General features: G+C 35.7%; 2 protein-coding genes across 2 annotated transcripts in view; both read left to right on the top strand.

The window, feature by feature from the left end:
• The window catches only part of LOC131035543 (uncharacterized), a 1,739-nt gene extending 480 nt beyond the window's left edge, over positions 1–1,259 (top strand). The window contains exons 2-8 of the mRNA XM_059217974.1: positions 83–151; positions 264–332; positions 455–532; positions 618–701; positions 804–875; positions 978–1,049; positions 1,152–1,259. Coding sequence (XP_059073957.1) covers positions 83–151; positions 264–332; positions 455–532; positions 618–701; positions 804–875; positions 978–1,049; positions 1,152–1,223 — 516 coding nt within the window. The 3' untranslated portion in view covers positions 1,224–1,259. The remainder of the gene's footprint in view (positions 1–82; positions 152–263; positions 333–454; positions 533–617; positions 702–803; positions 876–977; positions 1,050–1,151) is intronic.
• A 45,080-nt stretch (positions 1,260–46,339) lies between these two features.
• On the top strand, positions 46,340–110,565 carry LOC131035546 (probable leucine-rich repeat receptor-like protein kinase At1g35710). The gene is made up of 11 exons (XM_057967260.2): positions 46,340–46,615; positions 46,947–47,100; positions 49,383–49,454; positions 54,190–54,261; positions 55,328–55,399; positions 55,530–55,673; positions 55,866–55,946; positions 72,199–72,270; positions 72,459–72,530; positions 109,835–109,906; positions 110,097–110,565. The coding sequence occupies exons 1-11, from the start codon at positions 46,537–46,539 to the stop codon at positions 110,185–110,187; spliced, it is 981 nt and encodes a 326-aa protein (XP_057823243.2). The 5' UTR covers positions 46,340–46,536; the 3' UTR covers positions 110,188–110,565.
• The last annotated feature ends 33,614 nt before the right edge of the window (positions 110,566–144,179 follow it).

The raw sequence follows: 144,179 nt of genomic DNA, 5'->3' as shown, positions 1-144,179 counted from the left end.
TTTATTAAATATAGGTATAAACTAAGTGCATCTCTTTTTTTATACAATCTAATACTTCATTAAATAAATTTTGTTTATGTAGATAAGGACTACGCCTAATATTAGAGTTAATATTGCATCTACTGGAAGACAACTCGGCACACCTTATGGGGTATAGTATAAATTTATATCTAGACATTGTACTAGATCTTTTTAAGTTAATATGCTATCGTCGTATATTATATAAATTTTCATGTTGATACATTGAATGCTTCTTTCTCCAGGATTCAGGTCATGAGGGACCCTCTACATCACATCAAGAAGAGGGTCTGACTATTGTGACACCATCTATGGTATGTATCTTATAATTCTTAACTTAAATATGAACTCTTACAATATTGTAACTTTACTTGAAATTATTTAGTACACATATATATGTTCACTAAATATGATTTCATTAAATGCATGTATGCAGGTGGACACTACCATTAGGATAGGTTATCCTCATAATTTTGATCAGAGCCAATTTGAACGCACATCGACATCCTTTGAGGTATTAATATGTAATACTTAATTTGATCTTATTTTGACTCTTAATTTAAGATTTAATTGGACACTTTGAATTTGACCTTGTACAGGAGTTAGCTAGCACTGCATTTGGTGTTGATACTGCACAAGATACTGCTAGAGGAGATACTGCTACAGGATCTGATGAGCATATGGTAAGTTTGTAACTTAATTTATGAATTCTACTATATTTGATAAATGATTCTTTTAATAGTTAATTTCAAGTAATATTTTAATATTATTTTTTTATTGTACAGCATGAGACAGGTGGATCTGGACCACGTCCCGAGGACAAGAGAGATACTGCTATAGGATCTGATGAGCATATGGTAAGTTTGTAACTTAATTTACGAATTCTACTATATTTGATAAATGATTCTTTTAATAGTTAATTTCAAGTAATATTTTAATATTATTTTTTTATTGTACAGCATGAGACAGGTGGATCTGGACCACGTCCTGGGGACAAGAGAGATACTGCTACAGGATCTGATGAGCATATGGTAAGTTTGTAACTTAATTTACGAATTCTACTATATTTGATAAATGATTCTTTTAATAGTTAATTTCAAGTAATATTTTAATATTATTTTTTTATTGTACAGCATGAGACAGGTGGATCTGGACCACGTCCTGGGGACAAGAGACCACGAGATGTTATTGATGATAGCACTTAGATTTTACTATTTATTTGGCTTTGATATGTACTTTTTTATGGACTTTACACATTTGTTTACACGTGCACATACTTTATATATATGGATAGTTGCATAATAGGATTAGATCATATATATTTTGTGCATACTTTATATATTTTGTGCACATTAGATATTATGTGGAGTGAACATCATGTTACCATCTAGACATATATATGGATTAGATATTATATGGATTATGTGGACTTGAAATTTTACTATTTATTTGGCTCTGATATGTACTATTTTACGGGCTTTACATATTTGTTTACACGTGCACACCCATACTTTATATATATGGATAGTTTCATAATAGGATTAGATCATATATATTATGTGCATACTTTATGTGTATTGTGCGCATTAGATATTATGTGGACTTGAAATTATGTGCACATTAGATCATATATATTGACTTGAAATTATGTGGACTTGAAATTTTGCGCATACTTTATATATTATGTGGACTTGAAATTTTATTTATGGAAGTTGTGCTTAAACAACTTTATAGGCATTATGTGGACTTGTAATTTTATTTTTGGAATTTTATTTAAATAGTTCTTGTGATTAGATAAACTACATGTGCATACATCTTGAACTAAGTATCGAAACATATCTTATAATTATAACATATTCTAAATCAAAAAGTATCATTTAACAAATATAATGAATAGAACTTGATTAAAACATAATTATCTCATTCATAAATTTGACCAGTAGTCTCTCATTTATGTATATTGTACACAAAATGTAATCAAGAAGACATATCTAAAATAAAATAAATAGTCTATTTAAATTATAATAATAAGGATTTATATCTCTCAAAATACAACATAAAGTATGCACAAACAATAGTAGTCATTGAGGGCAAGTCTACTCTGAGAGACCTAGAAAAAAAAATACATATGATTAGTTTTTATAATCAGGATGCATTGAATTTAAAATACAACATAAAGTATGCACAAACAATATAGTAGTCATTGAGGCCAAGTCTACTCTGAGAGACCTAGAAAAAGTAAATACATATGATTAGTTTTTATAATCAGAATACATTGAATTTAAAATACAAATGGATTTGCCTTAAGGGTACAAAAATTTAACTTACTTGTAATTATTCAAAATGAAACATAAAGTATGCACAAATAACTTTGTTTTCATTGATGCCTTCTACTTGTGGTAGACCTGAAACAAAATTTTAGTAGATTAGATTTTGTAATTATGATTCATGATTTAAAATACTATATATAATATGCATCGCGACTTTTAAAAGGGAGGTGGATTAAGGGTTCAAATTATAACTTACTTGATATTCATTCTATTATACCATCTGCATCCTCTCTCTTTTGCAAAGCATCTATAATTGTCTCGTGCTCTTCCATAGAGAGAGTCCATAATTGTTTATTAGCAGGCCTGCCACGATATCTATCCAATTTTATATTAGTTGCCACTACCAAATGTGAGTAATGTATAATCTTTTTCTCTAATTCATAATCTTCAAATGCGGGCAATCCATTCTTTCTTGTTAGATATTTGCGTAGCCAAGTGCCAACAACAACCACAGATCCTGTTGGATAGTCATAACCATCATCATCTACTCGAGGAGTAGTTAGCTTATGTTTTGGCTCTACACATCGAGCCAACCAATACTCTGTCCCCTCTTCATTGTCCTCTGGTGCAACAACAGCATAGACATGTCCTGTGCACAAAACAATTTTATTTTAATATTTAATGAGAAATAAAAACAAAAATATACACTGTAAGATTTCATAAATTTATGTACTATTTAATAAATCAAAACAAATTTCAAAAATAATTTTACCTTGTTGTATAAGATCTGAAATGCGATCATAGTCATTTGATGCAAACATTTGATCCATATCTTCATTAGTTCTTTCATGCGGATCATTTGCATCTATGGGTGTCAATGATCTTTGTTGCCATTCTTCAACCCATTCTTTATTCTCACAAAATTCCCAATCTCCGGAAACACAAAACTGACAAAAGCAAGCAAGTTGCCTTGTGAATATAGTCCATGTGTTTGAATTAGAACTCTTAAACGAATGCCATTTAGTTGATCCAATGATGGTATTACAATCATGCCGAATAGGAATACTATCTTCCTCTATCAACCAGAAGAAACGTCGAATTGCAGAGTTTTCAGTTGATCCTTTTGACAACTTTGAATTGCACCAATCTACAACTGCACGAGCATCTCTGAATTTCACTGCATCCTCGAATTTCAATTGTTCTCTAGCAAGAGCTCTTTTTATACAGGCACCGGCTCCATCGTGTTCCCCCTTACCATGTCCCGCTTCAAAAAAACTCCATAAATGTTGGACATTGGTTATCTTGTGAACTTTGCATAGCCAATAAAACATTCTTGCATTTTTGAATTGTCCAGTGCAGTTATCTGACCATATCATATGTTGTTTCATGTCAATTTCTCTTTCCTTAAGATTATCATAAAATACCTCGAAACAATGTTGGACAAACTCTGAAGAGTGTAATCGATTATCACTAACATAGAAATGATACTCCCTCAAAATTTTTCTGTTATCTTCTGTACTGTCATGGTCATGTCTATATATAATGTGCACAAATATGGCCACTTGCACTGAGTTGTAGTATTGTGATTGAGTTTCCTCTTGTGGTTTTAGAGTATAATTTTCTGCAAAATCCACAACTGATACTATTGTTCCAATTGGAAATGTGTTCTTGCATATGCGAAACTGTCCATCAAGCCATCGGGCATGTTGGGAATGTTTCACATATTTTGGAACAATATGAGTTTTAAACTCACTAATAAATGCATTCACACTATTCTGTTATGTAATCAATTCTAAACGTTTCCCCATCTTTCCATCCTTTAGAGGGTATTCTATATTTTTAAATCTCCTAACATCAACCATTTTTTGTCCAAACTCAGATGAAACATGTTCATGCAAACATTCACCTATCGAAGAATAGTTCCCACATAAATTGCAAAGACCATAAATGCATGAACTGGAAAGAAATAACTGTTCATTAGGTGGTTTACAAAATAAACTTCCAATAAAATCTTTTATAGTTTCAGGTGGAACATAAACACCACAATCCTGCACAAGATCATTACCATGCAACATACAACGAATATATCGAAAAACATCATAATAGTAACGAAACTGGACATGAGTTTTACAACAACAAGATATTCTTTGTTTATTGATTTTAACATACCAGGGTTTGCATTTTTCAAATGATCTTTGACTAATTCGTAAATTCATTAACACAGATTCATCACTAAATTTTTTAAAGAATTCAGTTTGAGTCATGTCAAGAAGATGTTTTGGATGAGGATCACGAATTTTTGATCCCACCCTTAACTTTAAAACATCTCTAACATTTGATGAAACTCTAGTGTTATCATGCCAAAATTTTATAATTAATTGTTTAGTTTCATCATTTAATTTCATGTCTGACCTTTGAAGTCTACCACTAAAACTCCAACAATGGTTTAGTGGATCAATTTCAATTGTGTCTCTTCTTTTGGCCGCTCTTGACAAGGTTCTACGATGTAAGTTCAAATAGCCACTTATATCACTTAACATTCTTTTATTAACAATCATTTTGTCAACTATAGCAGTCGTTATAACTCTACGTGCTGCATTCTTATCTTTAGATCGACTTGTTTTTCCTATAGAATCGATGGCACTGGCAACAGTAGATACAACTTGCTTATATGATTCATCTTTTCTTTTTGGTTTTGCATAAATACCTATTTTTTTCATGACTTTACGCATTTTTAACATTTTTATTAATTGTAGCATTAATTGACATTGGAATCCTAACTTTTTATTATAGAAAAATTGTTTATATAATCTGTTTGCATGTGTTCTGATTTGTCTCCAAGAAACTAACCCATTAAGATTATCTAGCACATTGCTATCAATAGTAAACAAATTACATTCCTTTTCTTTTAGAGATGGTGGTGTAATATTTTCAATTTTTATTTCTTTTCGTATTGGTGTATGAAATTTATATCCAGCTTCATTTAAATCAGCAATTTGATTGGCATCATAGTCATCAGGATTTAAAAACATACCAGGATTCGCATCCACATCAACATTTGCATCAACAGTCATACCCGTGTGTGGTTCTATATTTTTTGCATCCATCATGATGTCTTCAATGGTCTCATCTACAACGGGCACTGAACTAGATGCTTCAAAAGTGTTATTCAATTGCCGTTGTTGTGATCTTCGATCTCTTTGGCGTTTTGCCTCCTTCTCTCTTTGTGCTTGAATTTCGTCCACTGTCATTGTCTTCTTTTTTTTCTTTTGACGTTGCTTAGAACCCATTTTTACAAACTTGTCTTCAAAAAATCGCGTAAAAAATATTAAAAAGTACTGCCAAATGATGTAAAAAATCTTTGTCAGTACGGATTTCAATGATATTGTAGTAAATCGATGCAATCTTTTTTTTTTTTACAGCAACGGTTATTTTAATAACGGGCCCCCGTTATTTTAACAACGGGCCCCCGTTTATAAAACGGGGGCCCGTTATTTAAATAACGGGGGCCCGTTATTAAAACGGGGGCCCGTTATTAAAACCAACGGGCAGAAAATGAAACGGCCCCCCGTTTTATAAACGGGCCCCCGTTTATAAAACGGGGGCCCGTTATGTAAAATTTGAATTCACAACCCGCCACTTGCCTCGGGATTAGGCCCGGGATAGGCCTGGGATGGCCACACCTGAGACATGAACCTGCAAATTCAAAGCTCCATGAATGAAAGCACAAATATGATGAAATGAAATAGTTTACGTGCCTTTAATCAAAGAATTTTTATACGAAATTGAAACCCATTTCAGATTATACTGTCTAGATTCTAAATATGTAAATTAATTTAAAAATTGATTATTTTAAATATTTTTCATTTAATTTATACTAAATCAGGGTCATAAATTTGAAATATTAACTAATTTTCTTAATTTAATAACTTATTTATTTTAATGAATTTTGAAAAAAAAATTATGTCATCAATCTACACAAAATTCTTTTCAATTTAAAAAAAAAAAATTTCAAAAAATACTAAGTTTACGTCAAATTATGTGGGTCGTACATGTCAAATTTTTAAAAAGATAATTACGGTCATTAAAAAATTAATTAAAAAAAAAATATTTGAAAAAAAAATACAGAAAAATATGCTCATCAATCTTCAGTGTGTTACAAACCATTTCCCAAAACGGTTTGAGAAAATAATTTTAATTGTGTCAAAAAGTGTGGGTCGTACACATGCATGGTATGGTCCTGAAACAGGCATTTTTAAAACATAGTTTTTAGAACTTCATTCAAAAAGTTATTTTTTATTATGTGGGTATTAAAATAAATTACATATTTGAAAAGTACACTCAGAGAGCTATCTTTTATATTACTGACTTTTTTCAAGATTCAATCTCTAAGTGTTTCAAAATTTAAGCTCAAGTGAGACAAAATCTGAAAAACAGGGAAAACACTTCCACTTTTTGGCCAAAAAGTGGACTCATCTTCTTGCACTGACCCGTAAGCCGGTAGGCAACATGTCCTATCCTCTCAAGGATCTCAAAAGGGCCTACAAAATGAGGCGCCAACTTGGAACCCTTTCCATAACGGATCAGACTCTTCTGCGGATGCACTCTTAAGAAAACACAGTCGCCAACTGGAAATTGACAATCTACTCTATGGGCATCGACATACTTCTTCTTCCTATCCTGGGCAACAACCAAATGCCCACGAATCTTCTCAACCCGTTGCTCCATCTCACAAAGCAATCTAGTCCTAAACGCACCCTATCCTCCAACCAATCCCAACTCAAAGGAGTATGGCAAGGAGGACCATACAAAGCATGGAAGGGAGACATTCCTATAGAGTTGTGATATCCATTGTTATAAGAAAACTCCACAAGTCACATATATTCCTCCTAGTGCGACTGCTGGTCCATAACATACATGTGAAGCATGTCCTCCAAGACCTAATTCACATGCTTAGTCTAATCGTCGGACTCTAGGTGATAAGCTGAACTGAAGTTCAACTAGGTTCCCAAAGCATGCTGAAGTGAGGTCCATAAGGCTGAACTAAAGATAGGGTCTCTATCAGAAATGATCTGCCTTGGGATCCCTTGCAACCTCACTATGTCTTCCAAGAAGACGCGTGCCACCACTGCTGCTATATAAGAAGATCGAATAGGAACAAAATGATCAACTTTGGTCAATCTATCAACAATGACCATGATGGCATCATGATGACGTGAAGAAACAGGAAACCCCACAATGAAATCCATGGAATTGATATCCCATTTCCAATCCGGTATCAAATTAGGCTGTAAAAGCCCTGCAGGGTGTTGATGCTCTGCCTTCAACTGCTGACATTCTAAGAACTTCGACACAAAATCAACAATGTCACATTTCATACCAACCCAATGATATATATGTCTAAGATCTGCGTGCATCTTCTTGACACCAGGGTGTGCCGAATAAGGTGCACGATGGACCTCAGTCATGATCAAAACACGAAGACCCTCTAAAGGAGGTACATAGATCCGTCCAAGATGTCAAAGAAGACCATCCAACTCAAGAGTATATCCAGAATATCTACCCTCCAATGGTCTTCTAGACTCTACCGCGACTCTCACATCCTGATACCAGGTGTCCTAAGGAAGAACTCCAAGAATTCTCTCTCTTAAGTCCACACCAAGTAAGACAATGTTGCAACCTCATGCCGCCTACGGCTCAAAGCATCTACCACTACATTCTCTTTCCCCTAAATATAACAAACCTCGAAATCATAATCGCAGAGGAATTCCATCCATCTTCACTGTCGAGCATTCAAGTTCGGCTGCGTGAAAATATATTGCAAACTGTGGTGATCACTATGCAGCTCAAATCAATGCCCCAATAGGAAATGTCTCCATCTAACCAATGCATGCACTACAGCTACCAACTCCAAGTCATGAACTAGATAGTTCAACTCATGATCCTTGAGTTTGCGAGACTCATAAGCAACCACACGTCCATCCTGCATAAGCACCACACCTATACCTTCTAAAGAGGCATCTATGCACACCATGAAATATCTGGATGGATCAAGAACTGCCAAAATCAAAGCACTAACAAGGAGTTCCTTCAAGGTACAAAAAGAAAATTTGCACTGCACTGACCAAACAAACTTTTTTCCTTTCCTCTGAAGAAAAGTAATCAGGTGGCCTATCTGAGAAAATCTCTACACAAAACGATGGTAATATCTGGCCAAACCCATGAAACTTCAAACCTCAAAAACATTGGTCGATGTTGGCCAATCAACAATGGCTTGGACCTTAGAAGGATCCATGGATACACCTTCTCCTGAAACTATATGACCAAGATAGCTCACCTCTGATTAGAAGAAATCACACTCCGCTAAATTCGCAAAAAGATGATTCTCCCTCAAGCATTGCAATACCAAACACAAGTGACCCTCATGCTCTTCCATAGATCTAGAATAAATCAATATGTCATCCAAGAACACAAGGACAAAGTGGTCAAGGTAGGTGTGAAAGACCCCATTCATAAGACTCATGAATACTGAAGGCGCATTCGTCAACACAAACGGTACCACTGTGAACTCATAGTGACCATAACGAGTATGAAACATCATCCTATGAATGTCTGCATCATGAATGCACAACTGATTATACCCAGATTTCAGATCTATCTTAGAGAACACCTTGGCTCCCTTTACCTGATCAAAAAGGTCATCTATCCGAGGCAATGGATATCGATTCTAGATGGTTACCTTATTCAACTATCCGTAATCAATGCATAGCTGAAGAGAACCATCATTCTTCTTAACAAAGATAACCGGTGCACCCTAAGGAGAAACACTAGGATGAATGAACCCCTTGGCCAACAACTCCTCAGCCTGCAACTTCAGCTCACTCAACTCTTGAGTAATCATCCAATATGGTGCTCTCGAAATGGGTTCTGCACTAGGAACCAAGTCAATGTGAAATTCAATGTCTCACTTCGGAGGCATACCAGGAATATCCAAAGGAAACACATCAGCATACTCTCGAAGAATAGGGTGACCATCAAGAGCAATTTCTCGACTCTCTTCTTCATCCACATCCTCAAAAGAAACTACAAAAAGTTGACACCCTTGATGCATACACCACCTAAGTTGCATAGCAAAAATCATCCATAAGGATATCGATCGCTGAACTCCAACGATCCCCACTCTCCTACCATGGTCATCTAAACACTCTACTATCTTAAGACAACAGTCTACATGAGTGTTGTGAGATGATAACCAATCCATCCCCAACACAGCTTCATAAGATCCCAAAGGAATGACTTGAAGATCAATTGAAGTGACAAAGGGTCCTAGGTCCAACTCAAAACTGGGAACAAAGGCATCTACCAACACACGCACACCTGTAGTCAACTCTACTTGCCACCTATCCTCCTACTTAGCAGACACGAGACCGCACTACTCCACAATGGATGAAGAAATAAAAGAATCTGAAGCACCAGAATCAAAAAGTACAGAGATAGGAATACCACACAACACACCTGAAGTCTCAATCATGGTACTCTGATGCTCAGTCTGGCGGTCATCCACCACTACAAATACTTTATGGGATCTACCTACATCCCCCACTATCGGCTCTAATGCGGCTGGCCTCTAGCTACTCATCTAGTGAGGACGTTGAGGGCACTGAGCGGCTTTATGGCCAAACTGACCACAAGAGAAGCAAGCTCCTCTAATAGGTCCTCTACTCCTAGATGGCCCATTGGACTGTTGAAAGCTTTCCCCACTAGGGGCCTGAGATGCACCCCGAGAGGACTGCCTTGGAAAAGTTTGCCTACTCTTCTGCCAGTTCCCGCTCTTCTGAAACTAAGAGTTGCCACCCTACTGACCCTGAGACTACTTCGGTCTCAGCGGATGCTATTGCTGCTGCTGTTGACCACCCTTAGTGGGTGCCTAAGGACCCCTAAGAGGTGCAACAATCTGGGACTGATTCCCTCTCCCTCTAGACCCACTGAAAGGATCACTCCCAAGCTAAACTCCAGACTAGCTGCCATGAGTACAACTAACATTCTGCTCCACTAGCATGGCTTTCGCCATGGCTACCTCTACTTAAGAAGGCTTAAAAACTCTCACTCCTCCACTGAAGTGGTCATTAAGGCCCCTCAAGAAGTGTTGAACAAGCATAGCCTCATCATTGTCGATCCCGACATACTATTTGAGCTCATAGAACCTGTGCTCAAACTGATCAACTGACAACCCAAACTGGTGCAGAGCATAGAACTCGTCTACTCGCGACTGCCTCCACTGGGGTGAGAGAAATTGTGCCCTGAATCTCTCCAGAAAGATCTCCCATGACACGATGTTAATGCTCACACTAATCCTCTCCTTCTCTAACCCCCACCAAATAGATGTGAAACTCTCGAGATGCATGATAGCGCATATTTCCTTTGTGTTGCTACCATATGGATACATGGTGAAACACTGATCTAAATTGATAAGCCAAGTCTCTACCTTGAGACTGGTACCTTTACCATCAAAGAAAGGAGGATTGGACCTCATCAAGTCCCTCATGTGTCCCATGTTAGCTGGATCCTGATCCACTGGGACCTCTCTCCCTCTAGGAGATCTCTCTCTCTCTCTCTCTCTCTCTCTGGAATCTGCTGATGGGACTCCACTACCTGGGCATGGATGGGCTAATCTACCTCAGGTCTAGGGCCTAGTCTATCTAGCACCTCCTGAAAAATCTGCCGCATCTCTTCCCTTTCAGGAACCTTCTCTCCTAAATGTGGTCCCTCCCAATGAACCGACTGATCCCGATCCACACTCGCATGAATGGGTGGTGGCGAAGGACTATGGCGGTTGGAACCTCGACCCCATCCTCCTCCTCTACCTCTAGTACGACCACCAACACAACCACCTCCCTTGGCTTTCCTTGCCATGACCTAACACTGCACAAGAGAGAAAATTTTTGATCAAAGGCAAGGAAAGAAACAAGGAAGTCACACAAGACCTACACAAAAAGTCAAGGCGAATGGGCTCACTACAAACCTAGAGTACCCAGTGTTGAAACATGGGCTTTGATACCAAATGTAATGCCCCACTAGGAACCCCAAATGAAAACCCACAACAAGGGTGAAACAAATTTTATTTTTTTAAAGTATAAACATAAAAGGTACATAACACACAACATGCATGATAACACAAGCGGAAGACTTACACCAAAATTCCTTAAGAGTTACCAACAAAGAATTAAAACCAAAAGATAATTTCCACAATTAAGGTTAATCCAATAATCCATCATTAACTCAATGATCACAAGAAGCCATATGCAATAACGGATTACACCATTGAAAGATTGAAAGGAAACAATATAATTTCTCTTCAATAATCATCTACACATAACATAAAGGAAACTAATAAATAACATCCCAATCTTAGGATTACATTGCTCTTCCAATACATGGCTTCTCAATATACATATAAAGATACAACTTAACCAAATACAAGGTTACAAAAGATCATGATACAATGACCACATAGGTCTCCAAATCAATAATCTCCAACATGAGATAGAGCACGAGCAACGAACCACTGAAAACACCCGCGAAGCTAATCCTCACATGAAGGTACGAACAAGAACATCTGATGGGAAGTGGCACTACCACCCGACCATGTAATTCCCAAAATGGAATCACCCCACTGTGCTAGGAGATAGCTGAGGACCCTCAAGCAAGCAAAAGCATGACATGGGCGACAAAACAATACGACTCCATGACAACACCATACGACTCCACAATGATCCAGGTGACTCAACATCACAAATACACAAGTGAACTGACATCACACACACAAGTGAACCTAAAGAGAGAGTTTCTTCACATAGCTTACGATGGTTACCATGGTCGGCCTCCATAGGTCCCAACTCACTGTCTTGGTAACCTTTCCCAAACCTCTGGTTCCAACTAAGTCTCATGCGAACCCTACCAGCCTTTCGTGAAGACGAGGTGGTTGGTTTTCCATTCCAGGCCTTCTCACTACATTATGAGCCTTAGTGCAAGCACTCACCTATGCGTGAGGTACAATATCTTTATTAATGCTTGTGACTACCCACCTAATCAATTAGTTAGATTATCACTTATTATCTGACTTTCGATGGGTCATCCTACCAACCACTTTGGGCGCAACCCCCATTCGAAATCCACTCTCTCAAAGGACACTAAACAAACATGGTCACTCCATAAGGACCCTATGGCGAAGGAGACAACCATAACACCACTATCCAGAAACAAGTGGTCAAACAAGGACATACTGACTCTTGGTTAACCACAAGGCAAGATACTACATGGTTAAGACAATGAAGTCATCATATATTACTTGGTCAAAGGTACCAAATATGCCACCATAGGATGACTGAACCACTGACCAAAAATAACACAATATAACTCTTGCAAGGAAAGCTAATTTCACTAAGTTTGCACTCAGACAATCTTTGAGAAAATCAGCATCACAAGCACTTGCAACATCATTGATTGAAAATTAAATGAAACACTCTTTTACCATTCACATCTATTCAATTTCCAAATCAATATTCCATGAAGGATAAAATTCACGTCAAATGCCCAACCGAATAAAAACATGAATTGGTAAGAGGCATTTAATTGATTTCCAGAATATATATCCAAATTAACCAATTTGAATTACTAATTCATGCCTTGATTTCCAAAGATAACTTTATAAATCCACTTAATAAAAATCACTTGAAAATGACTATTTCATTTAACATAAAAACCACTTCAAAAACAATTTATTTAATAAAAATTAAATTCATAGCACATAGGAATTTATACCGCTAAGGGTACAAGGTCACGTGGAGGTCGAGGCTAACCCGCGGTAGTGCTGCTGCCAACCGATAGTAGACGCTACCGACCAGTAGCACTGCTACCAACCGGTAGTGCCGGTAGCATCCGCTACCGACTGGTAGCAGTCCTACTGACCGGTAGTACTGCTACCGATCGGTAACAATCCTACCGACCCATAGTACTGTTACCGCATAGCAGTACTGTCGACCGATAGTACTGCTACCTGCGGGCAGTAGACACTATCAACTCGCGTGGTGGGACTAGCTCACCACGAGGTAAGGTAAAGTTCATAGTAATACAAAATTCATACTTCTTAAGCATTTAAAAAAAAAATCAAAATGATACTAAATCGTTTACACATAAAAATGATTCATTTCCAGATCATTTCAGGGGCACACACACAGTGCCAAGATCCAAAATTCAAAGGGATATTTTCCAGTAAGGTAACCAGTGAAATAAACACACAGAAACCCAATAGATAACCAAATCTTGGGCAATTAGATACTAGGAAGCACACGACAAGCTAAATCTACTTCATTCTATTCAAAATAGAAGAGGCAATCCAAGAAGTTGATTTTCAAGAAAACAAAAACATACAACAAATAGAGAAATGAACCATTTACTTCCTATAAGAAATCATATGATATAAGCTTCACAAAATCAACAATAATAGGCATTTCTTCTTCCATTTCAATCATTCCACAAGATTCTACAAGAAGATTTGTTTTTTCTTTCATACACAGGAAGCAACTGAAAAACCAAATTTAAATTTCAAAACAAGAAGAGATTATCCAGCCTTGAAGCAAATTAGAAGCAAAATGGTGGAAGAATCCCAGTTCTTGCAAACCAAATCAAATTCCAGCTCCTCTTTCAGAATGTTTTTCCAAATTTCTCTTCCCAATTTTCTACCTCTTTTTCTCGTGAATTTCCAGGAATATATGGGAAAAATAATTTCAACCTAAACTGTCTAGGTTGAAAGTTTTCTCCACCAATTAGATTAAATTATATAAAAAGTAAATAGCAATCAGATTTTCCTCTTTTTGCAAAAACAATTCTTTTCCAACAATTAAAATGAAAAAGTCAAATGGGAAGGTAAAAAGAAAAGCTTTTAATTTTATTTTCTATTTTCCATAATACTTTCCTTCAACATAATCATTTAACATTTAAATGGCTTAGGCAATTATTTATTTCCTTCCAATATATATTAATGCACTTTACACAATGAAATAAGCCATTTAACCATTTAATCTAGCAAATCATTAATTTAACTAAATCAATAATCTTAGAGCATAATAATTAACTAATTACACCAACATAAGATAGAATCATCTATTCAATTAAATAACCATTCAGATGAACGAAAATACGCAAGACGAAGAATGATCAAATGATGACTCACAAACGACCAAACCAAAGCACTGTGACTCGCATATTGGCCAGACGAGAAAGACAACCGACTGACAACACTCACATGGGTGTAACTGCGGGTCAAGTTAGGGTTCAACAACTATTTCCTCCACTCCCATCGGACATATAAGGCATGCTCAGACCTGTGAAACCAGGTGGAGTTGATACCCCGTACCTACCCGATACTTGTACTTGCAATGTCCTGCACCAAAGAACCACATGTGCATATAGACAAATATATATATATATATATATATATATATATATATATATATATATATATATATATATATATATATATATATATATATATATATATATATAAACAGACACAGCATGCACACCGATGAAGGAGAGTCGTGACGTTCCCTGTCTCACCAGAGTGAGTGAAGGAAAATCATCTTCACGCATCCCATACACATGCAAACATGCAACACATAAATAACGCATCGCACATTTAAGGTAAGAGTGTCAGTCCATGATAATGATCCATAAAATGACATTAATCATAAGCACTGAGATACTCCATAAAATCATACACCACAAATCCAGATAAAGCATGAAATAAGATCGCATAAAAATTTGAATCCATATACAATAATGTTCCACTGAAGTCAATCAAAAACATACAAAAAGAGTCTGAACAAGGAGGGGTACTACATCTTGCATACAATAACATATTTTTCTAGCTATATATTTTATATTTTTAATTCTAAAAACACTATATCTAAATTTTAATGATTTTTGCCATGCAATAGTTGCATTTTTCTCAAGTTATTTTCCCTTGTATTTAAGTATTTGAAATTTGTGATGTAGATTTATATCACAAAAGATGGTCAAAAAATGATTGGACAACATACATATATGAGCTCTACAACCCCTACACTATCATGTTCTTCTTCCACAATAAGCACATTATGATCGATTTGGGGATAGGTAATAATAACAAGATCAATTGGGCTCTTAAAGACAAGGAAGGGTTCATCAACATCGTTGAGAATATTCATAGAGGCATCGGAAATGGTCATGGGCTTGTCATATCTCCCAAATATTATTCTACCAAGCATAGATATTAAAGTTTTCAATTTTAAATGTTCATTAGGGTTTTGTAGAGATTTTTAAAATAGGGTTTTTTAGTATGGCCATGGGTTGTTGTGGCTTATGTCAAGTAGAGAAGAAAAAAAATGTTCTATATGTAAATTATATTATTGTTATGATTTTGTCCATAAAAGAAAAATTGAAAGGGGGTTTATACAATTCTATCATAATTTTTCTTATTAACTCTTTTAAAAAAAAATTGATGTGGATGAATCATAGCTTAGCCTACAACTTCAAATAAACCATGCCTGCAAGTTAAAATTTGTTGGCAACTGTAAATTTTCATTGTCAATCATCAATGCCAATTTTTTCTTGAGATATTATTAATGTTAGGTAATTATTAATGATAGATAATTATGAAATTTAATATATTTTTAATGATATGTAATGGAAAGAAATAAGTTCTGCAAAGATTATATGAAATTTTGCTTCATCTTTTTATGTTCCTATGGTATTTAAGTTTATGTTAAAAGGATGTTTTGTTGCCATATTTTTTAATGAAAGTAGGTTTTTTTAATTGAAGGATTGAAATCTTCATAATTATTGTCATGTGTGGCTTCAAATCTTTAAAGAAAATATCTTTTATGAAAAAGTCTAGATCTATATGTGTGCACTTTGAATGAGTTTGGCTCCACCATGTATATATTTATAAAAAATAAGAGAGCGTCAACAAAATAAATTATTACATATTCTACTTATGCTAGATAATCTCCCTTAAATACTACAGTAAATATCTTCAACTAATGCAAACCTATCACCTCAACAATAATTGAACTATAATTAAACTAAAATTTAACCCTCACCTTTGGTAAATTTTAACCCATATTTAATTCTAACCCTAACCTCAATTACACATTTACTTTGATTGAATTGTAAACTTAACCGTAAGTATACACTTGTTGGTTAACATATTTATCATCTAACTCTATATTCTCATGCCCACAACGGTGACAAATTTAACCACAGTTGAACCAGTACTGATTGATTCTCTACCTATTTTACAAGGTGGCAACTACCTCATATAATATTCAATGAATAAAGAATTAACTGCTTTTAACCCAAAAGCAAATAAGGAAAGAGCTTTTAACTAGAAAGCTTTGTAAAGGCATGCATAGAATATAAAACACTATTTAGATTTTCCAAACTTTGAATCAACCAAATCATCGCAAAATATAATTCACAGATAATATTCTTGCAGCAACAGAAAATTTAAATCATTCACCATCTCAAATATAAATCCACCTGCTGATAACCTTTCAAAAGAATAGAAAGCATCCACACATCATAATTCAAAGATTACGGATATCTGAAAGCCACTAGCAGTTTTTCTATATTCAAAACAGTAAAATAGAAATATACTTAAAGAATTTTTTTCTCTTAAGAGTAAAACAAATTTTTCCCACAAGATCCCACTAAATCTACTAATTAACTTATTTATAACTATTATCCCAAGTCCCTTCATTCCAAGAAACGATTTCTTTAAAGATAATGGTCTTGAACGTAACCGTTCTCAAAATAGAAAAAGATCCACTAAGCAACAAAATCTAAATCACATCACAAAACCACAAGGCTATAAAGCCATTGGACTCAGGTTCCAGCATCGAGTGTCAGGTGTTGTTCTACAATCCATTTGTCAATCTCTTCCGCTATTTCCTTTTCTTCAATCAATGTGAGAAGGAGATCTGTAAACCCTTCCTCATCAAGTATAGTAGCTCGAAAAAAGTCAGTCAAGTCCATGATGATATCTTCTTGCAATTCCTCAACATTTGCCTGCACCAAAGGGCCTTTCTTAGCTTTAAGCACCATCTTGTTGAATGCGATTATCTAGGTTCCTTCATGTTGCGAGCTCGTCCTACAAGCATTGTTCGTGGTTTTCAGCTTGCTCTGCAATCTTTCCTAATATATCAACAGCCTTCCTATATTCAGTAAAATTAGTACATGATTTCCATGCAAACGATTGTAACTGTCAAACTATATCCTCCTGCTCTTTCTCTAGCCAATTCAAATCTAGGTTGTGAAATGGCAACTCACCATCATGAGGCAAAAACCATTCTGATGCAGGCAAATCATTACTATCTCCTCTTTTAGCTATCTTTAATGTTTTCTACAAAAATAACAACATCAAATGTAGTATGCATGTAATGACAAGAATTTTTAAATCTGCCCTTGATTTGTTTCCTGGAAGCAGTGCATGATGTGGCAGCTAATGAGGCCAAAAGAGTGGCAACATGAAGCAGTTATTCTTATCAAATTGATAGGTTTATTTAATTTTCAGTGACGCCCAAGCATGACCTATCTTTACCATCACTCATGTTGCCACCCCAATAGGGTATTGAATAAGCTTGAAATTACATCATCAAGAATGTCCTTGTTTTGAAATCAAAGGTACCCTTTAAAATTTCAAAGAGGCCTATCCTTTACACAACATAAAAGATATCGGAGGATCAGAAGATCAGGCAAGCTCACAACCATCGAACTTTTCAAAGGCAACCACAAGTCTGACTTCCTAATGGTGTCGACTTCCTACAGACTCCCCTGAGGAAGTCGGATGGTCGGGTAGCTCTAAAAGTTAAGAACCCTGCGACAGAGGTTAAGAAACTCAAGAAAGTCATGACAAGGGGGGAAAAGGAGGGGAGTCAATAAAGGTTCACGACTTACCAAAATTTTAAAAATTTATAGGTAACATATAGGCTCTGAATGGGGACTAAGACTAGCAAGACGCAAAGAATCTCAGAACTCAGACCAGTGCATAAAAATTGGACAATAGAGTCAGGTGAAATAGAAAGAAGGTTGTTGCTTGGAAATAGGGAGGAGAGGCGATTGGGCATAAACCAAAACAAACAAGCCAAAACTGGAATGTTGAAACAAGCTACACCTACAACATGCCAAAAATAGGACCTAGATATATACACAGCCATAAGGACCTTATATTAAAGGAGCATACGCTACTCAAGCGAAACCATTTATGGGCTGGGAGAAATATATACATGTATGGAATAGAAAGCTTTAGACATATGACATGATGAAAGACGAATAACGTTTGATGACAACTCCAGAGCAAGACTTCCAATTATGGCTGCACAAAAGTTTCTTTAGATGCATTTATTCCCAGACATTCACTCTTCATGATAGACCTCTGGGACCAAACCCATTACTTTTTCATAACTTGTTTGCGGTGACTGGAAATGATCCTTCTCGAAAGATGTAGCCAGTATATTCTGTCTCAGACTATATACCTCCCAACTTTGATTTAAGATGTCAACATAGCTACCATAGGCCAGCATGTAGAATTTACTTGGTGATGGCTCAAGATTCTCAACGGTTGAGGGTTTATCAGTGATTTTATTAATAGACAAATAATCATCAACAGAGGCACTCAGGAAACAAACATCTTCACTTCCAATTTCTCCACGGCAACATAAAGAATTAAACTCATGTCATCCTTAGAGCTATCTTTAATGATTCGTCTCTCAGGTTCATTAGAGTTATGGAGGGATAATAGATGCTTAACCAGCTAAAGATTTGTCACTTCAAAAAAAGGGCTATCCCTTGCCTTGTCATCCTCATAAGATTCTATAGGGTAATACAGAGAATTTAAAGGATTCCATTCAATCCCTTTCCCCAGGGACGGGGGCTGCTCTCTAGAATAGGAGAGGAGATCTTCTCCAAGTGTTATGCCTCAAACAAAGCCAACCAAGTCAATAAGAGGACCATCAGAAAGAGAACCCTCTTTTGGCTTACCCAAAGTTAGAAAAGAGCTCATTCGTGTTGCACATGATGACATTTGATTGTCATATTCCAAAAGCATAGGATCGAACCTTTGAAAAACTTCATCTGCCCTTGCACATAGGAGCTCATCTCAGAGGGTGACTTGAGGCGGTGTTAGCTTCTTTTCAACTCCACAAGAAATGCTTATGAACTTTTCTACTTCAACCTCAGAGATGTGACCTTTATCATCAATTATACCACATCAAAAGTCACCTTCAAAACCTTGCCAGAGCCAGCTTAAAACATAAACCCTTCTGAGTTCTTCTGATGTCATCTCTTCTCTAGAGATACTGCACGATAGCTCTTTAGACTCAACTGGTGTGCATGTCAAAAATGACTCGACCTTTACACTTCCCATCAAGTGTACTTTTTTTTTGGGTGTTTCGCATGGATAATTTTGACTGCATAGCTTTGGAACTTCTTCTTATCAGGGCAAAGGAATCAGACGAGGACGATTCCCGTGTCTCTTCGGCTGAAATCTAATAGGATCCTTTTTCTAAAATAGCTTAATTGGTTGTATCTTCTATGCGCATCTCTTAACAATGATGCACATATGTAATCCCCGACAAAATATCTTAGTTTCCATTAATTTCTTCCCCAAAAGTATTCACATGGTGAGACAATATTTGACTGACATTCTCTTTCAAATCTTAACCATCTATTAACTTAAGTTTGGCCTATAACCCTCCTCTGAGTCTATACACAAACAGAGTCACTAGTCTTCTTCCCAAAAGATGTTTAAAATGTTTCCAAAGGAAAGCATGCACTGATTTAGTAATAAGAACCACTAGCTCTCATAAATCTTCTAGTTTCATCCCCAGTAGAGTCACCCAAAATTTGTTGGTTAACATATTTATCACCTAGCTCTATATTCTCACGCCCACAATGGTGACAAATGTAACCACAGTTGAACCAGTCTAAACAAACTATCTACTGACTGATTCTCTACTTATTTTACAAGGTGGCAACTACCGTCATATGATATTCAATGAATAAAGAATTAACTGAAATGATTTTAACCCAAAAGCAAATAAGGAAAGAGCTTTTAACCAAAAAGATTTGTAAAGGCATACATAGAATACAAAACACTATTTAGATTTTCCAGACTTTGATTGCTCTTAAGAGTAAAACAAAGTTTTCCCAAAAGATCCCACTAAATCTACTAATTAACTTATTTATAACTATTATCCCAAGTCCCTTCGTTCCAAGAAATGGTTTCTTTAAAGATAACAGTCTTGAATGTAATCATTCTCAAAACAGAAAAAGATCCACTAAGCAACAAAATCTAAATCACATCACAAAACCACAAGGCTATAAAGTCATTGGACTTAGGTTCCAACATCGGGTTTCGGGTGGTGTTCTGTAATCCGTTTGTCAATCTCTTCTGCTATTTCCTCTTCTTCAATCAATGTGAGAAGGAGATCTCTATACTCTTCCTCATCGAGTACAATAGCTTGGAAAAAGTAGTGAAGTCCATGATGATATCTTCCTACAATTCCTCAACATCTTGCTACACTAGAGGGCCTTTCTTAGCTTTAAGCACCATCTTATTGAATGTGATTATCCAAGTTCCTTCCTGTTGTGAGCTTGTCTTGCAAGCATTGTTCATGGTTTTTAGCTTGCTATGCAATCTTTCCTAATATATCAGTAGCCTTCCTCTATTCACTGAAATCAGTACGTGCTTTCCATGCAAAAGATCGTAACTGTCAGACTATATCCTTTGGCTCTTTCTCTGGCCAATTCAAATTTGGGTTGTGAAATGGCAACTCACCATCATGAGGCAAAACCATTCTGATGTGGGCAAATCATGACTATCTCCTCTTTTAGCTATCTTTAATCTTTTCTGTTAAAATAACAGCATCAAATGTAGTAACACATGCTGCCACCTTTTTTTGTGTCCTTAGTTGCTTAATTGTTGTTAATGATGGTACTTTTTAAATCTTCCCTTGATTTGTTTCCTAGAAGTCGTGCATGACGTGTCAGCTGATGAGGCTAAAAGAGTAGCAGCAAGAAACAGTTATTCTTATCAACTTGATAGGTTTATTTAATTTTTGGCGACGCCCAAGCATGACTTATCTTTACCATCACTTGTGCTACCACCCCAATAGGGTACTAAATAAGCCTGAAATTACATCATCAAGAATGTCCTTGTTTTGAAATCGGAGGTACCCTTTAAAATTTCAGAGAGGCCTAGCCTTTACACAACATAAAAGATATCGGAGGATCGGGCAAGTTCACAACCATCAAACTTTTCAAAGGCAACCACAAGTCCGACTTCCTAATGGCGTTGACTTCCTGCAGACTCCCCTAAGCAAGTCGGGTGGTTGGATAGTTCTAAAAGTTAAGAACCCCGCAACAGAGATTAAGAAACTCAGGAAAGTCGCGACAAGGGGGGTCAAGGAGGAGAGTCAATAAAGGTCCGTGAGTTACCAAAAGTTTTAAAATTTATAAGTAACAACACTAACCCTAATTCAACTATAAGAGTAACCCTAATTCTCATTCAACCATTTTAGACCAAACAATCTAAAATTACAAACAAATTTTCATTCAACCTTGATTGAACGCTTAACCTATTTAAACTTCAAAATTACAAACAAATTAAATAATTAAAATACTATAATCATTATTTTTCATAACATTAAAAAACATTATTATAAATTTAAATTTGATGTTTGACATGCTTATCTAATTATTGTCCTTCATGTTGGAAGACACGTCTCAGGATTACTTTGATTGTACTTTACCTATATTTTTCTAAAGATAGGTATAACTAAAATATAGATTCATTAAAGATATATATAATAGTTATGTAAATGTTTCAAAGGTGATCCCATATCACTATTTTTTAATAAATTAATATAATATATTTTTATAAAAAAATTATAATATAAAAATAAATTTCCATAATTACGTGGAGAGGCGTAGACTACAATGGCAGGCATCCGTGAAATAAAAGTTTTATTTTTGTAGAGAGTAAATCTCGGAAATGAACTTGCTGACTATGGTACGATGAACTGGAAGAACGTGAGTCCACCATTCACGATATTTGGTTGACGTGTCCTCTTTGTAAGTAAGCAACATTAAACCTTCCAGCTTGCATCATAAGCTTCGAATTTGCATGTTATCTTCTGCTCTTTACATTTGCAAACATCCTACCTACTACTCTGCGAGCTACTAACTCTGCGAATTTCTGATTTAATCTCGTCATTGTACGTATTTTACATTTGTTTATTTCATATTGTCTGACATGCATTACAGGGAATGTATAGTATGAAATTGATTTGATTTGTGTTTGCTAATTCATTGTTTACGCATTGCAGAGAATCAAGGTTGCATTTCAGCTTTATTGCTTTACATTTAGCTTTAGTTTATTGATTTCGTCGAATTTTTAAATTTTTCTCTTGAAATTGTACTGTCGGTGATTTTTTTTTTAAAGATATCTATTGCTTACAAGCTTAAATTATCGCGTATTTATTTGCATTTGCACTTAAAGTTCTACTACTGAAGGAGTGTTTGGAAAAGCTTTCAGATCCCTTTGTTATTCAAACCTAAAATCGTGTTCTTTAATGCACCTCAATTCGGGATATTGGATGGATTTATGAGATAGTGTAAACAATAGATAAAATCATTAAAGTGATATCGAGTTTGCATGATTAACTGTAGTTTAAGTGGCAGCATCTTTAGCTACCAAATTTATTCAACCTTAACATACATTGCCTATGTCTGTGCCTTATCATTGTGTTTGTTAAAAGGACCTGTAACTGACGTTGCGGCTAAGGAGTTCTTTGATAATTACAGTCTTCCCTTACTTTTCAGGTATTTCTGCAATCCTCGCTTGCATGGTTTATTTATTTATTTAATTGCAACCCTGCTGGGAGTTACAATATTATGAACTATTCGGTCTGGCTCTCTTTTTTCTTACCGTGAGACATTTTGCTTGAAATGACTTGGTGCAAATAAGGAGGAAAAGATATACATAAAATCTGCAAACTGGGTTCTCTCCTTACATTAATTTCCTTTATGGTATTTGTTTTTGCACAGAATCAACGTTCCTTTTCCTCATCCATATTTCTCTGAACAACAGAAAACCATTCAACTAAAAAGGTACGATGGTTTTTCTTTCGTCCATTTTTATCAATGAAAGATTGCTTGAAAGTTTCCTGAAGCTTATACCAACATAACCATACATTGCAAACTGCACAAACAATCAACCTCTTCTGCTACCTGCTCCAACTATCTGTACAGACAAGACAACTCATGTAAAAGGTCTACATAGGTCATAACCGTGTTTTGAATGTTTTGTCTTCATAAAAACTAAATCAAATCAAATCAGCCAAATTGAAAAAGGAAATACAAGTTTTAAAAATTTTCATCCAATGTGAAATCATGTGAGTACTCAGTACCAGGTTCAAAGAATTCCGTTTTTATTAGTACTTGTCTTTAGGCAATACTATTGTAATGAATTTTTTTTTAAGACTTAAATAGTTATTAAAAAAACTGATTTTAACCAATTATTACCAACTATTATTTTGTTTTTAAAATATATTTTGTTCTTATGCATATTTTTTAACTTTATAAATTCTAAAATATATTTTTCTCCACACTGATTGGCCAAATGCAATTGAGTTGTTATACACAAAATAATTTATTTTGGAAGACAAACTGTTTAACTAACGATATTTTTAGTATTTTTACATTTGCACTTAAGTTTCATATGTTTTAATAAATAATATACTTTTTATTTAAAATATATATTTAATAAAAATAATTTTAAGTCAATTAACTTTTTTTTAAAAATCATATTTTTAAGAAAAATATTTTTAATTTTTTTTCATTATAACATAATTTTAAAAAATAATATTATGATAATTATTATATATTTAAGCCGAGAGGCTTCTACAATGGCAGCAAATTTATGCGTCAACATTTGGGGGTTTTCAATAATTTTCACGGTCATTTGGTTTTCAATTATTTAAGGTTTAAAATAATAATTAACTAATATAGAAAGTAAAATAATTAATAGATTAATAGATTTGGTTTTCAAAATGCTTACGAGACAGTTTCATTCCATTCGATAATTAAAAATTGCAAAAACGGTAGTGCACCATTCTTCAAAGGGATCAATTGTGAAGTTTCATTGTGACATAGAGGTATGTAATATTGTTTTCATATTGTAGGTTTGTTGAATCTATTTTATTTGCAAAATCATCAGCATATTAATATTCAACTTCTGAAAGCTATCTGGATTGATTCAACAAACCTACAATATGAAAACAATAGAAGATGTGGAAACATTTACACCAAAACAACTGGGTTATGAATAAAAAATATTGTATACTGATAAGTTTACCTCTTTTTACTTGGTGTTTCAAAACAGATAGAAGTCTTAAAATATGAACGCTCAAAGACAGAAAGCAACATTGACACAAGCATTTAATTTTCTTCTTAAAATAGATGTTATCTATTAACAGCATGAATTTTCCACACGTTATAATTTCAGTATGCATTGATCTCTGGTTTTGATTCTTAATATTTACCAATTTCAGTATGCATTGATCTCTGGTTTTGATTCTTAATATTTACCAACATCAATGTTTTAGATATGAAAACAAAATAAAATCAGTTTAAATGAAACCAATTTTATCTTATAGGATCATGGAAATATGATCCAAAATATTGATATTATAAAATGTTGCAAAACTGAATCTAGAAATCTACACATACTGAGTCTTCATCTCCTAAATGTGTTTACTTTGATCTTGGTTAGTCTTCATCTCCTAAATGTGTTTACTTTGATCTTGGTTGTGTACAGGTAATTGGATTCCAGCATAAGTGCTTTGGATTCCAGCATAAGTGCTTTATTCTCAAGGAATGGGTCGGTATTACCTACAAATTCATTCATTTGGTTAAAGACTTTTACAGTCAAATGATATCTTCAGAAGAATTACAAAATCAATAATATGAAAAGGATACAAATTCCAGCTAAACTTTGTAACACTAATATTTGTCTATTCCATCCTGTAGCTTACAAATCTGGAAAATGATGAAGAAAATTGTAACTCGAAGGGGCAAGAAAATGGTCTAAACAATTGTAACTCAGAGGGGCAAACTCCTCCACCTGCATTTCATGTACAACCAAGCCAGTCAAACTTGCAAGGTAGTGAATTTTGAAACCCTAACCCTAGAGATTAGGGTTTCTACTCCGCTATTTGTTTCTCCATAGATTTGTAAGGTGTTTATGTGCATGTACGATGATGTTGCTTCGTGGATGAAAGCACATATTTTTATACCATAAATAGATTTGCAAAAAAAAGTATCTGTAAAAAACCTTGTTCTAGCAATTATAATGAAAAAAAAAAAAAAAAGTTATGGTGCACACACTGAAAAACAAATTACTAAATCTAGTTCATATTTGTAGTTTTAATGGTAGTTTTTAAATCGAGGAGCACTTAGCAATGTCTAGAAGTTTTTTGTCATAGATTGTGATTGAAACTTTGTTTAAAAATTAATTCTTTCAATAGATTGTGATTGAAACTTTGTTTAAAAATTAATTCTTTCAATAGATTGTGATTGAAACTTTGTTTAAGAATGATAAAAAGAAAAAGTAAGAAATTAAAAAAACTAAAAAATAGATATCCTATTTTCAATGCATCATTTTATTTTAATATCTCTTTTGATCCATGAAGGTGAGTCCAAATTTACAAAAAAGATAGAATGAAAATAATGAGTAGTTTTAAAGAAGTTTAATCTACTTAAGAATGATAAAAAGAAAAGTAAGAAATTAAAAACCGAAAAAGTAGATATCCTATTTTCAATGCGTCATTTTAACTAAGTCACGGGTAGAGGAGGGTTGATCTGGATTGGGGTTGTAGAGGGATTCTTTAACATTTATTCATTTGTGAATTTTTCTAGGTTGGCATTTATTCACTTTCAAAAGATTTAGGGTTTTTATATAATGTTTGGTTTTGTTGTATTTAATTTAGGGTTTTGCATTTTATATTTTTGTATATGTTGCATAGTATGTTTTCATTATCTTTATGAATAACTTTTTTCAATTTTAATAAACTCATTTGAATTGCAAAAATGAGGAGATCAATGCATTGCAGAAGGAATGCAAGATGCCAGTGAGAGTTGTAAATCTATTTTACAACTAATTATTGATTCATTTAACAATTAAAAACAATGAATTTATTTCAATTTTAAAATCTGAAATGATTTGCATGCAAAAAGAAAAGGTAGAATAAAAATGTTATATGTCTAAATTAATTAAAGGTTATGGGTAAGATAATTTTAATTATAAGAAACTTTGAACTATTTTAAAATGTCTATATTTTAATTATAATAAACTTTGAAGATATTTTAAAATGTATTTATTTCATTAGAACAAAGCTTCACGGTAATTATTTCATAAAAAAATTCAAATAAGGAAAAACAATACTCATAAGAAAATTACATAATATTAAAGACTTTTTTAATATTTTATAAAAAATGACAAGAAGTGTTATGAATGCATTATCCTACAATAGTTACCTATTTATAGCCTTACCTTAACACTAAACCCTAATTAACTATAACCTTAACCTCTAAATAAATAAATGCAAACCCTAACCTAATCTTAAAGTTAACTCTAATCATATAGTTTTTAAATTTTGCAAATTATATCATAAAAGTTTAAACCCTTAATTAATTTTTTGGTTTGATTACCATTATTTGAAATTTTTTTCATGCAAAAACAAAAAGGGTAGAATAGAAATTTTGTTAATATATTTAGATTAGTTTCTTTTCTTTTTTCAATTTCGCAACTAAAAGCATAAGATTAAGTTTTATTTTAAAATAAATAAATAAGGAAACAAAATATTCATAAGAAAAGTACATAGTAATAAAGATTCTTTTAATATTTTATAAAAAATGATTATAAGTGTTATGAATGCATTATCCTACAATAGTTACCTACTAGCCTTACCTTCAAACTAAACTCTACTTAACTATAACCTTAACCCCTAAACCTAATCTCTCTAATTGAATGCCAACCCTAACCTAACCTTAAAGTTAACTCTAACAATATAATTTTTAAATTTTTAAAATTATATCATAAAGGTTAAACCCTTCATTAATATTTTGCTTTGATTACCATTAGGATTTGATAAACATTAAAAGAATACTCTAATCATTGTTTTAGTTTTAAATTTATTCTAAAACTAATTATTGATTCATTTAACAACATTAAAAAAATACAAACCCTAACTATAATGAAAACCTTACCATAATAAAACCCTTGACAATATCTCTAATCTAGACCTGATTGAACTCTAAACCATAACTTGACCCTAAACTTAAATATAACCCTAACTTCACCCTTACTACAATCCTAACCCTAACCCTTAACACTAACACTTAACATATGATACAAACCCTAACCCTTGAGATAATCCTAAACGTAACCCTAATCCTAAGCCTAACCATAATCTTAACCTTATCCCTAACCTTAACCCTAACCATGATATAAATCAAAACCCTAACCATTAGCCTAACCCTAAAATTGATGTAAACCCTAACTACAATCCTAACCCTAACCCTTAACCCTAACTGTAACCCTCTAATTTAAAACCCTAAATCCAAAACCCTAACTCTAACCCTCTAATATAAAACCCTAAATCCTAACCCCTAACCCTAACTCTAACCTTAAAACCTAAATCCAAAACCTAACCATTAACCTAACCCTAACAATGATGTAAACCCTTACTACAATCCTAACCCTAACCATTAACCTAACCCTAACAATGATGTAAACCCTTACTACAATCCTAACCCTAACCATGTTGTAAATCCAAACTGTACCTATTAACTTAACCCTAACAATGATATAAACACTAACCATTAGCCTAACCCTAACCATGATGTAATCCCTAACTACAATCCTAACCCTAACTCTTAAAACCGTAACTCTAAGCCTCTAATATAAACCTTAAACCCTTAACCACAATCCTAATGTTGTGATATAAACCCTAACCCTAACCCTAAACACAAAAATAACCATAATCATAAATCCTAATCCTAACCCTAATCATAATCCCATGATATAAGGCCTAACCCTAGAAATAATCATAACAATAACACTAAATACTAATCCTAACAAGAATTGTAAACCTAACCCTAACCTTAACCCTAAATCCAAAACCTAGCCATTAGCCTAACCCTACAATGATGTAAAACTGTACTGCAATCCTAATCCTAACCATTAACCTAACCCTAAAAGTGATGTAAACCATAAATATAAATACAAACCATAACCATAACAATAAATATAAATCATAACCCTAGAAAAAATCATAAATGTGACCCTAAATCCTAAGCCTAACCATAATCTTAACCCTTTCCCTAACCTTAATCCTAACCATGATATAAATCTAAAACCTAACCATTAGCCTAAACTTAACAATGATGTAAACCCTAACTATAATCCTAACCCTAACCCTTAACCCTAACTCTCACCCTCTAATATAAACCCTAACCCTAACATTGTGATATAAACCGTACCCCTAAACATAAAATTAACCATAATCATAAATCCTAATCCCAACCCTAATCCTAACTCCATGATATAAACCCTAACCCTATAAATAATCATAACAATAACATTAAAACTGACCCTAATAATAATCGTAACCCTAACCCTAACTTTAACCTTAAACCCTAAATCTAAAACCTAACCATTAACCTAACCCTAACAATGATGTAAACCCTTACTACAATCCTAACCCTAACCATTAACCTAACCCTAAAAGTGATGCAAACCATAACCATTAGCCAAACCCTAACCATGTTGTAAATCCGAACTATACCCATTAACTTAACCCTAACAATGATATAAACCATAAACATAATCCTAATCCTAACCCTAACCCTATGATATAAATCCTAAATCCTAAGCATAACCACAATCTTAACCCTAACCCTAGCCTTAACCCTAACCATGATGTAAAAGCAAACCCTAACCATTAACCTAACCCTAAAAGTGATACAAAACACAACTATAACCCTAACCCTACAGATAATCGTAAGCTTAACCATAAATCATAAGCCTAAACATAATCTTGACCTCGACCCTAACCCTAACCATTAATGTAAACCTAAGAATGATGTAATATCTATCTATAATCCTAACCCTAACCCTTAACCCTATGATATAAACCCTAACCATAGACATAACCCTTACCATAATTCTAAATATTAATCCTTTGAACCACAATCATAAACTTAACCATAACCCTAACCCTAACCCTGATGCTAATCCTAACCCTAATGTTGTGATATAAACCCTAACCCTAAATGTAAAACTAACCATAATCATAAATCCTAATCCTAACCACAATTTTAACATTAATTGTAACACTAAACATGATGTAAATACAAACCCTAACCATTAACCTAACCATAAAAATGATGTAAACCCTAACTATAATCCTAAACCTAATCCTTAACCCTAATCCTAACTACAATCATAACCCTAACCTTATGATATAAACTCTAATCATAGAGATAATCCTAACCATATACCTAAAAATTAAGCCTAACTAGAACCTTAACCCTTACAATGATGTAAATATAAACCCTAACCATTAACCTAACCCTAACAACGATGTAAACCTTAACTATAATCCTAACTCCAACCTTAACCCTAGACATAATCCTCACCACAAAGATAAATCCAAAGCTTAACCACGATCTTAACCCTATCCCTAATCTTAATCATGAAGTAAATCCAAACCCTAATCATTAACCTAACCCTAACAATGATGTAAACCCTAACTATAATCCTAACCCTAATCATAGCCCTATGATATAAACCATAACCCTACACATAATCTAACCATAACCCTAAATCCTAGCCTAATCACAATCTTAACACTAACCGTAACACTAAACATGATGTAAATCCAAACCCTGACCATTAACCTAACCTAAACAATGATGTAAACCCTAACTACAACCATAACCCTAGCCCTAATAGCAAGACAAAATGAACCCTATTCCTTATTGAATTAGGCCTACTATTTTAAACCAAATCAAATCCTAACCCTAATAGTAAACCATAATGAACCCTAATCCTTATTGAATTAGGCCTACCATTTTGATTCCAATCCTAACTATAATTATAAATCTAGAATTGAACCAAATAGAATCCTAAACTATACAACAATATATATATATTGAAATTAATTTATGTCATGTGTTTCAATTCATGCTGCAACTGCTGCTAGCTTATATATATTTAATAATATATATAGAATAAGCCGAGAGGTATCCTTCTCGAGGCTATTGCACTTTAATGTTGATAAATCAATAAAAAAATAGGCACCTCTAGAAGGATACCTCTCGGCTTATTCTATATCTATTATTAAATATATATAAGCTAGTTTAATTGTTTTCTTATTTAATTCATATTGGGTTGTGAAGAGTATTAATTTTTTTTTAATATTTATTAATCAAATGTTGTAAGGTTTTCTTTATCATTCTAGATTTTTCCTATCATCTTATTGTTAATATATAACATTATTTATATTCATCTCTTCATCACATTAAAAAATAAAGAAAAATAATAATTAAATTATTAAAATTAAAAAGATTTTTTTTAGTTTAAAATTATTATAAAATTTGTCTTTGATCTTTAATTTATTATTTAAGTACATTTTTTAATATATTTTTCATTTTATTAAATTATCTATTGTCATTTTAGAAAATCTTATATTTACATGTTATATTTAATAATATTATAAAATTAAAAAAGGATTATTAAAATTTTATTTTTTTTGAAAATTTAAATGGTTTATTATATTATTTTATTACAAGCCTTGTTTTCAAATTTGAAATACAATTCTTAATCTAATGTACTTATTAAATAATAATTGAATTAGGATCATGGTGTTCCTAAGATTTAAATTGGGGTTATAGGGTTAGGATTTAATTAGTATTAATTTTATGGTTAATATTATGATTAAAGTCAATATGGGTAAGATATAATTACATATTTTCTTGATCAATAAAACCTTCACATACCATAATTAAAATATAGTTAGTAGTTATTAATATGTTATTCATGAAATATTTTATAATTATACATTTAAGGCAAGTACTAGCCACTATGTGACACTTGCTTTTGGAATTTGACAAGCTAAATGGTCGTATATGACAGCCCAAAAAATTATCCAAAAAAATTATTAGACCGTATGTATTGACATGCTATATTTTTGTAAACAAGTACATATGACATTTCAGATCGTATGTATTGACATGACATTTCAATTAATTAAAAACCGTAAAAAACTATAATAGATAATATATATTATATAGTATTATAATTCGTAATATTGATATATATTATTTTAGAATGTTTTTTATAAAAAATATAAATTTATTTAGAATATTTTAAAATGGTAAGATATTATTATTTCCAATTTTAAAAATATATTAATATTTCTTAGTTTGTAAATTCTTATATGAATTTAAACTTGTGATAATTGAACAATTTTAAAATATTTTAATATGATTTTTAAGAATAGTTTGTATATTTTTATATGAATTTAGAAACTTAGTAAATTTAAATTTTTACATATTTTTAATAAGATTGTCTTCAACATAAATTTATAAACTTATTCTAATACACAAATTCGACTGGATTCTCAAAATTACGTCTCAAAATTCAAATAACATAATATTATATTTGCCAAAAATTAAAAAAAAAATAATACTATAAAAAAATTATTAACAATATTAAATATTTGTCAAATAATTATTAAATTAGAGTTAGTTTATCAAAATAGATATTTGTCCAATATTAATAAGCAAATGATTTGTTTGTAAATTTTGTTTGGTTAAAAATTAGAATTTATATATATTATATATTAAAAGAATATATAAAAAGTTTGGCATATGAGATTTATTTAAATATAAAAAAAGTTACATATATATTATTAATTCATATTAATTATGATTAAATAATATAATATACTAATTATATGAATAAAAAATTACATTAATTAATATTTTTATGCATTTAAAAATTAATCAATTAAAAAATCACTTCATTGCTATATTAAATTGAGTTATAGATTAATAAAATTACAAGGTCAAATGACATAATAGTATAATAAATTTAACATAATACTATAATAAATTTATTAATAATATTATATTTCTCAAATATTGATAAAGAAAATTATTTATCAATATCATATATTCATTTAAAATAAGAATTCATATATATACTAGAGAAAAAAAAATATTGAAAAAAGTTTGGCATATGAGATTTATTTAAATATTAAAAACTAATAAAAAATTAATCAACATTTCAATAATGAAACATTAATCAATTAAAAAATAATAATATAATATACAAAAGTAATATAATATTATATTAAATTAAATAATATATCATTTACTACAAGGTAATAAATTTAAGAAATAATTAATACTAAAATATAGTAAAAAATATTTAATTAAATTAAAAAATATTCAATTACGATATTAAATTAGTTTATAAATTAGAAAATTTAAAATATAAAACTCTAATATTTTAAGATGAACAATATACTATATAATGTGTTATTAGCATAGCAAACATTATAAAAGAGTTCATGAATTTAAAAAACATTGAAATGTAAAATTCAATCTTAGAACTTAAATATTCTAATATTTTATAATATGATATAATGTGAAATTAAACTAGATTATTTAATATAATTTTCTGTAGTACAATATATTATATTATCTAAAAATGTAAAATTTTATAAATTAAATAAACTAAATTTAAAATAAATATTTGTATATATTTTTAATAAAATAATTTATGTTCAATTGACAATTAATTTATAATTAAATAATATAATGAATGTTTCATAAATTAACATTAAAAAATTATTTAAATAAAAATTAAAAATAATATTAAATTAATAATTCATTAACTTTATTTGTATTTGTATATTGGCACTTGCGAGAAAAAAACATTTAATAATTTATTAACTTAATTAAATAGAAATAATTTTATTATTTAAATAATATAAACACATACTACTGATTAGGAATGGGTCAAGCAAGGATAAATTTTGATTTGACGAAGAAAGGGAAGAATATCAAAGAGATTACCAAAGACAATATAGGAAACGAAAAAATGAATAGATGACAGATGCAGAAAAAGAAGAGCAGAAGAGGCGAAGGAATGAATCAGATAGAGCAAGATATGCACGAAGAAGATTACAACTTTCAATACAAGAATTAGGACCACAACATAGGGAGTCTCAAATTTTAGAATCCAGTAGATGTCAACAACCAATTCAAGATGAAGATCGTGATATAGTCCAAAACATAGAAGAACTTCAATCATATTCCATTAATACAAATGTACATGCACAACAAACATAGTGGTTGTCAAGAGGGACCTTTGCGAACAATGCAAGTTGAAAACAACACACAAAATTTTGAAAATTTACAACAACAGGAATCTGAAGCTCCAATCAATTTTAATACTAATGACGTTGTAAATCTAAATGGATTGCTTGCCACCGAGTTCAAAAAGGTGAAAAGGACATTTGGTAATCACTTAGATTCCTACAAATCACCATCAATGTGTCATATTTGTCAAGAATCTTATATTGAAATGAAAGTTTATAGAAATCCAGAAGGACCTATCTGCAATAGATGCAAACAAGAGAGATGAATGAATAGATTTTCAACTACGAATAATGGTGCAACCATAACTGGTAAAACCCTCAAAGTGAATCAACCGGCTTATGCAGCAAGAGTAACACAACAAAAGAAACAAGAAAACATAACAAGATTATAGAATCATATCATATTATTGCCTTAGAACTTCCAGCAACCAACTGATTATCATCATAGACCATCCGATAGTTAACTGGTTACATGTTGGCTTGAAGCCAGATACAATCCAACCAAGACTCTAAGATCTGTCCATTTATGTACCTCGCCACCTTTTCTCTGTCCATCTCTCTATGTCCAGATCTAATCACCGCCTTGTAGAATTCCTCAGTATATTCTTTTATAGTCATGTTTCTCTGTTTCAGGTTATGCAACTTCTTGAACAATTCCAACTCATAGTCTCCTGGTATGAACTTGGCCTTCAATCTTGCAACCATCTATCTCCACCGGGTGATCTTCAATTCACCATTCTCTACTTCGTCTTTCTGCAATTCTTTCCACCATAAGGCAACATGCCCTTTCAACTTAGTATGTGCCAACCAGACTCTCTATGGGTGCTTGACATCCTCAAACTCAAAGTAGTCCTCCAAATCTCTTATCCAATCAATCAGATCCTCTGGGTTTAGTGTTCTGGAAAAGTTGGATACTTCAACTTTATGAACTTTACTCGCTTGTGCCACTACTCTCAGGAATCTTTCCTCTCTTCTATCTTTCGGTCTATTAGCCTCTTCTTCAAGCTCTTCACTGACTTCCTCATATTCATCCTTAGATTTAGGGTTTCTTCACAAACCAGCCAATGCATTTCGAATTTCGTTCCTCACTTCATTCTTGAAGTCCGAGTCTATCATCTTCTCTACCCCCCCTCTGGGGGTTTATCCTTCTAGGCAGCATCTCCTCTTCTGCTTCGGTGAACTACCTCCACTCGGTGATCTGACTACCAATTCAATTGCCTCCCCTTAGTGATCTATTGAACACACGTGCAACCTGCCTCCAATCGGCGATCTGTTCACCCAAAGGAATGTCTCAGGGTTTGCAAATCACTCTTCAACTAGCCAATTCATAACCAACTCTAATACGGCTTGGTGCAACCATAATTGGTAAAACCCTCAAAGAGAATCAACCGGCTTATGTAGCAAGAGTAACACAATGAAAGCAACAAGAAAACATAGCAAGATTACAGAAACATATCATATTATTGCCTTAGAACTTCTAGCGACCAAACGATAATCATCATACAATCATCATAGAACATTTGGTAGTTAACCGGTTACATGTAGGCTTTAAGCCAGATACAATCCAACCATGACTCTAAAAATCAATCGGATCACAAAATGCGAATCTCAATTTCCTTATTATCAATTCTACTTCCTCTCCCCCTACAAATGATTACATAATAACATATTTATACCCACCAAAACATATCTAGGTTGGCCTCATAAGATTACATTTACCAATGCAGGAAAATGAAACGTGTAACTAGGTCGACACTAAGAATTAAAGAAATCCTTCTAGAAAATAACAACCAAGAAGTGTGGTTCAATAGGAAGGTCAGCCACACACCAAAGAACATCGGACAAGACCCAAAACAGATCCACATGCCAAGAACAACTCCGGTAATGAAAGAAAGTTAACCGGTAAGCACAAGAACTATCCTGGAACCCAAAAAAAGTCATCTGGGAGCGATAACTGACTAGAAAAGAATCCAATTGAACTGAAAATCTACTATTAAGCACATGAACCAACCTGAAAACCAAAAATAAGATCTACAACAAAAAGGAAGCAACTATTGGTACCAATCGGTAAGAACACAAAAAATTGCACAATGAACTAAACAAGAACAAAAATGAAAGGAAATATTTTTGGTTGATGCAAGATTGCTCATTGACCGGGATGCTCCTGCATCAAATAATATGGATCCAAGAACCCAACCAACCGAACTGGCATGTTTGACACAAGTAGAAGAAATGTTTAAATTGCACGTGTAAATCCAATATTACGAGTCACACATGCCACAGGTGGTCAGTTTAAATATAAAGGAGACACAATTAGCTTTCCACAACACATTAAAAAAATAGCAAATAATTTGCCACACTGTATTACATGCTTGCCAATTATTATAATATGAAGAAAATATCAATGCGACACGAGTTACAATTTTACAGTTAACAGGGAGCGTGTGTACAGAGCACCACAGTACAAAATTAGGAATGACAAGTTCTACGTGGACGTGACAATTGATATATTTGCTCTTGACAATTTATTAGAAAATTCAAATCAAAATATCTTCGAATGAATAGGAAATGTGAACATAGAATTAGATTCTGATAGAAATGAAATAGTGTTCATGGGACCAGTCATGGAAACCGAAGAAGATAATATTATTGATCACATGACATTGGTGACATCAAGATTGCCTAACGCACAAAGAGAGATGGAGTTGATTCGTGCATGGATTAACAACAAAAACACAAATCCATCAACATTGATTGATTGGCCAAAAATTGGTGGATCTCCAATCAATGAATATACTACATTGGGGCTACTGGATATGGCATTCCCTACACTATTTCCTGATAGAAAATGTGATTGGTTGGAACCTTGAATCAAACAAGTAAATCTCCATGAATATACCAAGCATCTATTACTATACAAAGATAATAGTTTTGAGAAGCATCCTAGGTTCCAATATTACATGACAAATATGATTATGAGGCATCGTGCACAAACGTCAACTGTGGTTATTGTTAAAAGAAACATCCATGAAATGCCAATCACCATATTGGAACTATGTAAACATATGGAGAATGTTCCAAATTCACATTTGGCTGACAAGTTGATGCAATCTGGAACAAGTCTAAGAGGTACAAGATCTTATTGGATAAAATGTCGATTTGAACTAACAGACATGCTTCATCAAATTGGAACACTGACTATATTTTTCACTTTAAGTGCAACTAATTTGTATTGGTCTGACGTACATGCACTGATGCCAGGTATGCCACCATCGAATCCACGTGAAGCTCAACTATGGAAAAAATAAAATTTCATCGATTATCCGCATATTGTTTCACAATACATGCATCTACAAAACTCTAATTTTAAAAAAGAGGTACTTGAGAAAGGATTGCAAGTTAGAGATTTTTGGTGTCGATATGAATGGCAACATAGAGGATCTGCACATGTGCATGAATTTTTGTGGATACATGGATCACATTGTTTGGTCCAATAATCAACAACGAAAAAGTGTAGAAAGATATTTCAACAACATTGTTCATGCATGGAACCCTAGAGAAGATAGACATTAAAGAAATGTCCAGGTATGTTTTCAACTATCCATTCGCCATACGTAAAAGATTCATTATAAACATCCTTAAAAAATTGGAAATTGATCAATTGAAATTTCATTTGCAACCATTTCATAATTTTTCTTTACATCCATGCCTTAAAACACACAAGCCAAATTGCTGAAAATGAAATTTCACAATGGATATGAAGAAATACTGAACACAGTGGAAAGACATATGATGTGCAAAGAAGGAGCATGTCTACGCAAGAAAAGGGAAGAATGATTTGTAGGTAATGTTTTACATATGAAATGTAAAGTAACAAAAATTTTGATAATCGAATAAATCGATAAATTATAATACCATCTTACACTTTTCACTTATAGGTACAACGCTCCATGGCCAATTAATTTGCATGGTTCAAAAATTTACGACGATCCAAAGACAGGTGAAAGAAAGTTCGAATCGACACGAAATTATGATAGAGTAAACACACACAGCCGGTACATATTACAACTATGGAGAGAAAACATTGATTGGCAACTCATTCTCTATAAGCATGCAGTCATTAAATACATCACAAAGTATGCAGTGAAATCAGAGAAAAGTTTTGAAACATGTCAACAAATATTGTTACGCCTGGAAAACATTGAGAACCCAGATGATTCAGCTACAAAAGCTTACAGGAAACTTCTAATAGAAATAATAATTCAAAGGGACATTGGAGCACAAGAAACAAGTTGCATGCTATTGGAACTACCGCTGGTAGAAAGTAGCAGAATATTTATGAATTTGAATGTCTCAACTGAAGTTTTCAAACGCTTTGTAGAAGACATGTTGAAAATAGTGATGAAGAATGTACACAGTCTCATTCATTGATGCATATCGAAAAAGATCATTTTCTATGGAAGCAATATTGTTGATTGATGCAGTAAAATCATGGATATACAATCCAAAAAGAAAAAGTGACAACAAATGGAATCCGCGGAAAATAGCAAGTATTGTCAAATTGTTCTCGAGGTTCGTGTCCATTCCGACATGTGGCTTAGAGAAATGGATCATTTTTTATTTTTCAAAATTATTACTATACAAACTTTTTTGCAACATTGAAAGGGACATTGGGAATAATTTTGATACAATACAAACAAATTGGAATAACTTCAATTATAATCAATGGCTAGAATAACTTCAATTACAATCAATGGCATGTGCAACGAAGAATATAAACCAAGAATGATGAAAACATTGAAGACTCAGAAACTAAAGAAGACGATACCAGGCGAGAATAAACTATAGAAAATGAGTGGGAGATAATATTTAGGCTTCATCGTGGCCAATTAATGCAAACTTTTGAAATAGATATGCTCGGTAGGAGATACATAAATAAAGAGACAAATTGGTCAACTGATTATGAAGGTGAAGAATATACTGACAAGGCTATCAATTTCATTGCCACCATGAAAAGTATTGGTTCTCTCATCCATGATGATATGCCACATATTGTAAAGTATCGCAACCTCAAAAATAAACAGGCAGAGGCACTCAATATTATCATTTCACACTACCTCACAAATGGAACACAACCTCCTCTATTTATGATAATTCAATGTATGATAGGAACAGGGAAATCACATTTAATAGGTGCTATAAATGAAGCACTCCAAAATGCTTCCATGCCAAATTGATCTCCTCTACTCGTGCTTGTACCAACTAGAGTTGTTGCCTTCAATATAGGAGCATCAACTGTTCATTCAAGATTGAGAATACCCATAAGAGATTTTATAGATCTTCAGGGAACAAGACTAACAACTTCCAAGAGGAGATGACACATGTTAGATATATCTTGATTGATGAAATGAGTTTTATTGGTGAAAGGTTATTGGAGAACATAGATGCACGTCTACGCCAAGCTTTTCCTTCAAATGCTAATGAAAATTTCGCAAGTATGTCTTGTACTGGAGTTGTAAAATTATAATCATTCCATTTTATTTGAACTATTGTACAATACAAAAATTAAAATGTGAAAATCATGATAAATACAAATTAACATAATTAATAGTTAATAAAAATGTTCAGGAATATAAATGATTTTGGTTGGCTATCTTGGACAATTGCCTCCAGTGAATGACAAGCCGCCATATAATAGTAGAAGACGGGCTAAACTATTGTGGGAACAATTCAGAACTATTATTACTTTGGATCATATCTTTCGACAAGATGGACAAAACAGTGGCCAAGAATGCTTCTGAGAACTATTAATGAGCATAAAGAATGTAAAACCTACATTGGATGATTGGATGTTACTGATGACAAGGTCTTATATGACAATTGATTCAATGAGCAACCAAGAATTTGATAGTTGTGTACATTTATTTTCAACAAACGACAATGTTCGTAGCCACAACAGGAAGCAATTACATTCATTACAAAATCATGTTGCACACAACATTGCAACAAGAGTACGAAATGTTACTAGCAATGAAAGTGCAATGGATGATAAACTAGACGTAGAATTATTATTATCCAAAAGTGCTAGAGTGATGTTGACATTTGAAAATATTTGGATAGAAGCAGGACTTGTCAACGGAGCTTTAGGAAATATTACAAAGATTGTATATAAACCCAAAACTGCACCACCTCGACCACTATCATACGTGTTAGTTGAATTTGACAATTACCCTAGACTGTCATTTGATGATCGTCATCCATCTACATTTCCAATTCCAACAATCGAAAGAGGTGGTTCTTCTCAAATACTATTGTGATTGGCATGGGCACTAACGATACACAAATCTTAAGGGCTCACTCTTCAAAAGGCTACCATTGATATAGGGCCAATAAAAAGAACAGGTCTAACACTCGTTGCAATCTCTCGCATGAAAATCTCATGTACAGGGACTACGAATCATGGTGCCATTTAGCTATGATAGATACGAGAAATTGAAGAAAGGCAAACAAGTCTTCAACAGGAAAAGAGAAGAAGAAAGGCTTCAATCTATAGAGAACAATTCACATAAGTTTTTATTTCATGAAATACATCTAATTTTCATTTACTTCAATTCTACTATACTTTTAAAATTGCTTCCTCTTAATGACAATGTATATTTTTAGTTCTTTATACTATCAAACAACATTGAAACTTTTCTCTATCACTATATACCACAAATTTCAATCTTAAATTTCAACAATAAGCACAACAATCTTAATGTGAATTTTCTTTCTTCTCACAGCTCCCTAACATAAATGTCAAGACATTGAAATAACCATTACATTTCTATGACATCAATATCGCTCTCTACAAATGAAAATGTACATTTCTCACTTTCCATATTATAGAATTAGATTCAAACTTTTCCCAACAATTAATTATAGACAATTGCAGCTCTACAATTCAAATATTAAAATGTTAATATTAATTCCAATTCTATTGTTTTTCACAGGTGCTTTACATAAATCTGAAGACGTGGAGACAACTATCTCATTCACAACTACCAGTTGTAGAATGTGTTCCAAATGATATCACTTGCTCGATTGTATTACCCTTCCAAACTCTATTTCTCTACTTGTATATGCGGTGAATGAATTTGTACACATGTTTGAACAAACCACGGTTCAATCAATATTCTTAAATTTGAACATAACACTCTATGTTTTTGTAAGCCGAATGAGTGCGACTATGGTAATAGAAAAATCTTATCACTATTTTCACATTAATTAAATTTCCATTTATAGTACTATATACATATTTAATAATGTATGATGAAAATATTAATATATGAAAATTATGAAATGTATTTAAACAATTCTATTTAAATTTGTTTAATAAAGTTTTTAAATATTTTAATAGATTTAAATTACTAATTGAAGTAGCATTAACAACTAATTAATTATTTAAATATAATCATTATTAAATTTTAAATTTTTTATTGAATCTTTTAAAGTTCTTAAATTTATTAAAATTATGAAATATCGAAAATGTATTTAATTTATTAAATTCACATCATTTATAAAAAAATACCAAAATCATGAAACTTAATAATATTGAATGTTAAATCTTAATAAATTCACATACATGAATATACATATTTACTCTAAACGTTTAAATATTCAGATACTTTATCTCAAAATATGTAACCATCTATTACATCTAATTAATCACTAAACACAAGGTTGGTATATAAAAGTTCCTTATGCATTACAACTAGCAATCGTACCTTGGTGTGCAATGGGTATGCCGAAAAGGTATGGAAGGTCATTAAGTAAGATTTTGGTTTAATTTTTGCATACATTTGTGCAGTAAATGAGATCAATTGGAAAGATGGAGGGAGAGAGGGAGAAAGATGGAGGGAGAGAGAGAGAGGTAGAAAAAAAGGTATAAAGGGATATAGAGGAAGATGAAGAGGGAGAGATATCTAGAGACATACGCATAGTGAGATAGATTGATGGAGATGGGAAGAGGGAGAGAGAGACAAGTAGATAGTAGAGGTAGAGATATAAAGGGTGAGATAGAGAGAGGGAGATAATACATTTTTATTTAAGTTGATTAATTGTTTAATATTAAATTTTATTCAAATTTTTAAAAAGAATATTTGTTATATGTTTATAATTGATTGTTATAATTTTATTTATTTAATTAAATGATGATAACAATTAGATTATTATTTATTTAAGATAAATTGATTAAGTTTTTGAAAAACATATTTTCCAAAGATAACAACAAATTTAAAAATAATCGATGAATTTTAGTCTTTATAGATGAAAGAACATTGCATATAATGTATTGTGATATCACCATTTGATACTCTGATTCTTATAAATATTTTAATGTAACCATTTGAAAACTCAATTTGTAATCTTAAACAATTTACAACATTAAAATCTTTATAAATATTTTAATGTAACCATTTGAAAACTCAATTTGTAATCTTAAACAATTTACAATATTAAAATCTTTGAAGAGAATCCGTTACTACAACTACAATAAGATGGTTTCCTATCATGTCAACAATATATAAAACTTTTCTCACACAAGAGTGGTGTATTCTATTTCATTTGATTCCAATTGTATGAAATTCAAGTTAAATAATGTTGTTCAAACATATGTTTTTAATTTCAATTTTTTGTTAAATTAAAATGTTCAAATGATAAAGAGAATTTAATTTCAATTTTTTGTTAAATTATATTCAAATGATAAACTAAGAGAATTGATCGATCCAACCACCCAAACCAAAATACAAAGAAGAGCAAGAAGAACAAATAAATACCCTTGGCTGAAAAACAGAATTCAACGGTTTTTATAAAAAGCGGAAATAATTCAATAACCAAAATACAAAGAACAGCAAGGAGAACAAACAAGTACCTTGGTTGAAAACGAGAATTCAATGATTTTGATAAAGAGCGGAAAGAATTCAATAGTTATAAACTTCAGCTTTTTGGCCCATACATTTTATGAGCAACAATAATTTAATTTGCAAAATCCATGTATAGATGATGATAACAGTCATAACCAGATAAGAGCAATGCTTATCCCCAAGAAAATCATTTTCATTTATGTTGGAGGGCATGACAGTTTACAAGTTCCCCTTTTTTCTATATTGCATAAATTAAATAAGAATTTTAAATTAAATCAAGTAATGTAGATCATGGATAAGTATTGTTGACTGCATATTATAATAAAAAGAATAAGTGCAACCGACCATCCACAGCTGCAGAAAACTTAAACGAAAATATCAATTTTCTGATTAGCGTTCCTAAATTTTAAAACGAGAGTAGGAAGAGCCCTAATATGCTAAGAATTTACTCAAAACATAGCTATATTTTTAAAAATTATCCTCAAGGTATGTGGATATAAGTGTAAATAGAAGGGGTTTGAGTTTATCTTGTCATTGTTTACCCCTCATATGAGTGGTTTACAAAAGAGATAAACTTTTGCTTCCACTTTTTCACGTGCAAAACAGACGTGCCTTGCTGTGCTGCCACATTTTGCATGAAATATAGAGCACCACTGACGTGTCGTGGTCATGCTCCCACTCTTTTTTTTTTGCATGTAAATCGCTAGAGAGTCTACACGCCTTGTTTGTGCTGGGATATTCTTGCATAATGCGAAGATAGGAGTTAGAGCAAATGAAATCCGTCGAAGTGTACAGAGATTTTCTCATCTTTTAATGGATTGCAGTCTCTATATTGTAGAAGTATTACTTAAAATTTGAAAGGGACAAAGTTTGCTTAACAACATATTGGAAACACCATAATAGATCTTATATAATTTATTTATCTGTGTGCCAGGCTTCAGCTTCTCCCAGAATCTAATTTCATCTCCATTCCATAAAGTGTTCATTACAAAAATAATTAGATAGTTGGTATTTCAATCTGCTAGCTTTACCCCTAAATTTTTCATAATTTTTTGTTCTGCTGTTTAATTCAGATGGAACAGAAAGCCCAAGAGATGTTTAGGATTGTTTATGCTTGTGGTGCCTGCAATATTCAATTGAGAAAATGTGGAGATAAATGCGTGCTTGCTCCCTACTTCCCACCAAACGATCCTCAAAATTATTTACTAGTGAACAAATTATTTGGAACAAGCAGGATTGTTAAAATCCTTCAGGTACGAGGCAAATACTATTTTAGGCTTTGTGACAATATCTCCTCTAATGTTATTCCTTTTTGATGTTTTAACAAATATAGTATTTAGTCTAACCAAAGTTAAGAATCTTGATTTAATCTGTCAACCTTTAATGTTATGTCATTTCGTTATTGAAGGATATTCCAGCTGAGAAAAGAGCGGATGCATAAACATCATGGTATACGAAGCAAATGCGAGAGAGGTTGATCCAATCTACGGCTGCACTGGTGCAGTTTGTCTAAATTGGATTTGTAATAATAATTCGCTTGAGCTACAGAGGCCAACAAACAAAAATTTGAGAAAATGAGGAACGCCATTGAGGAATTCTGGTCCATTGTTTGGCTGGAAGCCATGATGAATAGAACGTCAGCTTGCTCTTTAGATAGTGCAAGACGAGGGTCTATCTTGTTCAAGTGGGTCTCATTTTGGCGCCGACATGAATAAAACCTCTTTGCTGGATTGCATTACCGCGAAAATCAACTTTAGCTAATAGCGGATTCTGATAGCTGCCCTGTATATTTATTTTGATGCTTCTGGGATTGTATGACGCAAATTCAGACGTGAGAGAGTGCATTCTTTACGAGGTGCTTTACAAGTCCACAGTATTATTAGATCGCTGGGTGAACAATTTGGTAATTAACCAGTAAATTTGAATGTTTCATTCACTACCAGAAAACAGTAATTCAACGCGATACAAGTCTGGACATACAATACACTGCCAATAACCAAGGCAATTATAAGGGTATGTCAGTGGCAGGAGCAGAAGGCAGCACTGGAGATTTAGTTGAAGATTGAGGGTGAATACGCAATAAATGTGGAAGATCTCTTGGTCCTCCTGGTCCTGATTTGGGAAGGTTTAGCATTCAATGCTGATGGCGAGGGGAAGTGGAATTCGTATCCTTTAATACACTTGCTTGAATGGCGGTACTCTTTGCCGGGGCAGAAAAGTGGCGTCCAGTGTGGGAGGGAAGGCTATTGCTAATGGCGATGGAAAGTTGAATTCAATGCTGATGGCGATGAAAATTCCGACAGTGCAGATGGTGTTCATCGTCTTGCAGCTTCTCTCAAACAGTTCGCACCGTTGATGCCCAAATTTAGCCTGTGCATTCCATATAGGGATATGCTTTCGGTGTAAAAAATAAATATATATATTTTTGGATCATATACAAAATAATTTGGAAGAAGTCAATGTGTAAAATTTATTAAATTTATTTTAAAAAAATATTTAAAATCCTTAAAAATATTCATATGTCAAATTTTCATTAATTTGTAAACAAACAAATAATAAAATCAAGGAGTATTTCACAACTATTTCCCATATGAAGTTTGACATATATTTTATTTGTTTGTTTATAAATCAATGAAAGTTTGACATATGAATATTTTTAATGATTTTAAATATTTTTTTGAAATTAAATTAAAATAATATAAATGCAAAACACAACCCTAAGCTTATCGTTGAATCAAAATAACCTAATGACCTTAATCGTATTCGTAAATCATATTAAGGTTAACCCTAACCCTAAAACCTAGACCATATTGAGCCTTAAACCTAAACTGAACTACAATAACACTTAACCTCCTCACGTAATTCAATATTAAACTAATTTGAACCCTACTAAACTAAAATGAACTCTAATACAAACTAAAGAGAATCATAACCCAACCTTCAAAGTAACCCTGAACACGTGGTACACGATAATCCTCAATCCTCATCGTTGCCCTAAACTGTAACCCAAAACATTACCATAAACCTAAAGATGATCTAAACCCTAACCCCAAAACTAACCATAACTCCAACCCTAAAAATAACCATAATCAAAATTATAACCATAACCGTTAATCCCAACCCTACCACTAATAATGATGTAAACTCTTACACAACCCATAATTTAAACCACATCCATAAATCCTTACTGTAATTCTAATCAACCCTAACCCTAATCTTAAATGTAAACCATAACTATTAACTTTAAGCTTAATCCTAACTAATAATACAATAGTCAATTTATATAGTAACTAATTACTTAATGTCTTATGCCTATTATTATTTATTAATTTTATATCCTAAAATCAAATAAAGGCCTTAGAAAGATATGTCTAGCAATATTTTATATATAATATTAATATATATAAACTAGTTAAGAAATCAATATCCGGTTCAAATCCTTGTCGGCAAAAATAAAATAAAATAATTATTAGCTTTGATTTAAAAAAAATAAAAGAAAGTAAACGTTCTTCTACCTGACACAAACTTGACCGCAAACCGCGACCGCCACGCAAAATTACTTTCAGGGCAATACAAAATAGTCGGGCAAATTTTTTTCCTGTGTACAAAAAAAAAATTTATTATTACCCTGAACAGAGATTCTTCTTGCAAGCATAGTCAAACGATTGAAACCCCTCACCGACAGAAAAATAATTCCTTGCAATGCAGACGCGCACACGGCTTTTATTTATGGCATATAAAAAGCTCCTGTCATTCTGAGTCTCTACTTTCTCTGTGAAATCACAGTCTAGAATGGCAAATGCTGTGCACGTACTCTTCTTCGCGCTCTTGACGCTTCACTACTGCAATTGCAAGACTCTCAAAAGAGACGGTACTTATTCAAACCCTAACTTTACTTCTTCAATCTGCGATCAATTTCACAGGCAAGGCTACCATTTTTAGAAAAGTAGTTTAATTTGTTTTATTTGAGTTAGTTAAGTAGAAAAACACTAACTAGACCTTTCAATTTGAGTTTCGTTTATTTCTCGTCTGGATGAGAGGCGCTTTACGTTTAACGAAGTCCTTTAAGTAACTTTTTTGTAAGGAAGGAATTCCGCAGCATTTGGAACTGGTGTCTCTATCTAAATTTTCATAGATGGAACATTTCGTATTGCTTTAATCTGGATTCTACTGTTTCTTTGCACCTGCCTTTTGATTTGTAGTGAAGGCACTGAACGAGATCAAAGCGTCCCTTGGGTGGAAAGTTGTTTACGCGTGGGTTGGGGACGATCCGTGTGGGGATGGAGACTTGGCGCCTTGGAGTGGGGTTACATGCTCCCATGCCAACCAGGGGGATTACCGCGTTGTTACAGAATTGTGAGTGGGTTAATCCATTTTTTTTTATAGACTTTAGTTTTTGTTATGTTGGCATGCCGTCCGTGCAAATCGCAAGCGTAATGGTTAGTAATTTTGTGGATCTTGTAGATGCATAGCTTAATTGTGCTCTGAATCGTTGTGGAATGTCTTCTTTCAATCGTCAATTGATAATGGTTTACATTGAAATCTTCGTGACCACAGATTGCGTTGCGTACAGAATGCTTGCGTTTTTTGAATCTGACCTTGCCCACATGTATTTTGAAAGACAAAACATTCACCAGTTACCAGGGGATGTGAGTACAAGAATGGGGATTGTGATGTCGATTGTTGAATACATGATTTCTCGGAATGCAGGTGGTTTCACAAATTGAATTTAATACTGTGCTTGGTCACAAAGTGTACACATTTTGAGAAATACATGAGTTCAAGATACAAAAACTTAGATCTGATTCATAAGCGACAGAATCATGAAAGCAATGCTTCTTCACAGTCTACAGGAAGCAGAAATCAAACAATGGAAGAGATTATTCTACACTTATATCCTACAATGAACTACTTAGCCACTATTAACTAACGCTAGGTTGGGGTATCCCCGTAGTCCTAACAGAGCTGGCAACTAAGAAATACTGATTCTATAATCTACCATTGACTAGTCAAAGTTTATTTGCATCAAAGGTTGGATACTCCGTAGCCCTAAATTACATATGGAGAAAAAGGAACAATTATGGACATAATGCTCCTAAGTTCCATCTCAGAATGGGGTAAATTGAGTTCTTACACAACCTCTGGAATCAGATCTTGTGGCTGTTACCACAGTCATCAACAAAATCATCATGACAATTTTAAATAACATAGCATTGATAATAACGTTGGCTTCTTAGGAGAAATCCTTTGATGTCTGTAAATGTATTCCTGATGCGACGGCACTTAAGTGTGTTGATATGCTAAATGAGGATTGCTTACTCCCTCTAGCAAGTGCAGCAACAACTTTTCAGTTCATCTGAATTTTCCTTGGCCTATTGTATTATGCTCAGTAGGCACTGTGCATTTAAGAAGAGGGGCAAACTCGAGTCTGATTTGTAGGAAGAATAACACGAGAGAGCAATAATTACCATTTTCGGTGAACATATTTTAAAAGACATACATTAAATGTACTCAGAATTTTCGATGTTGTTTCTACAGACATACATTAAATGTACTCAAACCCATATTTGTTTTACTGTACTGGTGAACCCAAGTCCACACTCAAATCTGAATCGGTAACTTAGCTATAAGCATAAATGATTAATATTCTGAAGCAACTATATTGGCTTTTTCTATTTGATATTTCAGGTAGGGGAGTTTCTTGCACAAGGCTATGTGTTCAGAATACATAAATACTTGTAGGCCACCCATGGTATGGGGTTTTCTCTCAGTATAATGTGTTTCTACAGACATACATTAAATGTACTCAAACCCATATTTGTTTTACTGTACTGGTGAACCCAAGTCCACACTCAAATCTGAATCGGTAACTTAGCTATAAGCATAAATGATTAATATTCTGAAGCAACTATATTGGCTTTTTCTATTTGATATTTCAGGTAGGGGAGTTTCTTGCACAAGGCTATGTGTTCAGAATACATAAATACTTGTAGGCCACCCATGGTATGGGGTTTTCTCTCAGTATAATGTGTTTATACTGCAGTCCTTGAGCAACCAAATTACTTGTCCTTTTTTCAGCGCTCCTATCATTACATAAATCATGCATTTCAAAACTTTGACAAGTCGAACTGAAAACGCTGGTTTCTACTTTATAGTTATATGCTGAAGCTTATGCTATATGCCTAATAGGGCCTAGCTTTTTGCCTTCACTTGGATGTTTCTTCAAAATGTATGACATTTACCTTAATTATTTGTGGGAACGTATGGCCAAAGGTGGTGGTATTACAGCAAATCCGTGGGAGATTTTGGGCCCTTAAATGCATTTCAAATTTTCAAACAATCAAAGAATTAGCGTTTTGGTAGAAGATATATTTTCTAAAATTTCTTATGGCACATGGTTTCTTATTGGTGCAAATATAAAGTAGAATACCTGCTTCATTTCTTACATATTAAAAACAAAAAACTATAAGGTAGTTACTCAGCAGGTTTTCGGCTACATATTTTATTTCTGTAATGTAGGCTTATTTAATGCTGTGAAACTGATCTGTTATATTTTTGTAAAAAGAATGAAGCAGGTGCATCTGTGCTTTCATTCGTTACAAATGATTCTAATTTGTTTTGTCATTTCTGATGTGCAGGGAGCTTTATGGAGTGTCCATTGTTGGTCCATTTCCAGTGGCAGTAACAAGTCTTTTGGATCTGAGGAGATTGTAAATTATTTTTGCCTTCTTCTGATTCCAATAAGTATACATTTTATTATTTATAAAAAATTATATTAGAAATGTGCTTCATGAAGTATGAAAAAATGGATGTTAATGTTAGTCCCAATCTGGGTTTTTGTTATCAAATTCATAATGCAATCGAATTCCACACTAATTCATATTTGTTTATACATACAAAAATTTGTTGCATTTTTTTTGACATCCGTTTTTCTTGACATTCATATTTGCTTATACTTATCAAATACTTATCAAATGTTTGAAAAGACCATTCAATGTACAATGTTAAGTCTCTCCACACAAAGATCAAAGAAAACATTATGAAAAGTAAGATCCTACAATATTGATGACACATGATTGTAGCATATATATATTGTATATATAGACTGTAGCATATATATATGCTACAATATTCCCCCGTGGGCTCGAGGTTCAATTGGGAACTAGAACAAAGTTTGGGCTTCGAGAACATACAATGGGGCTTAGGAATTCAAATGAACTTGGACTTCGAGACCTAGTCCCTTGGTTCAAGTCTGCCTATGGACTTGGGATCCGAAATAGAAGAATAAAGGAGTCAGAGAGAGCTGTTGTTTATAATTAGGGCCCGGCGGACCAACCCATTCTCCAATATGGGGCCAAGTCCTATACACTTTGGCCACTCCAAAAGGACCCCACGCTACACTTAAGGTCCCCACGCCACAAGTCTCCTTGCCAATCCTTGATAGGGCCGACCCTATGCATCTCAGTTAAAAGGGATTAAATGAATAATATGTTATTGCAAGAAGGCCGACATGAATAATATGGTTAACTGCTCTCCTATAAATAAAGTACAAACTACACTCAATTCACAACACACATTTTTCAGTCTTTGGAACAAGTGCGAAATATTCTAAGGAAGCGAATCACATGCTAAGGCAGTTAAGTTACAGCGAAATGTACTAAGAGGAGTGCAGATCAATAACACAAGTCATCAAATCAATCAATGAGCGAATCCCATCTCTGCTATGCGCTAATTTCTGCAATCATCATATCCTCAAGTTGATCTATGACAGCGAATTAACCAGTGAATTATCTTCTAGCTGTGTGAACCTGCTGAACCTGCTCCTAAGTCTGCTGAACCTGCTCCAAGGGTGTTGAACCTAATTCAAGGCTGCCGAATCTGCTTCAGGCTGAGCAACATCCATTCTAGGGCAAGCGAACTTCAGTATACGTTCTGAAATTGGCATCTGAACTGTGAAGCAGATAAGTTATTTGTATGCCCTAGAAAGGCAATGTTGTAGTTCACTGTTATACTTAATCTAATCAGATCTGAGGATCTTTTGGCTGGGTTTTTCCTCCTAGGAGGTTTTCCCAGGGTAACTGTGCTTTGTTCCTTTTGCATTTCAATTCTTTTACTATGCTTAAATCTGGAAAACAATTAATTAATTAACCTAGCTCAAACTAATTCTGATTTTCTGAGTTTTATTCAATCTGAAAGTACTCAAACCTAACAAGAGCAAGGTTAGGGTTCCAGGAGAAACTCGTGCGACCTACTCTATAAGTCCTGATTCTGCCTGGAAATTTGTAGCCCAGGAAAAAAAGGCCACACACAAATCACATTGGATATGAATGAACTAATGACTCCATGAAAGGGAAACCCTCTTGGAATTTCCCAAATTGGATATCAATGGTGGGTAAATAGTGCAAGACACACAAAAGGGATGGGACTGAAGAAGAACATGACATTTCAAGTTTGAGTCCCAATGAGCTTTATTGATTAGCAAGTACTCACAAGTTTGGTGAATAATCGCTGAGTATTGCAACTTACATATGTTGTCACATCCATAACAACTTGAGGGGTCTATATAAATGTTGTCACGTATTGGAAACTTCTAGGTGTAGGTGCACCCCTCTCTGGTTCCTTGTTTATCCTTTTTGGATAGTCTTTTGCCAGCTTTTCTCCTTTCCTTGTTGCATTTTCATGGACACCCAAGAGATTTTTACCAGCTGCATGTCCTTTTATTCCTTTTTTAATGCTAAATTCTGGTGTTGCCAGTGAATTTTCTTCCAAGCTGTTGGGTGGGCTTTGCAAGCTGAAGGGTTTATCTTTTTCTCCAAGTTTCTCAATTCTTCTTCATTATCTAGCAGATTTAAAGCTTCAAAGCCGTTGAAAAATTCAGTGCAGACCCTTTTATGGAGCTACTTTTTTGATATTTGGTTGTATACTTTGGTTGATTCTCTGTACCTCTGTAGTTGGAACCTTCTTGATTTGATGTTACCTTGCCTTCTCTGAGTGGAGGTTGAGTCTGCCATAAGTTCCTATGAAGTATCAAAACTCAGCTGAGTTAATTGTGCACAAACTTGTAGGATTCCTCACGAGTTTGAGTCACAGACTCAGCATGAGTACTTGGTGAGTCCATGACTCAGAATTGCAGACACTGAAACAAAAAGTGCCCATATGTTGAAATTTTTGTCTTTACAAACCCTTGAGTCTGAAAAACATTGATGCTGGTTTTTTCGCTGTAGGGAAGAAGGGTTATGGAGCTTCTGGCAGGCAAAGAAAGTGTCATTGCACAGATTGTGAGGAGAGAGGTGGGAAACTGTATTCATTGAGATTTGTGGTTGAGGATGGAAGCAATGAGTTCAATGGCTTCTTGATTATTGAGGCCTTCACAACAAAAGAGACTGTCAAAGTTCTCTGTGAATCCAAAGGCTCCAGAGACTTCAAAATGGCTTAGATGGCATTAACAACAATTGCTGTGAGGCTGTTTTTACAGAACCTGTTATCATATGATGAGCAATTTACTATCTGTTGGCAGATAACAGGCTTGTATAATATATACCTTTTTCTGTGAGCTACCTAATGTAGTAATTTTTTTTTTTAATTTGCTGAGTTTGAGTCAAAACTGGGTCTGCCGATATATTATGGTGGTTTTTATGTTTCTATCTGTCACTGATAGATGCTTTAGTTGATGATGGATCCAACAGCAAAATGACCAACTTCTATAGCTGAGGGATATTTTCCCGCAGCCTTGCTATTCCTAAGAGGATCATGTATGGGATAGACTTTTCCAAGTCAATGCTAACAGAGATCTCACTAAATTTTGGGAGAACCTTATTTGGCGTGAGTTCTGAAAAGTGAAATCACAATGTGTTAATGCTATTTCCTATTCTTGTTAGGGTTGCTTGTCCCAAAATTTGCTGGGAAAGAGTTGCAGTCTGATTCAGACAGGAATTGTGAAATGTACATCGGTTGGGTTGAGAAGAGGAGTTTACTGGCTTATTAATAGACTTGATTTATTCCTTAACCAAGGTTATTCTTGAAACATTACAGAAATCAAGCACACAAAAATAACCAGGATATTCATTGATAAAATAAGAAGTGAAAGCTTTTTTATATAGGATTACAATGAAGGACAACAAACCACATTATGAATGTGGGATCAATAAAAATAACATACAGAAATGAAATAAAACATTAAACTATATCCTAAAGTTGGAATGATTTTATTAAAGTCTACAACTAATAACTATTTGACCGTTAGTAAATAATAATTACACAGAAAGATGGAATAATCTGCTGCTGTTAGGGAGAAGATTGGAATAATCCGCTGCTGTTAGGAAGAAGATTGCCATTAAATATCATCAACACCGCAATGATATTGATATTTTACATGCATTTCCAGTTAATTTAGATTCTTTCCTTTAGCGTCTTTCAATATAGGTAGGATCCCATGAACCTACGTTTCACAGTTAATCATTTTAGACACCATAGTAGATGGTCCACATTTTCCTGATGACAATGAACGTTTGTAGAGACTCTTTCCTTTGGTAGAAACATTTTGCATTTTGGCTGCAAAATTAGGCTGAATTATTTTCTTTCTGATATGCTGCTGCTATAATCTTGGCAAATAATCTCTGGAGGTCTGCAAATTGTCTAGATGGAAAATTCAGAAGATTGGAAGAGGCAATGGCTTCCTTTTAGGTCAGAGGATCTTTCGGGTAATTAGCTCTGAGCTGGTTTTGTTAACATTGAGAAATTTGATGAAAGTGCTGAGAGAAAAGTTGGAGAAGTTTTTTTGTTGGAGTTTGATAAACAATGCTCTGATCAGTCAAATTGTAGCCAATAGTGCCAATGAAAATAAAATCTACTGTTTCAATACAAATAAATGACTACTAGTAATTGCATATCAGATAGTTTCATCTTTTCATAAGTGTAGGTATAAGAAAGTTAGGTAGTAGACCAGAGCAACCTATTAACAAAGATTCTGCTTTATGTATAGAAATGGTCAAATAGAGAAGCTTAAATGTAATGTAATTATATCAGATAAAACAAGTTAGAGAAGATATAGATATTATTACAAAAATGAAGACATGCATAAAACATTCTGTGTGCAAAGAGCAATAGAGAGACATTGAAGTTTCTTTTTTAAGACCTTAGGAAAAATGCATTGAAATGCTTTATTTGCTGTTTTGTTTTGTTTACAGAGTATTTCTTCTTTTTGGATGCTGCCTGGTGACAAATAAATCTGTGCAGTCTATGTGCCAGTCATGGATATGGATTTTCGTGTTCTGTTTATCAACAATTCCTTGTATTTTGTATTTCTCTTTTTTTCATGATGCTCCATGTTTTCATACTTTTGCCTTGTCATTTTTAACCTGTTTATTTGATTAGATCTTAATGAAAATTTTGTATAGGAATTGGGCATTGTACTAATGTGTTCATCTTTGCACATTTTTTTGACAGGGATCTTCATGGCAATAAGCTGACTGGCTCAATACCTCCTCAAATTGGACGACTGAGACACCTTATGACATTGTGAGTTTGTTTAATTTGGATATTTGGGAACCTGCAAATAAATTTTGCAATTGTTTGGCTCATTTGTGTCTTTTTGTTGCCAAGATGATAGTTTCTGGTTATATCTAATTAGTATGTCATTTTGTTTCTTATTTGACATAAGCTGGAATCCTCATTACCTCTAAAATTTTCTGGGAACCTGCAAATAAATTTTGCAATCGTTTAGCTCATTTGTGCCTTTTTGTTGCCAAGATGATAGTTTCTGGTTATATCTAATTAGTATGTCATTTTGTTTCTTATTTGACATAAGCTGGAATCCTCATTACCTCTAAAATTTTCTGGGAACCTGCAAATAAATTTTGCAATTGTTTGGCTTATTTGTGTCTTTTTGTTGCCAAGATGATAGTTTCTGGTTATATCTAATTAGTATGTCATTTTGTTTCTTATTTGACATAAGCTGGAATCCTCATTACCTCTAAAATTTTCTTATTACGTCTTGGATTGAAGGTGATGAACTTAAAATATTTTCTCAATGGTCTGCTGTATGTTCCATTGAATTTGGGAACAAAATATCTTGATACAACATGGTACTAAGAGATTAGATATGAAATCTTATAATTTTTTTAGATATCTGTTCTAGTTATTCTTTCAGTATTTTAGCTGTCTGCTACTAGAACATAGTCACAGGCTCTTATAACAAGTCTCATCTATATTTGAGTTATGAGGGTGCTAAAGCTAGACCATTTGATTGCCAAAATTATTTCTACTGCAATGTAACTGTTTATTTTGTTGACAAGTTTGACAAGCCTTTTCAAGCACTCTGAGATCATACAATACTTTTGCACATTTGGAATAAAAGAATAACTGTATTAGTATTGAGGATAGATTTGGTTGCCAAGGAATCAACTCCTACCTAGACTTGTGCTTTATCGGAACTCTCTTTTTCCTCCCAAATTCTTGACTTCTATGTATTGAAATCTTTTTCATGTTTAAGTTGAGAGGAGAGGTGAGTATGTATGGGGAATATTTGCTTCCAATTCTTCTTGTATTATAATAATGCTAAATTTTGTTTTTTATTCGTTTTCAGGAATTTGAGGTGGAACAAGTTACAAGATTCTATCCCCCCTGAAATAGGTCAACTGAAGAAACTTACAAACCTGTAAGCTCTTGATGTACTAAATGAAACACTTCCCTTCTGGATATAATAAATGATGGTCTTTGATACTTGTATCAGTTTATGAATAAAATGGCTTTGATGCTTATTAATAATCAGCAAATATACTTGGTAGATATTTAAGCTTCAACAACTTGAGAGGGGCAATTCCAAAGGAACTTGGAGATTTGCCAGAACTGCGTTATCTGTATCTTCATGAAAACCGGCTTATGGGTCGTATTCCTCCAGAGCTGGGAAATCTTCCTAATCTCCGTCACTTGTACACTTGATATCCCTATTTTTTAATGTTTCTATAGCTTGTTTTAGCTGGAAATAACTTCCACAAACAGAAATGCTTATATGAAATCTGAATAGTGTACCATAATAAGCTGCCTGACTTTGTCATTTCATAATTTCTTGTGGTTTTCAAACAACTGTCTTAGTGATTTATAACATGATTGAATTTTTCCAGAGATGTAGGCAATAATCACATAATAGGGACATTAAGGGAGCTCATCCGTGTAGAGGGTTGCTTCTCATCTCTCCGTAATTTGTAAGTATGCATGTCTAAGATTATGGATCCAAATTAATCTATGTAGTTAGTCTTTGTTATTATTGTTAAGTCTTGATTCCTTAAAATAAGGCCATACGAGAGGAGATGAATTTTTTTTGTAGATGATTTGTACATACATTTGTAATTCATGTCTTAAATTTGGAAAATGTGGTACCATTTGCTGATTTTTTTGTAGAGATTTGTAATGGCATTGAATCTGTTCTGGATATCTTTTTCCACAACTTAAATTGGCCAGAAATGTAACCATTAAAACTTCACCTGATTGATTTGATATGTAGAGATATGATTAAAAGGGATTTTTTTTAACAAAATACACATCACTAATATTGAGTCTCTCCAAGTTTTGGGGATGGCAAAAGTTTTCTGGATTTTGGAATGTTGGGGCGACAATTATTAAAATAATATATAAAATATTATTGAAATTCTAAATACAAATAAATTAAAAATAATTTAAACAAACCAAAAGAAGCTGAAGTTTTAAAATGCAAGTACTAAAGACAATGTGTTGGAATATGCAATGATAATACATCGACCACATAATTCAATCTGATAATCTAATAATTAATATGAACCATGATATTTATTTCATCAATCCAAGTTACAAATTGAGGAGCCAGAACAGTTGAAAAATTCCAGAAAAGAAGAAGAAAAGTTGCATGCATGCCATTTATCTACATTGAGCAACAAGCATAGAAAGAGTCACCATTCAATGCATAATCACGACCTTTTGACCCATTTCTGTTTTTGTGATGACCTTGGGTGCATTGTTAATAGCTAAGTCACAGGATACGGCGATTTTCATGGATGAGGTTCGAATTTAATCGAATTTCAAACTTCTATAAAAAAAATCGAATTTAATCGAATTTCCTCTATAAAGCACTGCTATCCATCTCTAAACACAACTCAGCTGGTCGTGGGTATTCTTTGTATATGCTTTGTATCTATTGGGTCGTGGGTGTCTGCAACTGCTGGGTCGCCCTTGGATTTTCTCCAACAAGGGTCGCTATTCTGATAATTTATTAGGAGTATGCATATATTTAAAAATAAACAAAATTATAGAAGGTGAATTTGATCCGAATTTTTTTTTGAATTTTTCCCTTGTCGAATTTCATCCAATTTTCATGGCTGTTGAATTCGAATTCGAATTCGAACCTTGTGACTTAGGTTAATGGCATGCACACAAGAGGTTTGTCTAATGCATGTGCCTATAGGTGGACTCAATTAATTTGCTTGCTGCTTAGCACTGGTATGGTGCAACAGTAATCACTTGTACTACATTGGAAGAACCAACCTCCTTAATGGCATCTCCCAAGATCTAACTATAATATAGATGATTGGGTAGCGCCTAACATCTTGATACACGGGCAATAGTGATTAGGGTTCCTTTGTAGGAGGAAGATAGGTTTAGTAATTCTAGTGATAAAGAATAGCTTCTGACATATTCAACAGATGATGTGTCAAATTTTTGAGTTTGTTGCTCAATGTAGCTTTCTTGTATACATGCAGCATTTCTTGGTTTGGCATTTCTCATATATAACTTATGACTCAATTTGTAGCTTTGTTTTATGAAATAGAAATCGTGATTTATATAATGCTTAATCAGATGTATTTTTGGTTTAATGGATTGTTATAGTGGTATTCAACACATTGCATCTACTATTTACTGCTTACTTTGTAAAATTTCATCTTCTTTTAGTTTGTTTAAGTTATTTTAATTTTAATGGCCTGCCTCACCGCCCTCCCCAAATTCTAGGAAATTTTTTACTCCTCCCTGAAACCTTGTTCACCCTTCCAACTGTCTCCAAAACTTGGAGAAACACTGACACCAGGCAACCATTCTTTCCTCACTAACCGCATGTCCTGAAATCATTCTTCTTGTCTAAATGTTTCAGTGAAGAGAAGTGTCTTTTGATCCTCCTTATGGTGTTGGGTGGCCCCCTTGCTCCTTTACAACCCCTTTGCTCCTTTACAAGGACATGTTTCTTTTCTTTTTCTTCTTACTCAGAAATCAAGACAACATACAAAAATGGCGAAAAGGATCTTGCAAAAAGGTTTTTGTAGGAAGGCTCTTTTTTATATTAATTATAGATAAACCACATTACATCATTGAGTTTTTGCGAAAAAGACTCTTAGACTGCTATTCTAGGCATATAGCCACTGTCAAATATTAGACCTACCAAAAAAGACTACACTAAAACATAAGTCTGATACAAAAGGTTTTATTACATCAAAATCATAAACTAATAAGCATAATAGATTTATCAGAGGTTTCTACTTTCACTGTATTTCTCCCAATCCTAGTGGCCTAGTGGAGAAGAGACCACAGACAGCTCTTCATTGGACCTTACTTCTTCAATGTCAGAGTTGTTTTCGCAGTAAAGTAAATTCTTGTGCCATGCTTAGCCTTTTCCTTGTCAGGTTTGACTGGTTCTTTCTCATTGTACTTATTATGAAACTCCATCAGTTCCTGGAGAAATGTAGGATTGGTCTTTTTTTTGCATGCCCAGGTGCGTCCATACTTCATTTCCTGTCTATTAACTGTCACAATGCTGTCTCCCAACAGCTTCAAGAACTTTGCGTTAGAGATCTCCATAGTGACTGTTACCTGCAAAGCAACAACAAAGTATGTGAGTCTTTTGTTTGATTCAGTAAACGCCCTTCTAACACCATTAAATTTCTCATAATTCCTGCCTTCCAAATGTACCAAAGAATTTCAGTAGACAAAGACAGCGAAAACATATTATACATTTTCTTCATCTTGCTAATAGATCCGATTAAAATTTCCAACCAGTTATTATGATTATTGATATTCCAATTATTTAAGCCATTACAAAAAATAGACCAAATTTCCTTAGCATATAAGCAATCAGAAAACATATGCCTGATATTCTCAGGCTTCCTGCACAAGGTACACATGTCAGTATCAAAATTCTGCATTTTGTACGGCAGCCTTTGCAAGGTAAGCAGCCACCTAAAACAGGCTCTTTTAAGATCAATAACATTGGACCATACATTCTTAAAGTGCTTTTGCCACATTAGGTTATCCAATTGAATGTTCCAGGCTTCCAGCTATTATTCAAGACCAAGTAATAAAAAATGGAAGATTTGTTTCCATTGGAATGGATAGAGGCTTACAATCTATCATACCAAATCTAGTCAGGATAGCAGTGGTGTATTTTCCTTGATTTAGGAAAATATAATTCTCTTTTTGCCATACTTTAGGCCCAGAAAATAGTGCAGTAGACCTAGATCCTTCATATCGAATTCAGCCACAAGATCTTGTTTGCATTTCGCAATGAGGTGATCTTTTCTTGTTATCAATAAGTCATCAACATAGAGAACAAGTATTAACATGTCACCATCCGATATTTTGAAGTATATGTTAGAGTCTGCTTCATTTTTGGAATATCCTAGTTTGGAGAGATAACTATCTATCCTTCCGTACTGTTGTGATGTTTTCACACATCGCCCCATTGTAAATGGGGACCCCTGCTTTTTTGCTTTCTAGGGTTTGTTTTCTAGGTCTTTTAGAGTTTTGTCCGTTAGCCTTTGCATTTTGAGTGTCGCCAAGGGGATCAATAGGATAGCAGGTCTTGCTTGAGTGATGTCCTGATCCTGAAATTTGTCTAAGTTTGAAAGTCCTGATCCTGAAAATTGGCTAAGTTTGGAATGCCCTGATCTTGAAATTTGACCAAGTCTGGAAACTGAAAAACCTCCAAAAACTAGATTTTGCAATATAACTCCTGGAGGTCTGAAACCACTCTCAAACATCCTGAAAGTATATATGGAATATAACTTAAAGTATAAGTGACATCTCTTATACTTAAATGTTATATTCCATAAAATTATCCTATCGAAGAGTTCAAAAAAGTCGGATTTCGCTCCTGACCCTCTCAGGAGGTCCAAAGCGAATCTCGCCCCTGACCCTTCCAGAGGGTCCAAGGCGAAAATCAACCTAGGACTCATTCCTGGCCTTATTCGACCAAATTTTCATTTGCAAAGCATTTTGTTTGGACTTTGGAATTGATTGAACACCTTGAAGAAAATGATGAATTTTGGCCAAGATTAGAAATTTCGCTCCTGACCCTTGCCGAGGGTCCAGAGCGAAATTCATTGTAGATTTCGTTTGCCAACTCGCTTGAATTTGAAACCTTGTTCCTGGCCTTGAAAATGATCTTACCTTGCCCTGTGAAGTGGTTTGAAACTAAAAGATTGAGCAATTTAGCCTGGATTGTAAATTTCGCTCCTGACCCTTGCTGAAGGTCCAGGGCGAAAATGTTGTTCAAGTTTATTTCTCACTAATTTTGGCTAACTTGTTTTGTGCAGGGTTTCCCGGAGAGTGAAAGTTTGAAAGTTTGAAAAATGGTGAATTTTGGGCAACAAAGAGAAAATCGCTCCTGACCCTCTTTGAGGGTCCAGGGCGAAATTCTCCATCAAGGTCATTTTTAGCATTGTTGTGATCAAGATGAGGTATTAAAGGCAAGATGAGCGATGGAATGAGCATGATGAAGCCCCCAAACTTGTTTAAAGATCAAGAGATGATGTTTAATACCTTAGAAGCGATTGGGAGTCTAAAGAATAAGGAAATATACCAAGAAGCAAAAAAGGCGTTCCTGACCCTCACTGAAGGTCCAGAGTGATTTTCTTGAAAGACGCATTATTTTATCACTTGTTGGGCTTAAAGATTTATTCATAGCATGAAAAAGGAAAGTTCTTCCTTATCAAGGTGATTTCAAAGGGAAAGGTGAGAGAAAATAGCTTAAATTTGCAAAAGCGCTCCTGACCCTCACTGAAGGTCCGGAGCTAGATTTTAAAAGTACAATTTTCTTGCAAGGACAAAACAAGTTTTGTGATTAAAATAAATGGAAGAGGGTGTGTTCTATCCGTTGAAGATAATTTGGAGAAATAACAAGGCATGGACAAGCTTAAATTTGCAAAAGCACTCCTGACCCTCACTAAAGGCCCAGAGCGATTTTTGCAAAAAACTACAACTTTTCTTCAAAATTGTGCTAAGGCAAGGATGAGATAAGGCAAAAGGACCCCAAGAAACTTGATGAATATTATATTGCCTTTGAAAATTGAGGATTTTAGTCACAAAATAAAAAAAATCGCTCCTGATCCTTGCTGAGGGTCCAGGGCGAAAAACCTCAAAATCACACCTTTTCTCCAAAATTTGATGAAGCTAAGTTTGCAAGTCAGTGAGAGGGTCTAGTTGGAATGTCTTGATGAAGTTTTGGACAAAAAAAAAGGAGATATGCAAGGTCTAGATTGAAAAATCGCTCCTGGCCTTCACCAAGGGTCCAGGGCGAGATTAGTGATATCCTTCATTTTTACATTATTTGAGCATGATATTCTTAAAAATTCACCAAAATTACTCACTTCGAAGCCTTTGGAAGATTAAATCAAATTCACATTAAATTAAAGGCATTTCAATTTAATAAATTAATTTTGTACCTTGAAATAATCAAAATAAACATCGTAGAGGTATTAAAATTAATTTAAATAATTAAAAGATTAAAGGTTGAGCGCACAAGGCATTATTTTGTCTTTATTTATCAAGTCGGCCTTCTTCTTGGTGGTTTTTTATTTTATTTTAAGGCTTAATTGCTAGGTCGGCCTCAACAAGAATCAAGGTAAGTGCTCTATATAATGGGAGAGGTTCTTTAGCAAATTCAAATCATTCTTGCATTATCTCTCATGCGAACTTGAAGAGCATATTTTGAGGAGCTAAATCCAGAAGATTGAAGGTGAAATTAAGCAAGTTTGAAGGTGAATTTCCAGATTTTGGAGAAGCTAGTGGAAGGTGAAGCTCTTTTGAAGGCTAAAGGAGGCGTACTTCATCCAAGGGAGGGCTATAAATCTTGCCCAACAAAATCCGGTTTTCTTCCTTCATTTTTCAAGGTTTTGTAGTTAAGCACTCAAAGGAGGAGGTATGAAGAATCATTTTTGAAGTTCTTATTCAAGACTTATTGTGATCCCATTGCAATTTTGTAAAGTCTAAGTCTTGAAGATCCAAATTCCATTCATTATTAATTTGAAAATGTGTAATTCTTGATTTATCATGACTTTTTTCAAATTAATATCTTGAGTTTTACCTTTGAAAGGTCTTAAATTTCATGCTTTAAGGCTTGATGCTCAAAAGACTAACTTTAATATTTTGTGTAGGCATCAAATGGAGATCCCGGAGTTGGAAAATCAAGCCAGATCAAGGATGGTCTCCTCCAAGAAGATCAAGCAAGGACAAGGGCGACCTCCTCCAGTCTAGCATCGACAAGGATGGCTTTCTTCGATCAAACATCAACAAGGGCGATCTCTTCCAATCCAGCATTACAAGGCGAGGTACATCATCATCCTGCACATCAGAGACAAAAGAAGTCAGAGCAAAGGGTTCGTTGAAGAAGCAGATAGTTCCAGATGAATTAATTAAAGCTAGCTTCTCAGCAACATCAAATTGGCATCAACCAAGTGTCAGACGAGTTGGCATCCTAGTCATCACTTTTGCAGTCGGTGTGGTCCACCACAGCATGTCCAGATTCAATGTACCTAACTCATGGAAGGTGGCACAAACTTCGATGTACCTACCCCAGCTATCCATTGGTTGAATTTTCTAGAGAAGACATGTGTCCGATTAATACAATTATTTCATTGGTCGAGCATTAAATGTTATGTAATGGTTGTAACAAACCCTAATTAGGGTTTTCATTGTTGAATCTTGGCCATTGATCTCAAATTCATCTGAGCCATCGAATTGTATTAAGGGCACTATATAAGCCCCGACTCTTCATTTGTAAAGGCGGATATATAAGAATAGAAAGGAGTTAGCGAATAGAGAGTAGTTAGAAGGTGATTAGAATAGCAATTAGAGTAGAGTAGAGAGAGAAGGCAAAGATTGTTGCCAAGATGTTGTTGTAAAAGACTTGTAACTTCATTGAAGAAATGGTGAAATTTATGGGTCGATTCGACAATTTGCATGGTCTCTATACTTCTCATATTTGATTTCATGTTATTAGGATGAGTGGAAGAAATGTGCTTGATTGATGGTGAAATTCGTATATCCATACTACTAGCAGTTTGTTGATTGCAGACTTGCCTTGTGTAGTCAACTGGAATCATTCAGCTTAAGCTTAACTTCAATTGTCGCTTCTTCATTGATATGCATCAGCCTGATGGTGTCTATGCTTGCAGTGATGATTTGAACATCATAAGGCTTTCCTCCGAAGATCGCACTAACCTTGTGGAGATGGTCCTGGGATGTCAAAACAAGACTTAGTTAGAATTTCACCAAAGATCATTCATTGCTCTTACATTCTTAGTATCAGAATTAGATCCTTTCCTCGCCCTCGTCTTTTTCCCTTTTTTCAAATCGAAGCTAGTAAAATCCTGTGTTCCAGCAATATTCAAAGCAAATCAGAAGTAAAGTCATCAAGTGTAAGTCCCCTTGTGATTCCAGCAAATCACATCATACCACAGAGAGCTTATCCACACGTAGAGATCCTACAACAAAGAACCTTGAAGTCACCCTGATTGATCCTTTTCGCGATATCTTCAACATTTAGAGGTTTTACTCAAGAGAGGATAAGGTACCCTTAGGTATTTTATTCTGTGTTCGCATGTGCGTAAAAAACACGTCAACACGTACCATGCCTTGGGAGCTTTCTTAAGGCCGTAGAGAGCTTTTTTAAGTCTACACACAGAGAGATTTCTATCATGTGTAGCAAAGCCTTCAAGTTGTTCAATATATACTTCTTCCTCAATAACACCATTCAAAAATGTGGTCTTCACGTCCATTTGGTGTATCTTCCACCCTTTGGAAGCTACAATGGCAATGATGGTTCTTACAGAAGTATATCGGGCAACTGGAGCAAATGTCTCTTCGTAATCAATTCCAGCCTTTTGAGAGAACCCCCTGGCAACGAATCGGGCTTTGTGTTTTTCAATACTACCATCTGGTGCATATTTGATTTTGAATAACCACTTTGATGAGACAACTGATTTGTCTTTTGGTCTAGGTACAATGTCCCAGACATCATTTTTTAAGATAGATTGGTATTCCTCAATCATTGCATCTTTCCAAGCTTGACATGTTAAAGCCTCTTCAACATTTGATGGTTTAGATTTTGTAAGTTCGGTCATGAGTGCAACATAGCATGATTGACTTCTTGTTTTCTTATTCTCTTTGAAGATTTCATCAGGTTCCACATTATTTTCTTCAATCATCTTTCTTGCCCATAGTGGTCTTTTCTTGTTGTTAGGATTTTCAGCATTCTTGAAATTAGGGGATTGAAGTTCATGATTTTCTATGCTATTCTCCCTCTGATTTTCAATTGTAGGATTTTCATCTGATTCTGCGGTTAGATCATCTTCTGCACTTAGAGATAGTTTATAAGCAGCATCTTCTTCAAATTTGACATCTCCTACTAATTTCAATAGATCTTCGTCCTGGAATATAGACTCTGTATCCTTTAGTGGTTCCACTGTAGCCAACAAATATGCCTTTCTTCCCAGAGGGTTCTATTTTGGTTCTCTTTTCTTTAGGAACGTGAATATACATGTGGCAACCAAAGATTCTTAGATGGCTTAAATTTGGTTTATTTCCTATAAAGGCTTCTTTAGGTGTTATATTCTCTAGGATTGAATGAGGGCATCTGTTTTGAATGTACACAGTTGTATTTGAGGCTTCAGCCCAAAATGAGATATGTAGATTGTGATCATGCATCATGGCTTTAACAGCTTCGATGATGGTTTTGTTTTTTCTTTCTACAACTCCATTTTGTTGAGGATTATAAGGTACAGTACACTCCCTCTTAATCCCAACAGAAATGCAGAATTCTTTAAAATTTTCAGAGATATATTCACCCCCATTATCTGATCTTAGAGTCTTTATTTTCTTCCCAGTTTGATTTTCCACTAGGGCCTTAAATTCTTTAAATTTCAATAACACTTCATTTGATTCTTTGAGTTTTATGAAATAGATCCAAGTTTTCCTAAAGTAATCATCAACAAATATCACGTAATACAAGAATCCCCCTAATGATGGTAATGACATTGGACCACACAAATCAGTGTGGACAAGTTCTAGTACAACTTTTGATTTGTGTTCACTTGAGGGAAAGGACCCTTTTGAGTTCTTCCCTAGAGCACATCCTTTACAAGTTCCAACATGATCAGATTTTAGATTGGGTAATCCTGTGGTAATTTTTCCTATAGAAGGTAGGGCACTAAATCGAAGATGTCCTAATCTTCTATGCCAAATTTCATTAGAGTTTGATACTTCATGATTTAGTGCTTGTTTTTGAGTATTACATAATTTGTATAAACTACCATCTCTAGATCCTATAGGAATAGCATTCTTTATGTTAGAGTTTTTAGGCCAGAGTAGAACTTTATCTTCACGGAAGGTGACACGATATCTTTGATCAGCTAGTCCTGAAATAGAGACCAAATTCCTTTTGATACTTGGTACAAAGAGAACATCTTTCAATTGTAATGTAACTCTTGTTCTTAATTGAATTGAGCAGGTCCCAATTCCTTTCACTGTATAGGTAGAATTGTCTCCTATTGTAACTTCTTCACTTGAGTGGCCTTCAAAGGTTTTAAATTGTTTTCTAAAACTGGTTATGTGTCGAGATGCTCCACTGTCGATTATCCACATATGTTTGTTTGAGTTTAGTTCGCTTGATAAGGCTAAGAAAAATAGAGGATTCTCTACTTCTTTGACTTCAGCTATGGTTGCTTGACCTTTCTTTCTTTTTGGGCGGAACCTGTGAGTGTGTCCAAATTTATCACACTTGTAGCATTGAATCTTGGAGAAGTCTTTGCTTTTGTGATTATTTCCTCTCTTCTGTTTGAACTTTATTTTCTTCCCTTTGTTGCTTGTGTTAGCATGTAGTGCTTGAATTTCTCCCCCTTTGTTTGGACCCAATCCTCTTGTGATTAGTCGAGATTCTTCTTGAGTACAATCATTCTTGAGTCGGATGAGCACTAATGCCTTGAATAAAGGATTCCCAACTGGATGGTAATCCCTTAAGTGCTATTAGAGATGGCTCCATATCATCTATATTATTCCCAATAGTTGACAATTGGTCTTTTAATTCTAAAATCCTCATGAAATAGGATGTGATTGTTTCTCCTTTGTTCATGTAGATATGCATTAATTGTTGTTTTGAAGTGAGCAATCTGCTTGCATTATTTATTTTATGAGTTTTGAATGGTCTTGAACATATCATAAGCTGTAGTTAGTTTTGAGATGGTTGGGAGAATGTGATCTTTAACAACATCAATTATGATTTTCTTAGCCTTGTTGTTGTGTCTTTTCGAGGTTGTTTTCTCTGGCTCGTCTTCGGGAATCTTAGTATCTTCTTCTATGTATGCATCTAGTTCGAGTTCTTGAAGAATTGCTGTTATTCGAATTCTCCATGAGACGAAGTTGGATGCGCCTTCGAGTCTATCCTCCACTCTAAAACTGTTCACCATGATTGTCTTGATGAGTGGCGAATTTCCCCAATTGCATTTTTTGATGAATTTCTGATCTGGATAATTATCCAGATGGGGAGCGATTTTCCCCAAAGTGATTTTTTTGGACTTAGTAATGAAAATGAAGTGAATTTTTGAGTCCAAATGAATGGTGATTTCCCCCCAGAGGTATTTATTGATGAATTTGATGATTTTTGATTGGGAATTTTATCCCAATAGAGGTCGATTTGCCCCCAATGAGCTTTAACGATGTTTTGAATAATTTTTGATCTCGATTTTTAATCTAGACATGGGGTGATTTTCCCCCAGGCACACAAACTTGGTGAATTTTGAAAGATTTTAATAAAAGGGGCCCACATTTAATTGTTTTTGCACTTAACAATGATTATTTAATTACCAAAAACAATTATTAAATGATTTGCAACAATTATCAATGATTAAATATTTTCTAGAAGCAAATCGATTTTTCCTAGGCAAGTATAAAGGCAAGTTTTTTATCCCACATTGCTTGTGTGGTGAAACAACAAGGTGAAAACATGAATAAGTATGCTTGCCCAATTATAATATTATTATATTTGCTGATGTGACTGAGCAAAGACAGTAAATGGCTGATTTTGGTGAAGTGTCTATTACACACCATTGGAGATGGAGTTTGCTGATTGGAAGGTCTTTTCTACCCCATCAGACCTGGGCGCCAGTATTGGAGACAAGTTACACAGTGTTTGGTGGCCATTTTTGCCACATTGGGCGATTTGGTGAGGTGGCGACATTATTGGGAAGGTGGTGATTTTGTTTGGGAGGTTATTTCCTCCACATTTTGGGTAATTCTCTTTGTCATTGCTGAGTTTGGTGGCTGCCATTGTTCTCAGACCTAAGTTTGCTATCATTGCTAAAGGTGATTTGACCTCCATTGTTGGCTGGAAACTCCTTTTCTCAGAATTATTTTTTCACTTCCAGCCACTTATACTTAGGCGATTTTGCTTGGAGACCATTTTGGGGCCATTCTAGGGTGGTTTGGAGGCGTTTTCTAAGTGCACTATTGCTGGTGTGAAGTCTGAAAACACCATTTTCAGGTTGTTGTCAGACTTATCCTTCATTTCCAGTTACCTCTACATTTGAGAAATTTCACTTGGGCATCATTTTTTTATAAGTTTTTGATCATTCGGTAGAGTTTCCATTGCTTACCTAAGTGTGAAGCTCCATTTTCAGACCTATCTTCAGACTGATTTATTGTTACCAGCCCTTTATTCTTGCCCAGATTTGATCACTTTGACTTTGGGAGGTAAAATTCCATCAATTGCAAGTGTTTCTATATGGCTGCAACCTTGTTAGGTGACTGATTTTAAGTGTTGCAGGTTGTCTTCAGACCTTTTGGCAGCCATTAGTGAGTTTGGAAGGGTTTCTGAGTGAATTCAAACATTTTAGAGTGAAAAATCAGACTTTTCACACCTTTCCAAGGCATTTTTAGATTCTGGTATACTCTTTTGGGCTTTATTTTAATAATTTTCTTAGTATGCAAGTGTTTTCAGACTTACATTTTTATATCAGACCTTATCTAAGTCTGAAAATGAGGGTTTATACCCTATTATTGTCATGTTTACATTCTATTTTCAGAATTGGTTAAAAATATAGATAGAATTCCTGATTTCCACTCCTAAATTTGTCTAAATCATTAGAAATTAGAACTTATCTAATTCTGAAAATAATTATCAGGATAATTTTTCAATCTATTGACTTCAAGCTCCATACAATACTATGTCCAAGTCTGGGATTGGAGTTCAGAAGGAACAGTTGAAGATGGTCCAGGAGGGATTGTATCCGGATTCCAAGTTGTCATCCCGATGCGAAGAGATCACAGATACAAACATGAATTTCCTGAATATGGAGCAGATGCGGTAGAGGATGTTCGGAACAAACAACTAGATTCCCTCTCCTACCTATGCAAATATCATGAGGAGTGGCATATATCATGCCACTAGATTTCCACAATCCATACAATGCAGCAAGTTAGTTCTGGAATGCGCAAGACACTATGATCCTCTCTCCAGGATGCTCTGGACTTCCAAAGGGGTAACCATCGCCTACCTTGCCGAGGATGCAATTGCCAAAGTGTTTGGAATTCCTCGTAGTGCAAACATGAAGGATAGGACAAAGGATGAATATGAAGCAAAGTATAAATTGAAGGTGGATGATGCATGTAAGACTGTACTGAATAAGGAGTGGATGATTGAGCCGAGGCCTCATCATTCCAAGGTGCCAAAGACACTCGTGCACATATTTGAAAGAGGAATATAGCGATTTCGTATTCCTACTCAATCGAGTGATGGGGATGCCGCAGGGTGCCTTAGTTGAAGGATGGATGTATTACTTTATCTAGGATTGTATAAGAGGAACAATGATCAGTTGGCCGAAGATTATCAACGACAATATGGATTTTCAATTGAGAAATGTGGAGAAGACTAAGTCATTCGCCATGACTTCGTACCTCGTGTATATACTTGCTAGATTTGTCACATATAAAGGATTGATATGCAAAGGTGAAGTCGGGAATGGACAAGGACAGTATAGAAGCTATGAATGTTATCCCCAACTTGATATGCATAGAATTGAAGACTACAGGAGGGTGAATGATGCATTTATCATGTATATTACAAGGATGTTGTAGGGTGGAATCCATAAGAGGTTGTCCAAGGCGGCAACAGAGTTAGTTGAACAATATGGATCATGGTATGTACAGTTTTGCACTTTCACATACCTAACGATTCAGGGATTTAGATCCAAACCATGCAAGCTTCTTAGGTATCCTATAGACAAAATGATCCTACTTGAGGTTGTGAGACAACTTCTGGAATTCGATTTCATCTAGAAGGAGAAACATAGATCAGGGATGACTTTTTTAATTTCTATAGGGAAAACTTTAGAAGTGTGCCAATCCGCCATTGTAGCTAGTACAATGATTGACGAGCTTGCATTCTATCACCTTGGAACCTATAAGAAAAGATATAGATTTGATCTGCATAAGAATGTTGAAAGGATTAGAGGAGACAGATTCACACACAAGGTTGACATTGAAGATTACTGGGCTAACTTGATGGATGAGCAAGCAAGGAAGAGGAGAATATGGTCCAGGATGTCCGTGGATTTTATGAGAAAATGTGAACTCTTTCTCATTTGATCAGATATTGGATGATAGTGATCATACTCATCCGCAGTATGAAAATGAAATGAAAAAATCTTTCCTATTACCTTGTTGGTCATAGCCAGAAGTTATAGATTTGAATGTGCTTATGAGAGATGTTATGGATTTCTCCAGAGAGTGGGTAGACAAGCAAGTGAACAGATTGATAGATATGGGCGTTGTCTTCACTTATGAGAAGATGAAACAAGTGGAATCTTCTCTTGTGTATGATCAAAGAACAGTTAGTGATGTGAGGATTCATGCAGATGAGGAGGGTCAAGCTCCTAAATGTAGAAAGAGTGCCTGGAGAATCCAAGACAAAGGGGAAGGAGATAGTTAGTCACGAGAAAAAGAAGCAGCAAAAACCTAGCGCTCCTTTGTCTCCCCTTAGTTCCTCATCAATCAAGGAAGTTGACATGCCAGAGCAGAGCAAAGAATTTGAACAATGCTCCAACATAGTAATTTTGCCAGATAATACTTAGGAGTTGCATGCTACGGCACAATCTACGCCACCTAATGAAGATGATGAGCAATGAAGATCTCCTACTGTCCTATTGGAGTTTAGCTTGGGTAAAAATGTTTATTATTTGACTAAGGACAAGGAGGATGATGATAATGTTATATCCGCATTGCGAGATCTTGAACGGGAAATGTGTCTTGATGATGGAATGGAAATGTCCACCATTCCCGATTGGTTGATGAAGAGCATGGAGAAAAGTAAGAAGATGGTAGAGGCCTAGCCTATTGATGATATTGATGACTACTTAGCCAGGTGCAACAAGGAAAAATAACCTAAGAGGGCTAAGATACTCTCGAACATATCTAGAGATGAAACAGGAATGTGGATTGCACAGGTGGTTGTCCCAATTGGTGATGTGACTCGGGATGATGCTACTCCTATGGATTTCTAGATCACTTCAGTTGCCCTTGGATGAACTACAAAAGACCAAGAGTTTCAGGAACTTGGTGATATGGTCCAAGCAATCAATGCGAGGTTGAATAGGGAGATTGAGAAGAGAGAGATGTACAAGGAAGAGAACATTAGGCTTAGGGAGTATATTGTAGAGATGAGGCGAGAGAATCCCGCCTTTGTCTCCCCTATTGCAGTTGATCGTGGACTTCATTTTGATCATGAGGCAGTGAGGAGTACACATGAAGAATTTGGTAAATGGATTGAAGATGTGAATAGACAAGTGGATGATTTCCTTACTCAGTTTGTCCAGGCATTTGACAAAACAATGACACTCATATTCAGGATGCACCAGGTATACCAGAAGTTGTGGTTCTGATCTATCTTCCCTTCAAGGGGATCAAACAGATTGAGTCTAGCCTTCATTCTATACTAGAAGTGCTTCTCATTTCCTTTCCAATCCATGTTTAGGCCCCCAATCTTATCTTCTCTGTTTTCAACCATATCAAAGTCTCCCCCCAAGAGCCATGGGATCTCTGGCAGGCTACATAGTCACTGCCATAAACCACATCTCTCCCTCTGGTCATTGGGAGCATGAATGGAGCATACACCAAAGAACATCTCCCCATTATCAATGATAACCCACACAATTTTGTTACAAAGAGAGGTGCCAACTTTTTTGACATGTTGAACCCATTTTTTTGAAATTAGGAGGGCTGCTGCCCCCATTCCTTTCTCATGCGTAGTGATCAATTGAATTGCATCTTTCCAAAGTAGTCTGAGGTTAGTTTCAAGAGAAAAGCCATTAGCTTTGACCTCCTGGAGCAAAAGAATATCTCTCTCTTTTTCCATATTCATAAACCTTCTAACAACATATTTTCTATCAGGAGATTCTAGTCCTCTGGCATTCCAAGAGATGCATCTAATGTTCTTTTTCATGTTTGTTTAAGTTTGTCTCACTGCTGTTCTTGAAACTGTAGAAACATTTAGGAAGTCTGTTGCCAGACTCAAATAGGAAGGCTCATCTTTTTAGTGCAAGATAATATGAAAAAGAGGTCCTTCTAAAGAGGCTTTCATCTTTTAAAGTGAAAAGATAGGAAATCTGTGAGGTGTCATGCATGCATGATGCCCATTGAACAAAGGACAAGTTGCCAGCATCCTATTACCCATTGATCATGCCTTGTCCTAGCACATTGAAGTATTCCTATTGGCAGGTGAGTCTTGCGGAAGACTGAAGGATTTCTCCTTAATTTGCTATATGTTTTTTAACATGGTTAGTGTTAACTATGAACTGATGATGTTAGGTGATTATACTTTTTCTACTGCAATCCTTGGAAACTTTGTCACCACAAGAATAAGAGTTATAAAATCTGCTGCACAATCATCATTTAAGCTGTGAACTATCATTCTGTTGTTGGAGTACTGTGGCTTCAGTGCAAGGGTATGGTTGAATTATACCATGATTTCTCAGTAATAATCCAACATCCTTTTTCGGCAACCAAAAGGAGGATATCTTTATTTCCTTGTATTTTCACCTTTTGTATATGGACAGTAATAACTATGTTGAAAATTTTAGTTTGTTCCATTTGTCAGTATTTAATAAATTTATCATGTAAATGTGTTATGTCCCTTCATTCAGCCAAGTAAAAGTTTAATGTTTTCACTTCCAGGTATCTTAATGACAACTTTTTGACTGGAGGAATTCCTGCACAGATTGCCAACTTGAGGAACTTGGAAATTCTGTCAGTATATTCTTTTACAAAATTATATAATTTTTTTAGTATGCATTTGTATTCAAATCCTTTTGTTTTATATTTTTGTTAAATTATCTTATTTGTACTGGATACATAGTAATGAGTCCCGTCTTTTATCTGATTTCCAATCAAAATTTTAATAGAATGTCCAAGTGATGTAGTTGTCTGTTTATTAGGTATTTGTCTAACAACAAAATTGCTGGTATTGTGCCGCCAGAGATTGCTTCTCTGCCAAGATTAACCTACTTGTAAGTTTTCTCTTATTGCAGTTCCTTTTATAGATGCTCTGTCCACTTTTAATTTATATGGATGTGCTTACATAAAATATTTTGGACTTGCATGGTCTCTCATTCCCCAGAATTTTAGAATAGAGTTGAAACATATGAATTGTTTAATTTTAGAACATTTCTGCTTCTGTTAATAAGGGGAAAAAGAAAGAAGAAAAAAAACTGTTGAGGGATGGAAGTGTTGCTCTTACTATTTCACTCATGATTCTCTAAATATTATTTATGCATGATAGTGCCAGAAAGAGAGAGCTCAAAAAGTTTATTCTTCCAATTCCTTGTAGTTTGTGTACCTTTTGTAAGGCTCATTTGCAATTCTTAATACTTAGTATGCCAAAGTTTCATTTGCAGACATCCAAACATCTCTGGGACGTCCCGAGGACACCTAGGATTCCAAACAATAAGAATGGTGGGAGGAGGTTTGGGGTCAAGGGGTAGTGCCCCTTGTGGGGGTCTTGATTATGGCTTTGACTATGAACATGCAAAGATTTGCAACCAAGATATATGTATTATGTAGATTTTTATGATCATGATTCATCATTGGCCTATTACTTGCTTAGATTTATAGTTTCATGGGGGTTTAGGAGCAACACCAAAACGAGGTTGAGGGTAGCACCCCTTGTAGGGGTCAGGGGCCGAGAGAGAGATGTAGAGAGATAGGTCTAGATTTGGGGGGAGAAAGAAGAGGGTGAGATATAGAGAGGCATAGAGAGGGGATGGAGGAAGAATGATAGGTCTAGAGTTTAGGGGAGATAAAGAGTGAGATAGAGAGAGCGAGAGAATGCTGATAGGAGCTTGCTGATTATTGAATTTTGATTGTCTAAAAATTTATAAATCCTCTAAAATCTATAATCTGCATTATAATTCCTAGAGATTTAAAACCACTCTCAAACATCTTGCCAATATATACATGAAATATAACTTAAAAGTGTTTCATGTATATATTTTGATGAAGAGAATGAGATTGACTTCAAGACAAGGATTCCAGTTTTACAAAATTTTCACCATTTTTTGCTTAGGGACCAAGTTTCTGAGTGGGGGCTATGGGAGACTCGTAGGCCTCCCTGGGACAGCTAGGGGACTCCTAGGTGTCATCGGGATGCCCCAGAGATGTTTGGATGTCTGTGACATCCCCAACAAGTATTCGGTGTCTTGATAGCGATGGGATGTACCATCCCTACATCCCAGAGACATCCTCGTCCCAAAAACAAAAGGTTTTGGGGAGGGGGATGTGTCTTTGTGGTTCATTGGTTAGGATTTAGACTGATATTCATTTGCAATCCTATATATAATGTATGTGTCCTCTAAACTTCGTGGAATGGGGTACTTAGATGCCCATGAGCAATTGAGAGCGATTTTTTTTTATTATTATTCTCCTAAGGACTTGGAATTTTTTGTAATGGAGGTTATGGAAAAAGGTTAACATTGACACTTACAGTCATCACTCTTGAATAAATATTTATCTCTCCTTAGTGCTATGGAGTCACTTCAGTGAGATTGGATCATCTTATCATAATTGGTGGGGCTCTCATTAGCTGTCATGTTTGTCATTATTAAAGTAATATTGTAATATTTAACTTACAATGGTCATTTAAGTCGTTTAGTTAGTTTTAGTATCTTAGTATTTTGTAAGTCAGTTAGTTGGTATTTAGAATCTTTCTATTCTATCTTTAGTTCTCGATCGTTTCCGTTATGGAAAGATCTTTTGTAATTGCTTATGTAAAGAGTATTTCTCTCCCCTGTTAATACAACAATCAATTATCATTTCATGGTATCAGAACATAGGTTTATTTTTGGCAATTTTTTTAAATATAAAATTCGTGGTCTTTGCCTAGAAATTTTGAGAAATTTTTAAGAAGTTTTTTGCCCATTTTTTTAAAAACAAAATCGTGGGTTTTGATTGACAGAAGTTTTTGTCAATTTTTCAAATAAAATTGAGGGTTTCCGTTTTTGGCAAAAAAAAATTCTCGCATGAAGGTTTTTGTCGCGTCAAGGGTTTCTGGTCCTACCGCGACCTGTCTGCAGCCCGTGACTGATGTGTTGAGAGTTGTGTAAAGGATTTTTCTTTGCATCCCATGCAACCTTTTTCATGGGTCGATTCTCAATTTCTTTGCTTTGCGTGGCTAGGGTTCTTCATTTGCTGTTTTTATGACCCCACATGATTGGTTTTTGTAGATGTGGTCCAAAGTTTTGTGTGTGTCGTTTTTTGCAAGAGGGTTTTTTGTCGGTTTTTGTACTACTTTTTCACCAGATAAACAAGAGTTTCAAGATCTGTGCGCTTAGGGTTTTGATGATTTTTCCACAAAATCATGTGTACTTTTAGTTCTGGCTAGGTTTTGCAGGGAGGTTGGGGATCTATTGTTATTTTTCAGCATAGGGTTTCTGCAAATCTCGCATCTAGGGTTTGACGATTTTCAGACAAAATTGTGGCTTTAAAGCATTTTTTTGCATGGTTTTTTTTAAGAAATTGCTGGTTTCAAATTTTTTTCTCGATTTTTTATCAACAAAAATTGAAGGTATTTGAGAAGCTGATTTTTATCTCGATTTTTGTGTCTGGATAGCGGGAGGGATGGCTGTGTTACCTAAAATCATGTTCGAAGGCACTCAAAGGTTAAATGACAAGAATTACAATACTTGGAAACATAGGATGCTCACTATTTTTGAGTAATGGTGCCTAGATTAGATTGTTCTAGGTAATTCTGCTCCTCCCATAGTAGTAGGTAAAGACCAGGACACGTTTGATGAGCGTGATCATGAAGCAGTTGTGTTGCACAAATTATCTGTCACCAACGAGATGCTTCTAGAAGTGCCATCTGACAAGACTGTTGCACAAATTTGGACTCACTCGAAGGATTTGCATGAGACGTCAAATAAAGGTAGAGATTTCTTCGTGAAAACATGATGTTCTCGATTATGATGGATGACAAGATGTCTTTGCAAGATCATTTAATGAAGATCAAAGACCTTCACAATCAACTGAAGGCCATTGGTTGTAGGATGGAAGAAGAGGATATAGTGGTTATCACGCTGAAAAGCTTACCATAATCTTATGAGCACTTAATGGAAACTCTCAACATTACTTCCACCAATGTTGACTTGAAGTTTGATGAATTGTTCAACAAGCTCTTGCAACAGGACAGGTGGAAGAAGCAGTTTGGTAGCAGCAGTGAGAGTACCGGTGTGTGTTGACGTGTATTTTGTACACAATCATACACAGAATAAAATACCCAAGGGTACCTTATCCTCTCTTGAATAAAGCCTCTGATTGCTGAAGATATCGCGGAAAAGGATCAATCAGGATGACTTCAAGGTTCTTGTATGTAGGGTCTCTACGTGTGGATAAGCTCTTTGTGGTATGATGTGATTTGCTGGAATCACAAGGGGACTTACATTTGATGATTGAACGTCTGATCTGCTTTGAATACTGCTAGAACACAGGCTCTTGCTAGCTTTGATTTGAAAAAAGAAAAAAAAGATGAGGGCGAGGAAAGGATCTAATCCTAATACTAAGAATGTAAGAACAATGAATGATCTTTGATGGAATTCTAACTAAGTCTTGTTTTGACATCGTAGGACCATCTCCACAAGGCTAGTGCGATCTTCGAAGGAAAGTTTTATGATGTTCAAATCATCGCTGCAGGCATAGACACCATCAGGTTGATGCATATCAATGAAGAAGCGACAATTGAAGTTAAGCTTAAGCTGAATGATTCCAGTTGACTACGCAAGGCAAGTCTGCAATCAACAAACTGCTAGTAGTATGGATATACGAATTTCACCATCAATCAAGCACATTTCTTCCACTCATCTAATCATAAAATCAAACATGAGAAGTATAAAGACCATGCAAATTGTCGAATCGACCCATAAATTTCACCATTTCTTCAATGAAGTTACAAGTCTTTTACAACAACATCTTGGGAACAATCTTTGCCTTCTCTCTCTAATCTACTCTAATTGCTATTCTAATACTTCCAACTGCTTACTAACTATTCTAACTCTCTCTAATTGCCTTTACAAAATGAAATGCCAGGGCTTATATAGTGCCCTCAATACAATTCGATGGCTTAGATCAATTCGAGATCAATGGCCAAGATTTTACAATGAAAACCCTAATTAGGGTTTGTTACAACCATTACATAACATTCAATGCTTGACCAATGATAAAATTGTATTGCTTGGACACATGTCCTCTCTAGAAAATTCGACCAATGAATAGCCGGGTAGGTACATAGAAGTTTGTGCCACCTTCCATGAGTTAGGTACATTGAATCTGGAAATGCTGAGGTGGACCACACTGACTGGATGAGCGATGACTAGGATGCCACCTCGTCCGACACTTGTAACTTGGTAGATATTCAACTTGATGTTGTTGAGAAGCTAGCTTTAATTAATTCATCTGGAACTATCTGCTTCTTCAACGAACCCTTTGCTCTGACTTCTTGTGTCCTTGATTTGCAGGATGATGATGTACCTCGCCTTGGAATGTTGGATTGGAAGAGGTCGCCCTTATCTTGATGATGCTGGATCGAAGAAGGTCGTCCTTGTCTATGCTAGGCTGGAGGAGGTCGCCCTTGTCCTTGCTTGATCGTCCTTGATGAGACCGTCCTTGATCTGGCTTGATTTTCCTTGAGAAGAGTCTTTTGACTTGTAGATCTTTCGAGCTTGGGAGTCGCCATCTTGATACCTACACAACATTTCACAATTAATAATATATCTTGAAATCTAAAAATTAAACTTTAAAAGGAAGATTCAAGATTTTAATTAGGAAACTTCATGATAAATCTTGAGTTATCATTTCCTAATTAACCATGTAATACTTAGATTTTTCCAAAAAATGTCTAAAAAATCAAACCTTGAATAAGGGTGTCAAGATGATTTTGCCATACCTCCTCTTGAGAATTAACTCTAAGAAATGATGTAAAAATAGATGAATTTTGCTAGGCAAAATGTAGATCAAAGCCCTCCCTTGGATAAAATGCACCTCCTTTAGCTTGGAAAAGAACTCCACCTTCCTCTTCAAAAATCTGGAAATTCGCCTTCAAATGTCTTCAAAAATCTGGAAATTATCCTCCAAACTAGCAAAAAATACGCCTCTCCAATAGCCTTCAAGATGAATTTCGCCTTCCTTAGTCTCCACACTTGGTAGAAATTCGCTCCACACAAGCTAGATTTCGCACCTCCTCTTTGCCCTCCAAATCGCATTTGAAATGATGAGTGAATGATGGATTAAAATCGCTCAACACACCTCTCTTATATAGGCGTTCACCATTTCAATTTCCCATAGGCCGACTTGGAAAATAGGCCAAAAATAAATAAAAAATTAATAAAAGAAGAGGCCGACTTTATAAAAACATTAGATAATACCCCAAGCGCCCCAATTTTATTTTTAAATTAATAATAATTAATTTTAAATGCCTTCATAATTAAAATTTCGATTTTTTAAAGGCATAAATTAATTATTAAATGTTTTGCGCACTTATTAAATGTCAATTTAATTTCAAAAATATTTCAATGTTTTATCGAAATTGGCATTTAATGTGATTTGAAGGATATTGGCGCCCAAGCATGGGAAAATAATAGATATCAACAAGATCGCTCTGGTCCCTTGGAGAGGGACAGGAGCGCCTATACCTTTTGGACCTCACACTTTTTGTTTTTTACGTCCAAGACCTCATTTTTGACGTCCAAGATGGCATTTTTACTTAGAATTTCGAGTTCAATTTATTCGATCTTTGAAATGAGTGCACTTTAAAGCATTTTCGCCCTGGTCCCTTGGTGAGGGACAGGAGCGATTTCATCTTTTGTCCTTGGTCTTTGTCCTTTAGATCGCCAAATCAAGTTTGGAGGTAAGCAATGACCTTCGTTCATCTCTTCTATGCATGTTCAATCCGCTTCTTCAAGGCAAAAACGTGCTTTCCCAAGATTTTCGCCCTGGTCCTTGAGTGAAGGACAGGAGCGATTTTGCATTTATAAGCTCACTTGTGTTTTGCTAGCTTCGAAAATTATCTTCAACGGGTCAATTGCGTCTTCCTTCACCCACCTCAAACGCGAAACTTGCCTTCCTTTTGCCAAAAACTTGTCTTGAGAGAAAATCGCTCTGGTCCCTTGGAGAGGGACAGGAGCGCCCTGGCCTTTATGAGCTCATTTATGCCTTGTTAACTTTCAAAACTATCTTCAATGGGTTGATTACGTCCTCCTTCATGCCTTTGATGTCTCAATTTGTCCAAACAAGGTCAGGAATGACTCCCCTAAGCTTTTTCGCTCTGGACCCTTGGTGAGGGACATGAGTGATTCGCCTTGGACCCTTGGAGAGGGACAAGAGCGAAATGCTCTGGATCCTCAGTGAAGGACAGGAGCGAAATTTGACTTTTCGAACTCTTTATCAGGATAATTTTTATGGAATATAACATTTAAGTATAAGAAAATGTCACTTATACTTTAAGTTATATTCCATATATACTTTCAGGATGTTTGAGAGTGGTTTCAGACCTCCAGGAGTTATATAGCAAAATCTAGTTTTTTGAGGTTTTTTAGTATCCAGACTTAGCCAAATTTCAGGATCAAGACTTTCAGACTTAGCCAAATTTCAGGATCAGGACTTTCAGACTTAGCCAAATTTGCTTATCCATGTGATCACCTGGGCGACACTCAAAATGCAAAGGCTAACTAACAAAACCCTAAAAGACCAAAAAACAAACCCTAAAAAGCAAAAAACAGGGGTCCCCATTTGCAATGGGGCGATGTGTGAAAACGTTACAACAGTGTGGAACAGGCTTTTACTACTAAGGACAAAGGCAAATGCGAGTCCACTCAGCAGGAAGGACAAGACAAACCTAATGATTCTTCAAAAGAATCCAAAATCTATCCCATGTCACTATTGTGGTAAACTTGGTCATATGAAGAAGTTTCGCAAAAAGTGGTTGGCTGATAAAAAAACCAACCAGGGAGGGTCTCAATGGCAGGCTCATGTCGCAGAGCATTAAGAGGAGAAGGGGTCAGCTTTCTATGCATTCATAGCCAAAAAATTGGCAGATCATGACAAGTTTTTGCATGTTAGTTAGTAGAATGACCTTTAAGGGAGGGTATCAAAGTAATATTGTAATATTTAGCTTATAATGGTCATTTAAGTCATTTAGTTGGTTCTGAGTAACTTTCTATTTTGTAAGTCAGTTAGTTAATATTGAGAATCTTTCTATTTTTTCTTTAGTTCTCGATCGTTTCCATCATGGAAAGATATTTTGTAATTGCTTATATAAGGAGTATTCCTCTCCTTTGTTAATACAACAATCAATTATCATTTTAGTCATAGAGTGTTAGTCTTGGGAGTGGTTCCCAATACGAGTTATGGAGTGTCAAAGATGTCTTCGTTAGTTGGATTCTACTTTTGTTTAGAATAGGATAAATGGTTATATTGGAAGTATAAAGTGTACAAATCCAATCAGTTGATTAGAATAACATGTGATTAACCATCAAGTCTAGGATATATCACAGAGAAACACATATAGCAGCAAATTAAATAAACAATAACACATAACAATTGGATATATGTGGAGAAACCTTTTCAAAAAAAATTCTACCACCAAAGAGACATCAAGCTTATATTAATTTCAACAAAGTAAGTGCATCGCTACAATCCACTCTTAACTCTTTAGTTTGATAGCTTCTTGACAACATAATAGTAACATTGAGACTTCCACTTAATGCTTCCAATATATAGAGTAAAGGAAATAGGAAACCCACCAAATGATTTCATAAAACTAATGGCCACCAAACAAGACCCACTAGTCAAAAACCTATGCCCATCATGCATTAAAGACTGCACCCAAGATAGACACCATGAATAGAAAACATATTTGACTCATAACTCTTGGTATGCACCACTCCCAAAGTCTAGTTTTCCGTGTGAGACCAATTACCCTTGAGGGTCTTGTTGATGTGTTTTTTAGACACATGCAAACACAAAATAAAATACCCGAAAGTATCTTATCCTCTCTTGATCAAAGTCTCTCAAATGCTGAAGAGTCACACAAGGATCACTTGAGATAACTCCAAGGTTATTCAATGTCGGGTCATGACGTGTGGATAAGCGCAGTGGTTTGATGTGATTATGTTGGAATCACAAGGGGACTTACGTTGTACATGAATGCTTGAATTGCTGTAACGTAGATCCTAATTACTTGCTTGGAGAAAAAAAAAAGGCAAAAGATATAGGGCTTGAGAAGGCTACACTACTCCTAGGAATGCAAGAAACAATGGACAACCTTTGGTGAAATTCCACTAAGCCTTGTTTTGACATGCAAAGCAACAACTCCACAAAGCTTAGTGCAATCTTCTAAGGAAGGTAAAAAAATGATGTTTGAATCACTATCAATAACAAGGATACCATCAAGGTGATGCATATCAAGGTACAAATAGCAATTGAAGTTAAGCTCATTCAAGGATTCCAGCTGACCACGCAAGGCGCACTCACAATCAGCAAGAGGCTAGTGGTATGGATTCGGAGTTTCACCATTGATCATGCACAAAGATCTTCCATTCATCTAAATAACATGAAAATGAATTGAGAAGTAAAGACCATGCAAGTTATTGAAGTAGCAAATCAAATTCACCATAACTTCATTGAAATCAATTGTCCTTTACAACAAGGTTTTGGCAACAATCTTTGCCTTCTCCTAATCTAATTTCTACTCTAATTGCCAACTATTAATTATTAACCTCCTATTCACTATTAACCCTTACAAATGAAGAGCTTGAGCTTTATATAGAGAGCTCATAACAATGAATGGCTAGGATCAAACCCCATCAATGGCCAAGATTTTACAATGAAACCCTAATTAGGGTTTGTTACAACAAACTTTATTCTGGCCAATGAAATAATTACAATGTTTTGACATATCATCTTTAGAATATTCGACCAATAGATAGTAGGGGTAGGTGTATTGGAGTTTGTGCCCCCATGGGTGAGTCTGGTTCATTGAATCAAGACATGCTGATGTGGAACTCCTTTGATTGGTGAGTGGTGACTAGGACGCCACCTCAACTTGCTTTTGTAGACTTGACTCATCATGATGAAGGGATGTTGATACTTCGGGTGATATCTCTTGATACTCAACATCTCAAGCTCGCTCAATATGATGATGGTGGTGAAGGCATATTCCCAAATTATATCATGTTGTTCAAGCTAATCCTCTAACTTTGATTAACTCTTTTGACTGATCACACTGGATGTAGACTATGTGATGCCCTTGGTTGATCTTTCTTTGTTCATGATATACTTGCCTTTGAGCTCTAACTTCATTTCTTTTCCTTTGCATCGCTTGAAGCTTCTTTAATCCTTTTACAATATTGAGTTCTTGAACATCTTGATGTTGATCCTCTTCACATCAACCTTCTGTTTGTCCCATATCCTCCTCAGTTGGGGTATTGACTTTTTCATGTCATCAGAATATCTCGAAATCCTTCTTGTGTAATCACCTTCCTTGGTATCTTTGTGCTTGTCGGTGAAATCCTTCCTCTTGAATGCCATGCTTGCCTAGTGTTGCATCCCATCTTGATGTAATCTTGAATGTGCTTCCTCACTCCTCGCTATGATTCTCCAGTCAGACCTGGAAAGGAAAACATTTTGAATCATATTGATGAAATAACAAAATTAACTGAATCAATACACCCCTATCACACCAAAGCTTCATCAATTAAGTGTGAGAAGCCTTTTTTAAATCTGGAAATGTATTTTGCTATCTGGAAACATCTGATTCTGAGTCTGATTTTATGTTTGCCACAGGTCTGATCTGAAAATCCTCAGCTTGATCTTAAGCACCCTATTAAAGGATCACCTCCTTTGATTAATGGAATGATCAAAGAATTCGTTGACCTTTAAAAATCAAAATTGCTCTTTAATGAAGAGTTTGATGATCAAAATCTTGTTGCCAAAATCACTGATTTTTACCATTTAGAATCGCTGCCTTAATGTCTGATCAGAATTACTTATTAAATGATGTTGAATTGATATGAGACATCTCTTTTATGTATGCATTCAGTGTTAAAAGCCATCTCTTTTCATATTATTCTTATATGGCCGACTTGCTTTTTATACGAATTTATTTCATTATTAAAGATTTTTAATTTTCAAAACTGCAATACTTTGTCTCTCCAATATTTGATATTTCTCTTTAAATCTTTTGCTTTCTATCGGGTCAAATGGGAATTGATTTTGATTTTTTAAATAAATAAAACATTTCTTGTTTAGGTGGATCCTCTTTGGTCTTAGGTGGCACTTAACATTTGCATCTTTGTTTTGTTTTTTGAGTGGGCCCCTTTGATCCTTGCTGGCACTAGACTCTCCTTCTCATTACCTATCATTGCTTGGAATAATCACATGAAGAAATTCGAACTTTTGCATAGCAATGGAAGTGGGGGTCGCTCCACCAAGAGGGCAAAGGAAGTACTTTTCACTCTCTTAAGAGGGCAAAGGAAATGCTTTTCGCTCCAATTAAGGAGCAAAGGAAGTAGACCTTAAAAGTTCGCTCCTATCTTTTTTTTTTATAAAATAATGCCTAGTAAACTTTTTAACGTGATTGGCGACGCTGGTATGACACGCCCTCCGGCTCCATGTGAAACTCTTTTGACCCAGAGCTATGAACTGGTGAGGCCACAACCGGGGGACCTCATCCCCACACTTCACTTGTTCAAACCCGCGAGCACAATAGCCCAACGAAGACACAAGGTCTGCGAGCACAATGACCCAGCAGGGGTTTGAACCTTGGTGGCCACTTCACCAACGAAGTGTTTTAACCGCGACACTACATGTCCGAAGACAAAGTTCGCTCCTATCTATCAGCGATGGAAGTCCTTTAAAAAAATTTGCTCCTATCTATCAGCAATGGAAGTCCTTTTCGCTCCAAGAAAGAAGCAATGGAAGTGGTAAGAAACCCAACTCACTTAGCCAAATTTTATCAATTTCACTATCTTATGCCTCAAGATTATCATTTCTCCTATGTGGAATGCTTCAAATCATCATCAAAATTGTTTAGGGAGAATTTTCGCTCTCAAGGAGAAGTAAACAATGGCAATTTCGCTCCCAATGAGGAGGAACGGAAGTAAAAATCACTCCAATTGAGGAGCAATGGAAATCGTTCTTATCCAGCAGCAAAGGAAGGTGGTAGCTCAAAAAACTTGCTCCTATGCAAGAGCAAAGGAAATACTTTTCGCTCCAAGAAAGGAGCATTGGTACAATTCGCTCCATCCTCAAGGCAATGGAAGTGAGTCATCTTGGGTGCTGCTGATTTGGACAGTCAAAGAAGAAGGCTACGGTAGTAAAGGAAGTCAAAGAAATGCTCTATGCCTCAAAAAAAAAAACTTTTTAACTCTCCATTTCAGATTTTGTGGGGCCCAAGTGATATGATACGGTAGAGAGGAAGAAAAATGTGAGGTGGAAGGAATGTGAAGGAAGTGGTAAGGAAATCTGCCATGGGTGAAAGGAAGGAATGTTGGGGGAAAGGGAAACATAAGGGATATAGATGTGGGGAAAAAGTGCTGTGGTGAAGGGAAGGGAAGTTGGGAGGTATAAGGAGTAGTAAAGGAGGTAGGATATATGGGGAGTAAAGTGGAACGGGAGGTATAAGGAGTAGTAAAAGAGTAAGGGGTAGGGTGGTAGGTTAGAAAATGTAGGAAATGGAAGGTGGGTTAGGATAGGATAGGGGTAGAGGGTAGAGTGGTAGGTAAAAGGAAAGGGTAGGCTAAGGGAAGTAGAAGGGTAAGGGGTGTGAGATGGAGGGTAGAGGATGTAGGTGTAGGTAGAAGTGGGTGTAAGTGTAGGTGTGGGTGAGGGTGAAGTAGGAGGGTGGAAGGGTAGGGAAGTGAAGGAAGTTAAGGGGTGAGGGTATAAAAGGAAGGATAGGAGGTATGGTGGTAGGGGAATAAGATAGTGGATGGGTAGGATAAGAGAGACGTAGTGGGTAAGGAAATAAAGGGTTGAATCAGCAGTACAAACAAAACTTTAATCGTTTTAACAACTTAAGTTTATGAAAAATGTAAGATTTGAAAGATGCAACAGCAGAAATCAAAAGATACACCAGCAAGAGCACAACACACAAATTTTACGTGGAAACCCAATGTGGGAAAACCACGGTGAGAAATGCCGCTAGGATCTACTGTCCTAATCCGGCCTCACAAGGAAATCTGATTACAAAGCACCAAGGGCACCGACCCTTTCAACAAGAGCACCACTTCTTACAACTTGAGCATCAACTCTTCAATATTCAAGGCACCAACCCTATCAACTTCCAAAAACTTAAGCTTCTTAAAGTTGTGATACAATAAGATGATTATCAGTTTAAGCCATCAAGTTCATATGTTCAAATATAGAACAAGTATACAATCCAAGATTATATGCTATTAACCAAATGATCAAATTCTATAACCAAAAAAAACTTCTGTATAACTTCCAGAAAAATATTCTGATATCAACCTGAAATGTTTGTATGTCAGAATGAATCTGCAATCATCTTCATATGAACTTTCTGATCACTATTAGCAAACCTCACAACACTGCTGTTAGCATATCTGGGAACATGTATACTGTGTCTGAAAGTAATATAAGTTCCGACAATAACTGTTACTTTGTTTCAAAACCTGAGATATCAAAAATACTATGAAGTGTGCATCTATGTCTGAAAGTATTAATGATTTCTGAATATAATTATTAGCATTCTTTCAAAGAGCAAACTTCTAAATCAAAAGTATTGTTACTGATCTTTCAAAACACAAATTTCTGAAAAAGATTTTTACCCAATATCACCCTTGTCACACGATGATATAATGCTTGTTCGGGTAACACCTTGTAGAATGAAAATCTACACCACCTTCTACACTGATCTTCCTGATATTTGATGTCTTTACATTTCAACCCTCACACTGATAACTCTTTGCAGTTCATACGTATTATACTCTCACCAAAGCATTGAATGATTTACCAATTTATAGAAATAAAGATGGTTATAATCGGTTTGTAACTGTTTAGGAATGTAGTTATTAGTTTAATCTTTAACAAAGATTAACTCTTTCCAAATTCGAACTACTTGTAAGATTTGTCATAAGTTATCTTAACTTAAACAAACTAAAGCCAATTCGATTAGATGGTTAGAGGTTACAACCAACTCCAACGAATCCCACTTTATAATAACGTCACATAAACCATTCTGCCACCAATGCTGTGTAATAAGCAGACACCAAATATTACTCAGGATAATATGTTAATGGTACTAATAATTTGTATCTTCAGCAGTATCATCATTTATCTCATGTTCGCTCAGGTTCAGTTTACGGCTTCAATTGTTTCAGAATTGCCACGTACCACTGTTAGATGGTTCAGTTTACTCAGGATGGTACGTGGCAATTCTGAAACAATTGAAGCTGTAAACTGAACCTGAGCGAACATGAGACAAATGATGATACTGCTGAAGATACAAATTACTGAGCACATTCTCATCTGATGTTACTTCTGAAGATACAAATTATAACCAGATGATAACCACAACAAATATGGAAATGATCAAAGTAAGGTACAGCAAAATAGACTTCAACTTGATTTATATGAAATCTGGAATAGCAAATAAAATATATTTGACATCAATGTCAATTCTGATTATCGGATTTCGCTAACAGAAACAACACATTTCATCATAACTTCAATGAAAAGGAAGTTTATTTACAAATTTGGCAACAATTTCTGCCTTCTCTTCCTATTCTACTCTAGCTGCTATCTGCTATTACTGAACTATTAACTTGCTTACTGATCTATTAACTATTAACTTGCTATTCACTATTTCTAAACTATTAACCCTTACAAATGAGAGAGAGAAGCCTTTTATAGTGCTCCCTTTACAATGAATGGCTCAGATTGATTCACAAATCAATGGCCAGGATTACAAGATGGAAACCCTAATTAGGGTTTGTTAAAACAACTCCCTTTGGCCAATGAGAAAATTACATTTAGGTTCAATATTGAATGTGAACCAATAGAAAATGGGGGTAGGTAGCTCAAAGTTTGTGCCTCCATATGATGAGTTAGGTGCATTGCATCTGAACATGCTGATGTGAAACTTCTTGATTGGCGGAGTGGTGACTATGATGCCACCTCAATTTGCACTTGTAGACTTGATAGATTATCATGAAGGATGTTGAACAATATATCTTGATACTCATCATTATTCAGTTTGCTTAATGTGGTGATGATGATGGGAAGCATCGTTATGGTTAAGTCAATCCTCTATCTTTGCTTGTTTATCTTGCCTTGAGATGATTGTATGATCTCTCCTTTACACTTCGGGGTCTTGACCTCTTGATGTCACCATGATGCAATGAAAAATTTGAAGGTATTGTGCTTCTCATTGTTGTCATGCTAGCCTAGAGAACATGCTGATCTTTGTTTTTGTGTTGCTGATCTCCTTATCCTGAATTTGCCTTTGTCATGATGTTGTCATCGCAAAGCTTCTCTTTATTTATTGAATCTTCTTCATGGTGCTGATCCCTTGCCTTTACTTAGGTGATGAAATCTTTCTTTGAAATGTTGTTCTGATCCTCCTATAATCAGATTTGCTCTTGATTTTTCCTTCGTTACCTGTAAAGTGTAAAACAAACAAGAAGATATCAAACACATATAGTTCATTTTTAATTTTACCTATCTTTCACCTCCTATGTGCTCTGATTTGTCTGACCAAATGATATCTTAGCTCTGATTAAAGTCTGATCTATGTCTGATCAAACATCCTCTGTGCTGATATGATCCTTGATTGGTCTGATTTTCATACTTTTGGCTACTTCATGGCCTGAGTTTTCATCTGATTCTTTATCCTTGATGCTGCTACAGGTCAGGTGATATACAAAACTTCATACAATTCTGCCCTTATCTGCTTTCAAAGTCAAAATCACCCTCTTTAAGTGTATTTTGATCAAATACAATGATCAAAATGATTACAAAATCACTGTCTTAGATGAAATTCGCTGTGTCTTGAAGTGCAAATCAGAATTGGAGATTGTTTTGAATGAAGATGTTTGAAATGAATTTGAAACATTCTCTTTATATAGGTGTTGAATGTTTAAGAATCGCCTCTTTTCATATTATCCTCATGACAGCCGACTTGCTTTGTTCTTAAAATTTGGAATGAAACTTTTATTTCCAAGTGGGCCCCTCCTCATATGCTGGCCCTATCGTATATTTCTCTTCCCTTGTTGTGGATTGTCATGGTCAAAGGAAGTTTTTCGGGGTTTATAAAAGGCAAAGGAAGTAATCTCCAGCTCATTAGCTCAGCCTTCCAACCACCAAGAAACCTCAAAAAGCACTTCTTCCATTCAAATTTTGACTGTCTCATGCTGATTGGACATCTTAGAGAGCAAAGGAAATGATCTTAGCCAATTCGTGGATTTTGGTGAGCAAAGGAAGAATTTTGGGCTTTAGGAGAGGCAAAGGAAGTTTTTCGGAGTTTAGGAGAGGCAAAGGAAGTTTTACAATGTTAAATTGCTCTTCCTCATTGACAAAAGAAATGACTTATCTCATGGGTTGCTGACTTGGACAATCAAAAGAAGTGCTGTCGGTGCTTGAAGTGCATTATTAATGCCTTAAAAACCTTCTAAATCTCCACTGTAAGGTTTGTGGGGCCCAAGTAATGTAATACGGTAGAGAGGGAGAGGAATGTGAGGCGTCATGGCTTGGAAGTGAAAAAAGATGAGTTGTGAGGGAGGGGGTAAGGAAAGATGCTACGGGGTTAAGGTGGAAGGTATGAGGGGATAGGATAAGTGCTGCCGTGGGGAGTCATAAGGGATAAAGGATGTGGGAGGTATAAGGGGTAGTGGAAGGTAGGAAGGGAAGTGGATGGAAATGGAAGGGGCAGGGTAGTGTTGACGTGTATTTTGTACACTATCAAACACAGATTAAAATACCCAGGGTACCTTATCCTCTCTTGAGTAAAGCCTCTGAATGCTGAAGATATCGCGAAAAGGATCAATCAGGGTGACTTCAAGGTTCTTTGCTGTAGGATCTCTACGTGTGGATAAGCTCTCTGTGGTATGATGTGATTTGCTGGAATCACAAGGGGACTTACACTTGATGACTGAACTTCTAATTTGCTTTGAATATTGCTGGAACACAGGATTTTACTGCCTTATATTTTAAAAAAAAGGAAAAAAAACGAGGGCTAGAAAAGGATCTAATCCTAACACTAAGAATGTAAGAGCAATGAATGATCTTTGATGAAATTCTAACTAAGTCTTGTTTTGACATCCCAGGACCATCTCCACAAGGTTAGTGCGATCTTTGAAGGAAAGCTTTAGGATGTTCAAATCATCACTGCAGGCATAGACACCATCAGGCTGATGCATATCAATGAAGAAGCGACAATTGAAGTTAAGCTTAAGCTAAATGATTCCAGTTGACTACACAAGGCAAGTCTACAATCAACAAACTACTAGTAGTATGGATATACGAATTTCACCATCAATCAAGCACATTTCTTCCATTCATCTAATCATCTACCATCTAGGATTGAAGATTCAACAAGAAACCATGCATATTGCAAGAAACGACACACTTCACCATTACTTCAATGAAAATGGAGTTTGTTTACAATCAATGGCAACAATTTCTTGCCTTGTCCTCCTATTCTATTCTAATTGCTAGACTAATTCGCTATTCTAACTACTGACTTTCTAGCTTCTATTCTATTCTCCCTTTTAACTCCTAACTGCTTTCTTACTATCCTTTACAAATGAAGAGTCGGGGCTTATATAGTGCCCTCAATACAATTCGATGGCTTAGATCAATTTGAGATCAATGGCCAAGATTCAATAATGAAAACCCTAATTAGGGTTTATTACAACCATTACATAACATTTAATGCTTGACCAATGATAAAATTACATCCTTAGGACACATGTCTTCTCTGGAAAAATCGACCAATAGATAGCTGGGGTAGTGTTGACGTGTATTTTGTACACTATCAAACACAGAATAAAATACCCAAGGGTACCTTATCCTCTCTTGAATAAAGCCTCTGAATGCTGAAGATATCGCGAAAAGGATCAATCAGGGTGACTTCAAGGTTCTTTGCTGTAGGATCTCTACGTGTGGATAAGCTCTCTGTGGTATGATGTGATTTGTTGGAATCACAAGGGGACTTACACTTGATGAATGAACTTCTGATTTGCTTTGAATATTGCTGGAACACAGGATCTTACTGCCTTAGATTTGAAAAAAAGGAAAAAAGATGAGGGCGAGGAAAGGATCTAATCCTAACACTAGGAATGTAAGAGCAATGAATGATCTTTGATGAAATTCTAACTAAGTCTTGTTTTGACATCCCAGGACCATCTCCACAAGGTTAGTGCGATCTTCGAAGGAAAGCTTTATGATGTTCAAATCATCACTGCAGGCATAGACACCATCAGGCTGATGCATATCAATGAAGAAGCGACAATTGAATTTAAGCTTAAGCTGAGTGATTCCAGTTGACTACACAAGGCAAGTCTGCAATCAACAAACTGCTAGTAGTATGGATATACGAATTTCACCATCAATCAAGCACATTTCTTCCACTCATCTAATAACACGAAATCAAATATGAGAAGTATAGAGACCATGCAAATTGTCGAATCGACCCATAAATTTCACCATTTCTTCAATGAAGTTACAAGTCTTTTACAACAACATCTTGGCAACAATCTTTGCCTTCTCTCTCTACTCTACTCTAATTGCTATTCTAATCACCTTCTAACTACTCTCTATTCACTAACTCCTTTCTAACTGCTTTCTAACTTATTGCCTTTACAAAATGAAGAGTCGGGGCTTATATAGTGCCCATAATACAATTCGATGGCTTAGATCAGTTTGAGATCAATGGCCAAGATTCAACAATGAAAACCCTAATTAGGGTTTGTTACAACCATTACATAACATTTAATGCTCGACCAATGAAATAATTGTACTAATTGGACACATGTCTTCTCTAGAAAAATCGACCAATGGATAGCTGGGGTAGGTACATCGGAGTTTGTGCCACCTCCCATGAGTTAGGTACATTGAATCTGGACATTGAAAATGTCTTTATTTAATGCCAATTTAATTTTAATTTTTTCAAATATTTCGAAGTTGGCAATTTTGGCATCTAATGCAATTTGGAGGATATCAACGCTGAAATAAGGTAAAAATAAAGAATGCCAATAACCTCGCCTTGGTCCCTTGGAGAGGGACAGGAGCGAACTTGCAATTTAAACCTTGCATTCTTCATTTTTAATCGCCAAAACTTCATCTAGGCATCTAAAGTGGCATTTTCAATTGGAGTCTTGAGTTTAATTCACTTGATTTTAAGAAGGGAAGTGTCTTTAGGACTTTTTCGCCCTGGACCCTTGGAGAGGGACAGGAGCGATTTTCCATTTTTGGTCTTAATCCTTCACCTTTATTTGTCAATTCTCGCTGTGGGGTAAGCAATGATCCCTTTCATTCATTTCATGCATGTCTAACTCGTTTTTGCAAGGCAAAATTGATTCTCCAAAGATTTTCACCCTGGCCCCTTGGAGAGGGACAGGAGCGACTTTTGCATTTTAGCCCAAGATTGTCAAGTTTTGGAGTCAAACCTTTGTTCACCATGCTTTAGAAAACATTTCTCATCTTGCACAACCTTGCCTTAGCGTAATCTTGGAGGGAAATTGTTGATTTTATAAAAATCGCCCTGGTCCTTCAGTGAGGGACAGGAGCACTTTTTAGTCCATTGCACAAATTCTTGATCACATCAATCTTCAAATTACCCTCCAGGCGTAGAATATCACACTTCACTACCTCTTGAGTCTTGGGAACAAAATTATCATTTCAAAATGTAAGGTAAATGGGCACATTTGGAAATTTCGCCCTGGACCCTTGGAGAGGGACAGGAGTGATTTTCCTTATTATCATCAAAATTTGTAAATCTTGCATCTCAATTCCACCTCAAGGTATTCTAAACATCCTTTCAAACTTGCGCCTTGGCTTAGATTTGTCCAATCTTGGAGAGAAAGGCTAGATAATATGTTTTTCGCCCAGGTCCCTCAGAGAGGGACAGGAGCGATTTTTCACTTTTAAGCTTATTCATCCTTTGTTAGGCTTCCAAATTATCTTCAACGGGCTAAACATGCCTTCTTTCATTGGTTTCAATCACAAAACTTGTTTTGTCCTTGCAAGAAAATTGCACTTTTGGAAAATCGCTCTGGACCTTCAGCAAGGGACAGGAGCGCCTTTTGTCATCTTGGTATATCTCCTTGCTTGTGGACCACTCAAATTATATTCAACGCACAAATCATGTTTTTCTTGATCTCTTCAAATCATAAAATCATTTTGATCCTGCAAAAATAGTGCAAATTTGAAATTCAAGCTCCGGTCCTTCAGTGAGGGACAGGAGCGAATTTTGCCTTCTAGGCCAAAATGCTTCATCTTTCATCATGAAATGTCTTTGCTAGGGAAGATTTCACCTTACTTCATGCTATGAATAAGAGTTCAAGTCCAAGAAAGGTCTAAAAATGTGTATATAAAGAAAATCGCTCTGGTCCTTCAGTGAAGGACAGGAGCAAAATTACCCTTCTAAGCAAAACTCCATCATTTCGTTGTCTTTAATCAAATCTGGATGCTTTATCACGTTCATTTCGTCCTCCACCACGCCTTTGATATCTCAATTTGACCAAACAAGGTCAGGAATGACTCCAATAAGCTTTTTCGCCCTGGACCCTTGGTGAGGGACAGGAGTGATTTGCCTTGGACCTCTTGAGAGGGTCAGGAGCGAAATTCGCTCTAGATCCTCAGTGAAGGACAGGAGCGAAATTTGACTTTTTGAACTCTCTATCAGGATAATTTTATGGAATATAACATTTAAGTATAAGAAAGAAGAAAGATAGAATTTCTTATACTTTAAGTTATATTCCATATATACTTTCAGGATGTTTGAGAGTGGTTTCAGACCTCCAGGAGCTATATTGCAAAATCTAATTTTTGGAGGTTTTTCAGTTTCCAGACTTAGTCAAATTTCAGGATCAAGACTTTCAGACTTAGCCAATTTTCAGGATCAGGACATCACTCAAGCCGGACCTGCTATCCATGTGATCCCCTGGGCGACACTCAAAATGCAAAGGCTAACGGACAAAACCCTAAAAGACCTAGAAAACAAACCCTAGAAAGCAAAAAGCAGGGGTCCCCATTTGCAATGGGGCGATGTGTGAAAACGTCACAACAGGTAGGTACATAGAAGTTTGTGCCACCTTCCATGAGTTAGGTACATTGAATCTGGACATGCTGAGGTGGACCACACTGACTGGAGAAGTGATGAGTAGGATGCCACCTCGTCTGACACTTGTAACTTGGTAGATATTTGATTTGATGTTGTTGAGAAGCTAGCTTTAATTAATTCATCTGGAACTATCTACTTCTTCAATGAACCCTTTGCTCTAACTTCTTTTGTCTCTGATGTGCAGGATGATGATGTACCTCGCCTTGTAATGCTGGACTGGAAGAGGTCGCCCTTGTTGATGCTTGTCCAAAGAAAGCCATCCTTGTCGATGCTAGACTGGATGAGGTCGCCCTTGTCCTTGCTTGATCTTCTTGGAGGAGACCATCCTTGATCTGGCTTGACTGGAGGAGGTTGCCCTTATCCTTGCTTGATCTTCCAACTTCGGGATCTCCATTTGATGGCTACACAAAATATTAAAGTTAGTCTTTTGAGCATCAAACCTTAAAGCATGAAATTTAAGACCTTTCAAAGGTAAAACTTAAGATATTAATTTGAAAAAAAGTCATGATAAATCAAGAACTATACATTTTCAAATTAATCATGAATGGAAATTGGATTTTCAAGACTTAGATTTTACAAAATTGCAATGGGATCACAATAAGTCTTGAATAAGAACTTCAAAAAAGATTCTTCATACCTCCTCCTTTGAGTGCTTAACTACAAAACCTTGGCAAAAGATGAAAGAAAACCGGATTTTGATGGACAAACTTAGATTATAGTCCTCCCTTGGATGAATTACGCCTCCTTTAGCCTTCAAAAGAGCTTCACCTTCCACTAGCTTCTCCAAAATCTGGAAATTCACCTTCAAACTTGCTTAATTTCACCTTCAATCTTCTGGATTTCGCTCCTCAAAATATGCTCTTCAAGTTCGCATGAGAGATAATGCAAGAATGATTTGAATCTGCTAAAGAACCTCTCCCATTATATAGAGCGCTTACCTTGATCCTTGTTGAGGCCGACCTAGCAATTAAGCCTTAAAATAAAATAAAAAACCAACAAGAAGAAGAAGGCCGACTTGATAAATAAAGACAAAATAATGCCTTGTGCGCTCAACCTTTAATCTTTTAATTATTTAAATCCAAAATTAATTTTAGATGCCTCCACAATAAAAGTTCGATTTTTTGAGGCTCAAAATTAATTTATTAAATGCCAATATGTTCTTTCTTAAATGCCAATTTAATTAATTTTTTCAAATATTTTGAAGTTGGCAAGTTTGGCATCTCATGCGATTTGGAGGATATTAATGTTTAAAATATGGTAAAAAATGAAGAACGCCACTAACTTCGCCTTGGACCCTTGGAGAGGGACAAGAGCGAACTTGCAATTTTGCTCTTGCATTCTTCATTTTTAATTGCCAAAACTTCATCTAGGCATCTAAATGGCATTTTTTAATTGGAGCTTTGAGTTTAATTTCACTTGATCTCTAGGAGGAAAGTGCCTTTAGGACTTTTTCGCCCTGGACCCTTGGAGAGGGACAGGAGCAATTTTTCACTTTTGGTCTTAATCCTTCACCTTTATTTGTCAACTCTCCTTGTGGGGTGAGCAATGATCTCTTTCATCCATTCTATGCATGTTTACTTGTTTTTGCAAGGCAAAATAAGTTCTTCAAAGATTTTCGCCCTGGTCCTTCAGTGAAGGACAGGAGCAACTTTTGCATTTTAGGCTAGGATTGTCAAATTTTGAAGTCAAATCTTTGTTCACCATGCTTTAGAAGACCTTTTCCATCCTTACACAACCTTTCCTTGGCGTAATCTTGGAGGGAAATTGTTGATTTTGTAAAAATCACCCTGGTCCTTCAGTGAGGGACAGGAGCGCTTTTGAGTCCTTTGTGCAAATTCTTGATTGCTTCAATCTTCAAATTACCCTCCAGGCGTAGAACATCATTCCCCACTCCCTCTTGAGTCTTGGAAACAAAAAGTATCATCTTGAAATGTAAGGTAAATGGGCACATTTGGAAATTTTGCCCTGGACCCTTGGTGAGGGACAGGAGTGATTTTCCTTATTATCATCAAAATTTGTGGTCCTTGCATCTCAATTCCACCTCAAGGTATTTTAAACATCCTTTCAAACTTGCGCCTTGGCTTAGATTTGTCCAATCTTGGAGAGAAAGACTAGATAATATGTTTTTCGCCCTGGTCCCTTGGAGAGGGACAGGAGCGATTTTGCAATTTCAAGTTTATCCGTCCTTTGCTAGCCTTCCAAATTATCTTCAACGGGCGAAACACACCTTCTTCCATTCATTTCAATCACAAAACTTGTTTTGTCCTTGCAAGAAAATTGCACTTTTAGAAAATCACTCTGGACCCTTGGAGAGGGACAGGAGCGCCTTTTTGTCATTTGGGTTGATTTCTTCCTCTGTTGACTACTCAAGATATATTCAACGGACAAAACATATTTTCCTTGATCTCTTCCAATCATAAAATCACTTTGAACCTGCAAGAACAGTGCAAATTTGAAAATCAAGCTCCGGACCTTCAGTGAGGGACAGGAGCGAACTGTCTCCTAGGCCAAAATGCTTCATCTTTCACCATGAAATGTCCTTGCTAGGGAAGATTTCATCCTGTTACACGCCATGAATAAGAGTTCCAGTCCAAAGAAGGTCTAAAAATTTGTGTATAAAGAATTTCACCCTGGACCCTTGGAGAGGGACAGGAGCGAATTTACCCTTCTAGGCAAAACTCCATCATTTCATTGTCTTTAATCAAGTTTGGATGCTCTATCACGTTCATTTCGTCCTCCACCATGCCTTTGATGTTCCAATTTGACCAAACAAGGATAGGAATGACTCAAATAAGCCTTTTCACCCTGGACCCTTGGTGAGGGACAGGAGCGATTCGCCTTAGTCCTCCTGAGAGGGTCAGGAGCGAAATTCGCTCTGGATCCTCAATGAAGGACAGGAGCGAAATTTGACTTTTTGAACTCTTCGATAGGATAATTTTATGGAATATAACATTTAAGTATAAGAACTTATACTTTAAGTTATATTCCATATATACTTTCAGGATGTTTGAGAGTGGTTTCAGACCTCCAGGAGTTATATTGCAAAATCTAGTTTTTTGAGGTTTTTCAGTTTCCAGACTTAGTCAAATTTCAAGATCAGGACATTCCAAACTTAGCCAAATTTCAGGATCACGACTTTTAGACTTAGCCAAAATTTCAGGATCAGGACTTTCAGACTTAGCCAAAATTTCAGGATCAGGACATCACTCAAGCCGGACTTGCTATCCATGTGATCCCCTTGGTGACACTCAAAACGCAAAGGCTAACAGACAAAACCCTAAAAACCTAAAAACAAACCCTAAAAAGCAAAAGAGTAGGGGTCCCCATTTGCAATGGGGCGATGTGTGAAATGGTCACAACAGGTAGGAAGGTAGGGAAAGGGTAGGCTAAGGGGAGTAAGGGTAGGAAGATAGAAAGGCAGAGGGTGCAAAGGTATGCTAAGGGAAGTAGAGGGGTAAGGGGTGTGAGATGGAGGGTAGAGGATGTAGATGAAGGTAGAGGTAGGTGTAAGTGCAGGTGAAGGGTAGTGGATGGGTATGCTAGGATGGGAAGATGGGTAGGTAGGTGAAGGTAGGGGGTGTTAAAACTTGAACCAGAATATAGAAAACTGAAACAAGATACACAAAATTTATCTTGGGAAAACCCTCCACTTGAGGGTGAAAAACCCAGCCCACAAAAATAATATCTTTATTGAGTTCTCTAAAACAAATACAAGAATTATTGATGACTTCAATCAACACTCAATAAGCTTGAGATACTTCCTTTAAAGATACAACTTCTAGACTGTAGAAACATAATAGTGACAGCCTCTCGAAACTCACAAGACCGAGTACAAAAAATATGATTCTCATAACAAGTAATAACGATCCCACCCTCAGATCAATATTCACAATTTAAAGACTCAAGAAGAGTTACTGATTTTTCACAAGAGTCTCCGATATTTTCTATATACTGAGATACTGAATATAATATCTTTCTTCAATGATATATATATCGACCTACGATCCGTAATAATGTCTCTTATAAGAGGTGAAAGAATCACCGCTGCAAAGTCTCATCGCATACCCCATAAGTCGACCATTACTCTTCACGAAGGGAAAAACATGAGCCACTCATAATGAGCGGTTACACCACTGACAAGAGGGGAAGGCAACAGACAAAATCCACACAGAATAGGAACGGATGCCAACGCAATATAACTCCACATCAGATGAAACAGCTGCCAACGCAGGACACAAACACAAACGGCAACCACTAATACAAAGATGAAGAAGATGCCTTGAGAAGTTTCGCACATAAGAAATCGGAGCTTGAACGGAACATAGATAGAAGAACTCTCTCGCAGCTACAAGAACTTCAACACAACCTCTTAGCAAGAGAGAGTTCTTCAATATGTCATCACATGACAAGTACACAAAGCTGCAATCAAAAGAATGTCAATAAAAAACTCATCACAGATTTTCTCAAATAAAAAATGTTATCTCAACATAACAATATTCACCATAGCTACTTATAGAGGGTGAATCAGAAAACAGAAAATAAAGTCATAGAGTCACACACATGACTTCCACCATGGCTACTCCCAAAGGGTGGAACAAGGGATTTCACCTCGAACTTCTCTCGCAGAGAAGAACTCATTAACAAGGGATTGCACCTCGAACTTCTCCCTCACAAAGAAGAACTCATTAACCAAAAGATGTGGCTTCTTCTAAAGCTGAAAGAATTAGACTCCCTTTGAACCTGAAAGTCAAGCTCCCTCTAAAGCTGAAGTGAGGCTCCCTCTGAATAGTAATTCGTCCTCTTCAAGAAAATGTCTACAATCACCAACTCAATCTCATGGCAACCATCATCAAGGTCTTCCTTCCTTGAATGCAATCTCTCATCATCCTTTTATAATTTTGCTCAGCAATGGAATTTCCATTCACTTGGATTGATCACACCGAAGCACCTAGTGATGATCTGATGGCTATGTGGCCTTTGGCCCTCGCCATCACTCATCATCTATCCACAATATCTGCCCCGTGCATAGTTTAAGCATCATCTGAAGAACTGTCGTTAATACCATCCACAACAAAGTGATGGCCCAACCACCTAAAAGCGACAAAAATCCACCTGTAGCAGGGTGTGCCAGAATGCTAAGCTGCAATGCCCATTCTAGGACAAAAGCACAGGATCTACCTTCAAGCGGTTAGGCTCTATAGGAGGAACCTGGCTCTGATACCATGTTAAAACTTGGACCAGAATATAGAAAACTGAAAAAAGATACACATAATTTATCTTGGGAAAACCCTCCACTTGAGGGTGAAAAACCCAGTCCACAAAAATAATATCTTTATTGAGTTATCTAAAACAAGTACAAGAATTATTGATGACTTCAATCGACACTCGATAAGCTTGATATACTTCCTTTACAGATTCAACTTCTAGACTGTAGAAACATAATAGTGACAGCCTCTTGAAACTCATAGGATTGAGTACAAAAAATGTGATTCTCATAACAAGTAATAACGATCCCACTCTCAAGAAGAGTTACTGATTTTTCACACAAGTCTTTGATATTTTCTATTTACTGAGATAATGAATATAATATCTTTCTTCAATGATATATATATCGACCTACGATCCATAATAATATGTTTCTTATAAGAGGTGAAAGAATCACCGGTGCAAAGTCTCATCGCATACCCCATAAGTCGACCATTACTCTTCACGAAGGGAAAAACATGAGCCACGCATAATGAGCGGTTACACCACCGATAAGAGGGGAAAGCAACGGACGAAATCCACATGGATGCCAACGCAATATAACTCCACATCAGATAGAAACAACTGCCAACGCAGGACACAAACACAAACAACAACCACTAATACAAAGATGAAGAAGATGCCTTGAGAAGTTTTGCACATAAGAAATCAGAGCTTGAATGGAACACAGACAGAACTCTCTCGCAGCTATAGGAACTTTAACAGGGGGATAGAGGAAGTGGAAGGAGATGGAAGGGAAGAAAAGAAGGAAGGAAGGTAGATGAAGGGAAGGGTAAGATGAATGGAAAGAAATGGAAGGAGATGGGAGTGAGTGAGGGAAAATGGAAATGAAAGGGGAGGTGGAGGATAGGAGAATGTGGTGAAGGCATAGAGGGCTGGGAGGAAGGAAGTGAAAGATAGAGAAGACAAAAGGGCTGTGGGATGGAGGGAGATGGAAAGATGGAAGGGAATGGAAATGAGGGGTGATCGGGTTTGGGCACCCACCAACAATGCTGGGAGAAGTGGAAGTGATTATGCCTTGGCTGGGCAAAGAAAGTGTTGTCAATGCCTCGGTTGCTGATCTTGGCGATTGGAGGAAATTTTCATGTCTTAGCCAAATTTAGCATTTCATCCCTAGTTTTGTAAGCAAAAGATGTAAATCATTCATTTCAAAAGCCTTGAAAATTGACTGACCTCACTTAATCTTGAAGAGAGAGACTTAACCTGATCTCCTCCTAGCCACTTGAGAAACTACACCTCTTCAATGCAAAGGCTAATAGTAAAAGACTCTACCACTATCCTAGAAAGCAAAAAAAAAGTGGGAGTCCCCATTTGCAATGGGGTGATTTGTGAAAATGTCACAACAAGACCCACTAGAAAAGAACTGTGGTCAATTATGGTTGTATTGAATATGGTGACATTATGAATAGACATCTTTAACTCATAACTTTTGGTAGGCATTGATCCCCAAGTCTAATGCTCCATGATAAGACCAAGAACATTTGAGGGTCTCATTATTTATGACAAGATGTTCCACTCCCCAAAAGTAACTCCCTAGTGCTTCAAGAGAGAGAGAGAGCTGCATTCAATAGTGTTGATTGTGTAACTCTCACCATTGACCTTTTTCCATAACCTCCTTATTCAATACCATTACAACAATATTCCAAATATCTTGAAAATAATAATTAAATAATACTTGACAAACCCTAATGTATGTACGTGTACTCCATTCCAAGATGTTTGATGACGACAGCTTTATACATAATAATTGCAAGTAAATATCACACACTAAATCCTAACAATCTTGAGTACATTATTCAATGCATATTGGGGTGTGGGTCTTTGCTTGTGGATTATAGTTTTGTTGGCCACTAGTTTACAAAAACCAGTCGGTCTTTTCCTATTCTTGAGCTCTATATATTGAATGTAGGAGAGAGTTGTTTCATTGTGTTATGCAAGTGAAGTATTGTTATGTTATGAGAATGTTGTTAAATTGAAGAAGATTGAGTAGATTGTATTGATGTACGTAGGTTTTTGAGATGTTTCATTATGTTATGCAGGGGAAGTATTAATAATGTTGTCAAAATCCTATTAAATTGAAGAAAAATGAGTGGATTGTATCGATGTACATAGGTTTCTGAGATTAAAACATACTCAATATCTCTTTAATGATAGAGTCTTTTACCAAAAGTGTTTTCTACATATGTCTAGTGTTATATATCATTACCAATTTTAATTTGTTTATGTAGTTTCTCAATGTTATGTTTGATGATTTAATTACATGTAACTAATTGGTTAATTAGATTTGAGCACTATTTGTTTATGTTTTCATTGCATTTGTTTACCTTGTTTTCAACATTTGGTATTAGAGCTATGGCTTGATTAGAAAGAGAGATGCCTTTCTTGGAGCATTGTGGGTTTTCTGTAGTTTCAATAGGAGTATTTGTTCTAGTGGTTTTGTAGATTTGTGTGTGGTTGAAGCTATGGTGAACACATCTTGATCAAGGATTGAGAAATTCAATGGTTTCTGGTATGACTTGTGGAAGTTGAAAATTGATGATCTCTTGGAAGAGAAAGATGAACGGAGAGCCATGGTAGAGAAGAAAAGCCCTACGTGACTGTCATTGAAGGTTGGGCAAAGCTTGATAAAAAGGCTCAAGGAACCATAAGGTTGTGCCTCTTTAACTTTCTCCCCTTGAATGCTTTTGTAGAAATTTCCACACAATTTGTGGGAGATGATAAGTATATCAAACCAAGAGTTCTGTAAAGTGTAAACAAATTGTATTTGAAAAAAAAACTGCATTCTTTGAAACTCAAGGAAGGAGGCTCAATTGTTGAGCATCTTAATGCTTTTAGTCTTAGTTTGAGTCAGCTAGGAAGTATTTATGTTAATCTTGATGAAGATGATAGGTGTATTTTGTTACTTTGTTCTTTTTGCTCGAATCAATGAAAAACCTAGTTGTTGCAATTAGTTGTGGTGTTGTTTGCCCCAAAATAGATTCTCATGTTGCTACATTGCTTGGTGAAGAAATGACGAGTAAATCTAGGCAAGGGGTTCCAACGATGCACAACATGTTTTGAGGAAGGCTTACAGAAAAAAATGATTCAAAAGGTGAATTGAAGAAATCAAAGGGTAGATTTGCATCAAAAGAATGGATTCAAAATCCAAAATGGATTCTCTTGTTGGTACTTTGCTTAGTGCAGAAGTGATGAGGAAATCCATGGATGGGGGTTCCAACGATGCATTGCATGTTTGAGGAAGGTCTAAGGAAAAAGACAATGCAAAAGGGGAACTAAAGAAATCAAAGGATGGATCCAAATCAAAAGGAGAGTAACTTTCCTCTTAAAAGAAGTAGAGCTAAACTTTTTTAGGCGTTATTCATTTGGATGTTTTTGGTTATGTACATGCATGTGCTATTGAAACATTTCATTATTATATTGACTATTCAAGGTTTACTTGGATTTACTTTCTAAATCATTAATCTAAAGTTTCTCTAAGTTTAAAGAGTTTAAGACACTTGAAAAAGATTTAGATAGGAAGATTAAGGTTTTGAGATCAGATAATGGAGGAGAATATTGTTCTAGGGAATTTGATGATTTTGTTGACATCGAAGTATTATACGACATAGAAGTACCCCATATGTCAAATGAACCAAACATTAATGGATAGAGCTCAAAGTATGACGAGTGGTGCATAATTGGATCAGTGTTTTTAGGCTGAGGTAAATATAGCCTATTACTTAGTAAACACATCTCCTTGTTTAGCTTTGGTTAATAAGACACCATATGGGTTTTGGATAGATAAGAGACTCTTTTTTTACATCTAAGAATTTTTTGTTATGAGTCTTATATTCACGTACTATGTGCTCGAGGAAGAATGATCTAAATTTGGTTTCAAAGCTCATAAATATATTTTTATTGGACATGGAGAACATGTTAAGGGTTGTGTTGACGTGTTTTTTATGACTACGTCGAACACAAAATAAAGTTACCAACGGTCACCTTACTCTCTCTTGATCAAAATTAGTATGTATGCTAAGATTGCACAAAAAGTTCAAACGGCTAACTCCAAGGTTCCTTCATTGCGTGGACGTGACTCAATTGATTGATGGGTTTGCTGTTAACCCAAGGGGCCTTACGTATTCACTTGAAGAGGATAACAAACTTATGCAAGTTCAAGGATTTTGATGTGAATGATTTGCAATGAAAGCCCTATTTTTTGGATTTTTGGATTTAAGAGATGTGGAAAAGTAAATGAGGAAAGGTTTAGAGGACTAAGCTAAGGCTAATCTAATCCTATGAACACAGAGACGAGATTACTTATCCAACCACGCTTCGCTTCTCCAGCAATGCACAACTACACGAAGGCGGTGCAATCTTCAAAGGGTGTGTTAAAGATTTTCAAAGCATCAGTAGAAACCATCAAATCGAACAATCTCTATTGATAATCAAAGTTAAACATACACAAATAACGGAGGCTCAAGCTAACTTTGCACAATATGCAACAATCAACTGCACACTAAAAGTATGAGCACGAATCTTGCAACAAGCAATCCTATCAAATCCAATCCATCTAATAACATGAAAGCAAATCTAATCTATGAAGAGAGCAAGACCATGCAGATTGCTAAAATAGAACAAGAATACACCATCAAAGTCAAACAATGTATTAAGTTGGCTACTTCAACAATCCTTAGCAACAATCTCAGACAATAATCTCTCCTCTCTGGATTCCCCACTCAAGATGCAACAAGGTGGGAATCGGCTATTAATGCCCACTAAGCCCATATAAAATACTCTAAAAGCCCAAAAAATGGCATCCATCAGTGCATTAAATGCACCCTATTACATCAGATTTACCCAAAATACAATGAATATTCCATGTAGGAATAAATGTCCATCATTCTCCACGCGACGCCTACATGCGACAGCTGGCGGGAATCTGTCATAAAATCATTAATACGACGGTTGCATGCAAAAGATTCTTTATGCATTCAACATGCATTGACCGGTCCACCACTTGGTCAAGATATCCCCATAATAAGTGCACCATCACGAAGACATAAATGCACCATCATCTCCCGGACATGACGATTGCATGCACAAGGAATCTGCCATTAATTTAATATGCATTGACCCGGTTGCCACCTGGCGAGAAACCCTTGGAGAGAGAACTTAATCCATAAAGAATTTTCTTGAAATTTTGAATTTGCCTTCTTCCAAGGAAGCATTTTCATCAATTTTCCACAACTCCGTTTTTTTTAGGAAAATTCTACAAATTAGGGTTTCAAGTCCAGGAGGGAGAGAATTCTCCTACGAATCCAAATCTATAAAAAATTTGAAATTTGGATGTGATTTGATGCTCGAGAATGGATTTTTCAAATTTTTTTTCGAGGGGAAATTTCTTATTTAGTTCATCCTTGATTCCTTCCTTGCCTTAGAAATTTTCATGTCTTAGACAAATTTCCTTAGTTTTCTGGCTTGAGCATGGAATTCATTTTGCATGGTGGAATTCATCATTTCATCCCTCGCCATTGGAGTCTTCCAGTATCTTTTGAACGTGAAATCATCCTAGAGTAGAAATTTCATCATCATTTAAACCTTCCTTTCCTGTCTTTGAACTTGGGCGTCTTTGAACTTGGGCGCTGAACTGGCTTGATGAAGGAATTCATCCTTTACACATTTTCCAAAGCCTACGCATTTTGGCGCCCTTTCATATACATGGGCGGAATTTCACACTGAAGGAGGAATTCATACTTTGTTTGAATTATCCATCATCCCTTGAATCTGGCACCCTATAACCTCCTTGGGCGGATTTTTGAGTTGTCCAAGGAATTCATACACTTTACTATCTTCATGGCTTCTTGACTTTGGTGCCCTCATCCTTGCCTAGGCAGATTTCTTCATAGGGCGTGGAACTTACTCTTTTTCAAACTTTCCTTGAACACTTCATTATGGCGCCCTCCTTCACTGCTAGGCGCAATTTTCCTCAAGACAAGGATTTTATACTTTTTTTTATGCTTTCCATGGACACCCTTGTTTGGCGCCATTCACTTGATTCCTTCCTTGCCTAGAAATTTTCATGTCTTAGACAAATTTCCTTAGTTTTCCAGCTCGAGCATGGAATTCATTTTGCATGGTGGAATTCATCATTTCATCCCTCGCCATGGGAGTCTTTTGGTATCTTTTGAGCGTGAAATCATCCTGGAGTAGAAATTTCATCATCATTTAAACCTTCCTTTCCTGTCTTTGAATTTGAGCATCTTTGAACTTGGGCGCTGAATTGGCTTGATGAAGGAATTCATCCTTTACACATTTTCCAAAGCCTAGGCATTTTGGCACCCTTTCATATACATGGGCGGAATTTCACATTGAAGGAGGAATTCATACTTTGTTTGAATTATCCATCATCCCTTGAATCTGGCACCCTATAACCTCCTTAGGCGGATTTTTGAGTTGTCCAAGGAATTCATACACTTTACTATCTTCCATGACTTCTTGACTTTGGCGCCCTCATCCTTGCCTAGGCAGATTTCTTCACAAGGCGTGGAATTTACTCTTTTTCAAACTTTCCTTGAACACTTCATTCTGGCGCCCTCCTTCATTGCTAGGCGCAATTTTCCTCAAGGCAAGGATTTTATACTTTCCATGGACACCCTTGTTTGGCGCCATTCACCTAGTATGGGCACAATTTCTTTATGAGAGAGGAATTCACTATTTCACATCTTTCCAAGGCGGGAGGGATTTGGCACTCCATTCCAAGCATGGGCGCTAGTTGTTAGTTGCCAAGGAATTTCAACATTTTCTCCATTTCAAAGACATCTTGGGTTTAGCGCCTTCCTCTAATCTAGGGTGTTATTTCACCTTTGGCATGGAATTCACTCTTTTTTCCATCTCTCCATGCACATCTCTTTTTGGCGCCCTTCCTTGTCTCATGGCGGAATTTCTTCATAGGGGAGGAATTCATGATTTAGAGGATTTTCCTTCACTACTCTTTAGCGCCCTCCTGAATGCTTGGGCGGATTTTGGCCATGAAAGAGGAATCTTTGATTTTTATCCTTTATCCATGAATATGTCATTTTGGTGCCCTCCTGAGTGCTTGGCCGGCATTTCTCTTAGGTGGAGGAATCTGATGTTTTCTACCAATTCAGGACACATATATACATATGAAATATAACATGTAAGTATAAGAAAGGAAAAAGACATATTATATTTCATATATATTGGCAGGATGTTTAAAAATGGTTTCAGGGCCCTAGGAATCATAATACAAATTCTGGATTTTGGAAGATCTTTCAAATTTTCAGACTTAGTGAAATTTGAGGCCATTTTCGGATCAGGATGACATTGGTGGATTGATGTGAATTTCCAGACTTGGATGATTTTGCGTGCTTTCCTCTTCTAGAATAGGAGTTCCATACTTAACCCTTTTTTTGATCCAACTTGTCTGCCTTCTAACTCTTCCGGATTTAGAAATGATCTTTAGGAACGTTCAATCTTCAGCGTCTTCAAGGATGTTCAATTTTCAGTGTTTTCCTGTAAAGAAACTGCCAAAAATAGATTTTCCCAAATAGTAAGTGTTTCAAAATGTTAGGGTTTGGACAAAATAGGTCAGGAAAACACTTACTAAAAATAGAAACTTACTAAAGATGGTAAGTTTGATTTTTGACAAAATTAGACCAATCCTAGTGGCAGTGAAACTTACTAAAATAGTAATTGCTCAGAATTCGCTCAAATTTTACTGGGAGGTTCCTTGAAGGGTCCCAATTCCAGTTCTAAGTTCAGTTTTTCCAAAACCCTAAAAGAAACCTCTAAAATCTAGGACTGAAGTCAGAAACCCTAAAATTAACAAAACGAGTTCTAGACTTAACCAAATTTGCTCAAACGAAAAGCAGACTTAATATGACCCCCAAACACTAGCAAAGCAGAGAGATTGACGAGACTACCGCCAAAAGACCCCAAAAACCAAAACAAAAGACCAAGTGGGCCTAAAAGGTAGGGGGGTGCCCATTTCCAATGGAGCAATGTGTGAAAAGGTCACAACAGGTTGTAAGTCTTAGAATCCTCTAACCTTGAAAATAGTCTATTCTAAGGATGCATTTTTTATGGAATGCAGAGTTATTTCTGATCTTGAACAACCAAAGGAAAATAAAAGAAGATATTTTGCAATTTTAGAGAAAGATTGAGAAGTAGGAAGATGCATGTATGGAAGAGCAACATGATGGATTTGAGGATGGAGAGGTAGAAGAAGATTTAGGTTAGAGTTTGGAATTGGTAGAGCATATTGAAGAATAGACAATCTCTTAATCTACCCTTGAGGAGAACCACAAGGTAGTGGATTTGAGTTGGCAGATATAGTAGACCAGTTTTCAGCTGTGTTTGCTTTAAGTTCTGTTGACGATGAACCTAGATCAATGAAGAAAGCTCTCTTTTTGAAGGAGTGTAGTTTTTGAATGGAGGCAATGCAGGAGGATATGATGGCTTTAGACAAATGCAATCCTTAGGTGGATTTGCCCAAGGGAAGGGACCACATGGATGTTTAAGAAAAAGTTTGGAGTAGATTATAAGTTGTAATGTTGCAAAGGTATAAGAAAGGGAGTTAATTTTGGTGATTTGTTTTTCTGATAACTAAGTTAACTTCTATTAGGTTTGTTTTTCCTATTGTTGTTGTTTGTGAATTTGAAGTAGAGCAAATGGATGTTAAAACTGTTTTTTTTGTATGGGGATCTTGAGGGAGAGATTTACATGAAACACCTTAATAGATATGTGGTGAAAAGAAAAGAAAAATTGCTTCAACCTGGTTTATATGTTGAAGCGGTATATATATGTGTTACAGTAGTCTTTGTGGATATGAAGACCTAATTTCATGTTGTGGATATATAAGATCGATGGATATGATCATTTTGTGTATTGGTAAGTGTGTGGAAAGTGTTTGTGATCAATTGTGCATAGCTTCATATGCGCAAGTGAAGGATTTGTGCTCCGGAATATTGCAGAATAGTGGAACAGAGCAGTGTGAGATTAAGTGTTTTGTGCTTAACCGGAATTGTACTTTGGCATTTGTAGATGTTGTTTTTCAGTTCAGACATTCCAATTATCTTTTGTAAAAGATATTGTAAGACCATGAGTCTTCCTACAATTGTAGCCCTTGATATTTTGAGCAGTGAGCTTTAGGCAGTGTGCCTATATGCATGTGCATTCCTAATGTAATATTTCTATACTTCTGCAAAGTATATTTATATTGTGGGTCTCATCCCCACCATGGTTTTTCCCTTGATCGGGTTTTCCACATATAAAATCTAGGTGTTATGGTGTTGTTGCTGATTGCTTTGTGTTTCCGTATCTTTCCTTTGTTCATTTGCATTAAGTGGTTGAAAGAACAAGTTAATAATGTTAAAAATTGCAGAACACTAATTCACCCCCCCGCTCTCAGTGTTCCTTGATTCCAACAATAAGGAGGCAATTTGGCTTGGAGATTTTGTTTGAACATCAGGTTGGAACATGATATAGTAATTAAAGACATCAGATTGAAACATGAAATAGTGGTTATCGAGTATGATAGTTTTAGTGGCATCAGCTTGGCAAAGAAATCTACGTTTCATACATGGATGATTCACATTGATGTGTGATATCATTTTATTATTGACATGGTGGAGGATAAAAGGATTATGGTCAAGAAGGTGGACATGTTTGTTAATGTTGTAGATGCTTTGATGAACCTTGTGGGTATATGGCAGTTCAGATGGTGCATGATGGCTATGGGGATTAATCCTTAGCATAAAGTTCACTTTTTCGGAACCCCTTATTATTCTTGCAATCTATAGAACAAGTGGAAAATTGTTAGGACTACGGGACTAAGTGTGTTGTACACCTTGCAAGTCCTAGGTCTAATTAGAATTGTTAAATAGTTGTAGTATTATAACTTATACATCCTCATGGAAAATGATGCCCCACTTAGTCGAATCTTGAGATTCGTTAGTTGGCACTTTCTAGCACTTAATTGGTCTTATGATGATTGTAAAAGGTCAAATGATTTGGGGGGTTACTTGGTGAACTATGACTAGCATCTTTGATTATTTATTTATAGTCATGTGTACTTGTAATTATTGCCTCATGATGGACCATTTGGGAGTTACACTTGGACCCCATGGTCATAGGGTTCAAACTAGTCCAATTTGGAAGTTACATTCTATTTCTAGAGGAGTTACTTTTGGACGGCTGTGCATGGGTTGAATGTGGACTAGTTGTACATGGTTTTGGATCATGGTTTTGGTAAACCTTACACTGTTTCTTAGGTCTTCTTGGCCAATATATTGAGGACCCAGGATAGGGATTATAAGTCCATATCTTGCATTGTTATGTTGAATTTTCTCCAAGGTTGAGAATGTTGATCGTTTGTGAAGGTCGGAGTTTGGTATTGTATTGTAACCTATAGTCACTGATAATACACTGGTTTTCGGTGTTTTGGAGGCTCTGTTTTTCCAAAAAAGGTTTTCTTAGGATGTATTGGTGTTTCTCTCTTTTATGTGGTAGTTCTATTCTTTTCATTCATTCTTCCTTTCTTTGCTATTTCTTTAATGTTGTTATTATGCTAGAATGTTGCTGGAATTTGTATAGATTGGATAATTTGTAACTCTCACCTTATAGAATTAAGTAGGAAGATTTTGGATGTTTCCTTTCAAGTATAACCTAGTTCTTTTCACCCCAATGTTTTTGTAATCTAACTGAGTACTTTTTTGTAAGACTTATTTTCCAGCTTGGCCTCATCCTCAAAATTTCCTCTATGAGCACTTGTAGAGTCTGCATAGACCCTTTTGTAGTAATAGTTGATGATGTCATTAATTCTTCCTAAGCATTGCTACAGAATAGAATAGAGACTTTCTATGTCCTTGAGGCCAAAGATAGCCTATGGTACAGCAGACCTTGCTATTTTTGCTTTGAGAATTGCTGATCTTTTGCTATTCAATTTGATAATGAAGAGACCATTCTCTCAACCTTCTTCTCGCTGAATAAATCTTGAAAAGCAGTTGCTATTGAATTACTAATGTACTTGACCTGGATGTCTTTGTACGCTTTGCAAACCAAAATAAGAGTTCTTCTGTTTTCACTGCCCCTGCTGGGCAGAAGACACATACCCTCCCTTGGCAAACGTCTTTTGGCCTTTTCCACTTACCTGTTTCACACTGAAGACAATGCGATGGTGTCCTGTTATGGCCTTCCACTCTGTTCTTTGTAATCGCGATGCTCTCTTGAGGGGTTGTTCCCTCACATAGCTATATGGCCTTAATCCTTATGATACTGGCTCTATTGGGTTTCATCTGGTTCAGGTATACCCCCACTTTTTTTTGGTTTATGTTCTCTAATGTAACTGAATTAATTGTGGAGTCTTATTGATCTACTTTGATTATTCATGGGCATTAATATTCTTTGTTTATTTCACCTTTACAATGAATATGAGCTGACATGGTCGACAGTTGTATTTTGAAAGTGTTCATTTAGGGAATCCCCTACTTCTATAGCATATTGAATTCTATGCCATAATCATTGAAATGATTTTATTTTTTTGAGATATTTTTTGCTTTCAAAGAGTCACAAGAATGTTTTGGAAGAAATGTAGAGATGTAATTACAGTTTTTGTTGTCTCTTTCATGGGACAACATTATTCTTGTGGAAATCTTGTATACTGATATTTTAGTTTCCTTTGGCATGTGTTTCTGACAGATATCTTGATCACAACTCCCTTACTGGAAGAATTCCAGATGCATTTTACCAACATCCTTATCTGAAAGAAATGTAAGCCTCCTTTTTTGTTAGATACTCCTGGAATAGGTATCTATGAATAAGAATCATTTGTCTGGCATGATGAATCATGATGAACATAGAACATGTAGCAGCTAATTGCTTTTGTAGTTCTTTAGATTCAGGGTTTTTGAATATACTGAATGCCAAAAGTTGAATGATAATTTTGCAATTGTATCCTCAGGTATATAGAAGAAAATCAATTTCGCCCTGGTGTCAGTCCGATTGGTGTTCATAAAATGCTGGAGGTATCAGACACAGAGTTTCTCTTCTAAGCAGATTTATTGTGCGTTTGATTCCAGATTTGCAGCATGCATTGTCTTCCCCGTAGAGGAGAGTACAACTTTGCTTTTCCCCATAACTCGTCTTCTAGTTGTTTTAGATTATGTTTTTGTATTGATTTTTTTTAAGTTCTTTATTTTGAGTACTTTTTCTCCTGAAGATAGTGTCATTCTTAATTAATTTGTAAGTTCGGAGGACAAATATTTTTCCAAAGAAATAGTTCTGACTATATATCACGAAAGCTGCAAAAAGCCATGGATCACCTACAATTGAAAATAACTGTTGTAAATTTTGAGGCAATCTGGTGCCGATGTGTACTCTAAAGCTTTAACCTCTTATAATTGCAATTTGGAAATGAATGATTGTACCTAGGTCTATGTTTCATCTTTTTCTGGAAGCTTGTTTTCAGCTTTTTATATGGACTTTTATATCAACAAATCTTTTTTATTCCGGGACACTAATGTATTGAAAGACATTTTGTAAGAACATTTCAATGCTGTCCTAGTTTATTTGTTCATGAGCAGATTTGTGGTGCTTTTGTTCAGAGTACATATTTTGTTTATAGTCCTTTTTCTTTTAATTTGTTAATTCCCATTGAGAAACCACCAGCTTACATGTGATTAACAAGGGATACCTGCTCCATCAAAGTATCCATGACTTTGCACCCATATCATCTGTTGGGATCTGCCCCTTTGAGTTGGATGCAATATTTTCTTCTGCTCAACACTTAATTGTGTCTCCTTGGGATTTGAATTAAGGCTTCTCTTGCAAGCTCTGACGCTGTTTCACTTAAAGCTCATTTCATGTTACTGAAGCCATTAATAGAAAAATATATGACAAGAAATTCAAGAAATAAGGATATTTTGTCAGAGAAGAATGACTTCTGCCATGTATATTGAACAGAATCCCATCATGCCCTGGAATTTTATTTTTAACCCTACTTTTCATGATGAATACTTCTATTTCTTGGTAAGTGGGATATTGATAATTTTGGCTTTAACAAACAATGCAAGCTTCTCATCAACATGCTAGGATATTCAGTATCAGAACTGGGTATTTAATATCAGTTATCCTGTAAATATCTTTTTGCCAGCATTCTTGAAATGCTATTTGCATAAAAAATTGAAAAAATCTGTGTTATTCTGAAATTCCATCTGAGCTCTGATAGTTTTGCAATTGTAATTCTTATTGTTAGTTTCATTTTCAAGGAAACATCATATCTATTCTGCAAAACTGACATTCATTTTTGTTGGCAATATAAATTAATTGGAACCTATAAAAAATAAACCAATTGCAAATGAAAATCCCAAATTTGGGTGTTCTTGTTTTTATCTATAGCCTATTCATCAACTGGAGGGGCATCCGCTTATTGTAGATTCATTCCTGTATGCTTGGATTAAAGTTTTGGTGTTACTCGTGCACCAAGTGGGTTCATAAGTATATGGAAAAATAACAGTCTTATAGAATGCTTGCATAAGGGGTTTCTCATGCTCACGTCAGTTTCACTTGGCGGTGATCAAAGCAACTAAGCTATATTTTGCCTTTATTAACAAGCCTAATGCTAGGAATGGCCTTAACCTAGTTAACATAATGACACATCAAGAACTTGCAATTCTTCTGATTACGACGGGATATGAAATATGATAGCATTACAATATATGGTATCTTAAGTAATTGGATACTCATCCGCCATCTAGCAAAAAAAAAATGGACCACCTCATTTAAAACTTAATTAATTCTACATTATTGATGTGGTGAAGCTTTTACCACAAACACCATTTAAAAAACGTGTAACTAATTAAAGTGTTTGTAGAGTAAATTTGAATTGAAAAAGAGGGCAATCTTATGAGTAGTGGTTATGCCAAATTACTTTGTTTATTCTAATTTTCAAGTAATGAGATATAATTGGCAAACAATATTCATATTTATATGATGTCGATCACAATCACAACGTATGGTTCTTCATATTCCATATTCCATATATATTTGTGTATGTTAACATCATAACCACCAGCTTGACACACTTCTCAAATAATAATATATGAGATGTTATACATACATACATATATATAGCCGCACTTTCCAAATAGTGAATTTGAGATGTAAATTTAGAAATATTTTTAATTTCAGCTGGCCGTCATAACAATTACCTGGCCAAATTAATTTCTTGTATCATTTATACTATTTAACGATTTAAGCTACTATGCAGAAGCCATTATCTTTATTTTGTAAATGATCTTGTGTATAAACATGCGGAAGAAACTATGTTTTTTCATTATTATTATTCAGGTGTGTACTGTGGCACTTAATTCAATGTTCATATCTTCTTTCCTTTTATTTTTGTGGTAATCGATTCCATGATTAGTTTTTGCGGCAAATATTGCACAATTCTACATGGCTTCTTGCAAAGGACTGCAAAACTTTTTTGTGGTTGTTTGTGAAGGTAGGAATTTGCACAATGAAGCCACAGTCCACATTTCAGCCATTTGTGCTTTGACTGATTATTGCTATTTAGTATTTTCCCATAACATGGTTCGTTTGGCTGAAGTTTTCAGATTTTTCAAACATTTTTACATTTTTGGAAAGCTCATGGAAAATAGGAAATAAGAGCTATTAGATTTCCACAATCCATTTAATAAATGTATACAGTTTCTGGATTTGATTTTGTAGATTTTTTAACCATCAACGTTTCGAATCACACTCCGTGATTCATCATCAAGATGTAAGAGAGCTCAAGGAGTTGTAAGATAGATAGTTGCAGACCAAAGCTTCAATAAAAAGAAGGGGTGCACGAAGGCCAAGGGTAACAAAAGGCCAATAAAATAACTGAAAAATAAAAATAGAACCCCTCAACATTAAAATACGAACCTAAAAATTGCCCTACTTACTACATCATCAGGATGTAAGAGAGCTCAAGTAGTTGTAAGATAGATAGTTGCATACCAAAGCTTCAATAAAAAGAAGGGGTGCACGAGGACCAAGGGTAACAAAAGACCAATAAAATAACCAAAAAATAAAAATAGAACCCCTCAAATATTAAAATACAAACCTAAAAATTACCCTACTTACTACAAGAAAATCCACCAAGTATAACAAACAAAAAATAAGATAATATTAAAACAAAACCACCATGAGAAGAAAGACCAAACTAAAAGCACTAAAAATTAATAAGAAAGAAAAAGAAAAAGAATTATAAAATGAGGAAGACATCAAAATAAGCAACGATAAAGTAGAGGCCAATTAAAAATGAAAAAAAAAAACATGAAGAAAAGGAGAGATAAAAATGAAATACAAAAGAAAAAAATAAAAAGACCAATAACAAAATAAAAAGAGAAAAAATAACAAGAGGGCCAAGACAAAAGGTGGCAAAGAGGAGAGGGGAGGAATGGTAACAAGTGACCACAACAAGAGTGACTAAACCTGAATGCGAGGACCTGAAAGGGCGGGGGGGGAGGCCAACTAGGGGCCAAGACTAAGAGACCAAGAAGAGAGAGGCCAAGGTAGGGAGCGATGAAAGTTTTTAATGATAGATAATAACGGGTGCCAAGAGAGGCTCAAACTCCAACTTTCATCACGATTGAGGTTGGTTGGGTTATTATTGATTTCAATGGCCTCCTTGAGTTTCCTTTTAAAGAAGTTGTCCTCTTTAAACACAATTTGAGAGTCGTCTAGATAGATGTGGTGCTTAGTGGAAGAGGAATGCTCCGCTAAAGCCGATTTAAGAATACGTTCATGTTTGATGTGAGCACCATGTTCTTTGATTTTGGTGTTAAAGGAGCACCCCGTTTCACCTATGTAGGGGGTTCCACAGGAGCAAACAACCTTGCAGACTTCGGATTCTAAGAAGACATCCCTAGAGTCTTTAAGGGGGGATGCAATTATTTAAGGTGGACAAGGGTTTGAAGGCACAATGAAGACCTTTTTTGAGCAAAATTTTTGAGATCTTGTGGGAAATGCATTCAACATAAGGAAGAGAAACAATCGGGAGCATTGCAAGTTGAGAAGAGCGAGGACTAGAAATGGAATAGAAGAGAGATTTGGCTTGGTGGAGGGCTCTAGAAATTTGCTTGTCAGTATAGCCATTCCACTTAAAGACTTGCCAAAGATGGGAAAGCTCTTTGTTTAAGTTATCACCATCACAAATTCGAAGGGCTCTCAAGGCTAGGGTTTTAAGGATGCCAACTTTTTGGCTAGGATGTTGGTGAGAAGAGGCATGATGGTAACAGTTAATGTGGGTGGCCTTGCGAACAAGCCTAGGGTTTTAAGGATGCCAACATTTTGGCTAGGATGGTGGTGAGAAGAGGCATGAAGGTAACGGTCAGTGCGGGTGGCCTTGCTAAACCTAGCCTTCCCATCTTCGACAAGTCTTTAAGTGGAATGGATATACCAACAAGAAAATTTCTAGAGCGTTCCACCAAGCCAAATCTCTCTTCTATTCCATTTCTAGTCCTCGCTCTTCTCAACTTGCAGTGCTTTTGATTATTTCTTTTCGTTATGTTGAAAGCATTTCTTACAAGATCTCAAATTTTTTTCTCAAAAAAGGTCTTCGTTGTGCCTTCAAACCCTTGTTCACCTTAAATAATCACATCCCCCCTCTTAAAGACTCTAGGCATGTCTTCTTAGAATCTAGAGTCTACAAGGTTGTTTTCTCCTGTGGAACCCCCTACATAGGTGAAACGGGGCGATCCTTTAACACCAAAATCAAAGAGCATGGTGCTGACATCAAACATGAACGTATTCTTAAATCGGCTTTAGCGGAGCATTCCTCTTCCACTAAGCACCACATCTATCTAGAAGATACTCAAATTGTGTTTAAGGAGGACAACTTCTTTAAAAGTAAACTCAAGGAGGCCATTGAAATCAATAATAACCCAACCAACCTCAATCGTGATAAAGGTTGGAGCTTAAACCTCTCTTGGCACCCATTATTATCTATCATTAAAAACTTTCATCGCTCCCTACCTTGACCTCTCTCTTCTTGGTCTCTTAGTCTTGGCCCCTAGTTGGCCTCCCCCCCCACCCCTCTTAGCCCCCCACTTTCAGGTCCTCGCATTCAGGTTCCCCCCCTAGTTCATCCCCCCTGTGAGGCTAGAGGGGGAACCTGAGTGCGAGGACCTGAAAGTGACCTGAATGAGGGTAATAGGTGACTACAAGAGGGAGGGTAACAGGTGACCCTCCCTCCCCTCTCCGCTTTGCCACCTTTTGTCTTGACGCTCTTGTTATTTTTTCTGTTTTTATTTTGTTTTTGGTCTTTTTATTTTTGTCTTTTGTATTTCATTTTTATCTCCCCCTTTCATTTTTTCTTCGTGTTTTTTTTTTCATTTTTAATTGGCCTCTATTTTGTCGTTGCTTATTTTGTTATTTTTGATGTCTCCCTCGTTTTATAGTTACATTTATATCTTTCTTTCGTTTTGGTTTTCTAGCATCTTTTCTTTTAATTAGTTTTTCGAGATATTTTATTTTTTAGTCTCTTGTGAGCTATATAAAAGAGGAGATGAGGAAGTTAAAAACAACAATTTTATATATATATATATATATATATATATATATATTCATTATTTCTTGTCCTTGTTCATTAATTTATATTCATAATTCTTTTTCTTTTTCTTTATTATTAATTTTTAGTGCTTTTAGTTTTGTCTTTCGTTTCATAGAGGTTTTGTTTTAATATTCTTATTTTTTGTTTGTTATACTTGGTGGGTTTTCTTGTAGTAAGTAGGGTAATTTTTAGGTTTGTATTTTAATATTTGAGGGGTTCTATTTTTATTTATTTTCGTTATTTATTTGCCTTTTGTTTCCCTTGGTCCTCGTGCACCCCTTCTTTTTATTAAATCTTTGGTCTGCAACTATCTATCTTACAACTCCTTGAGCTCTTTTACATCCTGATGATGAATCACGGAGTGTGATTCGAAACGTTGATGGTTAAAAAATCTACACAATCAAATCCAAAAATTGTATATGAAAAATGAGGTTTGGCATTTTCTTTATAGATTTGGATTTGAGGATATCATGAAATTCGCTGGTCAAAGATTGGTCAAGGTGGAAATCAATTAAAATTTTAGGATTTCAAGAAATGTTAATTTTCATTGGATATTGAATGAACCCTTGAACGGTGACGATTCTTGAAGGGGAAGAGAAAAACGAGGTTGGTCCTGGTTTCTAATAATCTTGGATTGCAAGTGTTGAACACAAGGAGACTAAACGACCATACATTGTGATGAACACAAGTTTAGGTAATGAATATTTGGCAGAAGAAAAAACATATATATGTACCAAGATATTTGTGGGTTGAATTGGAAGAGCAGTATGGAAAGACTTCAATTGAGAAGATTGAGAAGTTTACAAGGAATTTGACTTCGATGAGATAGTAGGGTTTTGGATATTTGGGTAGGCTCTTCAATTGGGTCTTTCACTTGCAATCTGCAATCAAGGCTACAAATCGAACTAAGACTCCAACAAAGAAAGTTGAAAGTGTCCTTACAATTTGTCATTTAGCTTTGAACATTCTGTGTCCAAGTTGGAAATTAGTTTGAAGCACGGTCTATCAAAGGACTTGCAAATCTAACGAGACTTAAAGATCTTATTGAGATGGATAGAGTCATGGACATAGTTAAAGCAAGCTTCTTTAGCTCCAAGGAAAAATGCAAGTCTTGAGGAAAGTGTTAAGCAAAGGCAAGCCTAGCAGAGGAAAGAAGGGAAACGAAGATGAGAAGAAAGTACATGAAGATTAGTTGACGTGTAGCTATTGTAGGAAAGCTATGTATTTGAGGAATCATTCTTCAAGATGTTGAAGGATGTAGAAGCATTATTGGAGGCCATTAAATGGGGGAAAGAAAAATCTTCAAGTGTTAGGAGCTTGCTTGTCCAACTTCACATTAAAAGGTAATTGCTTCTTTTAATAAGAGTTTCTATGATTTGTATATAGAGGAATGATTTTGTGATTTTGAGCATTGATGAATGCTAGTTTAGTCAACCAAATAGTTAATGGTGAGGGTCTTTATGTTGGGGAGACCAAAGATGTGAAGTGCAAAGAAAGGCATATTTGAGATGTCTACTATATTTAATGAATGCTTGTAAAATTGCTCTTTTATTCCTAATTATTTCATAAGAGGGATATGAAGGTGGAACTGGATAGTTATATGGTCTTAATCAAGGATATGAAGGACAACTACATGATTGTTTCTATGGGGATTGTGGATGATAAGGTCTAATTCTAGAAGTTTCAAATTTATAAATGAACCAAAGAAGGAATGGAAGGCCTTGCTTGCTAAGTGCCACATTTTAAAATAGTTCATAGAAAAAGGAGTGCAAGATTATATTGAACAATGAAACAATAAGCAAATATGGAAACCCTTGTTATGTAAGACATACATAAGTGATACAACTTTTGGGCCTTTTCCTCTTACTATATACATAATGTAAAAGAAAACCTTAACTAAACCTATTAACTTATAACCCAACTCTTCATATACTTTTGGTGGAAAATATACTATTTTAATGGAAATTAAGCCTAAGGGATATGACTAAATGCTAAAAATGTAAGCACAATAATATATTGTTATTAGGTACACAACACTCAGGTTGATGACAATATTAAAGTGTTGCAATGTCGTGTTGGGTGTTTGAACTATGGATCTTGCTTCATGTTTAAGGTTTTGTGGAAGGGCTACCTCCATTAGTTTCACCACACCTATTGGTGCATGTAATTTTTGTGTGCTTGGCAAATACCATTGAGGTGTATTCCAAATGGGGAAGGTACACACAACATCTTAATCCTTGGATTTTGTTCTTTCAAATTTGAGTGTGAGGATTAGTTATTTATATGATGGTGCAAAGTGCATTCTTGCATTTATTGACTATTCTAGAAAGGGAGGTGGGTCAAATAAATGACACTATTATAACATACTATTAATAGAGTTAGAATGGTGTGTCTCGCCCATTTTTTACATGGAAATATATAAATACCAAAACACCATAGACTTATATTTGCTATGTAGGTGAGTGCAAGTTAACGAAGGTTATAAATGACACAAAAGGGGCAACTTTAAGCTTGAGAATTAAATCAAAGCTAGTTGTATTTGGGTAATTATTCAAAACACTTACAAATTCAAGATGCGTCACTTAAAAACATAAAATGTAGAATTATATTTCTGTTTTTTAAAAATGTAATTTTTAAATATTTAGATGATACAAATTAGTTAAGTAGAGGATGTACAAAAGTCACATTTAAAAAAAACTTTTCACTATGTGAAAACATGTGTATGAATGTCTAAAGACTAGTGAATGAAAGTGTTTTCAAAAATATTTTTGTGGACAAATGCAATTACTATCGAGACTTTAGATGGACTTTTTTAATAAATTTTATCAAAAATTTAATTTATTTAATAGGCTTAAGGTAGAAAACTGAAATCCCTCATGTAAGACCACCTTGACTTTACATGAAATAATTGTAACATGATTTTTTCATTGTGTACAACATGATGTCTAGCTTGGGATCATATATTTTTCTCAAAATATATTTACAAATTAAAGATTAGAAAAAATAGATATGCACTTTGAAATTTAAAACGACATTGTGAATTTGAAAATTGATAAATAAATTAAAAAATAGGTTTACTATTTAAAAATATTATATTTTTGAGAATTAGAGATTTTTGGGTGTAATTAGGATATTTTATTTAATTAGGTCTTTTAATTACTTTATTCACATAAGCTAAACTTAGGTTCCTTTTGCTTTTATTTAGTTAGGCTAATAATTGTTGGAATCCAAGAACAGTGAGAGGGGGGGTGAATCAGTGTTTTGCTGGTTAGAGTAATTTTAACATTATTAACAAATCCACTTATTAACCAGTATGCATAAAAGAAAGTAACAAGAAGTAATATCAATGCAACCACATGAATCAACACCATAACACAAAGATTTATACGTGGAAAACCTCAAAGAGGAAAAACCACGGTGGGATTGGTGACCCACAATATCTATCCACTGGCCAAATGAACAAATATTACAAGAGGGGCCTATACATGCAAGAAGACACACTGCCTAGAGCACACTACTCATCACAAAAGGAGCCTCACTGACTACATATCCAAATACTAGATCACAAACAGAAACTGAACTTAGAATGTGCATCTGCTATGCTGGATGAGTTCTGGTTAAAGCATTGTTTGTACCGATTATACTATAACCTCCCTTACCAATATCTTAGATCGCTTCCCAATCCTGTAGACCAATAATCAAGACCGATTGCAGATCTTTACATTCGCATTCTATCGATCAACATAACATCACAAAACCTTTCACATCACTTATCTATTATATCTTGCATATATCCATATCATTACCAAATGACCTATCCTGGACTGACTTATATACCCATTTACATGAATAAACACAAATGCCTTATGTCGGCTTACAAACATATCACAAAAGATAAGACACATGTCGGCCCAGATAAAATATAAACATAAAACAATATGATCGTTGCCGCTTCCACGCTTGCCGGATCAATCTCCTATGTCGGTCTTAGAATACCGATTCCAAGTTTGTCGGTTCTGTTAGTCCCAACCGGTGCTGAGAGGGGAGGGGTGGATCAACACTTAATCAAAATTTCGCAATTTAACTTTTATCTTAAATCTTCATTCATCTAAGATCCAACAATATACTTAATCGTTGAAGTAAAATATGCAAGCATGAAAAGTTGACAGTGACGCCAAGGAGTTATCTCGTGAAAACCCAATAGGGAGAAAACCACGGTGTGAGTAGGAACTCACAAAATTTGCACTCTTCTAGAGTACGCTTGGTTAAGAGCCATCCCTGTTAGGAGATTACAAAGACATTGTCAGGTGCCACTTGGTTAACGGATTTTGATCAAGGCCAGTTAGTGCCTTTAGCCTGTTAAAGGTAGCCTGGTTAAAGGACTTAGAACATCAGTTAAGATGTTACCCAGTTAAGGGATTTTACAATAGGGACCTGTTAAAGTCCACCCAGTTAAGGGATTTATGTTGCAGTTGTTAGAAAGCAACAGATGGATGACCAGTTGAATTAGCTACTGATAGCTTGATCAGATCTCAATATGCATTCCACTCAATACACACCAGTTGTGTCTTCTCTGCACAGCACCGGTTTCCTTCTTACACCTTCGGCTATTCACTTAGCCGATCACCTATCCCTCGGCACTGCACTCTGTCGATCCTTTGACCTTTGGCTCTGCACTCTGTCGGTCCTCTGTCCTTTGGCTCTGCACTCAGCCGGTTCTCTGTCCTTCGACTCTGCACTTAGTCGATCTACCTCACACACACACTTAAATGTGCTAACACCTCTTAGCACTTCCTCTCACTCTGCTTTTCACCTTAGATCGCCTTCAACAAGATTTCCTTGTTTCAAATTTCACGATCAGAACTTTCAGAAAGGGCTCCAGAACTCTCTATAAATTTTCTGCCGACATCTTCAAGCATATCCTCAATCAGATCAATCAGGGATTTCAAAAGATTTCAAATTCAAACTCTCCCGCTCTTTCTCTGCATGCCTTTTAGCAATTCCGCCAAGTGTTCAACCAGTTCTGCCACCGCATTTCCCAAGGATAGAAACTTCTGAGTCAAGTTCAGTCAAATCAATCCGAACCAGAGAATTCACATGTAATCATGCTTGACTGCATGATAACTGAAAGTGAGCTTTACCAGCAAATGATTTGGCGTAGACACAAGCTTACCAACTCATTCTTTGCCACCGTAACTAAATGGTCGATCACTGCTCTAGGATTTATGGTGATCACCTCTCTTCCTTCTATCATACCGGTGTACCGATATGTAACTACACTTCTTACTTTACCAGTTCATTCTTTGACTATCGGTTTGTTGTGCTAGCATCATGTCTCTCCCCTGTTTGCCAGTGAGTTACCGGTTGGTTGGAGAAAACAAGTTTTCTTTCCTAAGTCACCTTTTGTAACTTTACCAACACCAAAGTGACTGATCTTCCTAAATGATAGATCGATTGACTTAATGTATGTTACCTTGAGCTGAAGTAACCTTTGATCATTCAATATCAATATTATTTCCATTCACTATTGCTTACTGAAAAGCAACACCACTTTACCTATACCACTTCACCAGTTAGTGTCTTCACCGGTAAGTGTTGGATATCAATGACAAACCTTAGCACATATACTAGTTTTCTAGATTGATCGGTTTTGTCAATGCCAACAATCCAACAATCTCCCCCTTTGGCATTGATGGAAAACACTTCAAACTTTGGCTATTTAGATGCATGTTTCTTCATCATTGTAACAGTCCAGTCATTCTACCCTAAGTGAAGAATATCTCCCCCTGTGATTGATATCTGCCAATGCTCAAACACTCTTAACATATTCTACCAATGTTCAAACACACTTAACATATCTCCCCCTTTGACAACAATGTCAAAGAATCCATTTTGAACACTTACAAGACTGCTCCCCCTAACTAGAGTAGTCCACATTCATCAATCTAGTTGTTTTCATTTGAAAAAATTTGAAATTATACCAGATTGATGTAGAACCTTGTTTGCTTACTTTACTGAATGGAGGGGCATAACCCCCAGCTTACCTCTGAGATAGTCAGGTGTCCTTTTGTAGCGGCTTGGTGAATATATCAACCACCTGCTCTTTTGTTGGTATGTACTCCAACATCACTTCCTTTTCTTGAACTTGTTCCCTTAGATAGTGATATTTGATGGCTATATGCTTTGTTTTGGAGTGCATCACTGGGTTCTTAGATATGTCAATGGCACTAGTGTTGTTACAATGAATCACTACCGGTCCAACCACCCTTTCTTGAATTCCTTCTTGCAATTCCTTGATCCCAACTATCTATGTGCAGTTAATTACAACAGCTACATACTCAGCCTCAGCTGTAGATTGAGATATGTAGTTTTGTTTCTTACTTGTCCAAGATACAATCCTTTCTCTAAGAAAGAATGCTCCTCCATTGGTGCTCTTCCTGTCATCGATGTTTCCAGCCCAATCTGAATCAATGAAGACACTTAAACTAAAGTCTCCTTTGTGTGGATACCAGAGACCATACTCATCAGTCCCCTTTAGGTATCTGAATATTCTTTTGACAACCATCATGTGAGTTTCTTTCGGATTTGCAGAAAATCTGGCAACCAAGCCAACAACTTGTGCTATGTCTGGTCTGCTATGTACTACATACTGTAATTTACCGATCATGGACCAGTAAAGTGTCTCATTCACTTCTTCAGCCTCATCATGTTTAGATAGCTTGCAACCTATAACTATTGGAGTTCCAACAGGTTTTCAATCTTCCATTCTGAAAGTCTTAAGAATTTCTCTTATGTACTTAGTCTGACTAATAAAGATGCCATTCTTTAATTGAGAGACTTGTAGGCCAATAAAAAACTTAATCTCACCAATCATGGACATCTCAAATTCTTGTTACATTTGTCCTGCAAAGCTTCTTCTCATCTCATCATCTCCCCCAAAGATGATGTCATCTTCAAAGATCTCAACAATTAGGTGTTTTCCTTCAGCTCCACTCATTAGATACAGGTTACTGTTATCACTGGTTCTTTTGAACCCAATTCTTAGCAGATGTGAGTGTAACCTCTCATACCAAGCTCTCGGTGCTTGTTTCAGCCCATACAGAGCCTTCTGCAACCTGCATACCATATTCCTCCCATCTTCAGATGCAAACCCTTCTGGTTGCTCTATGTATACTTCTTCCTCTAACACCCCATTAAGAATGTTGATTTGACATCCATTTGATATACTTTAAACCTTTTATAAGCAGCATAGGCCAACAAAATTCTGACCCCTTCCAGTCTGGCTACCGATGCGAAGGTTTCTCCATAGTCCAAACCTTCTTCTTGACATAGCCCTTACAGACCAATCTTGTCTTGTTTCTTATTACCTTACTGGTTTCATCCATCTTATTTCTAAACACCCACTTGGTGCCTATTACATTTTTATTTTCTGGTCTGGGTACTAGAGTCCATGTATCATTTTTCTCTATTTGCTCCAGTTCTTCTTCCATAGCTTTGACCTAGTCATCATCTTTTAGAGCCTCCTTTGTTGTTTTTGGGATAAAAAATGGAGAGCATACACTCATTCTCTCTTTCTTTTCTTCTGGTTAGAAATCCTGCATCCTTGTCACCGATGATATCTTCTACAAAGTGATTATTTCTAACATATTTAGCCAATACCAGTTCACTCCTTGGAGCTTCTTCTACCAGTTGTGCAAGTTCTATTTCGCAGGCTTCTTTATCAGCTGCTTCAACAGGATCTTCTTCAATAGGTTCCACCAGTACATTGTACTCGAACCCTTTATAGTCCTTCGCTTCACTCTTACTGTCCTGTTCATTTTTCTCAGAGTACTCGTATACATTTGCACTTTCCACAATCTTACTGGTCCTTTTGTTTAGACACCGGTATGCCTTTCTCTTTGTTGACTAGCCTAAGAAGGTTCACTCATCACTCTTGGGGTCAAATTTTCTAGTGTACTCATCCCTTTTGATGTAGCACCTGCTTCCAAATACTTTGAAATAGCAAACATTAGGTGAGTAGCCACTCCATAATTCATAGGGAGTTTTGTTTGTCCTCTTCTTTACCTGTATCCGGTTCAGAGTGTATACACTAGTGCTTCTTGCTTCTCTCTAGAAGGTATGTGGGATATCCTTTTGTATCATTAGAGTTTTGGCACAATCAATGAGAGTTTTGTTTCTTCTTTCAGCAACTCCATTCTGCTGAGGAGTTCTGGGTGCAGACATTTGTCTCATGATTCCCCGTTCCACTCAGTAGTTCATAAACTCTTGAGAGGTGAACTCTCATCCTCTGTTTGATCTTAGGCACTTCAGATTCTTACCCGTTCTTCTTTCTACTCGATCCTTAAACACTTTAAACATGTGAAAAGCTTCTGATTTTTCTTTTAAGAATACAGTCCACATCATTCTTGATAAGTCATCCACAAATAACATAAAATACCGATCTCCATAGAAAATCTTGGTTCTCATGGGACCACACAAGTCTGTGTGCACTAAGTCCAACACACTTTCAGATGAGAAAGTTTTAGTGTTGAAGCTAGACCCGGTCAACTTCCATAGTTGACACTCTTTGCACATAGCATTTTGAGGTTTTACTATTTCAGGCATACCTCTTACAGATTTTGCCTTACTGACTTTAGCTATGTTGTCAAAATTAACATGACACAATCTTTTGTGCCATAACCAGTTGTCTTCTACCTTAGCCACTAGACAATTACCTATGGTGGTGTCTAGATGAAACAAATTGCCTCTTGATTGTTTACCATTGGCAATTAAACTTCCAGATTTGTCATTTATTTTACATATCCCTTTATTGAACTCTAACTGGTATCATTTATTGTTAAGTTGTGCAACACTTAACAAGCTATACTTTAATCCTTCTACCCAAAAGATATCATCACAATTTGTCTTATCATTCAGGGCTATAAACCCCTTACCTCTTACTGCACATGGGGCATCATTTCCGAACCTCATTGTTCCTCCATCACAATCCTCCATGCTGAGGAATTTGCTTCTATCACCGGTCATGTGGTGAGTACGTCCACTGTCTATCACCCATTCTCCACACCGGTTTGTGCGAGAAATCAATGCCATATCTCCCTCCTTTGTGTTGTCCTCTTTGACTACCATAAAGGCAATGCCATCATCATCAGATCTCTCTGACTCTTGATCAATGACTTCTCCTTCTGCAAGATAACATTCCTTCTTGCTCTTGTCCCTGTAATTTATGAAATTGTCCTTTCTATCTCTGTCATTATCAGGGCATTTTGAAGCAATATGACCTATCTTATTACAGGAGAAGCACTTTAAGGGTAACTTACCTTTATATTTACCTTTACCTCTTGGCAATCTTCTTTCCAGTAGAGCTTCAATCTCGTCTTGCTCCTGTTCCTCAGAGAGCAGGTTGTCATTCTCATGAGAATGATCAGTTCTGGTAGTAGAGCTACTACTCGTTTCTTTCCTTCTCCTTATGGGTGTATGCACCATGGATGCTTTGAAGGAAGCATTAATCTTTGGTATGTTGTTATCTTAATTACTCAATTCAAGTGGTCAACTTACCGATCAGTGAGTCAAGAGTTACACTGACTGTTCCTAAGGATCTGAGTTCTTGGATAGCAGAGACCCTTATGGCATATTGTGGTAGTAGAGTTCTCAGGATTTTGCTTACCACATCCTCCTCGAGTTTTCCTCCTGCATTCTTGATAGAATTTACTACATCCTTTATCCTGTTGTTGTACTCTTCTATGTTTTCACTTTCCTGCATTCTCATCTCATCATACTTTCCTCTTAAGCTGTCTACTTTGGCCTTTTGAACATGAGGATCTCCCCCATAGACTGCCTTCATCTTATTCCATATCTGGAAAATTGTTTTCAAATCTTGCACCTCAGCAAATTCATTATCTGAAAGAGTACTAACAATCAGATCCATAGTAGCAGTATTATCTTGCCTTTCCTTTATCTGGTCAGGAGTAAGAATCTCTGAAGGTTCATTGTATTCTGTGATCACATGGTTCCAGTAGTGTTCACCTAAGGATCTTAGATAAAGTTTCATTCTTCCACACCATAAGATGTAGTTCTCCTTAGAGAACTTAGGGACCTCCTTATGCATCATCTTGAATCTCTCCCTAAGCCGGTTAAGCTTCTTCTGATTCTAGAGACCTGTGCTCTAATACCAATTGTTAGTCCCAACTAATGTTGAGAGGGGAGGGGTGAATCAGTGCTTAATCAAAATTTTGCAATTTAACTTTTATCTTAAATTTTCATTCATCTAAGATCCCACAATATACTTAATCACTGAAGTAAAATATGCAAGCATGAAAAGTTGACAGTGACACCAGAGAGTTATCTCGTGGAAACCCAATAGGGAGAAAACCACTGTGTGAGTAGGAACTCACAAAATTTGCACTCTTCTAGAGTACGCCTGGTTAAGAGCCATCCCTGTTAGGAGATTACAAAGACACTGTTAGGTGCCACCCGGTTAAGGAATTTTGATCAAGGTCGATTAGTGTCTTTACCCTATTAAAGGTAGCCTGGTTAAAGGACTTAGAACATTAGTTAAGATGTTACCCGGTTAAGGGATTTTACAATAGGGGCCTGTTATGTCCACCCAGTTAAGGGATTTATGTTGCAGTTGTTAGAAAGCAACAGATGGATGATCTACTGAATTAGCCACCGATAGCTTGATCAGATCTCAATATGCATTCCACTCAATACACACCAATTGTGTCTTCTCAGCAAAGCACCGGTTTCCTTCTTACACCTTCAGCTATTCACTTAGTCGGTCACTTATCCCTCAGCACTGCACTCTGTTGATCCTCTGACCTTTGGCTCTGCACTCTGTCGGTCCTTTGTCCTTCGACTCTACACTCAGTCGGTTCTTTGTCCTTTATCTCTGCACTCAGTTGATTCTCTGTCTGTCGACTCTACACTTAGTCGATCTACCTCACACACACACACACTCAAATGTGCTAACACCTCTTAGCACTTCCTCTCACTCTGCCCTTCACCTTGGATCGCCTTCAACAAGATTTCCTTGTTTCAAATTTCACAATTAGAACTTTCAGAAAGAGCTCCAGAACTCTATACATTTTCTGTCAACATCTTCAGGCATATCCTCAATCAGATCAATCAAGGATTTCGGAAGATTTCAAATTCAAACTCTCTCGCTCTTTCTCTGCATGCCTTTCAACAATTTTGTCAAGTGTTCAACCAATTCTACCACCACATCTCCCAAGGATAGAAACTTCTGAGTCAAGTTCAGTCAAATCAATGCGAACCAGAGAATCCGCATGTAATCATGCTTGACTGCATGATAACTGAAAGTTAGCTTTACCAATAAATGATTTGGTGTAGACACAAGCTTACCAACTCATTCTTTGCCACCACAACTAAATGGTCGATCACTACTCCGAGATTTATGGTGATCACCTGTCTTCCTTTTGTCATACCGATGTACCGATATGTAACTACACTTCTTACTTTACCGGTTCATTCTTTGACTGTCGATTTGTTGTGCTAGCATCATGGCTCTCCCCTGTTTGCCAGTGAGTTACCGGTTGCTTGGAGCAAACAAGTTTTCTTGCCCAAGTCACCTTTTGTAACTTTACCAACACCAAAGTGATCGATCTTCCTGAATGATAGATCGGTTGACATAATGTATGTTACCCTAAGCTGAAGTAACCTTTGATCATTCAATATCAATGTTGTTTCCATTCACTATTTCTTACTGAAAAGAAACACCACTTTACCTATACCACTTCACTGGTTAGTGTCTTCACCAATAAGTGTTGGACATCAATGACAAACCTTAGCACATACACCGATTTTCTAGATTGACCAGTTTTGTCAATGCCAACAATCCAACAGGTTCCCTGAATGTCGATGTAGTGAATGTTGGTTACCTTGATTGTCGGATCTCCCATGAAGTGTGTTACCATCAATGACAACACTTATAACCCGGATGAATGTCAATTGCCAACAATCCTCCCCTTTGGCATTGATGGCAACACTCATGTGAAAAATGAATCACTGAAGTGTTGTATCGGTTCCCATTCAAAAACTGATCTTAGAAGACTACTCCCCCTAAGCTATACATTACTTCTTATGTCCCTAGACATTTTTCACATCCACCTCTCCCCCTTTGACAACAATGCCAAAGATCGGGGCAAAAAAAATAAGAAATGGAATTATGTACAAACCAAAATTTCATTACCGGATCTAGATATACTTGAAAATATCCAAATAAGAACCCTTCAAAAATGCCAAATAAGTATCCCATCTGGATTTCAAAGTTCCGAAAATAGATACAAATCCATTCAGAATGTAAGCGTGCAATTATTCCTCTATTAGGGTTGTCAGTGTGGGCAAACTCATATGTTCCATACATTCTCGCTTATGAAGTAACAAAGTATTTAGTCGGGGACTTACCAAACCTCTCAACTCTCTGGCCTGTCGGATTAACTTGTCTTTTTCTTTCTACAAGGCTGAAATTTCAGATTCTAAAAGAAAAATCTGACTATCAACTGTGTTGGTCAATGATTCAGTACCATCAAAACTGACTACAAGTTCTTCCAACTTGTCCTTGTCCTCCTTAAATTTATTATCCAGTTTTGTTGTGTTAGTGCTAGATCAGTATATTCAACTGCATTGATGAAGAGCCTCATCAATCCTTATCATCTCATCTGTCATCTTAGCCTTGTCAGATATGATCATTTTATCATAGGTGACCTTCCTAGCTACATTATACCTTTCCACCAACTATCGGTTTGATACTTGTTGAAGAGTTTTATACTCTTTGGCAATGTGTTCAGTCAAACTTTTCAACTTATCGGATGGACTAGCTACCTGATCAATCTTACATTCTGGTACAAGTTCCTGCAAAATAGGAATAGCTTTCTCAGTAACCTGCTTTTCTTCTGACCCTTCCTTAATTTCTAAGCTACAACAAACATCAATTCAAAACCGCTCAGCTGCTCAATGTTCTTATTTCCAAGGCAACCAAAATCTTCTTGACTAGATGAGTCAAGTGCCAATAATGAGGGACCAACAGTTGGTGAAGGTGTCGGTATCCGGACCTCAATATGATCAACTTGACCTTCTGCCTTCTAATCTACTTTATCCTTTACCTCCTCAGCACCAGTGGCTTCACCACTTGGTGTAGTTATTTCCACTGCCTCAACCTCATGAACTTCAATTGTATCAACATCAATTACCAGAGGATTATCTACCGGTTTATTGTTCTCAACATCCTATACAAGTGTAACTACCAGAGGAATGTCCTCAAATGTTTTTCATTCCAAAACTGGTGGATCTCCACCTAGTATAGCTTTACCTTTAGCATCAACCGAGATGTCTGTGTTGGCATTTGTCATATAACTGATACAAATGAGGTGATGTAGTTGAAGTCTGATGACTGCATTGATAAAGGATAGAAGTCTATTTGTGATGAAGAGATTGAGATTTTGTGATTAGATGACTTGATCAGTTATTTGTGTTGTCATTGATGACAACTGATGTCAAATGATGTTCTTGATGTTTTTGATGTTTTGTTTTGTCATCTAAGTGATTTGGTTTACCAGAAGACAGGGTTTACTGGCAGAGAACTGAAGCCTGTAAAATAGGACTTTAACCAGTAATGCAGAGATGTTTTGATTAAATTGGACGATCGACGATGATTGGTGATTTGAGGTTTGGATGGTGAGCTTGTATCATGGAAAGGTGTATCTGACCAAAACTAGAACTTGTGATCACTATCGGAAGGCATGTTTCAAAATTATGATGAATGTTTGCTAAGGTTTTAGTAGGTTTAAGACCGGTGAAGATATCATCAAATTGGTAATGATTTTTGTTATGACAGTAATCGACAACGAGTCTACATGAAGATGGTAACATGACACAACCTGCATGAAAGATTTGATTGTTGTTTTGGCGCAATTCAAGGAAGAATTTCTTGGGAATTAGTGAAATGCTTAGTAGAGTGTTTTAAGGTTTTTACTTTGGTACAGATCGGATTTTCGTGATGGGTTAGGATCAACCAATGGTTGATATTGCATTGTAATTTTTTGTAATGATCTGTATATCGATCTCTGATGATCTCTTATGATTTGTATTGTAAATTCATGATGTAATTAGGGTTTAGTGGCCGACCTAGTTGAGATGGCTATTTAGCATGACACAGTTGATGTTTGTGATGTTGGTGCTCTAAGAAAATGTATTGAGCTGTCCAAGTGAAGTGCAAGATCTTCCTAAGAGTTGCAGAGTGTTGTACATAACTAGATCTGATCAAGCAAGCAGAGAAGTGCAAGTAACAGATCACTTATTCACTGTTGTTCCCTAACAGTTGCAAAAAGTTAAATCCCTTAACCGGGTAGGTCCTAACAGGCCTTAAACATTTAAGGCCCCTAACAGGGCAACTCTCAAAACAATGTTGAATCCTCTCACGAGGTTGATCCTAACAGATCATCAAGCTCCTATTTGAGCTGCTAGGAAAATCCCTTAACCAAGTGACTCCTAACCGGGTCTGCTCCTAACAGGGCATACTTCAAAAGAGTACAAATATTTGTGGGTGCCAACTCCCACCATGGTTTTTCCCTATTTGGGTTTCCACGTCAAAAAAATATGGTGTTCATCTGTGGAATGTTTTTCATGTGATGTTCTTGTTTATGTTTCATTTCATACATTATTTCTGAGACACCGGTTATGATGTTTTATCAGAATTTTATCAGAGGTTATCGGTATTGATAAGAATTGTTAGAGAAAGTGTTTGATCTAATTGATGAGGGTAATGAGTTGGTAAATGATCAAATCTATATGATTGTTTAAGTGGTGAAAGTATTGATAAATGTGGTAAATGATTTGATTATGTATACACATAAAAATGGCTCTGAGCAATTAAATAAATATTTTATATTTATTTAATAATTATTCTTCTATTAAATAGTTAATTTGAAAAGATTAATTTATTTAATTCATTTCATGTCCTTCTATTAATTAATTTAATTGAAATATTTTATTAATTAATTCATTTATCCTTTTCTTCTAATCAATTAATTAAATATCTAATATTTAATTATTCCTCTAATCAATTAATTAAATATCTAATATTTAATTATTCCTCTAATTAATCAATTAAATATCTAATATTTAATGGTTATTCTTCTATCCTATAGTCTCAAATATTAAATAATTTCTTAATTATTTAATCCCTTTTCCAACTCATCTTTCCATCTCCACTTCATCTTTCCCTTTGCCAACTCATCTATCATGTGGCTAAATTAATTCAATAAAATTAATTAAATAAAACATTTATTATCCACTTATCTCCAACTTCCAAAATAAATGAAATATTGTGTACGTACACATATTTCCTAACCTTCTTCTATATTCTCTCCAACATCCCTATATTTTAGGAGGACTTGAGTCCACTTGTCCTCTCATTCCTAGATCTTCTCCAACTATCCTATATCCTCTCAAGTCTTCCCCTCAGTCAAGGTGAGATGAGTGACACTTGTCTTCTCCTTCGCCCTTTCTCTCAACCTTAAGATTCTTGCTCATAGCCATCCAATCTACAAGATTTGATCATGACCGTTGATCTCTGCCACCTAAGCTCATGCACTCAAAAATCTATAAAAGGAGGTCTCCTAAGCCATTTTGAAACTAATAGACTAATAGCTAATCATAGAGTCATTCTAGGAGTCTTCATTTTGCATCCGTGAGTTTGAGTTTGAAGCAAATAGCATTTTAGAGTTTTTTAGCATATATCATTTTCATAGCATTTTAGCTTAATATCATTTGCATATCATAGTACCAATTAACTATCAGTCCATTCTTCATATGCCATCTTGGAAGCTACCAGTGTTTGTCTAAGAGCGAATCATCTACAACCAGGAACAGTGGAGTTAGGATACAATGAGACTTAAATCATGAAGGTAATAATGGTTTTTATTTTAATATTCATTTCATGTAGTTTCATTGGTTGAGTTTGGATTTCCTGTAGTTTTTCCTTTGTATTTTGTGAAGCTAATATGTTGCAGATAGAATTCTGAAGATGAATTCAAGTCGACACATTTTGGTGCCCACCGTGGGGCTGGAGCCTCGCATATATCTTTCTAATATCATGTCTAGCTCTCGTACACATAAGTTTAATGCATTTGTAATCCAGATTGACACCTGTGTAAATTCTAATAGTGCATTCATTTAATAAATTAGCGCTTTTGTCTTGTAGGATAACGCATTTGACATTTAGGTTAGCTCTTTTGTCTACAAATCAATGCATTTAATCCTCAGATTAGTGCTTTTGTCTCGCAAGTTAATGCATGTGGCATTTAGGTTAGCACTTTTGTCAGTGAATTCATGCATTTAGTCTGCAGAGTAGTGCTTTCGTATCACTTTTGAGGTGGAAGACAACACATTTGCTAAGATGGCGCTTTTATTCTCAAATAATAAACTTTTCTATAGGTCCGAATGTCCAAGAACTAAAAATTTCAAACTACTAACTTATCTATGTGCAGGGTTATTTTAAAGCAAATTTTATGCATTTCCTCACATAATTAATTAGGAGTTTTATTTTGGAGAGTAATACTTCATATCTTGCTCGTTTAGCTTAACTAGGGGGACAATCGACAACATGCAACTTGCATTTTGAGTGACTTCTTTACAGAAGTTGCACATAGATTGTAGAGGGCTAAAAATAAACTTGTATTCTGTGCTTGATGAAGTAGTAGGTAAGTATGCTTTTACCCTCATACGGTGATCAGAAAACTAGACCTACTCTCTTTTATGTGTAATCTTTAGAGGGCCTGCCTTCTCGAGTTGCCTTGAGGGGGCCAGTGAGAGAGGAACAACCCAAGTGGAAACGAGCTAATACCGATTCCTTCCGATCCACTCTAAATAAATTGTGTTTGTGACGAAAGCCATAAACATGTGTTGATAAGTTCATACTGACACTATGTTTCCCCATAAACCCTATGGAGCGTAACCTCTATAGGCTGGGAACCTTCTTTATTTACAGAGCTGAAAGTGCCGCATGTATGGCCACATGACTGGAAGACTTTACTAAAAAACATTTGTACTAGTTGCCAAAATCCTTCTAATTGTTGGCACAGGAGGTCGGACCTCAGAAGCAGCTCACACACATACGGTTCTTAGTAGAGATATGAAGTTTTCCATGGGGAGTTTTCATGGAAATTGGTGCTTGGCTTCCCCAAAGAAGTGAGTGCCAAGGGTGGAGCCAGTGGGATCAAGCATCTAAATATCTGCTCTGAATAGTGTAGCCTCAGTGAAAACCCCTTGTGAGATTCAACAATTATTTTCTCGGCCTACCATAGGATTCATGCTTGCTTGTGAATTTTATTTTTCAAACATTGTGTCTTGTATGTCTATAACATGCTCAGAATGGTCAAAAACTTGAAAAAAATCATCATCTAAAAATGAGCAAAAATCTAACAACTTGCTAGAAAAATTGAAAAATCCTTGTAACACAATCAAAACAACACTTTTGAGGCGCAGAGCCACACATTTATTATGAAAAATAGCACATTTAAACAACAGTACAACTCTTTTATGTCATAGGTTCATGCATTTGATCAGTGGATTAGTGCTTTTAAACATAAAACCACACTTTTGTAACATAATTTTCTGCTTTTAGTGCCACAGAGCAGCGCTTTCAAGCAACATAATAGTGCATTTGTCCCATAAGTTAGTGCTTTTGACCAAAAGGTTAGCGTTGATGAGGAGATGTATCATCTTGTTCGATTAATATAAGGTAATGAGGTGAGGATCGGTGTCCCACCATGGATTGAAACTGATCCACATGTAGGTTTGTATGTACAATAATTTCTAGCAATGCTTTGTCTAGGATGTCCTTATGCAAAGGGGATATGTGTAATATCTCAAGAATTGATATATGAGCATGTGTTTTTCCAATTTGATCAACAAGGTCATATTGGTTGGATGAAGAAGTAGTTCTGGACATGGTACCTTGCAAGTTCATTTTGCCTTGATGGGTTGTTACATTGCATTTAGGGGCTTTATCTTTGATGATTATGATAGAGACATGATGGTCCATCTCGGTAATATGGATAATTGTAAACTCATAGGAGACATTGGGATACTTGTCATTGACATTGAAATTAGTATTGGGAGCTTTTCCTTTAACATGTTTAGGCAAAGGATCCTTGAACACTACATGTTCTCCATTGGATGAACAACCTTCAACTTCAATTATGCCACTCTCAATGAGGTTCTCAATGAGATTCTTAAGTTTATGACAATTGCTAGTCTTGTGCCCTTTTTTACCTTGATATCCACAATACTCATTGTCATTCCACCATAAAAGCTTGATCATAGGTTCAAATGGCTTAGCTTCAGAAAAGGTAATGAGCTTATTAGCAACAAGATTTTGCAATGCGGACTCTATGAATTCACCCAAAGGTGTAAACTTTCTTTGCGACATGGGCTTTGTTGTCCTTTGGGTATTAACTTAATTGTTTGATGAACTGGCTCCTAGAAAGCTCATCAAAGGTGGGGTCATCTTAACCATGTTTGCATCTACAACCCCATCATTAACAATGTTATTGTTCTTGTTCCAAAAGTGGGGATTTTACTTATTATTTGAATTATTAGGGTTAGCCTTACTATCTTTATAAATATTGCTAGTACCTTTATCAAGGAGGATCTTTACAATGGATAGAACCTTTATAATGACTTCCTAAAATGTGGTAAAACATAATTTACAAAGCTCAAATTTAATCTCATGATTTAGGTTCTGCGTGAACATCTCAACCATTTGTTTTGTGGAATATGACAAGAGAAACGATAAGACAAACTTCTCCATCTTTGTAAGAAGGATGAAAAGGATTCTCCATTTTTTTGTTTGGTTTTACATAAATTTTTCATAGAGACTTCATACTCAATATTATAGGAGAAGTGTATAATGAATTTCCTAGCCAACTCACCCCAAGACCTAATCCCAAGAGATAATTGTGAAAACCACTCCATATCTTGTCCACTTAGGCTACGTGGAAAGAGGTGCATTAGATAAAAATCATTGTGAGCCACCTCTATATGAGTGGTGAAGAACTAATATGTTCCTTAGGTTCACCTTTCCCTCTGTACTTGTCAAATTTTGACACATCAAAATTTGGGGGGAAAGGTGGCATGGGTATAGAGCTATCAAAAGGATAGGGACAAATATCATGAAATATATAATTCTTAATAGGGGCGCCTATTTGTATGCCATCCAATTGTTGTTTTGATTCTCACACTTGTTGTGACAAATTTCCACTAGGTTGTGTCATATCACCTTGATTCATCCCTATTCCGGAGCCATTGGGTGGAGGAGGAGGAATGTAGCAATTATAATGACCATTAGGAGGGTGGATACAAGCATGATATTGGTCACTGGGTCGAAGAACATAGTTATTATATTTATCCTTAGGTGGAGGTAGAGGAGGAATGTAGTTATTGTAGTGACCACTGGGAGGAGGGACATAAGTGTGATATTATTGGTATTGATGGTGGTGATGATTGGTATTATGACTATTGAAATGAATGGTATTTGAAGCATGATTTTGGATTTGATAATTAGATGGGCCATTTTGGTTATTGGTAGAAGCATGACCATGATTTGGATCATGAAGTTGACTATTGGTATGTGAATGGTTGTTCTTTCAACCACATGTTTGAAGAGAGTAAACATGAGGTCCACTTTGGTCTTGTTGGGTATGTATTTGGGCATATTGAGTGGAAATAACTAGCTTTTACAAAAGGAACGAGGGTAACTTAGGCACAAGGATATCTCCAAATCCATGTCCACTAGTACCAAAATAATTTGGTTAACGTCCTTAAGTTTAGACACATCAAAATTGGGAGGTAATTTGACTCCAATGTAAGAGTGCATAAGTGATAGGGAGGATCCCACAAAAGAGTTGCACCTTGATTAGTGGGTTGGTAAAAGATGTTATAGTGGGCTTCTATACTTTTTCAAACCCTGCTCTTGTCTAGTATCAATTCAAACAACTAAACGCCTTTGGAACTCTCCCTATTACTTGTTTTCTCCTATTACTCAAAATCATGGTTGGGATTCACTGGAGTAATTCCAACCATCAAGTTGTCAAAATATCCAACATTCACTTGTAGGGGTATAAGATGATGTTGAGAAGGTGTTTCACTTCCCTTCATGTGGTTTTATGACTAGTTTCTCTCCATTTCCCCATCGCTTTCTCTTGTTCCTATTTTCTAGGCCTAGTAGCCCTAAGAGCCCCTTTTAGCCCTACCTTCATGGTTTTTGCCCAATTACTAAAAAATATTCCAAAGAACCCTCTAATAGATGTTGTGATTCAAATACCCTTTTGGACACTCTTTGAGAATCAGGAGGTAAGGTTGTCTGATACGACCGTACAAGTACGGACCCCAAAATGGCTCATTTTGAGGGTTTAAGGGTTTAAGAGCCTTCTCCAATAGGGTTTGTTGATTCTCACACTCTGTTACACCTCCATACTTCTACTGAGACTCTTTTAGGCTTCCTTCTTCCATTCCAAACACTTGGCACAACAATATTTGATCATCCCTGCAAGCAAAAGTGCACATAACACTCAAGTTCCCTAGTCGGGCTATGGCAGAGCTCGCCTAGGACTTGATAGAAAATTGTTTCAATGCAACCTCCAAGGTATAAAAATGGATATTAACGCTATACATAGGCTCCATAACTTTCAGCCCAAGGGCCATTGGGAAAATGCAATGATTTCAAGTTGGAGCCATAGCTAGGGTCTTAATCCCTTGCTCAGATCGAGAGCAGTGCAGTTGAAGAAAATTTTTAAACAAGCACTAAACCTGCACTAAGGAAGAATGGAATCACTTCCTAAACACCACAACAATATATTCTAAACCACCATGAAAGGATAGTACCAAGATCAAACCATCTGGTACGGACTACTACAACCAAAATTACAAATCTTATGCAAAAATATGAAAAATTGCCTTCAAGTATTATTCAAAATTTTCTCATGGATATTCCAACCCATTTAAAATGATTTCAAAAACATTTTATATAACTCCTTTCTCATAACCAACCACCAATTGGTTTCTTAACCACCGATTTGATCAATTTTTGAAAAGTTGCAAAAAGTTGTCAAGCAACAATGACAACTTTTGCTCCAATTTGCATTTTTGAAACTTATGCATCTTTACTCACTCTAAACCCCCTAGGATGGTTCCCTAACATCAAACTAACATGTCCAAAAACCCGGTGAGGCCTTACAAAGAGTTTTACACTATATTGCAAAAATGATGCCTTTTTTGGCTTACAAGGGCACATTGGCCAAAACTGAGCAAACAAGCAAACCATGGTGACAAAAACACTTCAAATAACTCCAAAACACACTTGTGGACCTATCAAAAGTCCATTATTCATTATGTGATCCTATTGAGGATCATCCATTCCAAAATTGTGAAACTTTATGAAGAAATCTAGGTGCTCCTGCATACTCCCCCAATGAGAAAGAAGTCAAGTGACTCCAGTAGGCAACAAAGAGAGGGAAATTCCAAGCTTAGGAAAGTCTATTGTAGGTACCCAAGTGGCCTCAGATTCTAGAAGATGTTGTCACTTAACCAAATGCTCCATATAGGCGGTATGTCTAGTCTTCTTAAGGATTCTTGAATCCAACACCTTCTTGGCTTGTAGCATAGGTGTAGGTGGTAAAGGCAACTCTGAAAGTGATTGAGAGACCTTTGAGACTCTACTTCATTCTTTGGAAGTGGGCCTCTGCAGTGCACCAAGTCTGGAACATTAAAACTAGGAGATAAAGCCATGTCCCTCTGTAGATCAAGTTTGTAGGAATTTTGCCCATACTTAGCCAAGACCTTACAAGGTCCAATCCTCCTCATTTGAAGATTTCTAGGGACACCTTTCTGAAGCCTTTCTTTTCTCTAATGCACTATTACTATTTCACCAACAGCAAATTCAACATCCCTCCTCTTTTCATCCACTTTATCCTTGATTCTTTGAGAGTTGTCTTGTAAAGCTAGCCTAACTTGCTCATGTATCTCTTTTACGGACTGAGCCATGTCAACAACATGTCCACTCTTTTGGTCCATATTTACAGTGTCTCTAAGCTCCAACACACCTCTTGGATGAAGCCCATAAATTACTTGAAAATGACTCTTACCAGTTGATCTATTCACACTATCATTGTAAGCAAATTCAACTTGATGGATGATCTATCCCAAGCTTGTCCATGCTCCTTTGTCAAACATCTGAGAAGGTTCCCAAGTTATCTATTTACCACCTCTGTTTGGCCATTTGTTTGAGGATAGTAGGCTGATCTAGAAGACAAGTTAGTACCTAATCTCTACCATAAAGTTTGACCAATGAATTTGGTATCTCTATCTGACACTATACTGATTGGTAAGCCATGAATCCTAATCACTTCCTTGAAAAAAAAATGAGCAATATGAATAGCATCATGAGTCACCTTACATGGAATGAAATGGGCCATTTACTAAATCTATCTACCACAACATAGATACTATCAAATCCAGTTTTGGTCTTGGGTAAACCAACAACAAAATCCATACTTACACACTCCCATGGCCGGTTTGGAATAGGTAAAGGCTGATAGAGTCCAACATTAGAAGAGTTTCCTTTTTCTCTTTGACAAACAACACATTTCTCCACATATTTTCTGATATCCCTTTGCATCTCTGGCCAATAGTATAATCTTTGAACAAGTTTCAAAGTCTTATTCAACCCAAAATGACCACTTAAGAAACCATTGTGCTTCTCTTGCATCAAGTTCTCTCTCTCATGGACCCTCTTGGCACACAAAATTGCCCTCCTTTAAACAAAAGACCATCTTGTAAGGTAAAATCTGCATATTCACAATGAAAGTGATTCATAAACTCTTGACAAACCTTGTTGATGGTAGCAAAATCTTCATCATCTTGGTCTAGTCCCTTGAAACTATCAACTCCAATGCTCTTGAGTTGCACTTCTTGAACTGTTAGCAACCTTCTACTCAATGCATCAGCAACCTTATTACATTGAACTTTCTTATTCTTAATGGTAAAAGTATTGGATTGCAAATATTCTACCCATTTGATATGCCTATGATTCAACTTTTCTTGGGAGTTGAGAAAACTAAGAGCTTGGTTATCAGTATAAACCATAAATTCCCTGGGTAATAAATAATGCCTCCATTTTCTAAGTGATTGAACAAGTGCATATAACTCCAAATCATAAGGAGAATACCTTTTCTTGGCTTCATTGAGCTTTTCACTGAAAAATGCAACCGATCTATTGTCTTGACTTAGAACCTCTCCAACTACTATGTTTCTTGCATCACATTCTATGGTGAAGAGCTTGTCAAAGCATGGAAGAACAAGGATAGGTTGAGTAGCCCCCTTTGTCTTCAACAGATCAAATCCTTTTTGTGCCGCTTTTGTCCATTGAAATTTAGTCCTTACACGTCCTTTGATTGTATCAAGCATAGGTGCACATATCTCACTGAACCCTCTGATGAACTTCCTATAAAATTGTGTCAAACCATGAAAAATCCTCACTTCACTTGCTGTTTTAGGTGTAGGCCAACTGATTATGGCTTCCACCTTTGAGGTATCCATCTTCAAATCACCACTTGAGATTACAAATCCAAGATATACCAACTCCTATTTCATGAACTCACATTTCTCCAAATTGATAGTTAGTTGCTCGTCACATAATTACTTCAATACAATCTCAATATGTTTAAGATCTTCTTCTTTAAACTTACTAAAAATCAAGATTTCATCTAAATAAAAAAAAACAAATTTACCAATGTAATCCTTAAGTACTTCATTCATGAGCCTCATGAATGTGCTAGGGGCATTTGTGAGTCCAAATGGCATAACAAGCCATTCATAAAATCCTTTTGTGGTATTGAATGTTGTCTTCCACTCATCTCCCTCCTTGATTCTGATTTGGTGGTAGCCACTCTTGAGGTCTATCTTGGTAAAATACTTAGCACCCCCTAAATAATCCATCAAATCTTCAATTCTTGGAATGGGAAACCTATACTTGATTGTAATCCAGTTAATGGCTCTTGAATCAATGAAAAGTTTCCAAGTACCTCCCTTCTTTGGTGCTAAAATGGTGGGAACTGCACATGGGTTGATGCTCTTTCTTATCAAACCATTATCCAAAAGTTCTTGGATTTGTTTAGCTACTTCTTTATTCTTCTTCGGTGTCATTTTGTAGGTTGCTTTATTAGGCAATGAGGCTCCGGGTATGAAGTCAATTTGATGACTTATGGCACATTGAGGAGGTAAGATTGTAGGTGCTCCATCACTTATGATCTCCTTGAACTGATTGAGTACTTGTTTCACTTCAACTAGGATACTAACCTTCTTATCCTTCTTTTCCTCTTTTGGTTTCACCTGCACTTCAACTGGGATACCTGCACTTCAAAGAGAAATAGGACCCTCTTCTTGATCTACTAGACCTTCCTCTATTAGATTTGCTATATCCACTTCCTCTATAGCTTCTCTTGCTATTGGAATCCCCACTTTTCTCTACCAACTTGGATTCCACTTGGGATATTTGGTCTACACCTCTTCCACCATAGCTACCTCTATGACCTCTACCATCTCTTCCCCTACCTCTGCCTCTATTTCTTTTCTCTTGTTTCTTTTTACTCTTCTCTTCCACCTTGAGTGCCAATTGATAGCACTTGTGGACATTATTAGGACACAACAAACTTAACTCTTCTTGAATATTCCACCGCAAACCATTCAAGTACCTGGAAACCTTGATGCTTTCATCTTCCACCACCTTGGATCTCAAACACAACTTCTAAAATTCTTCAGTGTAGCTGCTCACATCTAGTTCTCTTTGTCTCAAATTTTGTCTCCTCTTGTGTAATTGAATTTCATAGTCTTCATAGATATAGGCTTCTCTCACTTTGGCTAGCATTCCTTTGCAAGTGGCAATTGGGTTCTTACCCTCCTTTTGTCTCTCCTCTTGGATGAACTTCCACCAAGTCAAGGTTGCTCCCCTCAATCTAGATTTGGCTACCTTCACCTTTTGTGCTTCACTAATTCCATCACATTCAAAGTGATTCTCCAACCCTTCAATCAATTCCATGACCACTTATGGTTCCATTTTTCCATAAAAAAGTGTCACTCCTTCTAGGGACTTTCCTCCTACGGCTTTCATGGCTCTAAGGAAAGGTTCTTCGGGTAGAATAGGATCTAGTTCAGGTGTACCATCCTCTTCTACCACTTCTTTACCCTTTTCTTCATTGATTTTGATAGTTACCTTCTCAGTCTTGTCTTCTACTTCACCTAGTTTGTTCTCTAATTGTTGCAATCTTACCCTGAGGAGTCTATTCTCTTCCTCTTGGTCTTCTACCTTTTTGGCTAACTCTATATTGGTCACCATCCTGAGGCTATTTTCACCTATTGACTCAGTCTCTGACATCAACTGGTTTCTTCCCAAATCTTAACTTGCTCTGATACCACTTTGATAGGGATGATCCCACAAAAGAGTTGCACCGTGATTAGTGGGTTGGTAAAAGATGTTATAGTGGGCTTCTATACTTGTTCAAACCCTGCTCTTGTCTAGTATCAAGTCAAACAACTAAACTCCTTTAGAATTCTCCTTATCACTTGTTTGCTCCTATTACTCAAAAGCATGGTTGGGATTCACTAGAGTAATTCCAACCATCAAGTTGTCAAAATCTCCAACATTCCCTTGCAGGGTTCTAAGATGATGTTGAGAAGGTGTTTCGCTTCCCTTCATGTGGTTCTATGACTGGTTTCTCTCCATTTACCCATCTCTTTCTCTTGTTCCTATTTTCTAGGCCTAGTAGCCCTAAGAGCCCCTTTTAGCCCTACCTTCACGGTTTTTTCCCAATTACTCAAAAATATTCCAAAGAACCCCCTAAGAGCTTTTGTGATTTGAATACCCTTTTGGACACTCTTTGAGAATCAAGAGGTAAGGTTGTCTAATACGACCGTTCATGTACGGACCCCAAAATGGCTCCTTTTGAGGGTGTAAGGGTTTAAGAGCCTTCTCCAATAGGGTTTGTTGATTCTCACACTCTGTCACATGTCCATAATTCTACTGAGAATCTGTTATTATTCCTTCTTCCATGCCAAACACTTGGAACAACAATATTTGATCATCCCTGCAAGCAAAAGTGCACATAACAGTCGAGTTCCCTAGTTGAGCTATGACAAAGCTCGCCTAGAAATTGATAGAAAATTGTTTCAATGCAACCTCCAAGGTATCAAAATGGATATTAAAACTATACATAGCCTCCATAACTTTAATCCCAAGGTCCATTGAGAAAACGCAATGGGATTTCAAGTTGGAGCCATAGCTAGGGTCTTAATCCCTTACTCAGACCGAGAGCAGTGCAGTTGAAGAAAATTTATAAACTTGCACTAAACCTGCATTAAGGAAGAGTGAAATCACTTCCTAAACACCACAAAAATATATTCTAAACCACCATTAAAGGACAGTACCAAGATCAAACCTTTTGGTACAGACTGCTATAACCAAAATTACAAATCTTATGCAAAAATCTGAAAATTGCCTTCAAGTATTATTCAAAATTTTCTCATGGATCTTCCAACTTGTTTACAATGATTTTAAAAACATTTTATATGCCTCCTTGCTCATAAAAAACCACCCATCAGTTTCTTAACCACCGATTTGATCAATTTTTGAAAAGTTGCTCCAGAAGTTGCAAAAAGTTGTCAAGCAACAATGACAACTTTTGCTCCAATTTTCATTTTTGAACCTTATGCATCTTTACTCACTCTAAACCCCCTAGGATGGTTCCCTAACATCAAACTAACATGTCCAAAATCCCGGTGAGGCCTTACAAAGAGTTTTACACTATATTGCAAAAATGATGCCATTTTTGGCTTACAAGGGCACATTGGCCAAAACTAAGAAAACAAGCAAACCCTAGTGACAAACACACTTCAAATAACTCCAAAACACACTTGTGGACCTATCAACAGTCCATTATTCATTCTTTGATCCTATTAAGGATAATCCATTCCACAATTGTGAAACTTTATGAAGAAATCTAGGTGCTCCTACACCAATAAGAAAAACTTAATGTTGCGAGTCTTGATGTAACACGACATCAAGCATCTTATTGCACCTAGAATTAGCCATAAAGTCTTGAATTTTCCTATGGTTTGATAATCATCCTTTGAACCATTGCTAGAACCTTGATTTCTAATGGATCTCGTATTGTGAAATTCCTCATCATAAAAAATAAGTATCCATGTTTTGAGGCTTCTGAGCTTCTTGGGCTTCCCTTCTCTGGAATGTACTTTCAACCATATGAAGGAAAGGTTTGACATAATAGATTAAATAGAAAGTTGACAAGAAGGATAACAGAGACTAGGTTAAAGAAAATGATTGGGATGAAGAAAAGATCAAAATTTGTCTTGCAAAGTCATAAGACGAGACTCAATTAATGACAAGATTAGGACTATGATATATAGCCAAAAATCTATAGCTCAAGAAAAATGTGACTTTCTAGGAGATGATAAATTTCAAGATAATCTGACTTAACTCAAGAGACTGAGATGGTATGCTACCATAAAACATGATAAATCTAAGCAGAAAACCACCTAGTGATGTTGAGGTTGATGTAAGATAATGAGGACAAAAGACACTTTTTTGAACTTGACAAGATTGGGTTGCATTAGACCACGAAAGGGGGGATGATTGAGAATGGAAGAAATATATGGTGAAACTGATGATTTATTGACTGGGAATCCTATGGAATTAGCCAAGAAGCTCTCAAATCTCATTAAACAGATATGCAAGATCAAATACGAGACATGCAATTATAGAGGCCAGGCACATGGTAAGACTATTTAGATACACGATGGGATAAGCCAAATACATGGAAAGATGGGCCACAAATGTGACAAGACTACTTAAACATGAAACACAATGAACTAGGGATGTAACATGATAGAATAGGGATGTGACAAAATAAACTAGGGATGTGATGAGATAAACCAAGGACACGTTTCTGGTGAAAAGTTTTCCTAAGTTTGTTTTGAATGTTAAAATCATGATCGAATCTAAATGTCTAATGAATAATGTTGCAATAAAATATTGCAAACAAGAAGACACAATGGCTATTGATGTGCTAAATAATAATAAGGGTATGGCCATGGCTCCTCAAAGCCTAAATTTCCATTGGTCTTATAAAAAAAAAGACACACTAAAAACTCTAACAACTAAGATAAAGGTTGATGGCAACAAAACTCAGTCCCACACTTGGAACCTCCATCAAATCAAATGTGAAAAAATCTAAAGAGGTGTTGACAATATTTTCTCTGTGAGAGAAGGAAATGTGTGGGGCTCCAGGACTGGAAGCATGACCCAATCACCCTCTTCTCAAAAGCTACATGTACCTTATACAACTAATTTTTTTTTAT

Source organism: Cryptomeria japonica, chromosome 3 (assembly GCF_030272615.1).
Source record: "Cryptomeria japonica chromosome 3, Sugi_1.0, whole genome shotgun sequence".
NCBI lineage: Eukaryota > Viridiplantae > Streptophyta > Pinopsida > Cupressales > Cupressaceae > Cryptomeria > Cryptomeria japonica.
Note: the sequence above shows the minus strand (reverse complement) of the source record. Positions and strands in the feature narration are given on the sequence as shown.

Excerpts from the sequence above, each read along its gene's own strand:
- LOC131035546 (XM_057967260.2), top strand. The coding sequence starts at position 46,537 with ATGGCAAATGCTGTGCACGTACTCTTCTTCGCGCTCTTGACGCTTCAC. Across the intron at positions 54,262-55,327 it reads CTGAGACACCTTATGACATT|GAATTTGAGGTGGAACAAGT; the intron begins GTGAGTTTGTTT and ends ATTCGTTTTCAG. Across the intron at positions 109,907-110,096 it reads CATCCTTATCTGAAAGAAAT|GTATATAGAAGAAAATCAAT; the intron begins GTAAGCCTCCTT and ends TTGTATCCTCAG.